The 143,829-nt window shown below is 47.3% G+C and overlaps 1 protein-coding gene and 3 long non-coding RNA genes across 10 annotated transcripts; 2 read left to right on the top strand and 2 right to left on the bottom strand.

Moving 5' to 3' along the window:
• Positions 1-24,360: 24,360 nt before the first annotated feature.
• Positions 24,361-26,662, bottom strand: LOC132345347 (uncharacterized). Its single transcript, XR_009494644.1, has 2 exons — positions 26,445-26,662; positions 24,361-24,562 (listed from the first exon to the last, which is right to left on the bottom strand). It is a non-coding gene; the product is annotated as an uncharacterized lncRNA (long non-coding RNA).
• Positions 26,663-26,671: 9 nt separating this feature from the next.
• Positions 26,672-36,231, top strand: LOC112446625 (uncharacterized). The gene is made up of 2 exons (XR_003034626.2): positions 26,672-27,053; positions 35,932-36,231. It is a non-coding gene; the product is annotated as an uncharacterized lncRNA (long non-coding RNA).
• Positions 36,232-65,841: 29,610 nt separating this feature from the next.
• Positions 65,842-143,472, top strand: NTF3 (neurotrophin 3). 7 transcript variants are annotated; one of them, NM_001428295.1, is made up of 4 exons: positions 67,757-67,917; positions 69,495-69,571; positions 135,273-135,412; positions 141,308-143,472. In NM_001428295.1, the coding sequence occupies exon 4, from the start codon at positions 141,329-141,331 to the stop codon at positions 142,088-142,090; it is 762 nt and encodes a 253-aa protein (NP_001415224.1). In that variant the 5' UTR covers positions 67,757-67,917; positions 69,495-69,571; positions 135,273-135,412; positions 141,308-141,328; the 3' UTR covers positions 142,091-143,472. The 7 variants fall into 7 exon arrangements, with proteins under 7 accessions (NP_001071456.2, XP_059742493.1, XP_059742492.1 ...); XM_059886510.1 differs by lacking the exon at positions 135,273-135,412 and having other exon boundaries at positions 67,563-67,917; XM_015471319.3 differs by lacking the exon at positions 67,757-67,917 and having other exon boundaries at positions 69,480-69,571.
• LOC104972566 (uncharacterized) lies at positions 96,181-118,696 on the bottom strand. The gene is made up of 3 exons (XR_806924.4): positions 118,258-118,696; positions 96,970-97,080; positions 96,181-96,608 (listed from the first exon to the last, which is right to left on the bottom strand). It is a non-coding gene; the product is annotated as an uncharacterized lncRNA (long non-coding RNA).
• Positions 143,473-143,829: the final 357 nt, after the last annotated feature.

Here is a 143,829-nt window from a genome sequence, read left to right as displayed (position 1 = left end):
GCAAAGAGTCAGTCATGACTGAGAGACTAATACTTTCACTTTACATTGTATTTACAACTATTTACATAACATTTACGTATTAGGAGTTCTTAGTAATCTAGAGATGATTTAAAGTACAAGGAAGGATATGCAGCTTTTCTGAGCTATAACTCACACACCATAAAATGCACATGGAAGTGTAGCGTTCAGTGACTTAGCACATCCAGAGTCCTGCAGGCATCACCTCTGCTAATTCCAGAATATCTTTATAACCTCAAAAGGAAACCCCTATCCATGAGTAGTCTTCCCTTTGCCCCATTCCTCCCAGCCATGGGCAACCACTAATCTGCTATGGTCTCTGGATTTGCCTATTCTGGATATTTCACACAAATGGAATTATTTATACAAGATATGGGGCTTTCCAGGGGGCGCTAGTGGTAAAGAATCTGCCAGTCAATGCAGAAGACACAAGAGATTCAGATTCAGCTGGTGGGTCAGGAAGATCTTCTGGAGTAGGAAATGGCAACCCACTCCAGTATTCTTGCCTGGAAAATCCCTTGGACAGAGGAGCCTGGAGAGTTGTAGTCTATGAGGTCACAAAGAGTTGGACATGACTGAGTGCATGCCTGTGCGTGCACACACACACACACACATTCAAGATATAGTCTTTTGTGACAAGCTCACCTAGATGAATGCTTTCAAGTTTCACCTATGTTATAGCATGTGTTAGCACTAAATTCCTTTTTATGACCAAATAATATTCCATTGTATGCTTATATGATGCTATATTTGATTTATCCATTCATCAATTGATGGACGTTCGAGTTGTGCCCACTTTTTGTTTATTATGTTTATTATGTTAAATGGCATACACCATTTAAAATACTCTCAGTCATGTGTGAAAGTACGCATCTTCACCAAGGCTGTTACTTTCTTTTTGACTATGAACAGATGAACATCTTAGTGGGTGTGAAGTGGTTCTCTTTGTGGTTTTGATTACATTTCCCTGCAGGCTAAGGATGTTGAGCCTCTTCTCATGTGCTATTGACCATTTGTATATCTTCTTTGGAGAGCCGTTTAATCAAATCCTTTGCTCACTTCTTAACTGGGTTGTCTTTTTATTCAGTGTTTTTAAAATCAAACTCCATTGACCAAAAGCCTTTATGGGAACGGATCCATTAGGACAATACCAGTCTCAGATCCAGGCACATCTGGATTGTGAAAAGGATGATGGCTGGGGACACTGTAGCCTTGCCTGGAGATGGGAGAATAGACTGTAGGTAAGATCGTTACTGTCTTTTCAGTCTAAGGGGACAATAATATTTATTTTCCTTTGGAGACGAGAAAGTGTTTATTGTGACTCAGATGGTAAATAATCTTCCTGCAATGCAGGAGACCCAGGTTCGATCCCTGGGTGGGGAAGATCCCCTGGAGAAGGGAATGGCTACCCACTTCAGTATTCTTGCCTAAAGAATTCCATGGACAGAGGAGACTGGTGGGCTACAAGTCCACAGGGCCACAAAGAGTTGGACATGATTGAGTGATTAATACACATGGTGAAAGCATTAGAACACCTGAGAACACTGTCTGGATGGTGGGACACTGAGGTGGGCGTGGCTTATATTAGGCTCTAAGATGCTGTAATCCTACAGCAGTCTCCTGGACAGCCATGGGACAATAATGCACTCATGCTCAGTCACTAAGTCTGGACTATACCCTGCCAGTCTCCTCTGTCCATGGGATTTTCCAGGCAAGAATACTGGAATGGGTTGCCATTTCCTCCTCCAGGGGATCTTCCCGACCCAGGGATTGAACCCACATCTCATGTGTCTTCTGCATTGGCAGGTGGATTCTTTACCACTGAGCCACCCAGGGACCAGCAGTCCATTAGCAGAAGAAGGAATGAGACCTTGTAGCCACAGGTGCCAATACTCAGCTCTTGTTTACTCATTCATTCATTCCTTTAACAAATATTTAGCAAGCACTAACATACTCCCAGGCATTAGAGAGCTTTTCTTACTAACTTCACTCTCTCCTAGGATTAAATATCAATTGCTTTCTCTTCTTAGGGTCAGAATATGGAGAGTGTGCTAGGAAAATACAACAAAAAGCAGAGTGGAACGGGCCCTTTATGCGTGCCTTAAGGAGTTCATCTGTCACTTGTCCTCAGCTTTCAATTTGGAGAATGTTTGGGGAACAGATGCTGTACCAGTTTCTAGCTTTGGTTTCATCACTGATAACCTTTGCTAGAATCCACTGTGCCATTTTATAAAAGGCAGACTTCACTGTCAACTTCACAGCGTCCAATGATAAAGACGCTGAGGTGGTTGAAAATGAGGAAAAAGTGCAATCAGCAATAAATGAATCAACACATGGATTCTATGAGAGGATAGGGTCCTTTCCTTAGGTAGGAAGACATGCAGAGAGAGTGCATCGGTTAATTAAAACATCGTGAAGGGGCTGCAAAAACATGAGGAAGGAATTGAGAAATAGGAAATCACTGTGGTCAGAGGTGATTAGAAAAATATTCATAAAACCTGGGCTTGAGGGTGAGCAAGATTTTTCCAAAGTGAGTGGAGAAGATGAAAGGATGGGAACAACACGTGTGGATGAGAAAGCCCACAGCAAGTGCAAGGGACTAGAGAGGGAATACGGAGTCACAGAACAAGAGAGGGTTGGAGAAGAGCACTGGGGCTAGAGTTCCAATTTTAGACATTTGAGTGTTAGCATTAGACCCAGGAAAATGCTATGTATCATATCTGAGGTTTCCCTGAGGCAAAGCTGGGCCTTCTGCTCTTTCATTGTCAACCCCATCAGGCTCCACTCAAGGGCTTTTCTGCCAGCATCTCCTATGCTAACAATAGCAACCATAAGTCCTTGTAATTGTAGGTTAGTGCTTTTAGGTCGGAGAAGGCAATGGCACCCCACTCCAATACTCTTGTCTGGAAAATCCCATGGACGGAGGAGCCTGGTAGGCTGCAGTCCATGGGGTCGCTAAGAGTTGGACACGACTGAGCGACTTCACTTTCACTTTTCACTTTCATGCATTGGAGAAGGAAATGGCAACCCACTCCAGTGTTCTTGCCTGGAGAATCCCAGGGACGGGGGAGCCTGGTGGGCTGCAGTCTATGGGGTTGCACAGAGTCGGACACGACTGAAGCGACTTAGCAGCAGCAGCTTTTAGGTCACTATGTCATGCCAAACTCTTTGGAACCCCATGGACTGTAGCCCACCAGGCTCCTCTGTCCATGGAACTCTCCAAATAAGAATACTGGAGAGTGTTGCCATGTCCTTCACCAGGGGATCTTTCGACCCAGGGATCAAACCTTGGTCTCTTGCATTGGCATGTGGACTATTTACTACTGGGTTATGGGGGAAGCCCCTGTAATTGTACAGACCTTGGCAAAATGCTATAGTTGAAAATTCACAAAGGTAGGGGCCTTCGCTGTCTCCGTTCATCTCCTTGAACCTGACACAGTGCTCACCACAAAAGAGACACTCAGTAAACTTTAGCCAATTGATGAAAAAAGAAGAGACGCAACTATACTATCTAATTTGAGCCTCTTAATAACCTTCTGGGGCAGGGAAACCAAATAGTCTCACCCTGATTTCATAGTGGAGAGAAGTGAAGCCCAGAGTACTATATGATTTGCCCCAGTTCCCTTAAATGCTATGTTACAGACTTTGTATTCAACATTGCAGCGAGCTGATAAGACCAGGAGCCAATGAACTAGAAGCCTAGCTTTGCCATTTAATTTCTCTGGACCCTAGTTTTTCTTGCCTGTTAAATAGGTGTGGAACTAAATTTCAGTGATTCCGATAGCACATGGAACTCTGGCCAATGTTATGTGGCAGCCTGGATGGGAGGGGAGTTTGGGGGAGAACGGGTCCATGTATATGTACGACTGAGTCCCTTTGCTGTTCACCTGAAACTATCACAACATTGTTAATTGGCTATACCCCAATACAAAATAGTTTTGGTGCTAAAAAATAAAAATTAAATTAAAAATAATAAATTTCAATGATTCTGGGACAGCGGTCCCCAACCCTTTTGGCACCAGGGACCAGTTTTGTGGAAGACAATTTTTTATTGGGCCAGAGGGTGTCGGGGGATGGTTTTGGAATGATTCAAGGGCATTGTATTTATTGTGCACTTTATTCTTCTTATTATTACATCAGCTCCACCTCAGATCGTCAGGCATTAGATCCCAGAGGTTGGGGACTCCTGTTCTAAGATATACATGTACACGCATAAACACACACATATTTATTTAATCACATTTTAATGTCTCTGAGGTTGGAATATATCTTATCACCCACAATGTGCCGTAGCATTTTTCTTCCTTGGTTTCTAGGAAACTTGGTAACCTCTGACCTGTCCTCCTGCTGAAATGTGAATATAAAAGAGCTTGCAAACTGGGAGCCTGTACAAAAGCAGTCACTAGTGAAACAGAGGTTGCTGCTGGCCTCCCTCAGTCCCTGGTCCCAGGGCATCTGAACTGCTCTGGAGAAGCCAGCCCCCTGGTGGGTTCTACTTGGGCGGGGGTGGGGTGGGGTGGGGTGGTGGTTCTACTTGGGGTCCCCGAGCAGGCTCTGCAAGACAGGGGATTAAGTGGAATTAACCCGACAAGTGAATGCCGGCATCTCTGAGGCACCTGGTCCAAATCTTCGCTATTGATTAAAGGAATTAGTGGTCTGAGAGTCTATGAATAGACAAAAGGAAAGGAAATGCAATCGTTTTCCACAAGCCCAAACACAGACCAGGCATTCATTGATTTCTTTTTTCCCTGTTTGTGCATACCTGTGGTTCCATAGCGCTGAATTCCCAGAAGGAGCCCCTTTGACACAGGGACTCTGCTCCAACAGAACCCCCTCCCAGCATAACCTCCTCCCCCTGCCACTCCACACCCTCCTTTGTTTGCAGCAGCCACTGGCCCAGGCTAGTGGGCAGCCAGTGCACTAGGGATGGTTAGAGGGCGGGCGATGTCTCCTAGGAACCCACGGCAGGCACGTGGCATTGAGAGCCACTGAACTGCTTCAGTCATTTACATTTGGCCACCATCACCCACACTCGTGAAAAACAAAGAAAATAAAAAAACGTTGGCATTCAAGGAGGGGGTTGGGGAGGATGAACTCTGGTTCGATCCCTAGGTTGGGAATATCCCCTGGAGGAGGACATGGTAACCTACTCCAGCATGCTTCTCTGGAGAATCCCATGGACAGAGGAGCCTGATGTGCTATGATCTGTGGACTGGAAAGAATCAGACATGACTGAGTGACTTAGAACACCTGCACGTACAGGGGAGGATGAAATGAGCAACAAAGTTGAGATTAGGGTGAGTTAAGTGAGATGCTTTGGGAGCAAGATCTCAGGAGGAATTCACTCTCACTGTTGAGCTTGTGAGTAGCCATCTATAAAGACATTTTTAAAATATTATTTATAGCTTTTTTTCTCTTATCTGATTTAAAAGACAATTGCAAAACCAACTATTTTTAATCAGTGCTGATGGACACCCACTGCATAAAGATGTCATGCCATCAAGTCAACATATAAGGAGAGGATGGACGAAAGAAGCCAAGTCTTTGTGCACTATTAAAATTAGGTTGAGGCTTCCCTCATGGTCCAGTGGTTAGGAATCTGCCTTCCGATGCAGAGGATACGAGTTTGATCCCTGGTTGGGAAATTAAGAGCCCACATACCTCGGACCATCCAGTTGCGGTGCCCCTCAAGCTCAGGAATTGTGGAAATTAGCCCTCATGCCACTACTACACGGGGCACTGCACCTAGAGAAGCCTATGCCTCAGCTAAGACCCAGGGCAGCCAAAAATATTTTTTTTAATTAAAAGAAATAAAGTTAGGTTGACTGAAAAATGCAAAAATATTGCTGAAAGAAACTAAAGAAAACTGAGATAAATAGGAAGACATCCAATGTCCACAGATCAGAAAACTTAATATTGTTAAGGTGGCAATATTCCCCCAAGGTGATCTACAGATCCAGCACGATCCCAATCAAAATACCACTGCTTTTTTTTTTTTTTTTTTGGCAGAAATTAACAAGCAGATCCTAAAATTCCTATGAAAATTCAAGGGAGCTTGAGTAACCAAAACAATCTTAAAACAGAAAAAATCAAAAAGACTCAGGGTGCTCAATTTAAACACTTACTTCAAAGTGATGGTACTGGTACCAACATAAGAACAGACATATATGTCAATGGAATAGAATTGAAATCCTCAAAATAAACTCACGTATCTATGGTCAACTGATATTCAACAAAAGTGCCAAGATGACTCAATAGGGAAATAAGAGTCTTTTCGACACATGGTGCTGGGATATCTAGCACATGCAAAATAATGTATTTGGATCCCTTCCTTGCATCATATACAAAAATTAACTTGAAGTGGATCATTGGTATAAATGTAAGAACTACAACATTAAAACTCTAGAAAGAAAACAATGCAATTTATCTTTATGACCTTGAATTAGTCCTTGAATGATATCTTAGTTGTTACGCCAAAAGTACAAGCAACAAAAGGAAAAATAGATACATTAGTTTTCTTCAAAATGAAAAAATTGTCCTTTAAAGGACACTATCAAAAAGTGAAAAGATAACAACAGACTGAGAGAAAATATTTTTGAATCATATGTATCCTGGCGACAGACAGATAGATATATAGGTCTTACAAATCAATAATAAAAGGACAAATAACCTACGCTTTAAACAGACAAAGGATTTGAATATTTCTACACAAAAGAAATGCACATGACCAAAAAGAACATGCAAAAATCAACATCTTTAACCATTACAGAAATGCGAATGACAAGCACAATGAGATGGCATTTCACACTCTCTAGAACGGCTATAACAAAAAGATGTACAACAGCAAGTGCTGATGAGGATGTAGAACGGAAACCTCATACATTTTTGGCACAATGGTAATATGGGGCGGCCAGCTTTAAAAATTGTTTGTCAGTTCCTCAAAAAGATAAACACAAATTTACCAGATGATCCAAAAATTCCACTCCTGGAGAAATGAAAACATATGCCCACACAAAAACTTGTATACAAATGTTCATAGCAGTATTACTCATAATTGACAAAAAATGGAAATGGAGACACTCAAATGTCAATCAATCAAAGAATGGATAAACAAAATGTAATATATCCATACAGTGGAATATTTTTCAGTTAGGAACAGGAATGCAGTACTGATACACGATACATAGAGGAACTTTGAAAGTATGATTCTGAGTCAAAGAACTAGACACACAATACCACATATTGTATGATTCCATTTGTCCACAGCGTCTAGAATAGGCAGCTTTATAGAGACAGAAAGCACATAATTGATCACCAGGGTCTAGGAGAAGACGTGAGTGAGGAGTAACTGATAGTGAGCACAGGATTTTGCTTTGGGGTGATGAAAACAAACAAGAATCAGATAGTGGTGATGGTTGCACAACTGTGTACACTAAAAACCCCTTCATTGTACACTCTTCAAATAGCCTATGTATTTAAAATACCTTCTTTCTATTTCAAAAGAATGTTGTATCAATGAAGTAGGACTCTTGATTACAAGTAACAGAAAATCCATTAATTTACTTAACCAACACAAGGTCCATAATTTGTCAGCTCATAGGACAAAGGGCTAGGGCTTCAAGAGTGACTTATCTCGATGATTCTGGCAGGCCTTCTGCTCCCGTTCTGTTGGTTTCATTCTTAAACCTTGATAGCAACAGCCTTGGGTTCTGGTCTCTAGGGGAAATTTCCCTGCCTCTCTCACAAATCCTAGAAAAGGAACTTCCCTGGCTGTCCAGTGGCCAGGAATTTGCTTTCCAATGCAGAGGACGGATCCCTGGTGGGGTAACCAAGATCCCACATGCCTCGGGGCAACTATGCCTGTGTGTCACATTGCAAGATCCCTCACGCCACAACTAAAAACTGACACAGGCAAAAATAAATAAATAGATTTTTAAAGTCCTAGCAAAAATCTCACATGACTGATTGAGTCATATGTTCATTTCTAGTCCAATCACTTTAGCCAGTGAAACACATGGTTGGCCAGCCTATGTCATAAGAGTCACCCATGTACCAAGGAGGGGGCCCCACTAGGAGTTCCCCAACTGAGAGAGGAGATTCCGCATACCGTTACAAAATGGAAGAGAAGAGATGAAATGGATACTGAGGAACCACACAATAAGGATCTACTATGAACAGTAGTTGTCGATGGGCAGGGAGGCCTGGCGTGCTGCGATTCATGGGGTGGCAAAGAGTCGGACACGACTGAACTGAACTGATGAACAGTTAGAAAAAAAAAAATTTGCCAAAATAGGAAATCAGTCTGAGGGCAGCTCATAATCTCAGTGGGAGAGATCCCCTGGAGGAAATGGGAACCCACTCCAGTATTCTTGCCTGGGAAATCTCATGGACCAAGGAGCCTGGCGGGCTATAGTCCATGGGGTCACAAAGAGTATGACACAATTCAGTGGTTGAACAGCAACAACTATAATCTTCATAGAGCAAATATTCCAAAACATATACCCTCTCTGTTTCAGCTCTTTATCCTTAGAATCCAAATCCTGTTTAAGTTACCATCTACATTCAATGCTTATATTCACTATTCAAAACATGAAGATTAATCCTTTACTATAACATTCTATTAGCTCACCCTCAGTGCCATGGATATTAAATTAAATAAAAACAATAGTCCTATAAATTCTTATTTAAAAATTTTTAAGGCAGAGCACCTGAGTTAAATTTCCTTTGGGTGACTTTAGTTTCTGACAATCCCATTCCCAAACATGTATAGAGTAGATCATAAAGTATAGGGTTTTAGCTTTGGAATAAGAATCCAATGTGTTAAGGCTTCAAGTATTTTCTCTTAAAAAAAAAAAAAAACTCTCTTTTTTGAAAAAAAAAAAAAAAAAGTCTGACAGTAATTCCAAGTGACAATGAGATTCAGGATGAGGTCTGGATGTACAAGGCTGAAGCAGAGTGGACCCAGTGGGTCACGGTTTCTCAGCCCACCTTTAAAAGTCACTGAAAGGCCAAAGAAGTGTGCAGTTGCTGCAGATAGAGATTCCCGGAGTACCAGGTCAGGGGCTCTGGGGTCCCACAGGGGTAGGCAGGCCAAAGCTGAGGGTTGTTCCAAGAGAGGTGTGGGAGACCATGTCCCGGGATCCTCTCACCTGGGACTCACCTATGGCACCTCCCTGCTCGGCAGTCAAGCTGTGAATTCCATCAGAGGAAATCCTCCCATCTGAGCACAAGGCAACAGAACCATTTTATCTCAACCCATCCCTGTTGAGGGAAAAACATGTTCATTTCCTGAATATGCTCCCCAGACCCATCTCAAGGACTTCTGTGTCCCGTTCCAGTCACTGACAGAGCCAGGATTTCAACTCAGATCCCTTTGACTCAAAGAGATGACTTCCAAGCAGCTGAAAAGATGGGCAACAAGGAAGCATACAACTTAGATAGCTTAGGATCCTTCCGGGGATAGGTTCAAGAGCTGGGAGGAGGCTTGTAAGAAAGAACAAACACTTCTTCCAGGAAAATCTCAGAGTTGAAGGCTTGTCAAACAGGCTAAGTGGCCAAGTAATCACCACTTTCTTAGAACTTTCCTTAGGAATCCCAGTAGGGGAAGGGGCCACAATTTCCAAGATTATAAAATGCAGTTCTTACCGAGTCCAAGCTTGCTCTGCTTGCCACTTGTCGCATAACAGGCAAATGAATCTGATAGACCAGGTGTTGAGGCAAGGAACACAACTTTATTCAGAAAGTTGAATAAATAACCATTTTGTTGGGGTCGGGATGCCAGGAGCTCTTTTGGATCAGAGATGGAGGCAGGGAAGTGAGGAAATAAAATAAAAAGGCTATTTACTCTTGCAAGTATCTCTTAGAATGGCAAGCCTCAGGCAGAGGGATGTGTTAATTTCTTCTTTCCTGCTATCCTCAGGTGGACAGGGTTCTTAACAAAGGCACTTTAACAGTCAGGCAGAGGGGCAAGATTCTCTGAGGCAGGCCATCAAGTGTGATGCCCTGATGGCTCAGCAGTGAAGAATCCACGTGCAACGCTGGAGACGCAGGGGATGCAAGTTCAATCCCTGGCTCAGGAAGATCCCTTAGAGTAGGAAACGGCAACCCACTCCAGTATGCTTGCCTGGGAAATGCCATGGACAGAGGAGCCTGGCATGCTACAGTCCATGGGGCTGCAAAGAGTTGGACATGACTGAGCACAAACAGGCAATAATAACAAAAGCAACGTCAAAGCAACAGTTTAACATGGAGTCAGCATTGACTTCTCCTTGCAACAGTTTCAGTAAAAGAAACAGAAAACTCCTTCTAAGGTAACTATAGTTGCTCAGTTCTGCCTGACAGGAAGGTAACTGGCTAAACCTGGATAGTTTTACCGGTGATCAAGAAAATCGGGAAAACCCAGAACCTAGATGGCTCTATCCTACCCGATAGATGCTCCCAGAGCCCTCCTCTCCCTCATCTGCACACAAAGGCACCTGCAAGAGATCCTCTACAGGGCCAGGAGTCCACAGAGACCCAGGCAGAGTTCTTGCCAATGACTTGCAAACCTGTTCTCTGAAGCAGGATCATTTTCAGGAGCCAGAATAAATCCTTCCCATGACAATGAGTAATTTTTATGGTCTTTCTACAGCCATCTAACTAATTGCGTATCTCACATTTCATCATTTTGCCTTCCCTGTTGGTACAAGAGTAGTAGTTAACGATGACCTTGGCCTCTTCTTCCTCAAAACCTATTCAAAATTGTTAGAAGGGGGGAAATGTAGCTGGAGGTTACAGAGTGCTTTCTCCTGCTTTCCCCCCCCTGTTCTCTGTGGTTTAATCAGCCAGTGTGGGTTAAGACTATACACATTCTCTGAAATGGAGAAGGGAATGGCTACCACCCACTTCAGTATTCTTGCCTGGTGAATCCCCATGGACCAAAGAGCCTGGCAGGCGACAGTCCATAAGGTCACAAACAGCTGGACATGACGGAGATCCCTGGGCTCTATCGGAGGCACAGTTAGCCTTTCCCCACCCTCAACTCTGAGGTTGCCCTTTTCAAAATTCATTTCAGCAAGTTTCCATAAGCAGACCAGATTTTTTTAACTTTTTATTTTATAGTGGAGTGTAACTGATTGACAATGTTGTGATAGTTTCAGGTGGACAATGAAGGGTCTCAGCCACACATATACATGCATCCATTCTCCCCCAAACTCTATTGCTCTCCACACTGGCACATAAAATTGAGCAGAGTTCCCTGTGCTATACAGTAGGTCCTTGTTGGTTATCCATTTAAATATAGGAGTGTGTAAATGTCCATCCCAAGCTCCCTAACTATCCCTTCCACCTTGGTGACCATAAGTTCCTTCTCTAAATCTGTTTCTGTTCTGTAAATACGTTCTTTTGTATTCTTTCTTTTTAGATTCTGCATATAAGGGATGTCACACTCAGTGGGCCAGGTTTGAAGGATGTAGAAATTCACAGCCTTGGAGTGAGAGGGGAAGACACACTCATAAACAAATAAACGCCTATTGGTGAGATGAATATAACTCAGAGACCATAGGGGTCAGCGGGGACCAAAAAGAGAAGGATGTCTTTACCCTCCCAGTGGTCAAGGGGGATGATTTTGAGTTGAGTCATGAAATTGAGTAGAAATTCTCCAGGGAGAAAAAGCCATGGAACAGAGTATGCAGTGGTTTTCAACGGTTCTCAGAGTTTAGGGGACCACGAACACTGAAAATGGTACTGCCAATTGACAGGGAGCTGGGGTGGGCAGTTAGCAGAGCACAGTTCCTGAAGACCTTATAGTCCATCCAGGGCAGTTGGGAGTTTAACCTGAAGTCAATGGGAGAATTTCAAGTTTTTTTTTTTTTTTTTGTAATGAGGAAGCAACATGGTATTTTGGAAGACAACTGCCTGCAGTGTGGAGGAGAGGCAAACCAGAAGGAGCTTGTTTCATAGATAAAGGCTGAAAGGATAGAGAAGAGGAACAAATCTCAGAGAGCTGCAAGTGTGAGAGTCAACCGAACTTAGCAGCTAATTCATTTGCGTGAAAGAGCGAAGACGACACGCGTGAGTACCCGGGTGAAGAGTGGGGCCATTCACCAAGAAAAGGAGGTCGGAAGAAGGTGATATGAAAAATAAGTTCAGAGGGGGGAAGTGTTGCTAAGACAACTTGCTTATTAAAAAAGGAATTGATTAAATGAGTTCACCTCCATTCATTGCTGGTAGGAATGGAAAATAGTAGAACTGCTTGGAAGATTGTTTGGCGGTTTCTTACAAAGCTTAACATGCTCTTAAGAATGTGCTTCAGCTCATTTGGTGTTTACCCAAATGAGATGAGAACTTAGGTCCACACCAAAAACCAGTACTGCTACTGAAACCATGTACCACTTCCCATGTCCTCACCTTTCAAAGTAAAACGCTGATCCAAGACGTAATGATCGGGAAACGTGAAGAGGTAGAAACACGAATAGATGCTGGGCTGTGAAACTGTTAACAGTTTAGCCTGTAACTCTGCCACACAGCAGAATCACTGATCTCCCAGTTCCCTGAAAGATATAGATACAAGCCTGATACACCCCTCCAGATGAAAACTGCTGACTGCAAGAAGGTAGACCCTAGGCTGGCTAAAACCAGAAGGCTGATGATGCTTGCAACTTCACCTTGATGCCAACCAATCCGAGTATTGTCCATGAGCAGATCACACCTTGTTCCTTGAATGCTGTAAAACTCCTCACTGCCCCCTCCAGGGTGGGTCACAAAGTCTTGAGGGCATTAGCCCACTGTGGCCCCCTTTGCCTGGAAGTGTAATAAAAGCCACTCTTCACCCAAAACCCTGTCTTCACATTTCTATTCAGCACTGGTGAGCAAAGACCGTGTTTTGGCAACAGTACTAATCAGGGCTTGGTTTATCATATTATTGACTATCTAGACTTAACAAAGTGATGGAGAAAATGTTATTAATGAAAGCTAAATTAGGAGTGTATGGTGTGTGTAACTGTTACCTTGTGACTCACACACACAGAGATACAAACCCTGAGTATTTGAAAATTGTTTTCCAACTCAGCAAAGAAGCCTCTCGTATCATGGATGAACACGTGAGACTGTGGCGTGTCTTTGTTGTTTCACTTTCATTTTATTCATTTAAAGATCGACCAGAATTCCCATCAGAACAACACGTTTGTCAGCTGCAATCGTAGTTTGTCTACAGATACAAGAGTCTGGCGAACGTCAATGAAAGCATTTCATGATCATCAGCTACGTAAAACTCACAGTTCAGTTCAGTTCAGTCCCTCAGTCCAACTCTTTGTGACTTCATGAACCACAGCATGCCAGGCCTCCCTGTCTGTCACCAACTCCTGGAGTTCACCCAAACCCATGTCCATTGAATCGGTGATGCCATCCAACTATCTCATCCTCTGCCGTCCCCTTCTCCTCCTGCCCTCAATCTTTCCAAGCATCAGGGTCTTTTCAAATGAGTCAGCTCTTCGCATCAGGTGGCCAAAGTATTGGAGTTTCAGCTTCAACATCAGTCCTTCCAATGAATATTCAGGACTGATCTCCTTTAGGATGGACTGGTTAGATCTCCTTGCAGTCCAAGGGACTCTCAAGAGTCTTCTCCAACACCACAGTTCAAAAGCATTAATTCTTTGGCACTCAGCCTTCTTTATAGTCCAACTCTCACATCCATACATCACCACTGGGAAAACCATATCCTTGACTAGACAGATCTTTGTTGACAAAGTAATGTCTCTGCTTTTCAATATGCTGTCTAGGTTGGTCATAAAAAGAGTATTATATATTTTATTATTACATGTAAATTGTGGACTACCCATTCTTCATATCAGTAAAAAGTATAATAAGCTCATGTATGTGGTGAGAGTCCTCAGTTCCCACCCCTGGAGAACTTGTTCCTAAATGTCTACCGTCCTATCACTGGATTCAGAGAAGGGAGACTTTAGAAGAACTGGAATAGGGACTTCCCTGGAGGTCCCGTGATTAAGAATCTGCCTTGCAGTGCAGGGAATGCAGGGTCGATCCCTGGTCAGGGAACTAAGAACTCACATGCCGTGGGGCAGCTAAGCACACACACCATGTACCACAACTAGAGAGTCTGTACACCCCAGTGAAAGATCCCACATATGGCAACTAAGACCCAACACAGCCAAATAAACAAATAATTTTATAAAAAGGAAAGAAAGGACCAGAGTGGTCAGGAAGGGCACATTTATGGAGGAGGTGGGACTTTGATGGGAGGGGAGATAGCATTATATTGCTGTTTTCAGTCAAGGCTCTACCCCTGAGCTGCACCTCGTCACCCTATGATATAACAGCAGGAGTAAAGGCACAGAAGTAGGGAAGACTGGGTCTGTGCAGGAAGCAGTGAGGAGGCTGGGCTGCTGGAAGGAACGAGATGATGCTGGAGCGGATGAGAAGGACTGAGTTCTGAGAGTCGATGCAAGTGAGGCAGAGAAGCCGGCTTTGATTTAGCAGGCAATAGGGTGTCCCCTCTGACTCCTTAGAAGGGGAGTGATGAGAAGTGAGCCGTGATTTAGGAGGACGGATGGGACCATGGTGCTCAGGACGGATGGGAAGAGGGAAAACCTGGCCCCATCCCTCTGGAAAGCAGAACAGAGACTGTAAAGGAATTCAGGACCACAGGGATGAGGTAATGTAGCCCTCAGCCTCCTTCTCCACCTACTTTCTCTCCTCCTTTCTCCCTGCCAAGCTTAGCCACATCTCCCTCCCCCAGGCTTCCCTTCCAGACTCCCGTTTTCTCTGGGGTCTATGATTAATTCTCTCTTAAAAGTATCTGGTGATAGATCCAAGGGGGGCATTTCATAAATTCTGCTTCATTATGTGAAGCCTAGTTTAAAAACTTCCTTTTGTCTGGATCAATTATGAGATCATAAAATCTGACCCGAACCTAAGCTTGCATCTTTTCTTTCTCAGAGAAAAGGCAATGATCAAAAAATCCAAAGAAGGAGAAATTTTGATCCTGTAGTTACGAGAGCCCAAGAAGTTAAGTAGCTTGATCAGCATTATTGAACGTTCTTCAAAATCAATTGTAGGGATTTCTTCTCTATTCAGTGTCCGTGTTTGTATGTTCCACTGTCACACGTACACAAGATGACGCATGCTTACAGACTCCTGGTGTTTTAGACAACTGGCTGTCTAGAGTGTTACCATTTCTATAAGCTTGCACCACTGAAAAGAAGAATGCTCTAAAAGGGTGATAAAACAGAAAAATCAAATATCTACCATACATAATCTTCTGAAGGATGCTATTGTAATTGTTCATTCACTAAGTCGTGTTTGACTCTTTGTGAACCATGGACTGCAGCATGCCAGGCTCCCCTGTCCTTCACTGTCTCCTGAAATTTGCTCAAATTCACATCCACTGAGTTGGTGATATTATCCAACCATCTTATCCTCTGCCACTCCTTCTCCTTTTGCCATCAATCTTTCCCAACATCAGGGTCTTTTCCAATGAGTCAGCTCTTCACATCAGGTGGCCAAAGTATTGGAGCTTCAGCTTCAACATCAGTCTTTCCTATAAAAGATGCTAGTTGGTTTTAAGAACATGGTGTGGTGTCTACTGTGTGATCTTGTTCAGGAATTTTATTTGCTCTGCTTGCTTAGATGGTCCAATACCAACCATCATGCCATTTGAGGTGAGAGAAACATTTGGCTAGTAATTCCATGGGGCCATATTGGACCAAGCTTTAACTGAATGGTCTTTGGATCTTGAGGTTGGAGTGCTGGTGGTGGTGTCAGTGAAGTACCCAAGTCTACTTGGTGGTCTCCTCTCTGAATATTGACATGCCTGTTGCCTAAGAACATGGTTGCTGCTAAGCTGCTAAGTCGCTTCAGTCGTGTCCTACTCTGTGCGACTCCATAGACAGCAGCCCACCAGGCTCCCTGGAATTCCGTCCTTGGAATTCTCTAGGCAAGAATACTGGAGTGGGTTGCCAGTTAGGCAGGGGCAAAAAAGATGCTCTGACTACTGAAAAAGAAAAACTGTCCAAAGCGAGTAGAATTCTCATATCTTTTTCCTTTAAAAATATGACATTGCAAAAAAGTTATATGCTCCAAGGTTTTATTTTCTTTCCACATTTTTTTTAAATCTGGAAGTCACCAGCATAGGCCCCTAAACACATTTTTTGTTGTTGTTGTTGATGCCTACAGGTACACACAATATTTCTATCCTTTCTTCAAAATACCAACCCTACAAAGATGTCTACCCAAATTCCTCCAACACTTATAACTTCTGCTTTCATGTCGCATTCCCCCGAGCTCCTGTTGACAACCCAATGGGCTTGCCTCCATAGAATTTCTCCTTACCAAGGACAAAAATAAAAAGTCATAAATGCCAGAAATTTCTAGGGGCTAAGTCAACTCCTTCTCATAAGTGATATTTATGCTGAGTCCTGCCTGCATCTAATAATTGCATAGTACCACATCTAGTGAGTGAAAAATTTGTCAATCCATGGGAATTGGTAAGCCCTTCTCTTTTTCTCTGAGCTAGGCATTTGAGAGATTCAAAAGAATGAGGTGTGCTTCCTGCTTTCGAAGGGAAAGGAACCAGTGTGCAAAAGCATTCAAGCATCACCCAGTGCTAAGCTGGGTGGCCCTGACTGCAGCAGACAGTGCAGACTGTCAACAAGTGCTAAATTCAGAGTCAGAAACTGGGCTCTTTCCACCATCTCCCTTGTCCCTTCAACACACAGACCCCCAGACACTCCTTCAGAACTCCAGTGCAGTTCACTCCTTGGACCACACTAGAATTTCCTGAATTGGGAATTCAGTAAGATTCAACATTTGGGTGGGAATAAAGGAACGAGGGGCTGATGGCTTGATGGTGGGCATCCTGTTCCCATCCCGAGTTCCATCGGGCCTCACCATCAGGTCAGCTGAAATGTGATGGCTTAATGGGTGCAACACCCTTTGTTTACTGACATGGCAGCAGCATCCCTCACTCACGGAGCTCATGTGAGAATGGTCATTCCTAGAATCTTAGTATTTTGGCTTATTGTCTCTATATATTCATATTGCACTTACTGAGTGCTAGGTGGCACTTTACAACCAGGGGACATAGTCGCTACCCCTAGGGAGCCACAGGTCAATTTCTCCAAAACTACACATTACAAAGGAGGAAACTAAAGGCCAGAGAGGATAAGTATTATAACATAACCAAGGCCATGACGCTAATCGCTGGCAGCGTTAGAACCAGAATGACTATCACATCTATACTCCGGGGCTCTGAATAGACCGTGAACTTGGGTTCATTAGATTTGGGCTCCCCTCCTGGGTGCCCACACACGTCCACCTTCTCAGAGCCTGTGCTTTGTGTCTGCCTCCAGGAGTGAACCAGGTGAGCCTGCTGCCCCTGTGGACATCTGCTTTCTGAGTGCAAGAATATCTCATGGAGATGTTTCCCCTGACAGGTTTATGGTGGGTGTTGGCTCAGTGCCTTGAAAACACTCATCATGTGATGAAACAAGAATGTCATCCTGCCGACTATCGATAAACCCCACCATGCTTCCCCTCCCCCCACCCCACTCTCCCTGCCACATCCCCTCACATCCCCAGATCATCTTGTTAGGAAGTGACACCCAGCACGATTCATTGCTCCTGATCAGAAACATGGCCAGAGCTTGTCTTACAGATGCTGAGGCTTTGTGTTAAAAGCTAGAATTTGGAACTGGTAGGATACACGTCTAAAGGGAAACCCAAGAGCATGTTTGAGTTCAGGCTAGAAAACCCACAGAACGGCCATTAGAGAATCGTAACAGGCCCTAGAACAACAGATCTCATGTCTTGCCTGAAAATGTAGATCATTGACTTGAAAGAGGCCTGGTCTCTGTATTCCAACCCAGGTGACTCATCCTGGGACTTCCCTACATGGCAGCAGAGTGGGTTTCCCTGAAGAAACTGCATGTGGGCTTGAGGTCCTGGGATGCTGAGTGAAGTGACTGCCCCTGGGCTGAATTCTAACTGTAATCCCAAGAGATACTGGACAGGAGCTAAAGATTCCACAGAGGCATCCAGGAGTGTATGTGAATACTGTTCCAGCCCCTCCATAAATGTCATGTCCCCCCCTTCCCACCCACTCACCTATTCCCCTTGTCCAGGACAGTGGCCCTTCTAGAGAGGGAGAGAAGTGTAATTCTTGAGGAAGCAGGAAAAGGATAAAGCAGGAAGGTATTAAAAGGATAAAATACAAAGTGGGAGAAGGGAGTTGAAACAAATTTCCAGTTTAGTTTAAGTAAGCGATGGGGATGTATGCACAGCATGGTGACTGTATTATACATTTGTACCTCGTTAAGCAGGGCAAAGACTAACAGAGTTTTGCCAAGAAAATGCACTGATCATAACGAACATCCGCTTCCAACAACACAAGAGAAGACTCTACACATGGACATCACCAGATGGTCAACACTGAAATCAGATTGATTATATCCTTTGCAGCCAAAGATGGAGAAGCTCTATACAGTCAGCAAAAACAAGACAGGGAGCTGACTGTGGCTCAGATCATGAACTCCTTATTGCCAAATTCAGACTTAAATTGAAGAAAGTAGGGAAAACCACTAGACCATTCAGGTATGACCTAAATCAAATCCCTTATGACTATACAATGGAAGTGAGAAATAGATTGAAGGGTCTATATCTGATAGATAGAGTGCCTGATGAACTATGGACTGAGGTTCGTGACATTGTACAGGAGACAGGGATCAAGACCATCCCTATGGAAAAGAAATGCAAAAAAGCAAAATGGCTGTCCTGGGAGGCCTTACAAATATCTGTGAAAAGAAGAGAAGTGAAAAGCAAAGGAGAAAAGGAAAGATATAAGCATCTGAATGCAGAGTTCCAAAGAATAGCAAGAAGAGATAAGAAAGCCTTCTTCAGCGATCAATGCAAAGAAATAGAGGAAAACAACAGAATGGGAAAGACTAGAGATCTCTTCAAGAACACTAGAGATACAAAGGGAACATTTCATGCAAAGATGGGCTCGATAAAGGACAGAAATGGTATGGACCTAACAGAAGCAGAAGATATTAAGAAGAGGTGGCAAGAATACACAGAAGAACTGTACAAAAAAGATCTTCACGACCCAGATAATCACGATGGTGTGATCACTGACCTAGAGCCAGACATCCTGGAATGTGAAGTCAAGTGGGCCTTAGAAAGCATCACTACAAACAAAGCTAGTGGAGGTGACGGAATTCCAGTTGAGCTATTCCAAATCCTGAAAGACGATGCTGTGAAAGTGCTGCACTCAATATGCCAGCAAATTTGGAACACTCAGCAGTGGCCACAGGACTGGAACAGGTCAATTTTCATTCCAATCCCAAAGAAAGGCAATGCCAAAGAATGCTCAAACTACCGCACAATTGCACTCATCTCACACGCTAGTAAAGTCATGCTCAAAATTCTCCAAGCCAGGCTTCAGCAATATGTGAACCATGAACTTCCTGATGTTCAAGCTGGTTTTAGAAAAGGCAGAAGAACCAGAGATCAAATTGCCAACATCCACTGGATCATGGAAAAAGCAAGAGAGTTCCAGAAAAACATTTATTTCTGCTTTATTGACTATGCCAAAGCCTTTGACTGTGTAGATCACAATAAACTGTGGAAAATTCTGAAAGAGATGGGAATACCAGACCACCTGATCTGCCTTTTGAAAAATCTATATGCAGGTCAGGAAGCAACAGTTAGAACTGGACATGGAACAACAGACTGGTTCCAAATTGGGAAAGGAGTACGTCAAGGCTGTATATGGTCACCCTGCTTCTTTAACTTCTATGCAGAGTACATCATGAGAAACACTGGACTGGAACAAACACAAGCTGGAATCAAGATTGCTGGGAGAAATATCAATAACCTCAGATATGCAGATGACACCACCCTTCTGGCACAAAGTGAAGAGGAACTCAAAAGCCTCTTGATGAAAGTCAAAGTGGAGAGTGAAAAAGTTGGCTTAAAGCTCAACATTCAGAAAACGAAGATCATGGCATCTGGTCCCATCACTTCTTGGGAAATAGATGGGGAAACAGTAGAAACAGTGTCAGACTTTATTTTTTTAGGCTCCAAAATCACTGCAGATGGTGACTACAGCCATGAAATTAAAAGACGCTTACTCCTTGGAAGGAAAGTTATGACCAACCTAGATAGCATATTCAAAAGCAGAGACGTTACTTTGCCAACAAAGGTTCGTCTAGTCAAGGGTATGGTTTTTCCAGTGTTCATGTATGGATGTGAGAGTTGGATTGTGAAGAAGGCTGAGCGCCGAAGAATTGATGCTTTTGAACTGTGGTGTTGGAGAAGACTCTTGAGAGTCCCTTGGACTGCAAGGAGATCCAACCAGTCCATTCTGAAGGAGATCAGCCCTGGGATTTCTTTGGAAGGAATAATGCTAAAGCTGAAACTCCAGTACTTTGGCCACCTCATACGAAGAGTTGACTCATTGGAAAAGACTCTGATGCTGGGAGGGATTGGGGGCAGGAGGAGAAGGGGACGACAGAGGATGAGATGGCTGGATGGCACCACTGACTCAATGGACGTGAGTCTGAGTGAACTCCGGGAGTTGGTGATGGACAGGGAGGCCTGGCGTGCTGTGATTCATGGGGTCGCAAAGAGTCAGACACGACTCAGCGACTGAACTGAACTGAACTGAACTGAAGAGTGTAGATTCTAAAAGTCCCCGACACAGGAAAAAAAAGAGGGAACTACATATGGTGATGGATGTTAACTAGACCTGTTGTGGTGATCATTTTGTAAATAAAAGCAGATATTGAATCATTATTGTACACCTGAAACTAATACAATGTTATGTTACATGTCAGTGAAAGTGTTACTTGCTCAGTCGTGTTCGACTCTTTGTCACCCCATAGACTATAGCCAGCCAGGCTTCTCTGTCCATTGGATTCTCCAGGCAAGACTACTGGAGTGGGTAGCCATTACCTCCACCAGGGGATCTTCCCAATCCAGGGATCTAATCCCAGGCTCCTGCAGTGCAAGTGGTCTCCTGCACTGCAAGCAGATTCTTTACCATCTGAGCCACCAGGGAAGCCCCATTATGTCAATCATATCTCAGCAGGGACTTCCCCGGTGGTCCAATGGCTGACTCCATCCTCCCAATGAGGGGGACCCAGGTTCCATCCCTGGTCAGAGAACTAGATCCCACATGCCACGACAAAGTGTTCCCATGTCACGAGTAAGACCTGGCAAAACAAATAAATAAATTGAAATATTTTAAAAATCATACCTCAATAAAAAATGAGACAAAAATTTTAAAAGTTAAAAAAATATAAGCATGAAGACCTCTCGGAAAATCATTGTATACAAATATTGTTGTTAAACCACATGCTGTTACATGTGATAATCACTGTGCTTTTTATTTTCTAATTATTGGGTAGCTGTAATAAGAAAGGATACTACTATATATCTACATTTGTCTATTACCTGTCTGCATTAGAGTTACTAAGTAATCAAATGTATTCCCACCTTTACCTTTTAATTAGTAGAGATATTCTATGATACCAAAGCAATAAAATTATATGGATATATAGCACAGGGAACTATATTCTATATCTTGCAATAACCTATAATGGAAAAGAATCAATATATATAATATATGCTATATATTATACAAACAATATAATATATTATTATATTGGGGCTTCCACAATGACTCAGCGAGTAAAGAATCCACCTTCAATGCAGAAGACACAGGAGATGCGAGTTTGATCCCTAGGTTGGGAAGATACCCTGGAAAAGGAAATGACAACCGCCCCACCCCCCGAGTATTCTTGCTTGGGAAATCCCATGGATAGAGAAGCCTGGTGGGCTATAGTCCAAAAAGTCACAAAGAATTGGACATGACTAAGCAACTAAGCATATTATTATATTAATAACATATCATTTATTATTATGAATGACTATATTATTTATAATATAAATATAAATATATAACATGTCATATACTATATAAATATAATAAAATCATAGTAATATGTATAATATATACTATATATAATATATATAACTGAACCACTTTGCTGTACATCTGAAACATTGTAAATCAACTCTACTTCAATAAAATAAAAAGACAACAAAGCACATTCACACCCAGGAAAGAAAAAAGACAACGGTATCTTTCAGACAGGGAGCAGTGAAATGTCAACTGGTTGACAGAGGCTTGAAGAACAGCAAAGCCAGGAGACAGCAAGATCATGAAATTGCCAATACTGTTCTGAGCTACAACTCAAGCCACACTCCCTCCTCACAGAGCAAATGAGAAGGTTTCCTGTTCTAAAAACCCCAACCTAATGGTCAAAACAGCAATGGCAGAATGGTATGAAAAAGACTCTGAACTGGGAAGTAAAGGAGAAGGTCTGGATGCCCAGCTCCCCACTCTGTTTCCTTGGGCAACTTGCTTCACTTCTCAGGGTGTTGATCCGACACCTGGGGATAACAACACAACTCCCATGACGAGTTTGAAGCAAATAAAATGATAGATTTGGGAGGAGCATCATTCCCCGTAGAACACTCCAAGTTGCCGTCACTGGTTATTTCCTGCCCTTTTCCATCTATTTGATCTCATTGCTGTAACTGTGGTTGTTCAGATTCCACACTGTTTGCAGGAGCCAGGGGGGCTTGCACTTTCCTTTGTCTACTGGGTGCTCACTGGAAGTTTCTGAATGAAGGAGTAGCAAATGAGCGATGGGCAGTCACTGATTCCTGTCCCCTGCCTGCCATCACCAGGACCCGGGAGCCTGTGTCAGCTCAGATCTGGCTGACCGATCGGATGGGGTCATGCCGGGCTAGAGTCCAGCAGAATGTCTTTGCTCTGACTGTCCATCTGTTCTGTCACTGGAGCCAGCACTAAACTTAGCCGAAGTGACTCATGAACACAGAGCTGTCCCAGGCCCCACAAGTCATCTCAACAAGGCACATGACTGCAGTCAGTATCTCTCTCTACCCCCTCATCCCTTCAGCAAGCTCACTGGGCCAGTCCCTGGGATGCAGCTGAGAGACAGCCCACAAGGGTGGCCTTCCATGTGGACACTCCCCTCTCCCAATCCATGGTACCCCAAGCAGAGGCTATTTTAAAACTCATTAAGCAAATGTTCAGTGGCTCCCTTGGAGAGCCATTCCTTAGGCGAATGGCATCCTTAGGGGGATCTCGGTGCTGATTCAGCCACAATGAGATGGGCAGGGGGTGGGAATCTGGAATACAGTGGAAACCGCTTAACACACTCGCCCATTTGTCCGTTCAGTGGTTCAGTCCTGTGATCAGCACGTCTTCTCAATGCTCCTCAGTGCCTGCAGGGCTTCAGGGCAAAATCTCAAATAAAGCGAGGCTGTGACTTCTTAAGTGGGCAACCAGAGATGTCCAGGAACATTCGTTCTGACTTGATTCATTGTGCAGTAAATCAGAGCTTCAGCACTTCGTAGGTTTGCATGAAGCATGAAGAAAGGGCTGGAGGTAGTGGTCTGTCCTGGTTGCGGGCAGTAAGGGGACACACTGCAGGCAGAGGATTTAAAATTAATCATAAAATGGATCAAAAGTCAATCTTCTTTTTATTATTGCCATGAACTAAGCAATCAAAAAAGCTCAGTGATACCCTCTGCTATGTTTAAAATGGATAACCAGCAAGGACCTACTCTATAGCACAGGGTACTCTGCTCAATATTATGTAATAACCTAAATGGGAAAAGAATTTGAAACAGAATAGATACAAGTATATGCATAACTGAATCACTTTGCTGTACACCTGAAACCAACACATTGTTAGTCAATTATACTCCAGGATAAAATTAAAAGATTAAAAAGAAAAAAGGGGAATTTCCCTGGCAGTCCAGTGGTTAAGACTCCAGGTTTCCATTGCAAGAGGCAAGGGTTCAATTCCTAGTCTGGGAACTAAGATCCCACATGCTTTGAAGCCTGGCCAAAAGAACAAAATAAATGAATGAAAGGAGATTAAAAAAAAAAAAAGGTTCAGTGATAAGACAATCCTTCTTGCTGGAGTGGGTGTCTTCCTCCACTCCCCACCTCACCTCAAGACGTCTCTGAACCACATTCTTTAAGAATTCATCCTTTTATCAGAGCACTCAGCCAGTCAGTGACTAATACAAACACTTTAGGGGCATCTACAGGAGAAAGACATGGTGCTTGATGCTGCGGACACAGAAACGGCTGGGACACAGCACTGGTTCTTGGTGGGCTCACAGGATGGGGGAGATGGTCAAGGCTATCAACGGCTATGACAGAAAATATCCAGGTCCCTGGACCCACCAGCCTTGGAGGGGAGAGTCACTCTTCAGTTCAATATTGAAGTACCGTATTTCATCAACTCTGAGTGACACATTTATTCACACGTTTAAGATGTCTGCAATCAGAATCCACCATGCAGTTGATGTCTCACCACTGTAATCGGCAGCATTTTTCTTTCCTAGTGGTGCACAGAGCTGTGGTCCTCTTGCAATCATTCGGCTTTTTATAGTTAAGGTAGGATGGTAACAGGCTTCCCAGGTGGCACAGAGGTACACAATCTACCTGTCAATCCAAGAGAAGCAGGTTCAATTAAACTATCCTCCTGTCAATGCAAGAGATGCAGGTTCGATCCTTGGGTGGGGAAGATCCCCTGGAGAAGGAAATGACAACCCACTCCAGTATTCTTGCTTGGAGAATCCCATGGCCAGAGAAGCCTGGAGAGTTACAGTCCATGGGCTCACAGGACTGAGCATGCGTTCAGTAGGATGGTAACACAGCCCAGCCCCAGGCTACGTGTCTGTGGGAATCCAGGCTTTGTCAGGTCTCTTCCTGAGGGTTTCTGGAAGGCCCCAGGGATCAGGCAACCAGCTTGCCACCTGTCTGGGCTCTCTTTGCCCACTGGGGGCTCAGTGCTGCTTCTCAGCTTGCTACTCCTTCCTCCCCACTTTGCTCTCACTTTGTCCCAAGTGAGATCTGACTTGGGGGGTTACCAGACATGTCCAGAGGGCAGAGCACAAATGGACAGCATGACGTCGATAGCGGTGAGCACACCCGCTCAAGTGTATCCACTGTCCCCTCCAGTCCTAGGCTGTGACTTCCCACCTTGGTCACCCCTTTTCTGCCCTCACTCCCCAGCCCGGGACCCTAAATCCCCAAAGAAGCAACACTTCAACGGTATGATCATGTCTATGCCTCGGGACAATCCATGCTAAACAGTTCAGCTCACGGACATCGTTTTTCCATTCCCGAATAGGATCTGACCTATAACCAGAGATGTGTTAAGGAGTTTTTCTTAACAGGATCGCAGTCTTCCAGGACTTCCCTGGACCCCATCCCAGGAGTTCTGTTATAGCCTAGGGAGTTGTCGCTGTCTAGTCGCAAAGTCGTGTCCGACTCCCAGGTTCCTTTGTCCATGGGGATTCTCCAGGCAAGAATACTGGACTGGATTGCCACGCCCTCCCCCAGGGGATCTTGCTGACTCTGGGACTGAACCTGTGCCTCCTGTTGGCAGGCAGGTTCTTTATCACTAGTGCCACCTGTGAAGCCTCTTACAACTTCATTTAACCTTAATTACCTCCTAGATGCCATGTCTCCAAACACAGCCCCATTGATGATTAAGACTGGAGATTCCTAAAACTTATTTGTGACATAGACCCCTCTGGGAGTTTGATGAACCTCTGAACTCAGAAAAAAAACTTTAAATGCATATATTACATGGTATTTAACATTTCTAAGTGCATACAACACATGGGTTTTATTGAGATACAGTTGTCAAAATAATTTTAAAAAACCAAATGTGTGATACAATAATAGATGTGCTTTTTTTTTTTAAATAACACATTAAATAACATGATCTACAGCCAGGTCTAAAAATTACTACAATTTTGAAGTAGTGAAGAATGTAAAGCATCTTTCCAGATATCTGCAAAATCTGTAATATACATAAAAATATCTTATGGATGGCAATGTCAGTTACTGCTAATTCTACCTTGGCTTTTTGCCTATTTCATAATTGAAGGAAATGCTAAATTTCAATTAGAGTTTAGTGAAAGCAAAGAATGTCATTTTTTACCAACTCAAGTTCACTGATCCCTTGAATTCCATCAGGGAAGATTATTAACTTCTAGCCTAGAGGAGCAGACACTAAATACTGGTAGGTGGACTTCCCTGGTGACGCAGTGGATAAGAATCCGCCTGCCAGTGCAGGGTACACAGGTTCGATCCCTGGTCTGGGAAGATTTTACATGCAATTAAGCCCATCTGCCACAACTACTGAGCCTGCACTCTAGAGCCTATGCTCCGAAACAAGAGAAGCCCCTGCTCACCACAACTAGAGAAAGCCTGCACACAGCAACGAAGACGCAGCACAGCCAAAAGTTGATTAATTAATTTTAAAAAAAACCCTGGCAGCTTGAGGATGCCATTTCTCAGTGCAAACTGCTACCTGTATATGTGCAATGATGGAAGTAAACATGAGTTGCCTGGTGTGCTATGGAGCCTCTCTTTGTCCCTCCAGATCCACTCTCTGCCCCTCATTGTGGCATCACCTCTATAGCTTCTCAGGTGGCGCTAGTGGTAACGAATCTGCCTGCCAATGCGGGCGCCACGGAAGATGTGGGTTCCCCCTGGCTCAGTAAGATTCCCTGGAGAAGGAAATGGCAACGCATTCCAACATCCGTGCCAGGAGAGTTCCAAGGACAAAGGAGCCTGGCGGGTGACAGTCCATGAGGTCACAAAGAGTCGGACACGACTGAGTGACTAAACCACCACCATCAGTGGATAGAGGTGGCAAACTCAGGGGAGGCTGCAGGCCCTCGTGCAGGAGAGGAGCCAAGAGGCCCAGAGAGGGCAGAGCTGTCCCCTCTCCCCTCCTTATCTCTTGAAGCTGCCTGTGTGCTTGAGAAATGAGTCTAGGGGTGAACTATGGCCCATTCTTCTTGCTGATGGCAGTGACCTGCTTCTGCCCAGTGCTCTAACTGGCTGTTGCTGAACAAGAGGGGAAGATAGCAGACTGACTCTACTACCTCTGAGAGCCTGTCCTGCAGCTGTCCAGGTGAAGTTACGCTAAAACTGTGGGGGGGTGGGGAGACCAAGGGAAAACTCCACCAGCGAGCCAGCCTTACCGTTGACTTGAAATTCCTAGCAGCGGAGGGAGGGGACAGAGAGAGAAAGATGGAGAGACAACATCTCTTGCTACAGGCCCAGGGATCGGTACCAAACGGAAGCACCCTGGCATCCTGAAATAACTTCTCGGGGATTCCCTGCATCTCACACTTCCTCTGGGCCATCTTTTCTACCAGTTCAGACAAATCTTCCCTAAAAACCCTTCCAACACCCCACTGAATGGTTTAGATGCCTCCTCTCTGTCTTTATGAGACGAGGCTTCTAATCTAACCTCTCCTTTTACAGAGGAAACTGAGGTTGAGAGATGGACAACATTGGTTCAAGGTCGTGTGGGTGGTTAGGACAGAGGAAGTCCAGACTCTTTGGCCTAAGATACCAAATCTTTGAACTATTTCTGGCTTTCCATCCACCTCTCACTGTGTTCCAGCACACTGGGCTCTTTACTGTCCTGCTCACAACACGACACTGTCATTCTATAGGTCTTCTCTTTTTCATCCCCTCATAGGCTGGTTAGCTAGACTGAAGTACAACTCCCTGGATAGATATTTCTACAATGGGGATAGAAGAAGCAGTGGAAATTGCCACCCCTGGGAATGGTCTGCACAGGCCCTCAGTGACATGGGACCATCTCACCACATTTTGAACGTGTATGAACAGTGTCTTGGAGGCGTTCAGGATGGCCTCAGGGAAGAAAATGTCAAAATATAGGGGCAGAAAATGCATTTGACCAAAGACCATAGGGAGTTGCTTGATAATAGCCAGCAACAGGCATAGGAACAAATATTTCCTTTCTAAGTCAAAGAAAAATTTTATGGGGTAACTGGGTTTAATAACAATGGTGTGTTTCAGCCTCTTGATGGGATTGGGGTTTTAGACTTTTTTAATGATCTCCAGTTGTTTTACACACACAGAGAGGACCAAAACAATAGTTATGATTCAGGGTTAATGCTTGGTGCAAATCTAGAGTAAGCACGAAATGGAATATACTGAATATTGAGCAAATATTCAATATTCTGAATACTCAAGACACTGCTATCTGTGCATTCATTGGCTGCAGCAGGACGGTCAGCAACTGAGGCACAGGCTTCTGCGCATGCTCAGTCGCTCCAGTCGTGTCTGACTCTTTGCCACCCCATGGACTGTAGCCCACCAGGCTCCTATGTCTATGGGATTCTCCAGGCAAGAATACTGGAGTGGGTTGCCATGCCCTCCTCCAGGGGATCTTCCCAATCCAGGGATCAAACCCACGTCTCCTTCATTGGCAGGCGGATTCTTCATGGACTGAGCCACTTGGGAGGCCTTTACAGGGATTATTGATTGACAATAGAAAAGAGGAAGATTTTCTGTAATACAGAGATAAATTCATGCCTACCCTTGAAAAACTTCATACCTAGGACAGAAGTCAATTGACAGAGTGAATCCTGGATCCTATCTCGCCAGGAAGAATTGGCCTTTGTGCCCCCAAGGAAGCTTGCATCCACGTCACCCTTGCAGCTCTCGATGGTGTGTGTTTCTCTGACCCGTCTTCCCCCTCTACAGAGCACATGTGCGCTCTTGGAGAGTGGATACTGGTCTCCTTGGCCTTGACCCCATCCTCGGTGCCATGCTTGATGTAGTAGAAACTTAGAAACTCCTTAAATAAATGAATGAGTGAATGAGAATAAACTTCAGTAACTCTTCTGGTTATTTGATAGGAAGATTATCTGGAACTGTGGTCTTTCTTACCTGAGTTTCTAACCATCTTTGAGATCATTTGCTTATTTATTTTTCTCTCTGTAATGGAATGGGAACTGAGAAAACCTGTAACCAGTCTGTGTCCATCTGTTCACAGCTCACTGAAGCTACAGGGAGAGGTAAGTGCCCATGGTCATATCATCTTACGCTGATGAGACTACTGGGGAGTTCTGGGTTTGCAATATGCCTTTTCCCTTCCTCCATTTATTTATTTATTATTATCATTGGCCTTGCTTTAGAGCATGTGGGATCTTAGTTCCTTGACCAGGGACTGTACCCACGTCCCTGCAGTAGAAGCACAGAGTCTTAACCATTATTAGACCAACAAGGAGCTCCCCTCTTCCTTAATTTAGTAGCAAATAATTATGTTTTCTGTTGGGAACCATCTCACACTGTACACATGACCAGATATTCAAGTAGGTTCATTTTGTCAATATTCTATCTAAAATTTCAGATACACAGAATGGTCACAGCCAGGTTTTTGCTTAGTCCTGTGAAATAAGAAGCAATATTCAGAAGAATATCTTTAGGGTTATAGTAAGGCCTTTTTCACTCATCAAATAAACTTTTAATTATTTTAGTATAATTTTAAGTTTTATTATTTTCTCTCATGGTCTGTTAAATAATATAATCTAACTAAAGGACAACTTCCAGATGTTCAAGCTGGTTTTAGAAAAGGCAGAGGAACCAGAGATCAAATCGCCAACATCTGCTGGATCATCGAAAAAACAAGAGAGTTCCAGAAAAACATCTATTTCTGCTTTACCGACTATGCCAAAGCCTTTGACTGTGTAGATCACAATAAACTGTGGAAAATTCTGAAAGAGATGGGAATACCAGACTGCCTGACCTGCCTCTTGAGAAACCTATATGCAGGTCAGGAAGCAACAGTTAGAACTGGACATGGAACAACAGACTGGTTCCAAATTGGGAAAGGAATACATCAAGGCTGTATATTGTCACCCTGCTTCTTTAACTTCTATGCAGAGTACATCATGAGAAACGCTGGACTGGAAGAAGCACAAGCTGGAATCAAGATTGCCAGGAGAAATATCAATAACCTCAGATATGCAGATGACACCACCCTTATGGCAGAAAGTGAAGAGGAACTCAAAAGCCTCTTGATGAAAGTGAAAGTGGAGAGTGAAAAATTTGGCTTAAAGCTCAACATTCAGAAAACGATCATGGCATCTGGTCCCATCACTTCATGGGAAATAGATGGGGAAACAGTGGAAACAGTGTCAGACTTTATTTTCTGAGGCTCCAAAATCACTGTAGATGGTGATTGCAGCCATGAAATTAAAAGACGCTTACTCCTTGGAAGGAAAGTTATAGCATATTCAAAAGCAGAGACGTTACTTTGCCAACAAAGGTCCGTCTAGTCAAGGGTATGGTTTTTCCAGTGTTCATGTATGGATGTGAGAGTTGGACTGTGAAGAAAGCTGAGCTCCGAAGAATTGATGCTTTTGAACTGTGGTGTTGGAGAAGACTCTTGAGAGTCCCTTGGACTGCAAGGAGATCCAACCAGTCCATTCTAAGAGGAGATCAATCCTGGGTATTCTTTGGAAGGACTGATGCTAAAGCTGAAACTCCAATACTTTGGCCACCTGATGCGAAGAGTTGACTCATTGGAAAAGACTCTGATGCTGGGAGGGATTGGGGGCAGGAGAAGAAGGGGACAACAGAGGATGAGATGGCTGGATGGCATCACCGACTCGATGGACATGAGTTTGAGTGAACTCCGGGAGTTGGCGATGGGCAGGGAGGCCTGGCGTGCTGCGATTCATGGGGTTGCAAAGAGTCGGACATGACTGAGCAACTGAATTGAACTGAACTGAACTGAAAGGAACCCAACACTGTGCCTGACACATGATAATTGCTCAAACGATGATTATTGAAGCAAACAATGTGGCATAAATGGCAGCATTTAAACCTATAGATTAATGGATTTCAAATTAAGGAGCATCAGAATCACCTGGAGGGATTATTAAGAAGCCAGGCCAACTGCTTGTTGATTAATTATGAAGCACTGATGCTGAAGCTAAAGCTCCAATACTTTGGCCACCTGATGGGAAGAGCCAACTCATTGAAAAAGACCTTGATAATGGGAAAGATTGAAGGCAAAAGAAGAGGGTGGCAGAGGATGAGATATTTAGATAGCATCACCTATTCAGTGGACATGAATGTGGGCAAACTCTGGGAAATAGTGAAGGATAGTGAAGGGGAGCCTGGCGTGCTGCAGTCCATGGGTCACAAAGAGCCGGACACAATTGAGTGACTGAACAACAACAAAACTATCCCCAGAGTTTCTGATTTGGGAGGTTGAAGGCAGAGCCCAAGAGCTTGCATTTCCAACAAGTTCACAAGTGATGTTGAAGCTACTGGTTTGGTGATCACACTTTTAAATCCACTGCTATTGACTCTTCTGGACTATATGAAAGACTGTCTACATTTGGCTTCTATGGTAGACACTCCGGATTGCTTATTCAGTATCCATTTCCTCTTTTACTTACAAACAGACTCTGATTTTATTCCAGGCAGCAATGCAAATGCTATCTTTCCCAGGTTCACTGCTGCTAAATGCAGCTAATAATATGGAAGCAGAAGTTGTCTGAATGGACTTGTAGGAGTATATTTAAAAGCACTCCAATGTCTAAAAGCAGTGTCATCTAAAAGATGACACAAGCATTCTTGCCCTTCCCTCTTTCTTTCTTTAATGCAATGTGGACGTGACAGCTGGTGCTCCAGCAGTCATCTTGGACCATGAGGCGAACTTTAACAGGGAAGCCATGTAGTACAAACATCTATGGAACAGATAATATAAACATTATGGAACAGGGCTTCCCTGATAGCTCAGCTGGTAAAAAAAATTCGCCTGCAATGCGGGAGACCTGGATTCAATCCCTAGGTTGGGAAGATCCCCTGGAGAAGGGAAAGGCTACCCACTCCAGTATTGTGGCCTGGAGAATTCCATGAACTCTATAGTCCACGGGGGTGCAAAAGAGTCGGACATGACTGAGCGACTTTCACTTTCACTTATGGAACAGAAGCACAGAGTGAGCCAGAGTCTTGATAAAAACACGGAGCAGCCACATCAGCGGATTTTTTATCTCAGATTTCTTCTCTATGAAAGGAAAACATCTCTAAAATGTTAAACCATTGTTATTCTGGCTTTCCATTTTAGCCAGCAAACCTAATCATATCATGTCTGATTCAACTTCCAATGAACTGTAGTGCTCTTTGTCCTCAAGCTTCTCAAATTACCCCCTTTTGATCCCTCCTCCTCCTTCTCCTCACTCTTATCTTCTCCAATTTCTCTTCTCTTTAACTTCCTTTTTTTTTTTTTTTGCCTTTAAACCATAGCTTATCTAAAGATCTGACCTCCCCATTCCTTTCTTTTCTACTCCATTCTTCTCCTCTTCTTTCCCTAGACTTGTTTTTGACAAACTAGCCAGGTTGATTGCTCTAATTAGAATCTCTTCTGAAGACTCTTGGTTCTGAAACTTCAACCTTGCAATTACAGAAAAAAGAGCTGCTATACATCCCTGCTTCCATGGGCTTCCCTGGTGGCTCAGAGGTTAAAGGGTCTGCCTGCAATGCGGGAGAGCTGTGTTAAATCCCTGGGTCGGAAAGATCCCCTGGAAAAGGAAATGGCAACCCACTCCAGTATTCTTGCCTGAAGAATCCTACGGATGGAGGAGCCTGATGGGCTACAGTCCATGGGGTCGCAAAGGGTCTGACACGACTGAGCGACTTCAAAAAAAAAAAAATACATCCCCGCTTCCATAGCCCAGTGGGCTGACGAAGTCACTATTTCCAAGACTGAACATCTGATCTTGCCTCCAAAATCACTGCTCCATTGCAACCCAACTGTCCTTCAGGGAGGCACTTGTTTGCTCTGAAATGATCGATGTCTTTCAAAGACTTCCGGATGCTTACTGGAGAGCAAACCTCCTCTTAGTTTCACTGAAACAGGGAAGGGAGAAGTTAAGAGCAATGAATCACAAGCTAGGATGCAGGAACTGTATGGTACAGAGTGGGAGGTCACATCCTCTTCTTTGGCTTCATGGACCAGCAGGCTTCCTAGGTGGCACAGTGGTAAAGAATCCGCCTGCCAATGCAGGAGATGCAAGAGACGTGGGTACAATCCCTGGGTCAGAAGATCCTGGAGTAGGAAATGGCATCCCACTCCAGTATTCTTGCTTGAGAATCCCATGGATGGAGCCTGGTGGGCTAGAGCCCGTGGAGTCACAAAGAGTCGGCCAGGATTGAGAGACTGAGTACACACACCCCTTGCTTGGCACCCACCGCCAACCCCCAGAGACCATACAGGTGGATCTCCTCTCTCCTCCCATGAGCACCGAGACAGTCCTGTATAGGGAGGAGCACACACTTACTGTTCTGGATCCAAAATTCTATTTTACCATGATGCTATTAGTAGAACTTTTGGGTCTCAGTTTTCTTATCTGAATATAATCTGCACGGAAGACCCTAGTTTATTTTCTCACAGAGAGTGATGCCACTTAAGGACTATTTTATTTATGTTTTTTCCAGTTGGTTCACAGTCTGAGGGCAAATACTTCTTGCCACCCAATAATCCATGAAGAGGGTGCAGTTTATACCTGTTAGATGACCAGAGGATGGGGGTGGGGAGGGGAGGGAGTTCTAGACAACGCTTGAGGGCAGAGGGAGAAAAATGAGGGCAAAAGGTAGTTCTCTGCACTCTGACGATTCTTCCCTAGAAAGGATCTGAAAGTAGTGTGTCATCCCATGAAGATTAATGTTGTTTGCAAGACTCTTGTCGGCTCTTCGTGAGAAATCTATGTTCGTTTCATGTTGCTAGCAAGATACCAATATTCACCTTCTTTTGAGGAGCCCCTTCCCCAACCTGTGTTTTACTATGTGACTTCATCATATTCAGTGACAAGGAAGAGTGTCTTGCCCAGATCACTTCTCTTGAATGCTCCAGCTCCATTTGTGATCGTGGTAGGTGGAGGGGAGACCCTCTTCATCCATCCACATAGATACACAGCTCTGGGCTTTAGGTGGTGGATTACAAGCCTGTGAAGTAGCCTCCTGCATTGTTAATGAGCTTCCAGGAGACATGGAAGAGGCCCACCTCTGGTCAGTGCTCAGAGAGCATGGATAGAATGGGTTCCTCCACCATCTGATGGGGACCAGAGGCTGGAAGTTCTGCGTGGGCCATTCCAAGTTTCAATGGGTGTGTATTTTCGCATGGTCCCTATTACAGATCAGACTCTGTTCATACTCAGGGTAGTCTACAGAAAGCTGTTAAGCTGATCGGGCTTCCCTGTGGCTCAGATGGTAAAGAATCTGCCTGCAAAACAGGAAACCCAGGTTCGATCTCTGGGTCGGAAAGATCCCCTGGAGAAAGGAATGGCAACCCACTCCAGTATTCTTGCCTGTAGAAGCTCACAGACAGAGGAACCTGGGGCCTGGTGGGCTACAGCCCATGGGGTCACAAAGAGTCAGACACGACTGAGTGACTAACACACACACACATTAAACTGATCATCATTCAGACATTTTCCAAGCATCTCCTAAGGGCCTACCATGTGCCAGAATATTTAAACTGACTTCTCGAGCAGTGTAGGCAGTGAGGGTCATTCATGATGAGACAGGCAGTGTGGACTAGAGTGTTTAGGGAAGTCTTCCTAACACAGTGGGAACTGAGAGTCTGTCCAGAAGAGGGGTAAACTTCATTTCCGCAAAGTCCTCAAAAGCCTGAGCACTGAAGGCCCAGGCATATTTATCTTTTGTCAGTTTCGGTCCTGAAAACACCCTGTTGGATGTTTTTCTGGCTTCAGACTATGAAGGAGAGACAGCTGGACTATGATGATGACAGTCTGTCTTAGCAGTGGACCCGGCTCTGCACTGGCCAGGCACGTCACTACCAGGCAGATGCTTACACTCCTCCAGCACACGCTGAGCGTCAAACCCAAGGCTTCCCTGGTGGCTCAGTGGTAAAGAATCCGCCTGCCACTGCAGGAGACACGGGTTCCATCCCTGATACGGGAAGAACCCACATGCTGCGAGGCAACAGCCTGTGGGCCAGGACTACTGAGCCTGTGCTCTAGGCCCTGGGAACCACAACTACTGAAGCCCAAGTGCCTAGAGAGAAGCCACCGCAATGAGAAGCCCGCACACAGCAACTGGAGATTAGCCCCTGTTCACCTCAACTAGAGAAAGACTGAGCAGAGCAATGACAACCCACATAGCCAAAAATGAAAAAAATAAGTTTTTTTTTTTTTTTAAAGCCAAACCCAAGGACATGTTGATTCCATCCCAAGATTTTATCCTAAGGCATGTTTTTCCAGTCACATCACTATTGACATTTTGGACCAGAAAGCATTAGCTGTGGAAAGATACCCCGTAAGTAGGACGTTTAGCAGTATCCCTAGCCTCTAGCTGATAGTAACACACCTCCCAACAACTGATTGTTAAAGTCTTCAGACCTTGCCGAATGTCTCACCCCCGGTTGAGAATTACTGTTACCGCAGTGAAAAGGAAAAAAGAGGAATGAGGGATTTTATTTTTCTTTCCTGAGAACAAAGAAGATGACAGTGAGAAAGGCTGATCACTCCTAGCTTTTATGGAAACCTGGCATGCTGCAGTCCATAGGAAGGCAAAGAGTCGGACATGACTGAACAACTGAACAACAATCGATGAAAGTGTTAGTTGGTCAGTCATGTTCGACTGTTTGCAACCCCACGGACCATAGCCTGCCAGGCTCCTCTGTCCATGGGATTCTCTGGGCAAGAGTACTGGAGTAGGTTGCCATTCCCTCCTCCAGGGGATCTTTCCAACTCAGGGATCCATGGAACCCAGATCTCCTGCACTTCTGGCAGATTCTTTACTATCTGAGCCACCAGGTAAAACATCGTGTAGCCTGTAACTAAGTTTGTGTTTCTGCCCCTAACACTGCAGGAGCTACATTCTGCACCTATAATCCTTTGACTCTATGTTCATCACATCCTGTGTCTGGTGCTCACCTTTACTGCACTCTCTTTGCACACCAGCCCTTGCAACTTTTTTCTTTTTTTGCATTATAGAAAGAAGGCCACAGTACAATACATGGAAGAAACGGATCCAACTATGGGCTACCAGACTTCCAGAGCCAGTTTACCCGGCTACCTGATGCCAGCCTAGACTGTTTTTGAAACAATGTAAGAGGAAGAGGAATACAAGATCCTGAAACCTTTGTTCCTCATCGCCGACCCCTGATTGAGCCTTCATCTTGCAGAAGCCCTTAGACTCCGCATGGGAGGGGTCACAGTTCTGGAGGCATTAGCCTACTGTGTTTCTCCCCTCCAGTAGCTGAGGATTAAAGCCACCTTTCTGTTTCCTCCAAACTCTGTCTCTGTGTTTTTTTATTCAGCTTCAGTGGGCAGAGAAAGCCAAGGTTTTGGCCGCAACACTGTCAAAGGACATCAAGTGAAAAATAGTCGCTTGACTAGGGAGGTCTGCAGTGGCATTATTTATAATAGTAAAAACTATTTAAATCATTTTTAATATTTAAATATATTTAAAAATATTTAAATCATCATCCATATGAAAGTTAGGAAATGGTGATACTTTCTTTTGATGGCATATTAAGTAGTCATTACAGACAAATAAGTGAAACTGTATGTGTAGCCTATAAAACTATATTAAATATAAAAGCAGAACATTAAATTATAAGCACATATTGCAGTTGAGTAAAAACCCTCTGAGTTATAAAATCCGAGGATTAGAAAGAACCCTGAACACAGCCAAATGACCCGCTTATGTATTTTTATTCTTTTTTGCCCATGAGACATGTGGGATATTAGTTTCCAAATTAGGGATCGAACCCTTGCCCCCTGCATTGGAAACCTGGAGTCTTAACCACTGGACTGCCAGAGAAGTCCATGACCTCCTTTTCTGATTCTCAGATTCCTTTGGAGACACCCTTACTAGTGGGGCACAATGCCCTGCTTGAACACCCTGTGTTAGTTTCCTATAGCTGCTGCAAGAAGTCACCACGATCTCAGAAATTTTAAACAACAGAAATGTGTACACTCACAGCCTGGAGCCAGAAGTCTGAAATCGAGGTCTTGGCCAGCAGATCCTCTCTCCCTCAGAGGTTACATCCTTGTGAAGATGGAGGCAGAGATCCCAGGGATGCTGCATGAGCCATGGAATTTCTGGAGCTACAGGAAGCCAGGAGATGCAAGGAAGATTCTCCACTTCCTGCAGACAGAAAGTGTACTTCTAACCTCCAGAGCCATAAGAGAATCTACTGACTCTGTGGTCATACATATGATGGCCCTTAGGTTCCCTGGTGGCTCAGATTGTAAAGAATCTGCCTTCAATGTGGGAAACCCGGGTTTGATTCATGGGTCAGGAAGATCCCCTGGAGAAGAAAACAGCAACCTACTGCAGTATTTTTGCTTGGAGAATTCCATGGACAGAGGAGCCTGGAGGGATACAGTCCCTGGAGTTGCAGAGTTGACACCACTGAGACTAACACTTTCACTTTTACTTTCAAGATGCTCACTTAGAAAACCTAGCATGTTGGAGAATTTAAGTCTCACGAAAACTCATCAATGTGTTGTCATAGAAAGGCACAGATTTGGGTTTCAGACAGACCCGAATTCGAATCTCACCCCTCCTGCTTTGCAGCTTGTCTTGGGCAGGTATACAGCCTCTGAAGTCACAAGGTACTTAGCAGCAGAAAGCAGATGGTAAGACCTCCCCTCGGGGGTGTATGTGCACGCATGCTTAGTCGCTTCCGTCGTGTCCGACTCTTTGCAACCCTCTGGACTGTAGCCCTCCAGGCTCCTATGTCCATGGGATTCTCCAGGCGCGAATACTGGAGTGGGTTGCGATGCCCTCCTCCAAGGAATCTTCCAGGAGCAGCAAGTGAGCTCAGGCCCCTGGGCTAGTTTTCTTCACCCTCCCCTTCAGCCACTTCTCCTTCCCCTGCTCAGAAAGCACTGGTGGTTGTTTCCAGTGGTCTGTAGAATCAAGCCCAAACTCCGTGGTATATGTTGAAAATCTTTCCTCTTTTGGCTACTTCTCACCCATCTGCGAAATCAACTTCTCCCTAAAAACCTCCACTCTTGGCATTAACTTGTCCCTAAACGAGTCTCCTTGTAACCAGGCAAGACCCTATGAAGGCTTCTTGGGAGAGAACTTTCCCCACAACCTCTGTTTTAACTCCTCTCTGAAGTGTTTGATGCAAATTTCCTGAGTTGTTTCGCAGATGTGAAAACCCCCCACCAAATGGATCATATTAACTACTTGATGACCTAGAGCACACAGCTCCAGGCCTCCTGGAGCCTAAGGACTGATAATGTTAGCCCTTGTGACACCATCCTGCTCCCTCACCATCAGCCCATCAGAGAGATCTGTGCAGGAGCTGATCACAGACCCTGCGGACCCCAACTGTCTCACCTGGCTTTTAAAAAATGCTTTGCCAAAAACTTTCGGGAACTTTGATGCTTTTCAGGGCGTGAAACACCTGTCTCTTTGCGCGATGTTCTTGTTTGGTCACTCAGTCGTGTCCAACTCTTTTGAGACTCCATGGACTGTAATCCACCAAGTTCCTCTGTCCACGGGATTTCCCAGGTTGACATTTTCTTCTCCAGGGGATCTTCGCAATCCAGAGATCGAACCCTCATCTCCTGTACTGCAGATGGGTTCTTTACCATTGAGTCACTGGGTAAGGACAGGGAAGTCTGGCTTGCAGAAGTTCATGGGGTCGCAAAGAGCTGGACATGACTTAGTGACTGAACAACACTGGGTAAACCTCTCTCTGCTCCAAACTGTCAAGTTTTGTGTGTTTGGCCTCACTGTGAGTCAGGCACACAAACTTGCGTTACCGTTTACCTAGCTCCCCAAATCCTCCCATGCTCTCCGCCATGTCCCCCACCTCCACCCATGCTCTGCCTTCCTCAAGCATCCTTCCTGCACCCCTTCCTGTGTTTCTGGGGCAGGACCCTGAACCCCCCAGATTCAGCCACAGAGCACTAAGCTAGGAGTGATAGAGAAGACCAGAGTGATCTTTTTCTGGGTCCTCAACCCTATTTCACTCCTTCTCAGCCTCCTCTCATAGCCCCTACCTTGCTTTCTCCAGGTATGAATTCCCCCCCTCCCCACCTCACCATCTCACTGAGGTGTCAAACAGTGACCACAGCTTAAATTATTGCCTCCCATGGAGGGACTCAAAATCCTAAACCTAAGTAACGAATTTCATGCATCATCAAACATGGGGATGCAAGATCCAAGGGGAGAGAGGAAGGCGTTTCTTAAATCACACTGCCTGCCTCCGCCCTGGGCTGGACCTGGTGCTGGGGTGTGCGGGCTGCCGGGATGCCCCCCAACCCCACCCCACCTACATCTCTGCTGCTCCGTGTATCTGCCTTATTCTGAGACCTGAACATCATCAGCACTTTCTCTCCATGATTCCCTTTCTTCGTCCCCACCCAGGCTTTTCCTTCCTCTTTCTTCCTGCTACTTCAAGTTCTAATTGCTCCCTGGGTGGAGGCGGGGGTGGGGGCAGGGAGTGGACCATCCATCTTGTTCACAAGGTATTCAATTAGAGCAGACCTCAGCCGCCCATCTCCCTCCCCCATTCCCCACCCCCTCCCTCCCACCCTGCCCGCCCCCAGTGTCACCCTGCAGGAAGCAATATATAACACTCTCCATCCACTACTGGCTCTCCGCCATCTCAGCCTGCGTCCCCATTAACTCCGCCAAGGCAAATGAATAAATAAATCTCTAAAGGGAAAGGGAGAGGAGGAAGAGCTTGGTTCAGAGCTAATGAAGGTCATTCCCAGCCAAGTCTCTCACTCCCACTTCTGTGAAGGGAGCCCTGGACTGGGGATGGACGGGAGCTGCCTGCCCAGACAGAAGCCGGCATGGTGTACGTGCCCTGGCTCAATTCCAGGAGCTCAGGGTACCATCGGAGCTCTACTGTCCCTGTGCACCTGACTCTTGGTCTTCAGACAACTCAAGAGCTTGGGGACAGAAAGGTGCAGTGCCTCCCGTCCAGCTCAGCTGATGAATGAAACGACCCCTGTGTACTTGACACAAGGTTGGCCTCTACACAGTGGGCGGATAGACAGTATTACCATCGTTTGAGGGATGGGAACCATCTCGCCCAAGACCGGAGATCCACTGGCTCCTATTCTGATTTTTATTCATGGACAGTCATATTTCTCAGAACGGGAGACACATACCTCTGAAACTGCCTGGCTGTATGCCAGGCGGTCCATGAAACCAACATATAAATGAGACACTTTTTCCTGGATGGTCAATTTCACTTGATTGTGGGTTATTCGAGGCATCATTTAATATTAATAATATTAATCTCATTACATATACACATACATGTATATTATATATAAATACAAGTACATATTAATATTACTGAATAAAAAAATATTCACATTTGCTTTCCTGAGACAACAAAAGACAATGTAATTTCAAGACTGTTTTCCCCATTGCACGGGCCCCCTGGGATACCCTATCAATCTCCCGGGACTTAGGGCTGGTCCTGACCAGCATAGCTTGAGCATCTCTGGATTGATCTGGTGAAATGACTTTCGTCCCAAAGAACCCCTCATTGAGGAATTCGCAAGGTGCATGTGTAACCTGCAAGCAGAAAGCCCACTCAGAGTGGGTCTGACCTCATTTTGTTGCCTTGCAGCCGCTACCCTTGTTTCAAAATCTTTGCAAAGCCCACTCTGCTAATCACCTTAATTCATCGTCTTCAGTTGGTCCTTCTTTCCATCCCAGCAGCATGTACCATCATCCGCCAAGTCCTTCAGCCAGAAACCTGGGAGAGCCGCTCCTTCTTAAATCAGGACCCCATCCACCCTGCCATCTGCAATCCAATCCGTCACTCAACCCCAAATGGGCCCCAGTCCACACCTTCCACCCTCAATCCCCACTCCCTCACCCAAACCACCATCCTTTCCCACTGGAACCACTGCAAACAGTTTCTTTAAAGTTGATTTTTGGTTGTGCTGAGTCTTCCATGATGCTCTTTTTCTCTGGTTGCTGCGAGTGAAAGCTATTCTTTGTTGCTGTGCATGAGCTTCTCATTGTGGTGGCTTTCCTGACCGAGGACCATGGGCTATAGATGCATGGGCTTCGGTAGTTGTGGCTCCTGGACTCTAGAGCACAGGCTCAAAAGTTGTCGAGCATGGGTTTGGTGGTTTTGCAGCATGTGGGATCTTCCCAGGTCAGCAACCAAACCTGTGTCTCCTGCATTGGCAGGTGGATTCTTTACCACTGAGCCACCAAGGAAGGCATGCAATAGCTTCGAAACCGTCCTTCTTTTTTCTCTCTTATCATCCCCTCTCTGTTTTCCAGACATCAGCAACAGGGTCTTGGTAATAAATAAGTAGATCATTTCTCTCCTGCCAGTGTTCTGGGTAAGCAAGACAAAGCTCAAATCTCCTTAACACAGCCTCCAAAGCTCTCCCTGGCCTGCCCTGGGCCACCTAGAACATCCTCATCTCCTGTGGGTTTTCCCTACTTGTCAAGCTCCAACTAAGCTGGTCCCCTCCCCACGCCTTGATCATGCCAAGTTTCCTCCTGCCTCAAGCCTTTGCCCAGGCTGGTCCCTCTCCCTGGAGACTTCACATTCTCATCATGCTCCTGCTCATGTTTCATAGCACAGCTGAGATGATGCTTCTTCAGAGAAGTCTTCCCAGGGCACTCAGTCTAAAGTAAGTGCCTCTTCCCAATGTTTTCTCCTGTTGCATTTTCTAGGTAGTATATACATGTGTGTGTGCCTGCTAAGGCGCTTCAATCATGTCCAACTCTTTGCGACGCCTGCCAGGCTCCTTTGTCCATGGGATTCTCCAGGCAAGAATACTGGAGTGGGTTGCCATGCCCTCCTCCAGGGGATCTTCCCAACCCAGGGACTGAACTTGCATCTTTTATGTCTCTTGCATGGGCAGGCAGGTTCTTTACCATGAGTGCCACCTGGGAAGCCTGGCGCTGACAGTACATGGGAGCATCTCTGTGGCTCTAGCATTCAGGGTTTCTTTGATTTTCTAAGTTCTCTGTTGACTGCTGAGTCTTGAAGTTACACATTCAAGCAAGTCAGTTCCCTTTAGCCGCAGGCAACAGCCAATCAACCAACACGATCTGCGTGTGTGTGTGTATGTGTGTGTATAGGCATAAGATGGAAGTAGGAAAAATTATGTCATCTCATTCATTAATCCATACAAGCATTTGCGGGGCATCTGCAAGCATCAGATGCTAAGTCAGGCAGTTTCACCTTGAAACAAAACCTTTGTGAACTTGGTCAGAATGTATATATACTAACAAATATAAGTTGAAGGCCCTCACAAGACTATACAAGTGAATGTGTTGTGAGGATACAGATAGAAGAATGTCACCAGAGGTGGGAAAGACTGAAGGCAAAAAGAGAAAGGGGCCGCAGAGGATGAGATAGATAGCATCATCAACTCTACGGACATGAAGTTGAGCAAACTCCAGGAGATAGTGGAGGACGGAGGAGCCTGGCATGCTACAGTCCATGGGGTCACAAAGAGTCGGACACCACTTAGTGAGTGAATAACGAAAACAACAAGAGGATGAAACAGGAACGTTAACCCCAGAAGACAGTCTGGAAATGTTGTCATTTGAGGAGGAAGAAAAGGAAAAGGTCAGGCTGGGTATAACTTGGCTCCAACATCAGTTTTCCCTCAAGTAGAAAAGCAGTTGGCTCAGTAAGAAGCAGAGTCCGCACTCTTCCCCTATAAATGGGCTACGATCTTTCGCCAAAGCGCAATTATGCATCGGACATTCTCTTACTATATTTATATGGGAAAGAAAGAAAGCAGTTCATAGCCTCCCGGGTTCTCTTTCTTGCTGCTCTCCATTTGTCTTTGTTGCTGGCATGTTATTTCACTGAAGAGGAATGTCCTATTTTTAAGAGGTGGAAGGCAGTATGTGGGGTGGAGGTTATACGAATAAATTTTGACATGGAAGAAAGAAAGGAGACCTCTTGTTATCTTATAATAAAGGGAAAACCAAGACAACAATCTGACAACTCACCGTCATCCCCAAGGGATAGGAAGGTCTTCAGGAGGGAAGCAATGTATTCAGAGGGTCCCTGAGCATGCGCCTGGCTGGTGAGGTGAAGTGATCAGCAATGCCCTGAACCCTTCTCATGTTCCTTACGACCCTGCGCTCCTGGGAACGCCCCATTCTCTCTGCCGCTGAATATGCCCACTCCCCCAGAATGTGGGGCTTCCATCCAAGCCCTGCAGGACAATGCCACTCGCAGATGCTTTTTGCCCTTTGATATACCTTAATTGATTACCTGATGTGTTCCAAGAAGCTCTAAGTACTCAGAATTTAAAGCATTCCTAGATGACTAAGAACAATTTGCTTGTTATAAGTGTATATTTTTGCTAGGACTCACACCACAAAATGCCACGACCTGGGGGTTTCAAACAACAGACATTTGTTTTCTCACTGTTTTGGAGGCTAGAAGTCCAAGATCAGGGTGTCAGCAAAGTTGTTTTATGTTTTCTTGTTTTTTTTTCACTGAGTCAAGTCCCCTCGGCTTGCAGACTGCCGTCTTCTCGTCGTGTCCTCGCATGGCCTCTCCTCTGTGTGCATGCACTCCCGGTATCTGTCTGTGTGCCCAAATTTCCTCTTCTTATAAGGACACTTGCCTTGTTTTTAATTTAACCGTCACTTTAAAGGTCCTATCTTTAAATACAGTCACATTCTGAAGTCTTGGGAGTTGGGGCTTCAATGTATGAATCTGGTTCATAATAGCAATTGTTGCTGTTGTTTAGTTGCTAACTCATGTCCAGCTCTTTGCAATCCCATGGACTTCAGCACGCCAGGCTTTCCTGTCCTACACTATCTCCCAGCGTGTGCAACCTCATGTCCACTGAGTCAGTGATGCTATCCAACCATCTCATCCTCTGCCGCCTGCTTCTCCTTTAGTTCCTTCAGTCTTTCCCAGCATCAGGGTCTTTTCCAGTGAGTCAGCTCTTCAGATCAAGTGACCAAAGTATTGGAGCTTCAGCTTCAGCATCAGTCTTTCCAATGAATAGTCACGGTTGACCTCCCTTAGGGCTGACTGGTTGGATCTCCTTGTAGTCCAAAGGACTCTCAAGAGTCTTCTCCAGCACCATAGTTCAAATATATATAATGTATACCTTATCTGAACTGTGAGCTAAGAGGATCACAGAAGAAGAGCCAACCCAAGAGATGGCCACCCTCAGGTGAAGCATCCCAAGTTGTTCATGGTATGATGATTTACTAGGATGCTGGGGCCAGGTATATGGTTCATTGGCCTATATGGGTACCAGGAATTCCCACATTAATTAATTAATTATTTGGATTAAGGCCTATTTACATCTTAGAATGTTTTTACTCTAATGATATCCTAATATTTCAGCTCAATCACTTAAAATAACTGTTCATGCAAATGAGATGGAAAGACCTATGACTGAGAGTCCATTAGTCGTTCAGACATTTACCGCCACCGCTTACCTAACATGTACTAGATCTGGGTACCACAGGGGGATGCAGAAGCACAGAAAGGGGAGAGAGGGAAGCGAGTGGGGGAGTTCACCTCTGTTGACTGCCAGGCCTTACCCTGGTAATTCGGTGTGTACTCCATTATTTATTTTTGAAACAAAGATGTCATTATTATGTCATTATTATCTCTATTGTACAGGTCAAAGTATGGGTGACGTGAATTGCTCAAGTTGACACAGACTGCAATGAACATTGTCATTGTCAGTGTCATTCTGAAACAGGAGGGAATCGGGCAGGACACAATCTTAAAAAAAAAAAAATGACATAGCCTAAGGACACAGCATAGACTGACTAGAACCAACAAGGCCCAAGATGGTGCAGTGTCTGACTTCCAGTGGGCCTTGAGCCTCATCGTATGCTCTCATCATAAGCTCCGTGACACATTCACAAGCACCATCACAATTCCAAATGTGTGTGTGCTTAGTCGTTCGGTCGTGGCCAACTTTTTGTGACTCCGTGGACTGTAGCCCACCAGGCTCCTCTGATCATGGGGGTTCTCCAGGCAAGAACACTGGAGTATGTTGCCATTACCTCCTCCAGGGGATCTTCCCAACCCACAGATTGAACCCAGGTCTCCTGCATTGCAGGCAGGTTCTTTACCATCTGAGCCACCAGGGAAGCCCAATTTCAAAGCCAACCATCAAAGGCCAAAAAGAAGGCAGTGGCCCAATTCTTGGAAATCTTGGCCTTTTACCCCAAAATAGTTGGAATAGTCTTCCCACTCATTAGCCTATGAAATTACCCAGCCCATAAAAATTAACTTTGCCATATTCTGAGGCCACTCTAACCTTCTGAGATGACACCCACTCTGTCTGTGGAGTGTGTTTCTCTCTAAATAAATCCACTTCTTATCTATCACTTTCTTTTTCACTGCATTCTTTCTGTGATGAGACATCAAGAATCTGAGGTTCGTTAAGTCCTGAAACCAGGTGTGATCTCAGTTAAAAGACCATGGATTTAGAGTTCGAATCTGGCTTTTGGTTTTTCCCTTGAGTCCCAACTGCATGGATTCAAGTCTCGATCAGAGGTACAGTTTCAGTTCTAAAGCCCATGTCCAATGCATCACTCCTATTCTAGCAACAGTGCCAGGGGTATATTTCATAAGAAGAGGAAAGGGGAGAGGGAAAAATCCTGGCGTGAAATGAAGCAGCAGCCCGGGTATCCGAGTGGGAGGGGACACTCATTGCAAATCTCATCATGGCCTGATTTTTCCAGTGCAGAGCTCAAAGCACACACAGAAATATGCTGAACCCTGCTGCCTCTGTGGTCTTCCTAGGTCAGTATTACCAGCTGCTGCACACACATATATTTTGCACATGTCTGCCACTATTTTTCAGAGGGATGTGCATGTTAAGATTATCAAAAATAAACATCCCTTTGAAAGAATGGTTGAATTTATGTCTTTCTGTCATCATGAATATTCTCAGTTAATGGATCCTAGACGAGCAGGCACTGTTCTGTGTAGGGTATGATGACATTTGTGTTTCTTGGCATCAGACCAGGGTCCTCATTTTAGAACAGGTTATATGTCAAAGAACTAGAGAAATTGTACGTTTCCCTCTGGTGAAGATCTATCAAGGTCAGAGATCCTACAAGCTGCCAGACACTATGATAAGAACTCTGTACTTCGTCTTACTTGAGCTTCACGGCAGCTCTGTCAGTTGCTCAGTCATGTCCGACTCTTTGTGACCCCATGGACTGCACCCCGGCAGGTTCCTCTGTCTGTGGGATTCTCTGGGCAAGAATAATGGAGTAGGTTGCCATTGCCTGCCTCCAGGGGATCTTTCTGACCCAAAGATCAAAACTGCATCTCCTGTGGCTCCTGCATTGCAGGCAGATTCTTTACCCAGGGACCCACCTGGGAAGCCCAGTATTGTCATCCCTATTTAACATATGAGAATGTCAAAGCTCAGAGATTTCAAGGTCACAAATCTGTTAAGTTCTTTTTTTAAGCTTTTTTAAAAAATACCTACTTATTTTTGGCTGCACTGAATGTTTGCTGCTGCATGCAGGTGGGCTCTAGAGCACAGGCGGAGTTGTGCATGGATTTACTTGCCCCACGGCATGTAGAATCTTCTCAAATCATGGATCAAACCTGTGTCCCCTGCATTGGCAGGTGGATTGTTAACCACTGGACCACCAGGGAAGTCCACAGCTGTTAAGTTCTTGAACTGTGGTTTGGCCGTTACTGAACTTGACCAGCAGAGCCCAGCCCTTAACCACTGGCCTCTCGCCCCTGTTTGATAATCCAGGATTCTTCCTTCCTTCTTGCTGTGATCTCAGACTCCAGACCAAGACTGCCTGCCGGAATTCAGCATCATCTCCTGGGTGTGAAATAGACCCTCGAGCACATTCTCCGAGTGATAAAGCACTTTGCCTCTAAAAGCTCTTTTGAGCTGCTGCTAGAATGCTTTTAAACGGAACTATTCAATAAATTGGGAAATTTCAGGGGAGTTTATTTGTCATCCTAATGGGCTGGTGCTCTGGACATAATCATGTACAAGATAAACTATCCAGTGGAGAGAAAAGGAAATTCCTTGCACTCAGAGCCAGAAGGCACCAAGATGAAATGCTGCACAGAGACTCATGGGATGCTTTGCTATCAGCTGCGAGGGACTTTGGACCCTGAGCATGTCTGCCAATTCCATCTCCTCTCTACCTCCAACTTGTCTGACCAGTTTCCCTGGGATTGTTGTTTAGTCACTAAGTCATGTCCAATTCTTTTGCCCCATGAACTATAACCAGGCTTCTATGTCCATGGGATTTCCTGGGCAAGAAGACTGGAGTGGATTTTCATTTTCTTCTCTAGGGAATCTGCCTGACCCAGGGATGGAACCTGTGTCTCCTGCATTGCCAGGTGGATTCTTTACACACGTAGCCACCAGGGAAGCCCTTTCTCTGGGCTCAGCTCCCTTGAAACGGAGCTAAATTCATTTGATGCAACCCGTGGTTGCATCACCATCTTGGTCCTGCGTTCTTCTGGCCCTCTCACTCTCGTCATGAACCACTCACTATCAAGCCCATCACTGAACTCCTATGTCTTTGCATCGAAATGCAGGACTTGATATTTTGTCCTTCCCCTTCCTTTTACATTTGATATTGCTAGTTTTCACTCAGCATTAGAGGTCTCAAACTTTTTTGAATATTATTTTTGCCATTGAAAATGTTAGCAAATATTTCCAAGACTGGAGTAACCCATAAATTTGGAAAGCTTGAAGACTTATCTTCTTCCCGGTCATTGATGGAAAGTATGGAACACGGACACAGGCCTCTGTTTCTGTCTCCTAGGACTTAACTGCAGGTTGATCTCAAGGACTTCCCTAGTGGCTCAGTGGTAAAGAATCTGCCTGCCAGTGCAGGAGACATGGGTTCGAACCCTGGATTGGGAAGATCCCCTGGAGAAGAAAATGGCAACCCACTCCAGTATTCTTGCCTGGAAAATCCCATAGGCAGAGGAGCCTGACGGTTACAGTTGATGGGATTGCAAAGAGTCAGACATGACTCTGAGACTAAACAACAGCTCAACCCATGGAGACAGCCTAATTCCTTGATGACCAGCCCAGCTTCTGTGCCACTCTTTCAGTGAATCTCTCTTAGATCCTGGAGACTGTCTCCTTCCAGTCTAAGAACTGGGAGCCATCAATTTAATAATCTTTTCTAGAATGTTCAGTTGCATCTGTAGAGTCCTGAATCCTCTTTCTCACCTATTTTGAAAATAAAGACATTTGTCCATTTCAGTATCTAGTCCCTTTTCCCATGAATCTCTAATGTTATAAACAACTGCCTAAGATCATAAATGCTAATTCACTTCATATGTTAATATGTAGTTTAGTGAAGCCAGACTTGAATTCAAAGTGACTGAGTGTCCTCTTCGTCTCTTTCCCCATGAGGGTTGCAAATAGATTTGGAATCTATTTATTTCCCTTGTATACACAAACACCTCTCCTGTTATCTGTTTATTAAGGAGAAGAGAAAACGCTAGTTATTCACCCTAGACCCAAGATGAGAAATGGAAAAGATGCCCCATGAGGTCGGCTGGCCACACCATCAGATCATGACATGTTCCAAACACATCCATCATCTCAGAGTTTGAAACTGATCAGTAAATTGAAAGGGACGCTCAGGTCACTCAGTGGTAAAGAACTCGCCTGCCAATGCAGGAGATGAGAGAGACGTGGGTTTAATTCCTGGGTTGGGAAGATCCCCTGGGGAAAGAAATGGAGACCCACTTCAGTATTCTTGCCTGGAGAATCCCATGCACAGAGGAACCTGGTGGGCTACAGTCCATGAGGTTGCAAAAAAGTTGGTAAAACTTTAGAACCCAGAGGAAATTTGAGCACCATCTAACACAGCCCCTCATCTTGCAGATAAAAGTGACCCTCACAGTGGGTGGGGTGGATGAGGGAATGGCCTATTGAGTATGCTCCTGGTGGAGATAAGCTTAAAATTTCTATCTTCTGACCTCTAATCGGAAGTTCTTTCCATGACACAGGATCACTTGTCTAAGTGGCTTTTCAGAGGAGACAGTTATCAATGGGGCAACTGATTCTGGCAAGCAAGTTTACAAAAGGACCCTGTGAGTAGGGTACCAGAAATAGAGGCAGACATGACTCTTGCAGAAATTCCTTAGAATGGTCCTTACACCTCCTCCTGTCATCCTTTATAAGCCACCCCCCCAGACCATCTCCCTTTCATAAAACGGAGGCACGGGGAAAGTTCAATAATTTTTTTAAACCTGCAGAACAGCTAAGAGATTTGAATATAAACAGAGGGGCTCTAGAATTACTGTTCTTAACCATTAGACAAAGCTCTCTCTCCTACTCACTGATGGTTCCTAGGGGTACACCAACCATGCTGTCCCCCTAAGAGGGGTAACTGTTCCTTTCAGGCAGAAAGTACCTTCCTTACCTGACCCAGCTGATCTGATGCCCTGATAAATGCCAATTAGCCCAAATGAGCACAAATGGTCCCTCTCGATTTGTACTTTGTAATGGAGATCTCTTGGAGATGATGTCTTTGCATGAACTTACCTCAGCAAATACTTTTGGAGCATGGGCCCCAGAAGGGGATCTATGAAAGATTTTCTCAGAAGAGTTTACTTGCCCTGGTCCTCATCAGCTGGGTGTGTGATGAATAATAATGCCCTGTGCCTGAGATGCAGAACACGAGATCACTTCCTCCCGCTTCATCCCTGACTGATGCATCGGATGCTGAGTGAGGCAAAACCCCTTAATTCTGCGGTGCCTGCATCCTAGGCGCTGCGCCAGGGGCCTCACATACGTTATCCTGCTTAATCGTCATCGCAGATGAGGAAACGCTGGCTCGGAGAAGCAATTACACGTTAATGATCCTGTCCGGGTTCTCCAGCTAGAAAGTCGCTAAAAAAGCTGGGATTCAAAACAAGTTTGGTTCTAAAGCCCTCGCTTTGCTTTTCCTTTTCTTTCTTCTTTTCTTTCTTCTCCTTCCTTCCTCCTGCTCTCTCTTTACTTCCTTTATTCGTTCTTTTCTTCCTCTCTTCCTTCCTTTCTTTCTCCCTTGAATTATCCCATGGTCTCTCACATGTATTAGCCCTTTTAGGATGGAGATCATCCAGAATGGACTGATGAAGGGATGTCACAGAAGGAGGATGGAGGCACATGTCAAATTCACCAAACGTCATTGAAATTTGAGCAGAATGCAGGCTGGACTAGCAACTGGAGATGTCACATAGTTCAAAACATCCCCAGTTGCGTAATACCTCTGTTCATAAAGTTAGGGGAATCAGACAAGGCGATCACTCAAGTGTGATGTGGCCGTGAGGGCAGCAGAAGAGTGAGGGGTTGGAAATACCTAGAGTCAGGACAGTCTGTCTTTTTGTCCTCAGTCTAATCAGGCACTCAGAGAAGGCAATGGCAACCCACTCCAGTACTCTTGCCTGGAAAATCCCATTGATGGAGGAGCCTGGTAGGCTGCAGTCCATGGGGTCGCTAAGAGTCCGACACGACTGAATGACTTCACTTTCACTTTTCACTTTCATGCATTGGAGAAGGAGATGGCAACCCACTCCAGTGTTCTTGCCTGGAGAATCCCAGGGACAGGGGAGCCTTGTGGCCTGCCGTCTATGGGGTCGCACAGAGTCAGACTCGACTGAAGCGACTTAGCAGCAGCAGCAGCAATTAGGTACTAAAAAAAAAAAAGATGAGAAATGCAGAATGTAAGTTGCCACAAGTTCAATATTTCCCAAATGTCTGTCTTTTGCAAGCCACATAATGATTTTCCCATATATGTATATCACTAAAGCTATTAGAAACTTATTTTTTCTTTAATTAATTAGTGTGTTTTACTTAAAGAGAGGGATTCCTTGATAGCTCAGTTGGTAAAGAGCCCGCCTGCAATGCAGGAGACGCTGGTTTGATTCCTGGGTCAGGAATATCCAGTGGAGAAGGGATAGGCTACCCACTCCAGTATTCTTGGGCTTCCTTGGTGGCTCAGCTGGTAAAGAAAGTGAAAGTGAAAGTTGCTCAGTCGTGTCTGACTCTTTGCGACCCCATGGACTTTACAGGTCATGGAATTCTCCGGGCCAGAATGCTGGAGTGGGTAGCCTTTCCCTTCTCCAGGGATCTTCCCAACCCAGGGATAGAACCCAGGTCTCCCGCATTGCGGGCGGATTCTTTACCAGCTGAGCCACAAGGGAAGCCCAAGAATACTGGAGTGGGTAGCCTATCCCTTCTCTAGAGGATCTTCCTGACCCAGGAATCAAACCGGAGTCTCCTGCATTGCAGGCGGATTCTTTACCAACTGAGCTATTAGGGAAGCCAGCTGGTAAAGAATCCGCCTGCAATGCAGGAGACCTGGGTTCGATTCCTGGGTTGGGAATATCCCCTGAAGAAGGGAAAGGCTACCGACTCCAGTATTCTGGCCTGGAGAATTCCATGAACTGTATAGCCCATGGGGTCACAAAGAGTCAGACACAACTGAGCAACTTTCACTTCACTTAAAGAGAATTTTTTTTTTTCTTCAAAATAGTACTGAACTATAATAGTTAGCTCAGACGGTAAAGCGTCTGCATACAATGCGGGAGACCAGGGTTCAATCCCTGGATCGGGAAGATCCCCTGGAGAAGGAAATGGCAACCCACTCCAGTACTCTTGCCTGGAAAATCCCATGGACAGAGGAGCCTGGCAGGTTACAGTCCATGGGGTCGCAAAGAGTTAGACACAACTGAGCGACTTCACTTCACTTCATAATAGTCATGCAGAACCGCCCCGATGATAAATACATGACTTGATAAATTTTGAAAAGGGCTTCCCTCGTAGCTCAGTTGGTAAAGAATCTGCCTGCAGTGCAGGAGACCCCAGTTCGATTCCTGGGTTGGGAAGATCCCCTGGAGGAGGAAATGGCAACCCACTCCAGTATTCTTGCCTGGAGAATCCTATGGACAGAGGAGCCTGGCAGGTTACAGTCCAAGAGATCGCAAGAGTCAGACATGACCTAGCAACTAAACCACCGAAACCACCACCAAACAGTCATGTAATTATCATCCAAAGCAAGAGATGATCAGCAATGCTCCGGAAATCGTCATTCTGCCTCTTTCTAAGCACTACGCTTTTTTTTTTTTTCCTTCTTAAAGGCAATCACTATCCTAACTTCAAAATCCACAAATTAGTCTGGCTTCCTGCAAAAACTTACTGAAGATGCAATTAGATACTATGTAATCTTACATATATTTTGCTTGTTTGTTCAACATTTTGGCAGATTTATCTGTTTGTTGCATGCAGCAGTAATTCATCAAATTTCATTTTCTATGGAGTATTTCATTGTACAAGTACACTACGGTTGGTTTATTCCTACATTTGAGGGGCATTTAGGTTGTTTCTAAAATATTGCTGCTACATTTTTACACATGTTTTGGGGGCCGTATTGCAACAAGTTTCTGAGGAGTTTATACTTTAGAGTGAAATTGCTGGGCCAAAGATAATTATGTGTTCAACTTCTATAAATATTTACATGATAGTTTTTTTAAATGATTATATCTACTTATGTTACATAGATTTTATTAGCATTATTTTTGGATATAAATGTTTTTATTCTATTGAAATGGTATTTTTTTTAGATTTCATTTTCTAATCATTTGCTGCTAATAAATGAATGGATTTGTGTATGTGTGTGTGTGTGTGTGTGTGGCATCCTTGTAACTACTGATCTTACTAAACTTACTTTTGAATATAAATTATCTAGAGTTTCTTCTGAAATTTATACATGCACAATAATGTTGTCCATGAATAATGACAAGTTTATTTCTTCCTTTTCAACTCTTATATTTTATTTATTTGTTTGCTTACCATCCTGAGTAGGATTTCCAACTAAGCAGACAACGTTGTCCTGTTTATGGTTTCAAAGTGAAAACCTTTCCATTTTTCACCATTAAATATGTTGTTTGCTGTAGGTTTGTAGGGGTGTGTGTGTGTATGTATGTATGTATGCCTTTTTATCTTAGTCAAGAGATTTCCTGCTATTCTTAGCTTTCTGGGCTGTAGTCAGAGAAAATACTCTGGATAATTTTAAACCTCACAAAGTTTTTGAGACTTACTTTATGAATCAGCATGTTGTTAATGCTGTTTATTACTACACGTGTGCTGTGCTTAGGAAAAATTGTAGGGTGCAGAGTTTTAATTATTTGTTGTCAATAAGTTTGAGTTTGTTTAACATGTTACACAAATATTGATTTTTTTGTCTATTTGATCTACCAACTATGGAGATAGATGTATTAAAATCTCTCACTAAGACTGTGGTTATGTCTATTTCTCCATTGTGTGTGTGCATGTGTGTGTGTGTTATATTGTATATATAATACATACATGGTACTAAGTGCATGGAATTTTAGTGTATGGAAACTTAATGTTATAAAATGTCCCTCTTTATTTTCAATAATGAGTCTTGACTTAATCTTTTTTACCTTATATTAATACAGTTACATCAGTTCATTTTGAAACTATTTTCATGGTCTTGCTTTCCCTGGTGGCTCAGACAGTAAAGAATCTGCCTGCAATGCAGGAGACCTGAGTTCAATATCTGCCTGGGTCAGGAAGATTCCCCTACAGACAGGAATTGGCTACCCACTCCAATATTCTTATCTGGAGAATTCCATGGACAGAGGAGTCTGGCAGGCTCCAATCCACAGGGTCACAAAGAGTCGGACACAACTGAATAACTAATACTTTCATGTAATTGCAATGCAATGTTTTTTAATATAAAAATTCAGTTATTCTCCTTTAATTGAGGTAGTTGCTTTCTTTCAATGTATTCATCCATAAATACATATATTTGGGTTTAATTCCCTATTGTTGTTTAGTTGCTAAGTCATGTCTGACTCTTTTGTGACCCCACAGACTATAGCCCACCAAGCTCCTCTGTACATGGAATTTTCCAGACAAGAATATTGGAATGGGTTACCATTTCCTTCTCCAGGGGATCTTTCCGACCCTGAGATCAAACCTATATCTCCTGCTTGGCAGGCAAATTCTTTACCACTGAGCCGCCTGGGAAGCCCACTGAAAAATAGAATTGGTCTAATTAATCCTGTATGTTCGGAAAGAATTGATCTTATTGTCATCAAAATAGGAAAGTATCCATTTCACTTTTTTTAAAGACTTTTTTTTTTTTTTGATGTGGACCATTTTTAAAGTCTTCATTGAATTTGCTACAGTATTTCTTCTGTTTTACACTTTCGTTCCTTGATCCCGGGGCATGTGGGATCTTAGTTCCCTGACCAGGAATCAAACCTGCACCCCCCTGCATAGGAAATGTGAAGACTGGATCAACAGGGAAGTTCCCTCCATTTCACTTTTGAAGCTGTCCTTTAACCTCTCCGTGATTAAAACTCTTTTCCATGTCCTTCTGAAAACTTGCCTTCTGCATGTTAAGTTAATTTTCTCTTGTCTTGCCAATAGTGCACAATGGGAACAAAATTAAGATAATGAAATATTAGAATAAGTCGAAGTAAATAAAAAAGAAAAGATTGGGAATTAAAGGGGGAAAATGGGGACATTTCCAGAAGGAAAGCAGTAATTGTGTCTATTTCTTGGGGGTTGTATAGACAGAGCAGGCAAAGAGCCATGTCCTAGGAGTCAGGAGCGTGGGGTCCACACTCCCACTGACAAGTCTCATTTTTTGTGTGCTCCTTGGCTGGTCCCCTCATTATCCTGAGTCTTAATAACCTTCTCTGTAAAACGAGTGATTTCACTAGAGGAATCTCAGACACCTTCCAACTCTGAAAGAATTTAAGTCAGTCATGCATTGATTCCACATTGCAGCCAGTCTGTTTTCCAGTTTGAGATACACAGTATGGACCAGTGATTCTAAATCTATCAATAAACCTCTTACCAGTAATGGTTCCATTTCGATCTTGAACATGGACTCCCTGCTAAACCCTGAGAAGATATACAGGGTTTGGGATTTATCAATATCCATGTATCGGTTATTTCCAACTTTGTTGTGTATCTCTTTTATTAACCTTATTTTGAAGATGTCCGTAAAGTCAGCAGGGCGAGATGGATACAGGTGGAAAGATAATCACTGTCATCATTTGCAAAGTTATTCTTTCTCTCTGCACCACAGGGGCTTATGTCTAACTTTGGGACTCATTGTTGAAAACTGTTGGCAAGAGACCTTGGAAGCAGTGGGAGAAGAACCAGTGGAGTTCTCTTATCCTTGTTTGGAGGCAGAGAGGCTGGACGTGGTGGAACAGTAAAATAGAAATCTGAAGCCTCGTGGTGACTATCTTGGCAGCAGCTCCGGATTTGAAAGCTCATTCAAAGGCAGGTTTGGACTGCTGGCTGGCCCGCTGTGTCTGAGGGCTCAGTGGCATTCAAGTCTCAGTCTAAGCTAAAGGAGGAGACATGTGCATGAGTGTGCATTTGTGACTGGATGGGATTCAAAAGAAACAGGTAACAATACGTCAGCTGTCCACAGTGTTCTAAACCAGCGTTCCACGGTTTTGGGGTAAGCGTTTACAGACCAAAGACTTAGTAGGGATTCAAGGCTCAACTTTTGTCTCTGTATGTCTTGATGCTGCCAACGCTAGTAGTTTGGATTAGAGGCCTTTTCTAAATCTTTGGAGCAAAGCCAACGGCCCGCCCCCTTGGAAGAATTTCTTAGCGATCCGGCACTGCATGGTTTTGTCCTGCCTGCTTGTGGGACTTCTCTTAACCAGGACTGGCATGTGGTTATATAGGCTGTGTCCTGGCAAAGAGACCTGCTGAGGAGCTGGGAGGGTGCTGAAATCGGTCTTTCTTCCATGTACCATGTCCTTGCTCTGGAAGGAGGGTCCTCCGTCTACAAAGGCTCTACAAAAGACTTGACCCTACTCTACCCCATCCTCCATCTCCTTTCTTCTCTCATTGCCCTAGGATGACCTTGAGGCAGGAGAATTGATGCTATGAATATTATAACCCACTACTGCTGTCTTAGCCCTGAACCAGAGGCAAGAGACCTCATTCCCATCTGAGCTCCTCTGGGTGATCTTAAACAATCTGCTTGTCCCCTCCTAGGCCTGCTTCCTCACCTGTAAAAACAGCACCCTCTCAAGGCTGGATGGAGTAGAGCTAATATGTGGTGAGGGTCCAGACCTCTATTTTGCAACTCTTTCACTGCCTAGGTATCTTGGGGAAAGTTATTCCCTATACCTAGACACTTGAAATCAATAAAGTGGAGATGATAGCCATACCTACCTACACATTATTTAATCGTCAGAAAATCCGACAAGTTGGTGCTATTATTATCTCTACTTGCCAGATTTTTTAAAAAATGAAGATTAGAAAGGGATAAATAACTTGCCTAAGTTCACACAGGAGCTCAGACATGACCCAGGCTTTCTGTGTCCAGTTCTGGGAGATATATATATAGTGTGTGTATGTGTGTGTATATATATATATATATATATATATATATATATATAACTATATATATGAATATATAACATATATAACATATGAATATATAGTAGAACATGTGCACATACATATATATATGTATATATGTTATATATAACATATATACACATATATTATATATATAACTTATATATCTATGTATATATAGATTATTATATATATAATGTATATATCTATGTATATATATAATATATACATTATATATATATAACATATATATGTATATATATGTATGTGCACATGTTCTACCATATATTCATGTTATATATTCATATATATAGTTTTATATATATATATATACACACACACATACACACACTATATATATATCTCCCAGAACTGGATGCAGAAAGCCTGGGTCATGTCTGAGCTCCTGTGTGAACTTAGGCAAGTTATTTATCCCTTTCTAATCTTCATTTAAAAAAAAAAAAAGTAGAGATAAAGGCAATGGCACCCAACTCCAGTACTCTTGCCTGGAAAATCCCATGCACGGAGGAGCCTAGTAGGCTGCAGTCCATGGGGTCGCTGAGAGTCGGACACGACTGAGCGACTTCACTTTCACTTTTCACTTTCATGCACTGGAAAAGGAAATGGCAACCCACTCCAGTGTTCTTGCCTGGAGAATCCCAGGGACGGGGGAGCCTGATGGGCTGCCGTCTCTGGGGTCGCACAGAGTCAGACACGACTGAAGCGACTTAGCAGCAGCAGCAGCATCTATGTATATAGATATATACATACATACAAATACACACCCATGGTGCTTCAAAAAGTACCTGGCATATAATGCTAATATTATTAATGATACCTGGCACCCATTAAGTGCTCAATAAATGTTATCTATTATTAATATGGACTTCCCAGGTGGCACTAGTGGTAAAAAATCCACCTGCCAATGCAGCAGATGTAAGAGCCACAGTTTCTATCCCCGGGTGGGGAAGGTCCCCTGGAGGAGGAAGTGGCAACCCACTCCAACATTCTTGCCTGGGGAATCCCATTGACAGAGAAGCCTGGTGGACTGCAGTCCACAGGGTTGTAGAGAGTCAGACACAACTGGGTGACTAACACACACACACACACACACACACACACTGTTAATATGATTAAGATGAAAATCTGTAAAGAAGTTTCCCACCTGCTGCATTTAGGGTTTTCCAGGACCCCAGTTGGGGTCCTTTTTGTGGCTGGAGTATTACTTGCATTCTGAATGGGGTCCTGAGGACAGCCTGCTCTCAGGGTGGGGACAGGGACAGATCTGCCCATGAATGGACTGGTAAATATAGCCAAGCTTCAGAGGGTGGCCTCAGGGATGCATCTGTATATATTTGCGTGCTTGGGGAGAGAAATGGTGCCTAGTTTAACTTGAACTCAGCTTTCCTTGGCCCCCAGGAACTGCTAACATCTCTTTTGAGTGCTTTGTGGGGAGTTCAAGCACAAGATCTTTAAAGGAAAGAACTTGGTGGTTAATTCCCTATCCTTAGTGTTTTTAGACTGCTGGTAGCCTTCCCAGGTGGCTCAGTGGGTAAAGAATCTGCCTGCAATGCAGGAGACACAGGAGACGCAGATTCAATCCCTAGGTCAGATCCCCTAGAGAAGGATACAACAACCCACTCCAGTATTCTTGCCTGGAGAATCCCCATGGACAGAGGAAACTGCCGGGCTACGGTCCATAGCATTGCAAAGAGTCAGACATGACCGAAGCAACTGAGCATGCACACATGGAGGAAAGAAAATTTTTAAGGAGAGGTGGACAATGGGAGGAACCTTCTTGGCTCCCCACCCCACACACCCTGCACAATTAAAGCAGGTCTTTTGGGTGGTGAGTAAGGATTGGTATTGGGGGCAGAAGAACAGATTAGGTGGCCTTTGTCAGTGCCCTTAGTCTGGAATTCTGAGGAGGACTGTAGCAAAGGAAAGTACTCATGAGACATTTTACTGTGTGTTTCTGTCATACTCATGGCTGGACTGGATGGGGCTCTTCATTAAGAGTAAGGAGACCTGAGATCCTGCCCTACTTTTCCTTAAGTCCCTGGGAAAGCTGCACCTTTGGATTGCTACAGATTCACCTTCTAGACTTTCCCCGCCCCTGACTACCCAGTAAGGGCAGTGAATAAAGGGAAGGGTGTAGTCAGAGACTTGTCTAATCCTGAATCCATCCCAAGTCCCTAGACAGAGGTAAATCCCCAAATGACTTCAACAGCCCAGTGGAAAGGATTGAGCCATGGAAAGGGTTCTGGTTTTCTAGATGACTTTTTCGCCAAGAACTTGCATTTTGGGATTTCCCTGGCAGTCCAGCAGTTAAGACTCCAAGTTCCCAGTGCAGGGGATGGGGGTTCAGTCCATGGTGGGGGAACTAAGATCCCCATGGTGCAACCAAAAGTGAAGAAAAAAAAAAAGAATGACCTTGCATCTTGTGCCCTTTTGCCAGCAAGCCACAGAAAGCGCAAAGGTCAAGCTTTATCCTAAGCTGTAGTAATGGGCAGGAACTCTCCAAACCATGGGGAATTAACAACTCACTGAGTTGCACAGAGAAGTCACGTGGCTATGGCTTGGAAAGAGTCTCACTGTCTCTCGAATTCCTGAAGATGGAGGAGAGCACATGATATAAAACTCCCAAGTGTACCCCAATCAGCGTGTTTCTTTATTTTCTTATTTATATTCCCCAGGATACAAGAAAATGAGGCCAAGTCCCTTTTATATGAGGTAAAACCAAGGAGCTGAAAAGTTCAGTACATTCTCTGGGCTCACAAAGCCAGTGATGAGGCTGTTTTCTCTCCAGTGTTCCTGTTCTCTGAGTCTCCTTCTCACTGGTTTCCTGGATTGCACTGCTTTTTAGGATGGCCCAACATTCTTCCAGTAGTCGTATATGGATGGTTTTTCCAGTAGTCATGTATGGATGTGAGAGTTGGACCATAAAAAAGGCTGAGCGCTGAAGAATTGATGCTTTCGAACTGTGGTGCTAGAGAACTCTTGAGACTCCCTTGGACTGCAAGGAGATCAAACCAATCAATCCTAAAGGAAATCAGCCCTGAATATTCACTGGAAGGACTGATGCTAAAGCTGAAGCTCCAATACTTTGGCCACCGGAGGCAAAGAGTCAACTCACTGGAAAAGACCCTGATGTTGGGAAAGATTGGAGGCAAAAGGAGAAGTGGGCAGCAGAGGATGAGATGGTTGGATAGCATCATTGACTCAATGGACATGAGTTTGAGCCAACTCTGGGAGACAGTGAGAGACAGGGAGGCCTGGCATGCTGCAGTCCGTCGAGTCACAAAGAGTCAGACATGACTGAGCGACTGAACACCAATGTTCTTAAAGCATACATAAGTGGAAACCTAAGCTCCTCCTACAACCTTCCATGTCCTCCTAAGCAGTCATGGGCTCTTTAGCATCCAGACCCTTCCCCAGATGATGGTAGCCACAGTGAAAATACCACTAGACTGGAGATTTGGAAATTGGACATGGATCCTGTCTGTTCAGCCCCAACCCAGGGAATGTTCCCCTGAAGCTCACAGCCCTGCTCCAACGAGCTCAGAGTTTATACGATCACATGCATCTGCATCTCTTGAACCATCCAAATGGACAGTTTTCACTCTCAACATTTGGTGTTGTCTAAATATCCCTTGGAGGCCTCAGGAAACAGCTGGTTGGTGAGTGGACACAGCTCAGCAGATGAACAGTTACTCTCAACATCTGTAACTCTGAGCCTGGACCAAGAGATGCTGGCACACATGACTGGAGAGGTGGAGGGGTAGGGGGAGCTTAGCAAGTCTTTTATGTCCGAAGATGGAATTAATGGCGGTGCCACAGCTATGTCGAACCCAGCTAATAAAACTTTATGAGTCTTACCCATGAAATATTTTGTTTATGTCACATGGGTCTAATCGAATGTGTTTTTTTTTCCCTCTTTCTTCACTTCCCCACCCCCACCCTCTTCCTTACCCCCTTTGTCTCCTGAGGCCTATGCCCTCTGGAAATGCATTAGTTACCTAGGAAACCTTAATGTCATTTTTTTATGAGTGGAGTTTGGTGCAAGTAAAGCTAATTTATAGGGTGGTGAGGAATTCATGTCATGACTGGTGAAATAGGAGACTTTATTATGATTTCTATATCCACCTGTGTGGTAGGAATACATACCTTCCCTCTATTATTCTGGGTATTTTCTTGAAACTTAATTATGAATCTGTATGCTATTTCACAAAATGAGTTGATCCATCTTTGTTCAGTGTAACTCTATATTGTTCAACGTAAGCTCTAGAACATAATTAGCAACAACAACAAACGGAGAATATACTAGGCAAGTTGCTAAGAGTTAAAGGACACGATGGAATTTCCTTTAAACAATGAGGTGGTTTTGCCTTAGAGAACAAATGAAAGAATGAATAAGACGCGATTTTGAAATCCTTCAACTATGTCTTCCAGGCTCATTGAGGTCCATATTAGGAAGCTCTAAAGATTCTAAATATGTCCACTACTTCATCCTGCTGATTTCTTTCTGTCTTTGTCCAACGGGGAAAATAAACCCATGGAGTTACATTAATGAAATGTTTAAGACTGCTTACAAAGAACAGACAGGACAGTCTTTCTAAAGGCTGATCCCCTACCAGTGGGATGGCAGGATTTCACTACAAGTGCCTTTAGATTGGGAGTCAAGGCTTCGTGGTGCCAGGCACTGTGCTGAGTGTTCTAAATAAATAAATTCATTTGATCTTCATAACAATTCTATGGACTTCTTTGGTGGCTCAGTTGGTAAGAACCCGCCTGCAATGCAGGAAATTGCCTGTAATGCAGGACACTCGGGTTTGATCCCTGGGTCGGGAAGATCCTCTAGAGAAGGGAATGGCAATCCACTCCAGCTTTCTCGCCTGGGAAAGCGCACGGACTGAGAAGCCTGGCGGGCTACAGTCCATGGGTTCTCAAAGACTCAGACATGAGTGACAGACTAAACCACCACCACCAACACTCCTATGAGGCTGGCATTGAGAAGCTCAGAGTCTGTCCAAAGGCACACAGCTTCGAAGTGATGAAGGTCGCATGAAACCCGGGTTGGGATGACTCCAGAAGTCTCTCTTTCAATGAGCCCTACCTCCTGATCTGTTACCAGGCTTTTTCTGTTTCCCTGGGGAAAGTCACTGTCCAGTTGGAACCTCAGTTTCATCAACTATTCAATGCAGAGTGAGGACACAGAGGCTCCGAGAACTTGACTTCTGGGATCCCTGCTCGGTCAGAGACCAGTGCTGATAAAGATGACAGAAATTTTAGGAAAGACCTGGGGACACAGTCTCTGTGGACACTGCACCCATCTTGGGAAAAAAAAAGAGTAATGCCTCACACAAGAGTCCCTAGGGCCTTTGGGTGGGGCTGCTAATGGGCGTGATATTCAAGTGACTGTTGGTTAATAACTCTTTTGGACCTGTGCAGTGATAGATGGGCAGTCAGTAATCTCTTGAACACCAGGAGCCACGGGAGTGCATGGTCTTCCCCTTACCCCTAAATTTCCAGTCCCTGGGCAAACACCTCTTGCCTTCACTTCATTGTGTCAGAAACAGAGAGTTTCAGGCTCCATTGGCAGAGCAGCAGTCTGAATGAGTGGGGGTGGGGAGACACAGGCTAGGGCCCAAGAAAGGAACTGTGGCCACTCTGCCAAACTTCTCCACCATGCTTTCCAGCCGCGGAAGATGCAACATGCAAATATTTGAGGATCAGCTAAGATGCAGAGGAGCAACCTCTGAGCAGAAGGAAAAGCAAACAAATGAAACAAAACCAAAAAATGAGAGAAGGCAAATGTTAAAGACTAGCTAACTTTTCATGGGGGAAATCTCCTCGCTTGTCTTTGCCACATTTGGCCACAGAGGAAAGGGTCCTCCGAGACCACTCAGCCCACCTCTCTCATTTCCTGGGTCAATATGTCACAATGAATTAACCGCAGGCAGCTAGAACACGGGACCACACGCTGAGCATCACTTTCCCCCCTACCACCACCAACCCACAGTCAACTGAATTCAAACATCAACCCCAGAAATGCTGCTTTTTACAAGGGAAAGGCAAGCTTTAGGCCAACCTTTCCATTCTGTTTCTGTTCAGTGTTTCAACCACAGAGTGGTGCTATTGCAAAAGACAAGGGTGGGCGGCAGGCTAGCTCCAGAAATTTGCTTTAGGGATGAGTTTTCAAACAGGTCTCCAAACACCAGATCCAGTCCCCCGCTCACACAAACCCACAAGCCACTTTCAGGAGGAGGGTCTTCCAGATGCAGCCAGGAGTAAAAGAAAGTTCAGCAACCTAAAAATACAGCCAACAGATGGACACCAAGGTCAAGACTGCGACAGGGGCTCCACTTGGAGAAAGCAATCCAAAAAGATCTAGTCTGAATGGACTCCAGCAGGACCCAGCGCTGCCTTGGGGCAGGAACTGCCCAGCTTACTTCCCCACTCTGTTCTTTGCTGTAGCAATCTGCAACCACTCAGATCAGTCTCTATTTCGAAACATGGATTTGCTCAGAAGTCACAATGTACCACAGTTCTGAGTCCATAAGATATGCGACAGTCTTTTAGCTTATCTTTAAAGAAATACACCTTTGTACTTCTTTTTCTGGCCACACTGTCTCCTGGTTACCTTGTCCCTCTCTTGGGAGTCAGAAGGAAGACTCCAGCACCGGTATTTGGAGGGGAAAAGAGAACAAATAGCTCTCAAGTGGAAAGAACAGCAGTCAAGGAAAAGGCAGCTTGCTGGCTCAGGGAAGATTGTCTGAAAGGGGCCTTCCGCAAAGGAAAGGGCCAGGGGTCCTCCATTTGGGAGACAGTAAGCAGTGGCTCAGTGGTAAAGAATCCCGCCTGCCAATGCAGGAGAGGTAGATTCAATGCCTGGATGGGGAAGATCCCTTGGAGAAGGAAATGACAACCCACTCCACTACTCTTGCCTGGAGAATCCCATGGACAGAGCAGCCTGGTGGGCTACATACAGTCCATGGGGTAGCAGAGAGAGTGAGACTCGACTTAGGGACTAAAGAGCAGCAGCAAAGGGCATCCTTCTTACCCAGCCTCTGCCTGGTTCCGTCCTCTTCCTCTCTCCTCCCTTAGTCCCTCCCTCCCTTCCTGCCCCCTCCTCCCCAAGGCACCACGCATATTTGGCAAGATTAAGGTGTCACCTCTCATATTACAAGGCGTGTTGATTGCACGTAAAGACAGACCCACCAGGTCAGGACAAAACCCCCCTCAAGTTGGGAAAAGGCACAAACTTTTCCCGAGGTCGCCTAGGTCCTGGCAAAACGAGGCAGTCAGCCAGCGCCGGGCATCTGCAGAACAAATCGGTTTTAAACTCACGCTGCCTCGTCTTTTTCTTTTTTTTTCTTCTGCTTTTCTTTTTTTTCTTCAAATTTAAGTTTGCCCCCTTCTCCCATCCCCTCCTCCCTCCAGACTGCGGGTGACCGAGGAGCGGCAGGCAGAACAGCCAGGACTTGTTTTTAACCCATTCCTCGCTGCAGCGGGAGCCAATCACCTCTCTTCTGGCCATCTTCGGGGTCACGGACGACCTGGAGCTCCAGCAAGAGCCCATAGAACTTGGCCAGTGGAACTGGATCTGGGACCCGAATCCCACCTTTGACTGCTCGGCAGCCGAGGTGGGGGTGGGGTGGGGGGTGCAAGTGCGGGAAGTGGGGGAGGGCAGGGGGGCGGGCCAGAGCCGAGCGAGAAAACCAGGACCCAGCAGCGCCCGCCCAGTCCAAACCTTCATGGTGCCGCGCGCCGGCTGGAGGGGACAGCTCGGCAGCCTAGTCTGGCCCGGAGGAGGACCCGATCCTATTGGCGCGAGGGAGGCACTGAAGCGAGACCCTCCCTTCCCCAGGGACCGCGCGAGGTGACGCCCCTGGGCCTCAGTGGGCGCTTCCGGCCGTTTTCGATGTGGCAGCCAGCAGCCAGCAAAATGATGAGGCAGGTACAATCTATCTAGTACGCAGACCCCAAGCTCCCCATCCCTTCCACCTCCCCTCGGACCGGCGGCTCACTCCGCGGCGGGTTCGGCCTGATCTGGTAGGTGTAGCCCTTCGTACTTCTTGGTGTCTGACCAAATGCTCCAACAAGTCAAAGGAATTTGGAGATATATACATATATATATATATATATATATATATATATATATGAACCTGGACCCCAGCGGAAACATAGAGTGTGCTGCTTAAGGCAGGGCGCGGGGAGAAGTGACACCTACTGACTCCCCTCCCCCAATGGCGCGCGAGTCCAGAGGTCCTGGCAAGAGATGGCGTGAGGGGTCGCGGAGATGGCACGGAAGAAGAAGTTGGGGGGGGGGGGGACATGGAGATAAGGATCCCCACACCACAACCCGGGGACTGGAGGGCGAAACACTGAGACTCTGAGTTAACTCATTGACCCCTAAGTGACATTTCCCCGCCCCCCACCACTTCTCTTGATGGCAAATGGGCCAAAGCAAGATGACTTAAGTTGGTAAATTTAGAGACCGAGCTCGCCGCAAGAGGGGTCTAATGGGCAGCTAAAATTATCTCGAAATAAGAGATTTTTACCCCCTGTCCTTCCATTCCTCGAATAATCGCCTGGTGGGGAAGTGGACGTCACTGCTTTCGGAGCGCTTAGAAAAGTCGGTCTGTCGCCGGCCTTCCCGCGCGGTTCCCGCCTGCAGACGGGTGGGTGCTGGAAGGGCGCAAGGCTGCAGGGGCAGACCCTTGTTTGGATGGAAGGGGCTTAAGAGGAGCTGAAGGTTTCGTGGAGTGGGAGCCTCCAATTCATCACCCCATCCCTTCCAAGCTCAGGCTCACACAAACATACACGGGCGCACACACAACCGCCGGTCCCTGGGTCCCATGACTCCCACCCCACACCTCTCTGGCTTGATCCCCCTGCACCGCCGGCTGCGCCCTAGGAGCTGGTCCCTGAGCGGCGAGCACCCTGGGGAGCGGTACCCGGGGCACGCTCGGGTGGCGGGGAGAGGGTAGGACCCTCCTTGGGCTTGGTAGCGGGTGGGAAGAGGTCTGGAGCGGGAAGGTTCTGAGGTGTTTGTATATTAGACTCCCAGCCGCCTTGGGGAAGGGGGCAAGAAAGATCCTTCCGCTTTGTAAAGAAAAACCTTAAATAAAAAGCAAAAAGAAGATCAAAAAGAATTTTTTCAAGAAAAGGAACAAATAAGACAAGCTGAAGGCATGAACGTGTGAAGTGTAGTGAAAAGTTGAATATCTCGTTTTTGTTTTTTTCCTGGATATCTAAAAGGGAGATCGAGGGGGCAAACCTAAGCATACATTCCTTGAAAGTTGGGGGTATTTTTCTTTAAGAGCGGCTATGGGAAATGACCCAGTCCTCTCACTGGCCCCGGACCCCAGCTGGAGGGGCGCTGGGGCGCAGGCGTGCGCGGCGGGCGGCGCGCGGGGGCGGGCGGCGCGGCGCCGAAGGGGTTAAGGCGCTGAGCGCGGAGCCATCTGGCCGGGTTGGCTGGTTATAACCGCGCAGATTATGTTCGCGGGACTCAGAGTTGAAGGCTCCTCTCCCTACCGAGCAGCTCCGCGCGCGGCCCCCGAGTGAGCCCGGCGCAACTACTTTCTTCCCTCGCCTTTCTTTCTCCTGGTCTTTTTGTCCCCTGCTGGGGGGTGGCGGCAGCGGAGTGGGGGAGACTTTGGATGACCGAGCTCGCGTCCACCTTTCTCTTCATGTCGACGTCCCTGGAAACAGTCACACGGATGCCATGGTTACTTCTGCCACGGTAAGGGGAGGCGGGCGCGCTGGGTGGGCAGGTTCAGGGGCCCGGGGGCCCGGTAGGGGGATGGACTGGGGGACCCGCGCGGGGCCCCGGCTCCGCACCCCGCCCCCACCCCATTGCGCTGCGCTCCCGCACTTTCCCTCGCTCTGGTCTTCCCGAAGTTTACGCCGGGATCTGCCCAGGCCATGGCGAGATCACAGCTACCCTTGCGCGCACACACACATACACACACTCAAACACACACACACACACATACACACTCACACACACTCACTCTTCCCCACCTCCTCTCTCCCGTCCCTCGGCTGCAGCCGGAGAAACCGCCCAATATCTGGGAAAGTGATCAGGTTTAAGGGACCAGGATTGGAAATGGGGGGCGGAGGCGAGGGGAAAGGGAGACGACGGAAGGGCAAGGAAGGGCTTCGGCAGAACCGCCAGCCCCTCATCATCACACCCGTCTGTTCGCGCAGAGGAGCTCCCCGCGCACCCCGTAACAAAGGGGGTGGCAGGCGGATCCAGGGAGGCTAGGGAGCAGCCGCCGCTCCCCGCACGCGCCCCCGGCGCCGGGTTTGCCGCGGCGCAGGGCTCTCGACTCTCCTCCCTCTCTGGGCCCCGGCGGGGCTGGGGGAGGGGATGTGGAGCTCCGGACCTGGAGAGACGCTTCTCAGTTTGGGGAGTTGAGACTCCTCGAGGCGCGGCTACCTGCCGGAGTCCCCCTACCTCCGCTCAGAGCTTCCTGGGAAACAAGCCTGCACCCCGGGGCTCGTGCAGGCCGGTAGCCAGCCCACCCTGGGTCTCTGAGCCGCCGATGTCGGAGTTGCGCGCGCGGCCCGCGCCTCTGGGTCCCCGCCGGGGAGCGGAGGGCTTGGGGGGCCTGGCGATCCTTGGGGAGTCCGTCCGGTTCCTCCCGGCCAGCTCTAGGAATCGGAGGTGCGGGGAGGCTGGGGGGCCCGGGGCGCGACGCATCTAGGTCGGACTTCAGAACTCCCCCACCCCCACCCCTACCAAGGACCAAAGCGCTCCGTGGCCCCAGAGCTCCAAGTCACACTCCGAAGGAAATTTGGGAGGTTTGGGAGTTGAAGGTTCGGGAAAGGAGGGGCTGGGTGGGGGAGGGGACAGTCCTGGTGGCTTTCGGGCGCGAGTGGGTGCGCGGAGGAGACCCTGCTTCTTTGGGGGAGTTGGGCGGCTGCGTTCCTCAAAGGCACGGAGACCCGTGCGCCGAACTGGGTGGGGGCTGTTGACTAGTTAGGATCCCTCTCGCTGGATCCCTGGCATGGAGCTTCCAGGTGCAGGAAACTCCGAACTAGGCCTCCTGGTCTCGACCTCTGGCGGCAGGTTCAGAGGTCTGAGTGCAGGCAGCTGCCGGGAGGCATCCGGAGCGCAGAGCTCCGAGCTGGAGAGCTGGCGACTGCGCGCCTTGGACTTGTTAATGTGCGCGACGAGCAGGGGGCGGGGGCTCGGGGGTGGGGTGGGGTGGGGTGGGGGCGGGCTGAAAGGGGGTGGGTGTCACCCCAGGACTCAGCCGCTTACTGACTGTGCTGGGAGACCTGCTTTTTACTAAAAAGATACCCGCTTCCACCCTGCAGAACCTAGAGCCTATGTCAACCCACCGTTCCAAACGTCAGGATGCAGAAAGTTGTAACGCGAGGGAACTTTGCCGTTGGTTCCGTTTTCCCAGCGCTCAGAAATTCACCGATGTCCTCAGCCTGCCCACACTTAACCCCCCTCCCCCCCACCCCCTTACACAAAGAAGGTGGAGGGGTAGGATTCAGGGGAGAAAATCCAACAGCTTCTGCGTTGGCCTTTAACGCTCAGGACTGAGTATGGCGTTAGAAGAGGGGGAGATGGTAAGAAAGGGGACTCTGAATAGTGTTGGGGGACAGAAGGAAGTCTGCGGGGCTGCAGTAGGAGCGCGCACGGGTTTGTGCAGCTGTGGACTGTTTTGTAGCTGGAAGTGGAGGGTTTGGCTCTGAGCTAACAGGATCTAGGTCCTATGGAGGGCCATCGGGGAACCCTGGGCGCTGTTTGGTCAGGGAAGGAGGTTGTTTGGAAAATCAGAGTGCTGGCGCTCCCTCTACTCAGTGTGCAGGTGGAGATATTTGTTTCTGAGGGTCTCTTTCACGGGCACACGGCTGCCAAGCAGCAGGTGAGAGCATGTGAGCACATAGGTGTACTAATGAGAAATCTGTGCCCGCTAAGAGTGTCAGAGCAGAAAGAGAGGTACGGTGTGTTACAGCAGATGGCTTGTGCGTGCCTGCGCAGACACACGGAGTGGGTGTGGTATGGGAGGGCGGCCGGGGTTGGGGGGAGATGCGACGTGTGTGGAAGGTTGGGCTAGGCGCTTTCCGATTACCAAAGGGATGGGGAGTGGGGTATTATCTGCGAAGATCAGAGTATGAACTTGGTGAATGAGTCCTGGGGAATTTGGCTGGAATGGCACTGGGGTCTGTGGGGAACAGGAAAGTGTGGGCTCAAACACTTATTCTCGAGAGATGGGGCATCTGCAGAAAAAATGCCTGGAGTGGTTTTCGCTTTCTCCTCGTCTGCATCCCTCACCCCAGACTGGAGGGGACTGGAGAAGGCTTAGGGTGAGGGATGCACATTTAAGGGGAAAAGTCTTCTGTGTGTTGGCACAAGGTGGGGACGTGCGTGCAAGATTGGAGTGAGCAGAGAAATGTGCTTTGCATGCCTAGTGGTGGGGATGCATGTTGTATGATGGTTATAATGGGTTTTTCAATTTAATAAAGGAATTCACCATCACCAATTATTATTGATCATCAATTAAAATGTATGAAATGTCCGCTGGAGGCTCAGCCCATTCCTGGGCTCTGGGGCATGGCATGGTGCCCCAGAGCCATGAAAAATTCTTCCCAGGGCTCAGCCAACTCCTGAAGTTTTGCCAGGAGGAACCAGGAGAGCTCGGTGCTAGAGGTTTCTTCAAGAACTGTAATTCAGTTTCGAGCGATGTTTATGGATCTCGGAGGTCTGAGAAGGGAAGCTGACTTGAAATATAATCTGTGGTTTTGTAGAAAGATAGGGATGATGGATAGTTTTGTGTGTTGAGAAGGCAGCTGAGGGCTGTTACCGTTTCTTGCAGGGAGTGTGGGCTGGGAATGGGAGAGGGCAGCAAGCTCTGTCAGAATGCAGGTCCTAATACACCTGAGGGTGGAGTCTCTGAGAGCACAGCAAGGATGAGGCTTCCTGTGTATGGCTGCATAAGGGTGAGGCAGTGATCAGGAGGAAGATGCAAGGAAGATGCAGCTTGGGATTGTTAGTCTCGGCTGACTTCTGAGCTGAGTGGAAGGCTGACGGTGCACACACACTGCAGGGCTGGAGTGAAGAACCTGGGAGGAGCCTAGCCTGGAGGACCAGAAGTGTGTATGTTCTGGCTCTGCTGAGGGTGGTGGGATGTATGTTTTTGCAGGAATTCTTTGGGTCCGAGGAAGGATGCAAATCATCTCAGACGTTCAGATGTGTATCGTGTGGATCAAAGTTTGAAAGGTACAGTTAAAAGAAGGGTTTGGAAGCATTTGGGGAGGGCAGGGAGTGTGATGTTGGTTGGGTTCATACCAGCAGGAGCTGGGGAGGTAACTGGGATGGAGCAGGGTGAGGGGTGTGCTCTGGCTGCACACCTGCTGACCTAGAACCTCCTTTTTAAAGTCTGTTGCTGAAAGGGCATAAACAAACCTCTTGTATTAGACTCAAGACATTTTTGAATTCCTGAAATGACAGGTGTGCCATTTTGAGGTTCTACCTTATCTGTAGAGGAAATTACTCTTTGGAAGAGGATTGATACAGAGTCTGAGCCTTGGGCAAAGGCTCTCACAGTGGTGAGAGGATGGTGTGGTGGAGATGGAAGGCTTCCCATTGGGAATGCCTCGGTTCCAATCCAGTTCTGCCACTTTGGAGCAGGGTGATTTCAGGAAAGTTCTCTAATCTCTCTGATCCTTTCTTATTTCTCTTTGTGTAAAATGATATTGTCTGCTATGACTCAATGAGAGGAAAGTTCACTCTGCTCCCACCCCCCGCCCCCCGCCACCGCCGCCCGCCACGTCAAACCTTGGTGTGTTTAGTGGTACAGAGCCTTACTTGGAAATGACACTGATTTGAATACAGGCGCGAGCATGGATGTGAACCATTGCAAAGACGGGTCCTGAACCTCTTTCTCTTTACAGTACATGTTATGTCCACTGAGTGTCTGCTGTTCATCCACTGTGCAAACAGAACTTTCTGTGGCCGCCTCAGTTTACTCATCTGTAAAATGGAGATAGCCAAGCCTAGAAGATTATTGATGGTGAGCTGTATTCCTAAAAGGTCTTTGGAGGATTCAGAAGAAAGGTGGTCCACAAATCAACGTTAGTAATGATCTGAGACAGACGTTTTCCTTTGCTGCGGACCATGACGCCAAAAGAAATGTGATTTTGAGAACAGAGAAAGTAGTTGTTTTTTAGCATGTTAGAATTAAAGAGGAGCAAAGTCCAGGCGTCCTGGGTTGCCGTGAAGGGCGGTTTTTCTCTGGGCTGTGGATCCTGGGGGGCATGGGCTGTGGATCTGCAATACGGCAGACACCCAGTTCAGCAAGTTGGCGTGGCCCACTTTCCCCAGAGACAAAAATGGAGACCAGAGAAAGAGGGGCCAGAAAACCCACTCAAGCCTCCGAGTCCTCCCAGAAGTCAGCACACACTGTCAACTGCTGGCGCAGAGTCAGGCTCCCATCCTTGAGTTCAGTGGCCATAAATAGTCAGGAGCTAAGCTATTTCCATGAGGCACTAAACCAATTCCGTTGCTTTTCTTGGCGAGATTGGGCCAATTAAGTTGATTGGAAGAGGTCACTGCTGATGGTGCTCACATTCCCCAGGCGGGACAGGCCAGCAGAGTTTAATTACATAACATTTCCCATCTCCGCAGCTCCCCGCCCCAATGGATCAGATGTGCAGGCCTCCCCCTCGGCCCCTCCATCCAGGAGAGCTAATGGAGCAGGCGGTTTCTGCTCCAGGCTTCTCCAGACCCTTCCCAGAGCAGTTACAGCACTCCCTCCCTAACTGCGAGGAATGTAAATCCACGTGTTGGCTGGAATGAGCCCACCACCCTGCTTCCCAACCTTCCCCAGCTGCTGTTTTACTCTTTAATGAGGCAGGCAGTTTCTGGCAGTGGGGACATTGAGCTAGTGATCGTTGCTAGGGTTTTTGATTTAGCTGTCTTTAAAATTGGGTCTGTTGGAGAAGGATCAGATCGACTGGAGACCAGCCTAAGACCCAGGGGCGCTGATGATAAGGGCTGTGGATGTACTTTGTGCGTGGATAGGCATGAGCAAAAAGAGAGGAGGATAGGGCTGTGCATGGGGTGGGGGCATGGGGGCATAGGAGGGGCCCTGGGTGGGCAGGAAGCATTCCTAGAGCTTGTGATGTGGGTGGCAGGCGTGTGGGTGCCTGGCTCAGATTGAATGGGCATCGTATTGTGTCTTGCAGAAGAGCCAGCTTGTGGAAGAAGCTGGGAGCAGCTTTATTTATTTTTTTTTTTCCAGATCATTTGTATCTGGGGATGGAGGATGTGTGAGCTTTTAGGAAGTATGAGGTCGGTACAGATGGAGCCTCATTCTTGCCTGAACAGATTTCTATTAAGATCGAGGCTGGACAAAGGAAATCTTCCAGAAGACTCGCTTTAGAACCTATGAAAGCATATGTAGATGGACCAAGATCTTAAAAGTCTTTTCTTGTTGTTGCTGATAGTTTTCCATACATCAGCCTTTCCTTCTACCTAAAAACACCAAGGGACTAAGTGTGCACCCACTCCTGGGTGGTGAAAACGCATGGGCTGTTTTGTGTCCACATCTGTGTCATGGTCCTTTTCAAGCAGTCTTAACTGGAAACCCCCAAAGGCTGTCTGTCTCGGGTATCCTCCCAGGACTGACCTCTGGCTGGCTGTATGGTTTCCCTGAAGAAGGATCTTGAAGTGAAATTTGGTGTGGTCTGTTGTAATGGCTCGCTTTTCAGCAGCATCTCCAGAAAAGGTGTCTGTTGAATCCCAGACCTCCTGCGGGTTTGTTTGGTCGGGGATTTTTGTAAGGATTGAGGTTCTTGCTTATCCAAGACCATACTGATCTCAAAAGACTCCCAGGCCAAGGTCATCTTAAGCAGCCCAGGGTAGCAGAAAGCCTGCTGACTTGGAGGTAGGGGACCAGCTTGCTGCCAGTCACTAGTCAGCTGTTGCTTTGTGACCCAGGCCTGGATGTACCCATCTGTCAATGGAGAGCTTGAACTAGAGGATCGCAAAGTCCATCCCAGCTGCACCATCGGAGGATTTTACAGTAGCTTCAAGCTCTTCCTTCATCGGCACTACTGTGCTTTGGTTGGAGTGCATCTTGGCGAATCCTCAATGAGCTCCCATTTTTTTTTTTAATCTTTGGGAAATGGCTGAGTCAAAGGCAGAAAAGCTTGCGGAGAATTTGTCATAGCATCTTGTTTTGGCCAAGAACGTTCTTGAAGTTGGCTCTGCATGCACAGTGTGTACAGAGCTGGAAGGGGTGGGGTTTGGCTTTCTGGTAGACTGGATGCTACTTGTCCAGCATCCATGTGAATGCCTGTTAGAATCAGTGATTCTGCCTATGAGAAGTACCCACTTTGAAAATGATTGATGAGGGTGATAGTTAATGTTTAAGTACTTGCTGGACACCAGGCATCACTGCAAATATCGCATGGTGTTATCTCAGAGCCCAAAATAATCTCTTTTGCAGCTAGGGAGACTGAGGTTATGTGAGGTTAAGGGGTCTGCTTAAGATCTCCATGTGCTGACTTTGTAGCCTGAAACCAGTGGCCATTTCAAGTCCGTCACCTGCCACTCAGATTCTGTTTCTGCATTCCATGATGTCATCCAGGTGGGGGTTGCTTGATGTCCCCTGCAAAGCCTGTCACCCCACAGGGTAGCCTGATCCACAGGAAGGTTCATTTTCACCTGCAAGACAAATGTTGAGGCTTTCTGGCCACCTGCTGGAAAGCGTGTTGGGTCTGTCTGAGCTCCTTTCGCCCTCTCCCTGCACTTTCCATCCTGCTGAGAAGGGAATCTGCCCTTCCAGAATGGGGGTATTGATTTAAGCCACAATTGCCTCCTTGCAAACTCTATAAGATTGGAGTCAGACATCTGGTTTTGATCTACTCTCCCATGAGAGGTGGTGGGTCCCAGCGTCCTTGAGACCTGTGATGAGGGTTACACAAAGTCAGAGTGAAAGAGGATAAAGAACAACATGAGGGCTCTTCAGAATTTGGAGACCCCGCAGTCCCTGAAGGGCTGGGGAATTCCCTCCATGTATACTGGGACCAAACATAGATTTCTTGCTGAGAGGTTGAAGGCAGAAGTTGCTGCCAAAGACTGGGGTCCCCAGGCTCTGCTTGATGCAAAGCAGAGCAGTTGTAGGGTCCCCCATCCCTGGCACTTGCTTGCTGCATACCCTTCTCTGGGCAGTCACAAAAGTAGGGGAGCCAAAGAGGTTCTCAGGGTGCATATGGCCATCCCTGGAGGGTGTGACTTCAGGCTCTTGTCTTTTCTCCCTCCACTGACTTTCCCATCACGATTACCATACACACGTTTTCAAAGTGATGAATGAGAATGACTTTGTTCTGTTGCTGAAAGGTGTTTACAATGTGCTTGTAAATATACAGCATTCACCTAATGCCTGTGCAATTGTGGGTGCTCAAAAGATTGGTGTTCGCTTTGTTTAAAACGATGTTCCATGTGTAGGGGGATGCTTTCTTCTTTGTAATAGCCCTATTATTATCATTTTTATGACAGAGAGCTGGGTCTTGCGCCCCCTCCCCCGCTCTGTGTTCTCTCTGTTTTTAGGTCTGAACCCCTGGCATTTAAAAATATCCTCCCCCTCTGGCTCCAGATCGTCCCTTAGGGAATAAAGTTCAAGTTCTTAGTCTGGGATTATTTCCATTCTGTGTCTAGTGGACCTCCTCCTGATGGGGCTCATCCATCCCGTGCTTTCACTGGGTCCAGGAGGGAAAATACAGCTCTGGGAACCACTTGTTTCCCAACACGTGTGTCCCAGGATAGGAAGGACCCCAGCCCTCCTGATACCCACCTTGTTCCTCCTTGAACAGCTCATCTCATCTCTTATTGCATGCAGCTCCATCACATCTGACTCTCACATCTGACTCTCTGTGACTGCATGGACTGTAGCCCATCAGGCTCCTCTGTCTGTGGGATTTCCCAGGCTAGAATACTCAAGTAGAGTGCCATTTCCTCCTCCAGGGCATCTCTCCTTGAGAAGGGCTCAAACTAGCCGTGCAACCTTGAGCAAACCATCCTCCCTCCATGGGCCTCTGTTTCCTCTTGCAGAAAAAGAAGGAGTTGGATTCACTGGAAGGTCAAAAGGCCCCTGCTAATCGTGACAGTTCACACGTTCCATGACTCTGCTGCTCCCCAAGCCTCCCCGTGGCCTCTGCCTCGGGATTTCTGGGTATCCCTGGTGCTCTTGGAGGACTTATGTGCAGAGATGCGGAGGGGGTGGAGGAGGAAATGAAGTTATGTGACGCCAGATAAGTTTTTGAACATATGGAGGAGAGCATGTTTATAAAGTGCTGAAGAGCAAGCTTGCCAGATTTGTGGCAGGTCTTGGATTGGAAGTTGGAAGCATCAGGAGAGGTTTATGTGGGATAAAATGGGCAGCTGATTTAGGTGAGCAAAATCAGAAAGATCCTGAACCATGAGCAGGGACCCCAGACTCTGCCTCTGACAGTTTGGGGAGTCTCTGGTCTACATCAGGTCCCACTTTCCTCCTGTGCTCCGTGGAGACTGAAGGGCCCGGAGGCTTCGATGATCCTCTAAACCTTTCCTGGCACATCACTAATGGTGGGAACTGAGGTTTACTAGAAAGGCCTGGATGGATGGATTAATGAGTATGGCTTCAGTGTAGAATGAAACGTCCTCAGATCACAAGAGGATACGGGTGGCAGAAATATACCTCTGTTCTTGAATTTGCGATGGCTGTGGAGGGTAATTCTGTGTGTGTGTTGGACTTAAAAGGCTCTCCCTTCCCCACCAGGGATATTGAAAGCATTCTTCAACCTTTCATTTTTTGAACAACTAACACTTTCATTCTGGGGCTTCCCTGGTGGCTCAGACCATGTAAAGAATCTGCCAGCAATGCAGGAGACCTGGGTTCAATCCCTGGGTTGGGAAGATCCCCTGGAGAAGGGAATGGTAACCCTCTCCAGTATTCTTGCTTGGAGAATACTATGGAGCCTGGTGGGCTACAGTCCATGGGGTTGCGAAGAGTCAGACATGACTGAAATACTAACACTAACACTTTTCACATCTTTGATTCACCATTCCTTTCTCCTGGCATCCTTCCTACACCCCTGTCTTCTCGCTAGAAGATGAACGCTGCAAAGTAAGGGATCTGATCTTTTCATCTCTGTGTCCCCAACCCCTTGACATGTGTTGGGTGAGTGAATGCACAACAGGTCATCAGGGAGTCCAGCAGTGAGAGGCCAGGCTCTGAGAGGTGACGTGCCTTTCCATGGGTCCAGAGTCATGTCCTGTGTCCCATTTTGGCCTGTCCCGAGGCTGAGATAGGGAAGCTTACTCCCTACTCACCAGGAAGGGCTGTTCTTGCTCTCTTTAGAGACCCCCTCCTGCCCTCCCCTGTCTTAGTCTGCCAAGTCCTTCTGCAAATATGGGTTTTCATGACAGAAGAATTGGGTGTCACTGCACATGAGTTAAGGGGCTTCCCAGGTGGCTCAGCCATAAAGAACCCGCCTGCCAATGCAGGAGACTCAGGTTCAATTCTTGCGTTGAGAAGATCCCCTGGAGAAGGAAATGGCAACCCACTCCAGTATTCTTTCCTAGAGAATGCCATGGACAGAGGAGCCTGGTGGGCTACAATCCCTGGGATCACAAAGAGTAGGAATTCGCGACTAAACAACAACAACGTCTCTAGACTTAATGAAAACACGTTCAAAGATTATGCATGGCAGAAGCCAATGCAGCCAATCCGTGTGCTCAATGCTGGAGAAGCTGCAGAGATGCAACACTGCAGCTCTGAGCTCCAGGGTCTGGGAGCTGCTGAGGGCAATGGACCACATGCCATATACTAAACATATTTTGGCTCATATCACTGGGCTCCAGGGAGGGGCGGGCTGAGCATGGACATTCAAACGCAGGGCTCCTGGCTGGAGTGTTGTTTGTTGATGCGGGTAATGATAGGGAATCCTCTTGAGCAGCAGCAGGCTGGAGGATCCATGAGGGTCTTCTCTTCTGTTGTAGGACAGTGGTCTTCTCCTCCCTGAATTCCCTGGGCCAGGCCAAGCCTCAGGTGAGGGATGCTTAGAGCCAGTTGTGATGGGCTCTTGGTTCTTCCCGGGGAGAGCTTGCGGAAGGTACATGTTGTACAGGCGTTGGGTCTGGGTGGATGTATAGGTGTGCGTGCTCACGAGTGTGCTTTCCAGCAGTCACCCTGCTCTTGGCTCTTGTTGGCTCAGGCAGGGGAACTGCGTCCGCCTGAAGCTCTTCAGAGCCTCTTCTCAAGGCTGCACTGTGTCCTGTCTGTGACCACTGTTGACACAGGGACAGACTGCCACCTACTGTCCACTCCTGTCCTCTAGGAGTCCCTCCTGCTCAATGAGCTCCTCGGCACTTTTTTTTTTTTTTCTTCACATCCTGTTTTTAATCGGTCCAGATACCAGCAGAAAGAGAACAGACATCAGGTCCTTATTAAGTGACTTCTTTTGGAATTTAGAAGGGGGGGGGTTAAAAAACATAACACATCTGTTGGATATTTTTCTTATCTGCTTAACAAAAATGTAATTTGAAGGGGGCCTCCTGCCTCTCCTTAATGACCCTGTTGGGTACCTGGGTGCCCTGTAGATTCCCAAGAGGAGGAAGGCTAGGTAGTGCCTTCAAGAGCCTTGCAGTCTAGCTGGGAGTCAGAACAGACCTTCGAAGAAACGGGCCACAGGGTGGGGCAAGCTGTGTTGGTACTTGGCACATGAGTGGCCAGGACCTCGGAGGCTTTGGGGGTTTGGGGGAATGAGGAGTCCTTGTAGGCAGGGTGATGGGGGGAAAACAAGTGTAGACAGCTTGAGCAGGTCTGCTTTTAGCAAGCCCAGGGTTTGGTGAGTGACTCCTGAGATTGCTGCCAATAGGCTCTGAGCCAGGATCCGGGATCTGGCAGCTCCCTGTGACTCGGGTTGTCAGTTTTGATGACACGCGGCATCGCATCCCACGTTTACACGCAGTGGGAGATGGCGCCTCGTCTCCACCTTGTCAAGGACCAGTAGAGCCAGAGTGCCTCTTGCATCCGCTGCAGGGAGGACCTGTCAAGGTGTGGTCCTGTCCTGACAGCCCCACACACGGCGAGAGGGGAAGAACTGCCCCAGAGTCACCATGGGTGCTGTACAGTACAAGGAGGTGGTCAGCTTTCAGGAGGCTTCTGCCTGCTGCTTCTCTCCTGGACCATCCTTCCAAAAACACATCTGCATAGTGCTTGAGTCAAGGAGTTTTTCCAAAAGAAACTACATTAGTTTTCTCGTGTAGGTCATAGCTCAGATCTAAGATTCTTTCATGTTAGAATTCATTTTACCATTGCCTTTATGGAGTTGTTTTTAAAGTATCTAAGACTTTTTTTTCCCCTTCTTTTTTCTTTCTATTTTCAATTTTATTTATTTACACATTCTATCACATAAAAGGATACAGAAATCCATTAGTTTCTAGCCAAATAAAAATTACAGTTTTTCAGATTTTAAAAGGTCACCCATTTGTATAGTAGAGAAGGCAATGGCAACCCACTCCAGTACTCTTGCCTGGAAAATCCCATGGATGGAGGAGCCTGGTAGGCTGAAGTCCATGGGGTTGCTAAGAGTCAGACACTACTGAGAGACTTCACTTTCACTTTTCACTTTCATGCATTGGAGAAGGAAATGGCAACCCACTCCGGTGTTCTTGCCTGGAGAATCCCAGGGGTGGAAGAGCCTGGCGGGCTGCTGTCTATGGGGTTGCACAGAGTTGGACATGGCTGATGTGACTTAGCAGCAGCAGCAGCATTTGTATGGATTTATAGAGAAACAATAATTGTGACTTTCTTTGAATTACTCAGCTGACAATTTACATAGTCATATCACATTTTAGCAAATAGAAAATATTCAGACTTGGTAGTAATTTAAAAATTTTCTAACAAGATTAACTATTTTTCTGCTCAATAAAATACCAAGTAATATGTCTAGTTGGGGACAGTCCAGTGAAAAAAACCGTGGCGCAATATAAAGTATCTAAGGCTTTTGATGGCTGTAGATTAAAATGGGGGAAAAGTTGCTTTTCGTAACTCACTCTCCCATTTTTTCTTTTTCTCTTTCTTTCTTAGCATGCCAGTGATCATCCAGGAAACCTTGAGTGTATTTATTCCATGTTCTTGTCTCCCGGTGTGTGTGAGAGAGAGAACAGAGAGAAAGATATTTTAGATTGTGGTCTAATAGCAAGTCTAGGAAATCAAGTTGGATTGGGGTTGAGTTACTGGTAGGGAGACCTCAGCTTGTCACTCTAATCCTCTGGCGTTTCCCGCTAACGTTTTGGCTCTCTATGAATCGGGACTCTCTCTTCCCAGCCCCCCAGCAGTGTTTACATCTGCTTTTGGGACTGCTGTATTACGTTACCGTCTGTCTACAGAAAGTCTGAGTTCTTGGGGGACCTCTCGACAGAGGCACAGTCAAGGATGGAACCTTAGCGTGGGTCTGAGTTTTGACTGCGAAGGGAAAAAGGGGGGCTTTAGCAGTTGGAGAAGAATTCCCATTGTTTATCATGTGTTTTCTGTGGCACAGCGGTGTCTATGACTCTTACTTGAAGAGAGAGAGTGAGCAGAGACTGAGATAGAAGTTGAAAGGGAGATTCTTCCAAGAGCAGCCAATAGGGAGGCTGAGGCTTGCTCGGGCCCAGCCATGAGCGTGGGAGGTTTTCTGATGGTCTGTGGTGTGATTTGTAGTCGTGAGTAAAAGGAGGAGGAGACGGGGGAGGGGAGAGTTTCAGGTGAGGAGGCAGGTGAAAAGAGGCCCCAGGTGAGGGAAAAAAGTGAAAGTGAGGGTGCTCAGTCGTGTCCAACTCTTTGCAACCCCATGGACTGTAGCCCGCCAGGCTCCTCAGTCCATGGGATTCTCCAGGCAAGAATACTGGAATGGATTGCCATTCCCTTCTCTAGGGGATCTTCCCATCCCAGGGATCGAGCCTGGGTCTCCTGCATTGCAAGTGGATTCTTTACCATCTGAGCCACAGGTGAGGGAAACCAGGGACTAAAAAAGCCGAAAGCAGTCAAGGTCCTAGGGCACACCAGAGCAGCATGGGGTGATGTGTCAAGGGAGGGAGCGGGTAGGATGGAGTGCCAGCACTGAGCTTCCTCCCGACCCCAAGGGCGATGGAGCCAGTGGAGGTGGCCCAAGGGATGGTAGAGTTAGCCTTTTGTTTTTAAAAAAGATCGCTCTGGTGCAATATGGGAGATGGCTCTTCATAAAGGGTTGTTCAGTGGAAGAAGACTGTTGGTTAGATTGATGGAAGCAGGAATGAATGAGTGAATAAAGGAATGAAAGGCAGAGGGAGCATCAAGCCAGACTTGACTACTGGTCACTCTGACCACTTCTGGCTCCTGGGGAGATGAAGGGCTGGGAGGAGAGGGGACAGGTCATGGATCAGCGTGGCTCTGACTCTGGGGAAATGAGGACCAGTATGGTAACAATGCTGAGAGGTCAGTGGGCCATGGGAGGTTCTCCCGACCTTTTTGGTTTTCTTACATTTCTGAACTAATTGATTTCATTCCAGATCAGGAAAGAAAGTGGCTTTTTGAGTGGTACCCCAGAAAATCTGAAACTGTAATAGTGACTTTCTCTGGAGGGGATTGCTGGCCCTGCAGACCTTTTCATAGGTTTGGAGGAGCAGGTGGACATATGGTGCAGTTTCTGGGATGTCTAAGGAGTCCTAGATTCTGGACATCAGATCCATCTATTGATGTTTCCTATGGATTAGTGTGTGTGTGTGTGTATGTGTTTGTGTATTTCAAGCTCCTAAATACCCAATTCCACAAAGCCTCTTTTGCTTACAGTGGATCCATATAGAGAATCACTTGCAATCATGTTGGTTACCACAGAGAAGGAAAGTATTTATGACAGTGGCCTAGACAGACACTCGCATGCCATCCAGTGACTTGGCCTGCAATTATTCAGGAATGCCCCTTGGTGAAGGTGAGAGAACCAAAGAGACTCTCCTGTGTTACCTTGAAGACTCTCCCTTGTGCTTACTGTCCTATTCTTACCTCACACTTTGCTGTTTTATAACTTTGGCCAACTCAAGTTGAATGTCTAGGAACAGGACAGAGGCATCTGTATTTTTAAAAGCTGATCAAGAGAACCAACTCATTGGAAAAGACCCTCATGCTGGGAAGGATTGAAGGCAGGAGGAGAAGGGGACAACACGGGGTGAGATGGTTGGATGGCATCACCAACTTGATGGACATGAGTTTGAGCAAGCTCCAGGAGTTGGTGATGGGCAGGAAAGCCTGGTGTGGTGTAGTCTATGGGGTTGCAAAGAGTTGGACATGACTGAGTGAACTGAACTGAACTGGAAGGTTTCAATGTGCAGCCAAGGTTGAGAACCACTAGCTCAGAGTAGGACTCCCTCTGCCCCTCTGAAGCTTCACTGTGGCATCTGTCCCATTCATTGAGGTCCCCATGAATCCATTATAAGTAGAAAATATAGTAGTTTGAAAATGCACTGAATAATACACCTCAACTATCAAACATGACAACTTAGCCCCGTCTACCTGAAGTGTGCTCAAAACACTTCCATCAGCTTGTATGCATGTGTGTGTGTTCATTCGCTCAGTCATGTCCAACTGTTTATGACCCCATGGACTGTAGGCATCTCTGTCCATGGGATTTTCCAGGCAAGAATACTGGAGTGGGTTGCCATGCCCTTCTCCAGGGGATCTTCCTGACCCACGGATCGAACCTGGGTCTTCTGTCTTGCAGGCGGATTCTTTACCCTGAGCCACCAGGGAAACCCCATTGAATACTGCACTGCAAGTGAAAAGTTGGATAGATGGCTGGGTAGAGAATGGCTGAAAGTATATCGTGATCGAGGGGTAGCATGAGAGAGGATCTATGCATACTGCCAACCTGGGAAAAAGAGATCAAAATTCAAAAGTACGGTTTCTACTGAATGCACATCACTTTCACGTCCTCTTAAAGTCCAAAAATTCTAAGTCGAACTGCCCTAAGTCAGCAGTTTGTTGTCTCATTGAGCGATGTTCAGCTCATTTAAGTTGAGCTCTCCTGCTCCCTGCTCATCCGACATCCGCCTCAGAAAGTGGAGCTCAGAAGGGCAGATCGCAGGGGCCCAGCCAATTCCAAAGTGACCCCAATCCTATCTTCTGAAGGAGATGTTGGGGGTGAGGCTGGGGAGCAGAGAGAGAGAGAAGAGACTGGCATTCCTAGCACCTAAGAGTTGTGCAGGTACCTTGGTGCTCACCGTCTGGTTAATCCCCCCGGCTGCCCCTCAGAGGCAGCTCTCACCCCACACTGGAGGGCGCGTGGTGTCCACAGTGCTTTCAGAGCGCAGAATGGTCTGTGGTCACTGAATGGTCAGATTTCCTGCCCTGCTTCTCCCTGGGAACTTGCACACCAGTCAGAAGCCCCACTCTTGGTATAATTACGGAGCAGGGCTGGTGATTCCGGCATCAGTGGCTCAGCGAGAAAGTTAGCACCTCTCTCCCCTCTCGGGTCTGTGGGATCCACCCACATGCCAGGCTTAGGATGCTGGTGCTCCCAAGAGGTCCACCCTTAGGACTGGCTTTAACCCACGGGCCTCCTGGTCAGAAGGCAATAGTTGTCTTGCCATTTTCCCATGAGGAAAGATGTGCGGAGGGCAAGGGAGTGGAGGGTCCGAGAAGGAAGCTAAAATTCAAGGTCTGAAATGCCAAATGAGGTTACAGTTCCAAAGACATGTTCCTGAGTTGTAAGGTGCACCCTGTGGAGTGGTAGCCATCCTGACGTTTCTAGTTTGCAAGAAGCGCTACCTGTGTCTGCTGGCAGGCAAGGTGGGGCTGGATGTCCAGTGCCCACGGCTAAGTGCATGCTTCTCTAAGCCTCTGGCTTTGGAATTCTCCAGTCCAGACTGTTAAGCTCTGGGTTGTAAAATCACTGTGGATGGTGACTGCAGCCATGAAATTTGAAAGCTATGACAAACCTAGACAGAACATTGAAAAGCAATGGCATCACTTTGCCAACAAGGGTCCGTCTAGTCAAAGCTTTGGTTTTTCCAGTAGTCATGTACAGATTTGAGAGTTGGACCATAAAGAAGGCTGAGTGCTGAAGGACTGATGCTTTTGAACTGTGCTGGAGAAGACTGTTGAGAATCTCTCGGACAGCAAGGAGGTCAAACCAGTCAGTCCTATAGGACATCCGTCCTAAATATTCATTGGAAGGACTGATGCTCAAGCTGAAGCTGCAATACATTGACCACCTGATGCAAAGAGCCGACTCATTGGGAAAGACCCTGATGCTGGGAAAGACTGAAGGTGGAAGAAGAGGGCGGAAGAGGGTGAGACAGTTGGATGGCATCACTGATTCAGTGGACATGAAGTTGGGCAAACTCCAGGAGATAGTGGAGGACAGAGGAGCCTGGCGTGCTGCAGTCCATGGGGTCACAAAGAGCGGGACACAACTTAGCAACTGAACAACAACAACAGATTGCTGAGTGAGCCTGAGTGTAGTCGGGACCTTTGATGGAGTGAGCTGCACCAACCAGATGTTGGGCCTGGGGAGGTGGTTCCTGGGGGGATGCTAGATGGCGGTGGTGGGGTCGAGATCTGCAGCAGAGGGTGAAGAAGGTGTAGGCAGGTGAGGGATCACGTTCTACATGAGGCACTGCTAGGGAATTGCCCATCAGAGACAGAGACAAGCCCTGCAAAAAAAAAAAAAAAAAACAATGGAAGCAGAAACCCACAGGGCTCTCTGTGTCTATCCTGCGGGTGGAACTGAAGTCATTCTTGGCAATGGGTAGCTTCCACTGCCACCGCCGCCCCCAACCCCAACACACACACCCCACCCCGCATCACACAACCATCACCTTCGGCAATGGTTTCTGTTTTTAAATCCAGGGACAGTAATGTTTCAAAGAGGAGGCAAGATATGAGCTGAAACATTTATATCTGGGTTCTTTTTAAGAACTTGTATTGAAATACAGTTGATTTCTAATGCTGTTAGTTTCGGGTGTACAGCAAAGGGATTCAGATGTACATATGGTACCTTGTTGTTGTAGTTGATAAGTTGTGTCCGACTCTGCGACCCTATGAACTACAGTTCGCCAGGCTCCTCTGTCCATGGAATTCTCCAGGTAAGAATACTGGAGTGGGTTGTCATTTCCTTCTTCAGGGAATCTCCCCAACCCAGGGATCGAACCCATGTCTCCTGCATTGGCAGGCAGATTCATTCTTTACCACTGAGCCACCTGGGAAGCCCCAGAGATCATGACGAAGGAATGCAGACTTCAGGACAGTGAACTATATGGAGAACTGATACTTAAGCAAGAGAATCCAGGTTCTAGTCACCAATAGTCACAATCTCTTGGAGCCTTGGTATCCTCTTTTGTAAACTAGGATTATAAACCCCAGGGATTTAGCATATTAGGGTAAAGTTTCAGATGAGATAATGCATAGGAAAGTGCTTTGCAAGCTGTAAATTCCTTTACAAATACATGTTGTGGTTGAAACTGGTGTATTCTGATGTTAATAACATATTGTTCTTTTTGGTAGGCAGCTTTCCTCCAAGTCAGCCTGGGAAAATATTTCTTAAAAGAGATGCTGCAGCACTGAAAGTTGGGGAGAGAGCCTTCAGGGGGCACCATAAGAAATGGGAAGAAACATTACCACTGTGTCTTGGAAGCATCAATGTTATTCCTTGACAATTTTCTGATGATGTCATTTGGGGTGTAAGTTCAGTGAAAGTGGACATGTTAGACACTCAGTTGTGTCTGACTCTGAGATCCCACCAGGCTCCTCTGGACATGGAATCTCCAGAATACTAGAGTGGGTTTCGATTCCATTCTCCAGGGGATCTTCCCGACCCAGGGATTGAACCCAGGTCTCCTGCCTTGCGGGCAAATCCTTTATCATCTGAGCCACCAGGGAAGCCTGTAATCTCAGCGCGCTGACATTCGGAAGGGACGGATGGAACTTCCCATTGGACGCGGACAAGCATGTGGCAGTCGAGATGTGGTCCAGGAAACTTGAGTTCGTGTCAGTGTGGGTTCTTCTTCCCTTCTGCAAGGCCATTCCCTGAGTCTGTCCCCAGCTGCTGCTTCTTGTCATCCTCTCTCTGCACTGTTACCTCTGCATTCTTGAGACAACTTCCATTCCAGCAGCATCATGGGTCTGGTCTCAAAGTTCATAGATGACTTACCCTGCCTTTTTGTTGATTATTTCATCATTATGGAAACCCCCTCGAGACATCCCTGTTCTCGCATTGTGGAGGCACTGCCTTGTATCTGTGAGATTATGAAATATTCAAGGTCCTTTTGTCTTTGCTCTTTTAGCTGCCTCCAGGGGGCTGAGTTTTTCCGGTGGTAGAGTTTGCTGTTTCTTTTCATGGTGCTGGCTTTCCTCGGAGAGTGATTGGTTACTCTTATCGCCGGGCTATCTTATATGGTAGGTTCTTCTACATTCATTGCATGTGGATTCAGTGCTTGGCATCAGCTTCTAGATTCTCTGTGGCTTTCTGAACGTGTGCCTTCTTTTAGAGATTCCTTAACAGTTCCTGGTCAATGAAAATTTCCCTTCTTGTTTCCAAGCCTAGACAGTTATAAATGTATTTTTAATGTGTTTTCTGTTATTGTATGGACTTGATACAGTAACACCTGGACCACACCTCAACTGCCCCATGCTTGTCCACTTCCAACAGGCAGTTCCATCCACCCCTCCCGAATGGCAGAATGCTGAGATTACAGGCTCAGATGATAAAGAATCTGCCCGCAAGACAGGAGGATTGCAGTGGGTATGCAATCTGCCATCTTGAAATAGGAATCCCTTCAAAGTTCTTAAGAATCTTAAGTGGAATGTTTAAGCCAAGGTGGAGATAACAGTGATAAAACTTCGATTGCTTCACACAGAGCATATTGTAGATAGACAAAGCTGTTGTGTTAGCTGTGCGTTATTATAATGAAAATAGAACATCAGCTGGAACTTTCCTGGTGGTCCAGTGGCTAAGAATCCCACCTTCCAATGCAGGGGATGTGGGTATGATCACATGGGTTTGATCCCTGATTGGGGAACTAAGATCCCACATGCTGCAGGGCAACTGAGTCAGTGTGCCCCAATCAGAGAGAAGCACGTAAACTGCAACTAAGACCCAATACAGCCAAAAATAAATAAATGAATAAATTTTTAAAAAATAGAGCATCAGCCTGGTTTTAAAACCCATCTCCAATTCTTAGCTATGAGTTCTTGACAATATTGCTAATGTTGCCAGTTTCCGTAAGTGTAAAAGGATATTACTTTCTTGAAAAGACTAAATAAGTTCTAGCAGGTAGACTCAGGAAGTCTGGAACATAGTCAGGGTTCAATACATGCTGCTGCTGCTGCTGCTGCTACATCGCTTCAGTCGTGTCCAACTCTGTGCGACCCCATAGACGGCAGCCCACCAGGCTCCCCTGTCCCTGGGATTTTCCAGGCAAGAACACTGGAGTGGGTTGCCATTTCCTTCTCCAGTGCATGAAAATGAAAAGTGAAAGTGAAGTCACTCAGTCGTGTCCGACTCAGCGACCCCATGGACTGCAGCCTACAAGGCTCCTCTGTCCATGGGATTTTCCAGGCAAGAGTACTGGAGCAATACATGCTAGCTATTTTTATCATGATGTTATTAATTAACCCAAAGGGGGAAATAACCAAATACATTGCTATCTTAGGGAATCCATGAGCAGGAAACTACACACCTTTCTGCAAGAAACACAATTTCACTGGTGAAATTCTTCTCTTATTTTCCTTTCATCTAATTGTTAGATTCATTTTTGAGTTAACTTTACATATTTAACTCCTTTTCATGAACAACTCTGATTTTTAAGAATATTTTCTTTATTATCACACAAAATGAAAGTTGGAAATTCCAAAACAGTGTAGAAACTGGGTTGCCTCTTACTCTTGTCTTTGTCTCCTACATTATCTGGGATTTTTGTGGATGAACAATTTTGTGGCTCATAGAAATCCACACTACCCAACAGGTGTAGGATTGAATAAGGTTTGCGGGAGACTCTCTGTCCCCCATCAAGTACAGTCCATGATACACTTGACCCCATGACCCACTCTCCCTTCCCCCCATGTTAGGCTTGAGTATCCTGCCTCCATTCGTGTTATTCTCAAAGCTCAGGACTTCTCTCCTGACTCTGTCTGCTTAGTTGACCGTTACAACTGCTCACTCAGGAAACCTTCCTGAAGGCCAGAAACACACCTCTAGTACATCATTTGCTACATTATTGATGCTCTTGGATCTGTCTCCCCCATGAGTCTGTCCGCCCTTTGTAGGTTGCTGCTGCCACTGCTAAGTCGCTTCAGTCGTGTCCGACTCTGTGCGACCCCATAGACGGCAGCCCATCAGGCTCCCCGGTCCCTGGGATTCTCCAGGCAAGAACACTAGAGTGGGTTGCCATTTCCTTCTCCAATGCATGAAAGTGAAAAGTGAAAGAGAAGTCGCTTAGTCGTGTCCGACTCTTAGCGACCCCATGGACTGCAGCCTACCAGGCTCCTCCGTTCATGGGATTTGCCAGGCAAGAGTACTGGAGTGGGGTGCCCTTGCCTTCTTCGCTTTGTAGGTTAGGGCCTTATTATAATTATGTGTGTGTGCTTGCTAAATCACTTCAGTCATGTCTGACCCTTTGTGACACTATGGACTGTAGCCTGCCAAGCTCGTCTGTCCATGGGATTCTCCAGGAGTGGGTTGCCATGCCCTCCTCCAGGGAAATTTCCTGACCCAGGGAATGAACACACATCTCTTATGTCTCCTACATTGGCAGGCAGGTTCTTTACCACTGAAACCACCTGGGAAGCCCATTATAATTATATCCGCCAGCAATTAATACAGCTCATAATAAATGTTGGTTACACTGAACTGAACTACAGCATCACAAGGGGATCCCAGAAATTGGCAAGACTTCTCCAGCACTGATGAATCTGTCTTGGTTGAGTGTATGTTTGTGGTTGTCTTAAAAGCTCTCTTTTTTCCACGGGAAATTTAAACTAGATAACTTAGAAAAAGCAACTGCTTCATTCCTGGCCAGGGCTAAATAAAGTCTTGGCTCTGCTGGCAGGTGATTCCTACGTTAGTGTCCAAAAAAGAGTCTTCTATCCAGAAATATTTATTAACCTCCTGCTATGTGCTGGGACACGGTTCTAGGTACAGGAGACAGAGCATAGAGTGAGAAAAGCCAATCTTCTGTTCTCAAAGAGCTTAGATTCCAGTGCAGACAATCTTTGAACGCAGAAATGAATAAGCAGATAGATGAAAACGAAGGAAGGAAGGAAGGAGGAAAGAAAGAAAGGGAGAAAGAAAGAATTTCCCTATGGGGATTAGCATCAGGATGGATAATAAAGCCAAGTGACGTGATACACAGTGGGAGAGGGCATTTTATTTTATTTTACTTTGCAGGCTGTGAGCCATGCTTCTTGACCAGGAATTGAACCTATGCCCTTTGCGGTGGAAGCATGGAGTCCTAACCACTGGACCACTAGAGAATTCGCAGAATATATTTTAGATCTCTATGTTTGAGACACAGCAGCAGGCTCGAGCAGCTGGGACAGATTGTGAGAGAGGCCGGCTGGATCCTGTAGGGTTTCATGGGCCAGTACCGAGTTTATTTGCGTCACGAGCGGAGGTGTGTAGTTAGAAACCACACCCCCTCCAAATATGGTGGGAAGCCAGAGTCTTTTGCAAAAATGTTGGGAAGTCACTGGAGGCTTTGGAGCAGGAAATAACATCATCTGCTTAATATTTGTAGACAGTCGCTTGACCTGCTTTGTGGGGGACAGGCCTCAGAGGCAGTGCGACAGTGGGCGAGTGAGGATGGTGGCCTGACTTGGGTGGTCTCGAGAGGCATGTTCAGGAACCAGAAGACTTGGGATCTGATTTGGAAGTAAGACTGGAAGGACCCGATGGCCCAGTGAGAGAGGAGAATATGAGAGAAAGAAACTTGTCGATGGAAGAAGGAACAAGTCCAAGTTTGGGCGTGGAGATGCACCACCGACTGTGGTGGTTCCTAAAATCCCCAGATAAGCAGACTTTCCAGCCTGAGCGTTGTATGTGTGTTATGGCAAGGTGCATGAGAGAGAGAGAAATGGAACATTCACTATGCTTCGTTTATTTAATCTGGAAGACAAACTCTGCTGGGTGATCTGTTGGGCATAAACTCTGGTGCGGAGAAGCCCACTCATCCAGCCACTAGCTCCTGAGTGCCTGGTGTGGTGAGATGTTGTGTCCTTGCTGGTGGGAAGTAACAAAAAATGCCTGGTTCCTCACCTCCGTGAACTCACAGTGTAGCTGGGGAAGTGTGAGACATCCTTGGATAAACATACCTCATGCTAGAAACGATTAAGGTCATGGGACTGTTACCCATGGAAAGCAGTTGGAGTTCCGAAGAGACTGCTGGTGGGTGATGAGGAGACCCCTGGATCAGGCAAGAGAACTAGGGGGGTAGCTCTGGATGGGGTTTCCCAGGTGGCTCAGTGGTGAAGAATCTGCCTGCCGATGCAGGAGATGCCAGATATGCAGGTTCGATCCCTGGGTTGGGAAGATCCTCTGGAGTAGGACATGGTAACCCACTCCGGTATTCTTGCCTGGAAAATCCTATGGACAGAAGAGCCTAGAGGGCTACAGTCCATGGGGTCGCAAAGAGTTGGACATGACTGAGCACGCACACGTGCTGGATGGTGCAGATGGAGGCATAGAGGTGGGAGAGGCATGGAGTGTTTGGGGCTTGACTGATGCTTGGAAGGTAGGCTATCTATGCAGTACTGAAGCTGCATCTCAGAGCAGCATCCTCATTCCCTTCCCCCACTGCCCACGGCATCGTGGTTTGGGGAAAAGGCCCTGTTATGTCCCCACGTGACTCCTCTTCCCCTTTGACGTTTTTGGTTTGCATTATTTCCCCCTTGGAGTGTTCTTTGAACTTTCTGGAAGCCCCTCTTGGGGGTCTCCACATCTGTTCCTGGTTTAACCCTTTGCTCCATCTCCTGGGTTCTGCTTTGGAGGTTGTAGCATTTGAGATGCTGCCTTTCAGAAGTGTTTCTGTGAATTTGCATCAGGTACCTGTTTCAGTGTTTTGTTGCTTTCCCATTACTGGGGAAAAGAAGGACTCCTTTGGGTGTAGGAGCGGAGCTTAGGAGGAAAAACAAATACTCCCAACTCCTGAACTTACAGGACTGCCAAACCTGGCTTTACACAGACAAGGAAAAGCCTCTCAAGTGATCTTCTCTGGTGTCAAGTGCAGACAAACCCTTGAGCCCCTCTGCGGGGTGCCTTGAATAAACCATTGGTTTGTGGAACCCCGGGATAGTCTGTCTGATTAAAGCCCTGAAACCCATTACTTAAAACATGCTTGCATATGCGTTGGTGGGTACGTGCTCATACAAACTCACAAGTCTATCTCTTCATGCCCTTTTCTAGCCTCCGATGACCTCTCCTCTCCAGGGGGCTGGAGCCCAGGGCTTATAAAGTGTGATTTCTGGAAAGCTATTCTTTTTGCCTGCCAAGATGTCATCTCTTTCCATCTTCCCTTGGGGGATCATTGGCCCTTGGACTGTGGTTGGGGCATGGATCAGACATGCCCTTGACTGGTAGGGTTTTATCCCAGAAGCCTGTGTGGGAGGTTGTGCTGTAGTCTGTAACCTGGCTTTGGGAGAACCGTATTTTATTTGAGTCTTTAATTATCCCACAGCTCCCAAATGGCTCTGGGAATTGTGGGCTTAGAGGAGCAGCCAAGCACCTTTCAAAGACAGTTTGCTATGGCAGTACTTTGGCCACCTGATGCAAAGAGCTGACTCATTGGAAAAGACCCTGATGCTGGAGAAAACTGAAGACAAAAGTAGAAGAGGGCATCAGAGGATGAAATGGTTAGATAGCATCACTGACTCCATGGACATGAATTTGAGCAAACTCCTGGAGATAGTGGAGGACAGAAGAGCCTGGCCTGCTGCAGTCTGTGGGGTCACAAAGAGTCAGACATGACTTAGCTACTGAACCACAGCAACAACAATCCTTAGGAGATATGAGAGCAGGGGAAACTGCCCAGTTCTTGTGTCTTTCTTAAACTCCATCCTAAAGTAAGAGAAAAATCAAAGAGCAGATGTTAACCTTATCAAAAGAAATGAGCAGGGATTCTTCTGATTTCTAAATGAGGCTGGATGCACCAGAAGATAAGGAAAATTTTTGCTCTTTGTTTTTAGCCACGAGGAAACCCAAGACCACAGTGTTGTTGGTTTGATTTTCCCTCATCACATGGAGTTGAACTCTCTTCAACTCTGCAATTTCTGAATGGTCACAACCCCTTCTCATAATATCCTTGTGTCGTCACTCAGAGTATGAGAGTAACCCTGACTCTTTTAATCTCAAAAGAATGCTGACTGTTAATATTTACTGAAGTGGGAACCATGCTCAGTACTATACGTGTAATCTCAGGACATCTCCCAACTATTTGAGGAAATAGCTATTTTATTCCCATTTTGCAGACAAGGCAACTGAGGCTTGGATGAGTTTTTCTACATTGCTTCTAAGATCAATTGAGAAAGTGTATATTTCAGGTGTTTTTCTATTGTATGTTCTTATTCTCCTGCTTATAAGCAAATTATGTTGGCGGGGGGCTGGAAGGCTTTTTTGTATCCTGGCTGTGTTGCTATAACTCTGGCACCTGAGATGCCCTGTGGCACGTGGTACTTGCCCAAGTTAATATCTGGAGAATGACCACGTAAGTTATGTAAGGTTGAAGGGTTAAGGAAGTGTGGTGGCCGAGCTTGGAATCACTCTTTGCTGATTACAGAGTCTGTGTCCCTCACCACTGCCCCACACTGCCCTCTTGTTTATTTATAAATGATTCCCCTTCTCCCACTCTATGCCTCTTTTCAGTGCTTCTCACCCTTCTTGCTGGAATTGAAGGGCACGGTTGTCATTTACGACACACACTCTGCCTGGTATCCTCCCACGCCTCCCCCAAACATGGTGCTACCTCATCCCCTCTTAGTTCAGCAGACTTAGTTCACTTATCTGGTCATTTTGTCTAACCCGAAATGAAAAAATGTTTGCCTCCTTAATCCAAGAGTTTGGGCTTTTCCTAGGTTAAGATCAGCGCCAAAGAAGCACCATGTGACTGGCTGGGGTTACCCAAAGGCTCCCCTTTCCTGCATCTGGTCACTGGGAAATGGAAAAGATGACTGCTGAAACTTTGGGGGTCCTTCCAGAAGTAGTTATAACATACAGCATGGCTGTACAATCATGAAATAAATAGCTGTTCTAAGTGTGTCCATCATGGAGAATTAGCAAAATACCAGAATCAATAGAAGACAGTTACCAGAAATCCCATCAGTATTTTAGAGAATAGCCCCTGATGTTCTTTCTCTCTTTGTGTGTGTTTGCACATGTACATGTGTGTGCTTCCGTTTTTATTTATTTATTTCGTCTGTGCTGGGTCTTTGTTGCGGTGCATGGACTCTCTAGTTGTGTCACGGGCGCTCAATAGTTGCAGCATGTGGGCTTGGTTGCCCCGTGGCATGGCATCTTAGTTCCCCGACCAGGGATCGAACCTGCATACCCTGGATTGCAAGGCAGATTCTTATCCACTGGACCACCAGGGAAGTCTCTGTTTCCTATTTTAAAATAAGGGGACTAAGCACAGCACATCATATTGATGAATAATTTTTAACTGAAATTTTCCACATAGTATTGCTTCGTATATCTGGCTCCATGTCTTTAAATTTTCTTGCATATGATCACTTTCACTGCATAATATTCCATCATGCTGCCACTGCTGCTAAGTCATTTCAGTCGTGTCCAACTCTGTGCGACCCCATAGATGGCCGCCCGCCAGGCTCCCCCATCCCTGGGATTCTCCAGGCAAGAACACTGGAGTGGGTTGCCATTTCCTTCTCCAATGCGTGAAAGTGAAAAGTGAAAGGGAAGTCGCTCAGTCGTGTCCAACTCTTAGCGACCCCATGGACGGCAGCCCACCAGGCTCCTCTGCCCATGGGATTTTCCAGGCAAGAGTACTGGAGTGGGGTGCCATTGCCTTCTCCAACTCCATCATGTGCCACCCTTTAACTGTGTCTTGATTGTGGAGTGCTTGCATTGTGGCCACTGTCTTTGTACTACAGTTAACCATCCTTTTATATCAATGTTTATGCACAGATGTGGTTACTTTCTTAGAGGAGATTTCTAGAAGGTGGCTTTCAGCAAGTGCATGTCTAATATGTTCAGTGGGAAAGCTCTAGGGTATGGGAGCCAGGCCAGCTTGGCTTTGAATCCCAGTTCCTCCACTTACTAGTGGGATGACCTTGAGTCGATTATCTAGGATGCTCAGACCCCTGTGCTAGTGCTAGTGGTGTCGCTCAGTCGTGTCCGACTCCTTGTGACCGCCTGGATTGTGGCCCGCCAGGCTCCTCTGTCCATGGGATTCTCCAGGCAAGAATACTGGAATGGGTGGCCATTTCCTCCTCCAGGGGATCTTCCCAACCCAGGGATCGAACGAACCCGTGTCTCCTGCATCTGCAGATGGATTCTTTACCGCCAAGTCACTGGGAAGCCCAGATTCCTGTGACATGGGAATAAAAATCTAACTCATAAACTGTATGGGAATGAAATGATCAAACCGTGCAGAATGCTTTAAACAGTGCATGGCACGTGGGAAACTTTTAATAAAAGGCAGCTTTAAGGAAATACATTTTCAAGTGGATAAATCAATAACAGATTATTATGATTCTTATCTGTATTCGTATTTTTTTGACGTCTAAGGTCTGCTACATGGGTGGCTGCGCTCTGGTGTGTGTGGACTTTCTGGCCGGATGTTTCCTCCAGTCCAGGACCAGCTCTCTCCCCCTCTCCTGTCCTGCTGAGCCTCCCCTCTCCCCTTCCCTGGGACATTGCTGTTTTATAGAGTGTGGCTTTTGCTCAGGCTCCTTGCTCTTCCCACGTGCGTGTGCTTTGCTCTCCTCCCTCTCAGACTTTCCCTCCTTGTCAGTTTATTAATTCCATTCAGGAGGACTTGGAGCACGGCCTCAGCTTTTCCATTTGGTTTGATCCATTTGCTGCAGCATCAGACTCTTCTCTCTTTGACTTCGAAATGTCTTTAATCCATGTCAAGCTGGTATTTGTGCTCCTAACAGATGTTTGGGGTGGTTGCAGGATTTCTATCCCATTGCCCTGGCCTCCTGCCCCTTCAAGCTGCCCTATTTGCTTGGGATCTTCACTTGGCTGACCACAGACCAGGGCCATCTATCCAGAAGGTCTCCTTTGCCGGGAAACACTGGGAGTAGCATGATGACTGAGACTCACTGGGGTGCCTGCTTAATGGGGAGGAAGTGGGGTCCTGCGGGGTATGGTTTGAGTTTCTAGATGTGGTCCAGGAGCTTGGGGATCTTTGATCCCCAAGATACCTGACACATAACAAGCTCCATGGCTTGTTAACAAAACTCATCCTTCCATCATCGCAGTAGACTGAGTGAGACCTAGGGTGCGTGTGGCAGATAACCTAGGGAAGACCATGAGGGTGGGGAAGCCTGTGAATTCCCTGGGGTTTCCGCCACAACCTGGATGCGTGAAAACAACAGGAATTTGTTGTCTCACCTTTCAGAACACCAGATGTCCAAGATCGAGGTGTTGGCAGGGCTGAGCTCCATCAGAGCACTCTAGTCATCCCATGCCTTTCTCCCGGCTGCTGGTAGCCTGAGGTGTTACTTGGCTTGTAGACGAATCTCTGTAACCTGTTATAACCTGTTATAACCTTGTAACAAATCTCTATAACCTTCACATAGCGCCCTCCCCAAGTGCTTTCACATCGTCTTCCCTCTACGCCTGTCTGTCTTGGCCTACATTTCCCCTTTTCGTAAGGACACCACTCATACAGGATTGGGACTCACCCTTGTTTTAACTTGATCATCTCTGTCAAGATTCGACGTCCAAGTCAGATCACGTTCTGAGGTCCTAGAGGCATTAGAACATCAACATACCTTTTTTGGGGAGACGTGATTCAACCCAGGACAGGAAGGAAAGACATGGGGGTCTGTTACCCCTCCCCACCCAACCCAGGGCAATTCAGGCTGTGTGTCGATACTCGGTCACCTCATTTCAGGGTTGAGCTGAGCAGGGCCAAGATGTCTCCGCCCCAGGAGGATGGTGTCCTGCCCGCTCGCTTCAGCTCTGCCTGCCTCTCTCTCCCAACACAGTGGGAGTTTCCAGGATCCTGGGATCCAGAGAGAAAGCAGCGCAGCCAGAGGCCAGCTGATTGGGAAGGGAGGGAAGATTGGCTGATTGGCCGTCTGGGAGGGCGGAGAGTGAAAGGGGTGGCGGGATCAGGAAGAGACATGCTGGAGCCTCAGGGTGGCAGGAGGCTGCAGAGGTCTCCTCAGCCCCCACCCTACCCCTGGCTGCGCACCGGTGGCTGGGAACTTAGCCGCTCCAAACCTCAGCTCCTCCGTGGGTGAGGCTGCGAGGCTGATGGCTGCTCTTTAGGACCCCTTTCCCAGCAGAAGAGAATTAAGAGAGGTCCCGATGTGTGGAGCACAGAGGAGCTCAGGGTCCCGGCCCCTTGCAGGGAGCGCAGCCCCTCTTCCTGTGGAAACATCTTCCTCGGGGCCGCCCTGCCCAGGGTCACCCAGCACACATCTGGCGCCCCTCCTGCCCAGCTTTAAAGGACTCCCGCCTCCACCTCCCGACTCCCATCTCTTCCCACATGGAAGCTGGCTACTCCTTTTCATGATCCCCATTATTCTAGCTGCACACATCTGTCTCCCATCGTTGTCAGCCCAGGAGGCTATGCCAAACTTCTTGAACACAGCCCGAGCCTGCCCAGGCTGGACCCGTGGTGGAGTCAGGCTCGGACACTTGGAGTGCTGCCCTCCCAGTGACATGACCTTTGGGTTGTGATCACTCACAATCACCTTAACACCATACACACACACACACACAGACTCACAAAACGCGGACATACACACTCCCCCATGTTTAAAGGAGCCCCAAGCCTTGTTCATGCCATCTGGTTTAGCCTGCCTGCCTGCTTGTGCCCTGGACAGTGGAGGCCCAAGTCTACATTTAAGGGGATGATGAGGAAGGGGAGGGTGGGCGTGGCTCAGAGAAGGGAAGTCTCCCTCAGAGCACGCCCCAGCTAATTTGGGAGCACTCTGCTGACAGAGATGTGGACAGGCAAGAGGCTGGAGATCAGGGGTCAGGTGTGAAGCTGGAGATCACAGTGACCCACCCCAGGCCGGATAAGGCTCATTGTTGCGGAGGTCAGTGGAGGAAAAGAGGGCGGCCGGAGGTCAGTGGAGGAAAAGAGGGTGGCCGAGGGCAGACAAGCTATTAGCTTATCAGTGATCAATGATAACTTCCTTCAAGCACCTTGCGAATTCCACAGTCACTGGGTGGGCTCAGGTCTTCAGGTAGAGCTGCCTTTTTCTTAGCAGGGCAGCTGTGATCATTTGCACAGGACGGTTCTCAAGAGGGTGAGATGCACTGCAGGCATTGTAACTGCCAATCGCCTCTTCCGGGTCAGTCACCATGACAACCAGGAATACCTGCCCCCCTTTCACGATGGCCTTTAGAGGGGCAGTGCATGTGTGCGTGCATGCTGTCGCTTCAGTTGTGTCAGACTCTTTGCCACCCCATGGACTGTAGCCCACCAAGCTCCTCTGTTCATGGGGTTCTCCAGGCAAGAATACTGGAGTGGGTTGCCATGCCCTCCTCCAGGGGATCTTCCCAGGGGTCAAACCTGCATCTCTTAAGTCTCCTGCATTGGCAGGTGGGTTCTTTACCACCACTTGGGAAGCCCTTTAGAGGGGCAGTACCAGCCCTTTTTGAGAATCCCCTAGACCCACATTGATTAAACAAGTCAAGAACGAATGAAGATATTCTCCTTTTGTGATGTTGCAACAAACTCATTCTAGAAATGTACAGGGAACCTTGACCTCTCCAGCCCTGGGTGGAGCCTGCCCAGCATTATTGAATCCACATCTCCCTGCTGCGGGGATGAAGGGCACCCAGCTGCCCCAGGCGGGGTTGTGCATGCTGTTCAGAGAGCTCGAACGCTGAGCAGATGTGGTCCTTCTGCTTTGGCGTTGGTCTGGAAGCTCTGGGAGCCCATCCCCACCCCTCCCTCTTGGAGTGGTGATTCAGGGTCCGAGCCCCAGCATTGTTGTGCTAATTAAGCGTCTGGCTGTCGGAGGAGAGGACTGTGTGTGATTCCCTTTCAGCAGCTCCACACAGATGGGTTGATGGGGACCAGATTCAGTTTCTGACATTCACCAGGAGTTTTACCAGGCTTCCTGGAACAGACCGGGAAACAGAGTGGGTTCCTTTAGGTCAAGTGATTTGAGCCCAAGTTCCCCCCGAGTCCTCAGATGACTCTGTTAGTAGCTGAATGTTTCGGGCATCCCTGAGGCTGCTGATCTGAGGGATGGGTGTAGGGGGGAGGCTAGGGGGCGGGGGCAGTGGAACGGAGCTGCCTTCCAGCCCTGCCACCCACAGGTCTCCACTGCCTGGGTATGTTGCTGTTTAATCGCTAAGTGGTGTCCAATTCTTTTGCTACCCCATGGGCTGTCCATAGGATTTCCCAAGCAAGAATATTGGAGTGGGTTAGCCATTTCCTTCTTCAGGGGATCTTCCCAACCCAAGAATCGAACCCACCGTTCCTGCCACATCTCTTGCATTGCAGGCTGGTTCTTTACCGCTGAAGCCCAGAAAGTTGTTTGTTGTTTAGTCGCCGAGTGGTGTCCAGCTCTGCCTGGGTTTGCTCACCTGCAAGATGGGAAGAGTGATCATCTTGCTGCCTTAGCTCCACTGGCATGGAATGGGAGCCAGGAGGCAGTATTAATAATGAGAACGTGTTCTGAACTCCAGCGAGGACAGGCGCTGTGCACATCCGTGGCATAATAGGATGTGACGTAGGCACAGTCAGAAGATGGAAACTGACCTAATCCAGCCGTTGAGTGTCATTGTCAGGAAGACCCAGGGGTGTGTGATCCAGAGGCTAAGTGGTGTCCCTCTCGCCATCCTGGGAGGCCTCCCTTTCTTGACCCTCTGTCTTCCTCACGACCAAACTTCTCTCATGAGATACCATCTCTGCAGTGTCCCTGCAAGGCTCAGGCACCTTGCAGCCCAGCACCCCCCCCACATGCCCCAGAGCCTCCTCCACCCATGGCCTCGTCACTGAAGCCATTGAGGCCGGCCTCCTGCTCAGCTTCTGAGCACCCTTACCTCATTGCCATCTTCCTGAAATGCTCTCTTGCCTGGCTTTCCCACATGGTCCTGCTCTCTGCCCTGCCTCTGACAATCTCTTCCCACTATTCTTAGCTGGCTTCTCCTCTGCCTTGGACTCTGCCATCTCTACTCTCTCCTTTCCAATGTCAGGTATTCCAGTGGTGTCGTATCTGTGTGGGGCTGACTGCCGAGCATACAGGGACTGTATCATGAGCTGCAGACCCATCTGCCCTGCTGCCCAGTAGATACCCCACCCAGATGTCTTGTGGGCACCAAAAGCTCAGTGTGTCCCGACTCCACACGGGGTTCACTCTGGGCCACAAACTGCTCTCCTGCCAGGGAGTGTGCCCCGTGGTTCCCCACCTTAGTCAGTGAAACCACCCGCTGCCCCGTTTGGCCACACAGAACCTGGGTGCCATCCTCACCTCGCCCCACTGCTGGTCCCCACGATCAGGCAGCCTCCACATCATCGGAATTCTAACCTCAGAGGTGGTTCTTGAGTTCAACTAAACCCTTTATCTCTACCGCCACGACCCTGATCAAAACCACCTTCATCTCTCACCCCCACTCAGGTCATTTTTCCTACCTGAAATATTATCACATTTTCCTTTGACATAACCTGCATCCTCTCTGTACTTCCTTCTCTCCTGCTCCGATCCTCTCCCCTCCCCGCCTCCCTTGCCACCTCTCTCTCCTCCAGCCTTCCTGGATTGTACAATGGTTTCTGAGGACATGCCACACACCATCTTGCCTCTGAGCCTCGGGACTTGAGCTTTGGTTCCTGCCACCTGGAATAGTCTCTCCACCTGCCTCCCCCATTGCTCTTGCTCTGCTGTTGGCTTCAGCATCCCATCCTCTGGGAGGTTGTCCCTAATCGCCAGTTTTTCACAAGGTCTTCCTGCTCCCAAAGCACCCTTGACTTTCCCTAACACCCCAGGTTTCTTATTCTGACTCCTGGTTCCACACTTTTCTTCCTAGACTACAGACTCCCCGAGGGCAGGAAATCTTCATAGCATCATTTCCATCCATGCCAAACCCAGGGCCTGACTTCAAATGAACACTCAATACACAGTTGTCAAAAGAAGGATGAGTGAATGAAGTGTGTTTGCCCGGCAGAAACTGGAAAGGGATCAGAGAGCAGGCCTGGGATTTAGGCACCAACTTCCTCAGGCTGGCATTAGAAATTCCCAGCACAGGGGACTAAGGCCATTCACTCTGGGAACAGTGCCTCCATGCACACAGGCAGGTGAAAAACTGAATGAGGTTTAATCCCTTCCCACAAGGAGCTTATTCCTTTTTGTGAAAGACTTAAGCTCTGAAATGATTTTGGCAGTAGACAGACTGGTTCCTTCTTTCTCTGTGGCCAATGATGTAGCAAAAGGAACGTACACACATATACACACACAGGTACATACAGGTGTTGTGCCCGCACACGTGGACATGCCCAAACCCTTCCTCTCTTTGGTGAAACGGTGCTCATTTTTCTGATTGGGCTCTTGGCATTCTCAGAACATCCCATCAGCCTGAGAGCTGGGAAGTAGGTGTGGCCTGTGAGGCTCTTGCTTGGGTTTTCTGGTTCGATTTATGCCCCCCACTCCTCATCTGGTGAGCACTGCTCTTACAGTGTCTTTCTCCCTGAAATTAGCACTTGATTTAGTACCTCCTAGGTGGCACAGTGGTAAAGAATCCACCTGCCAATGCAGGAGACACGGGTTCAATTCCCGAGTCAGGAAGATCTCCTGGAGAAGGAAATGGCAACCCACTCCAGTATTCTTGCCTGGGAAATCCCATGGACAGAGGAGCCTGGCGGGCTGTAGGCCATGGGGTCCCAAAGAGATGGACATGACTGAGTACATAATCACATTTGCTCCCCTCTAAATTGGCTTTATCCTTTCTGTGCTTAGAATTCGTCTTCGCTTCCTCTTCTGGATTCTCAGTTGGGATGAAGTCAGAGGATGGAGACTGACCACGCCCTTCCTCCTTGACCCCTGTAAAATTTCTTGGAGGCTCCCCAGAGGCAGCCAGTTCCTGCTGGTGGAGGAGCATCTGACTAGAGGCCCTGGGAAGCCCCCAGGCCTGTTCAGGATGCGCCTTTTCTTCACTCTCCAAGACTTTTGCCGTTATCCCCTGGCTTGAGTGACACCAGGCGCTGGTTCCTGCCTTTCACACCCCAGCAAGCGGCTATTTCCCAGAGGTCTTAGAAGTGATTCCATCCTCTTTGTGGCTGTTTCGTATTTCAGTTATCTTCAGGAAGGAGCATATGTCTGGGATCTTTGCCTGGCTGTGAAATTTCATTTCCATTTCTTTACACCTGCAGTTGCAGCGTGAGTGGAAGACAGAGCCCTGCTGATGTCCCAGACCCAGGTTATCAAGATGCTTTAGCTGTTGTTTCCCAGAAGGGGCTGGGTCCCTAGAGCAGATTTCATCAGCTAGGGCTTTGTGGGGGCCATCTTTTTTTTTTTTTTTCTCTCTCTCTCTTTTATGTGTGTGTATGGTAAATCGCTCAGTCATGTCCATCTCTTTGCAATCCTGTGAATTGTAGCCCAACAGGCACCTCTATCCAAGGGATTTTCCAGGCAAGAATACTGGAGTGGGTTGCCATGCCCTCTTCCAGGGGATCTTCCTGACCCAAGGATTGAACCAGAGTCTCTTTACGTCTCCTGCATTGGCCAGCAGATTCTTTACCACTAGCACCACCTGGGAAGCCCCCTCTCTTTTGTTTCTCAGCCTCTAATTCTTTCTCCTTTGCAGGCATGAGCTCTTGGTTTCCGTCTTTAAGGCTGACATTGAAAGATATTTGTTGTTCCAGATGCTCATTTCAATTTGCAGTTTGTCCTGAGGGGCCAGCTTATCCTCTGACTTTTTCCCTTTTCCTGATCCCACCTGTCAGTCCCGCCTTGGGACCTCCCAAAAGCAAGAGCTTGTCTCCATTGTGTTCTTTTGTCACCACAAAGCCAATGATCCAAGGGATTTCTCCAGCTTTCTGTGTTCCTTTCTCCCTCCCCGTGGGCCAGGGCCTGGCACAAAGCAGATGCACATTTAGTGGTCACGACCTGGGCCCCCTTCACAGGGACGACAAGAGAGGGCAAGGTGGATTCCAGTGCCCCAGTTCGGGTTTAACCTCATTCTCCCCTCTTTCTACAGTAAACTGGATCAGAACCAACAGCCCTGTAGTAGTACATTTCTTTGCCTCAAAAGCAGGCCCTGGAGACCATTTGATTCTTTGGCAGAGAGGCATAGGCTTAATTAATTTTTCTCTTTCTCCCTTTGAACCTCTTGGAATACACACACATACTCACATTCATGCACAATTGGGTGTAGAAGAATTTTAATGGCAGGTGGTGTTAGCAGTTCTTTTCCTCCTGATGCAGACCAGGGTTTTTCCATCTGGACTTTTTAGCAAGACCTAAGAATATTGACTTTCTAACCACTTGGATTTGGGTGGAGTGAGCAGAAGGGGAATGGGGGAGAAGGTTCAAGTTTATATATAAATCACATGTGAAGGCAGTTTGAAGTCATTATTGCTTCAGGATGTGTGAACCGTAATTATTTTTTAAGGTCTTGATTTGCCCAATGAGCATTTCCCAGGGTTGCCGCTCCAAGCATGACGTCTTTGCTGTCAGGGGGTCCGGCTGGGTCTGATAGGAGTTTAATCGCTTTAAAAGGGGCCCCTGGTGGGATCTGGTTTCTCCCGGTTCTCAGCTGCAGTCAGTTCTGCCCTCGGCATGATGTCCACGTGACTTCAGCGATTAAGACAATGGCGTTAAAATGAAGAAGAGCCGTTTCCCCTTCTCTTTTCCTCCTGATGTTTTTTAATGGTTAGCTGCACCAGGCAGTAAGTCATCCTAGGCTGTGTGGCTATTGGTTGTTAAACTTGCCCTCTGCCCTCATCAGCTCCCTGCTCAAAACAGACCCTGCTGTTTCGCCTAAACTCTGAAAGCCACTTTTCCACTGGCCACGTTCAGCCTTTTGGCCCCTGAGGCTGATCCTACCTTCTCACCACCCCCTCCCCCTTCTCCATCTGCACACCCACTTTTCAGCCTCCATCCCTCGTGTCCTGGCAGCTGCAGCCCTGCATTGGTAACAGTCGTCCTGGGGAATAGTTGTCAAGGGTCATGTAAAACATCCCCCCTCTGTGAGTTGAGAATGTTTTCCATCCCCAAAGGGCCTTTCTGGATAATGAGGAAGGTTGAACTGGGGCAGCATACAGGAAGAAGCCCGGGAAAGGGAAATCTGTGTCCATAAGCCATGCTGATCCAAGACTTATCTGGGGGGCTGGTCATGTAAAGAGAAATGTGGAGACCTGGGAAAAGAAAATTGAGAGAATGGTGGAAATGTTTGAGGGGTATGTGTGCAGAAACATTTTAAAGGCTGTGGTGGAGAATTAGATTTATGACAAAACTTTGTAACAGGGTAACCTGTTCTTTCACTGAAGTGTTCTTTAGTGCGATGGTGACAAATTCAGCACATGTGCTACCATTCTCTGCTTTGCCCATAGCAGGCATCACTAATCAACCACCGCACTCCTTCCCACTGTCATTTCTTTATACATAGTAGACATCATTAATCAATCATAACACTCATTCTCACTGTCACTTCTTTGCTCACAGCAGACACCACTAATCAATCACAGCACTCCTTCTCCCTGTCACTTCTTTGCACATAGTAGACATCATTATCAATCATAACACTCATTCTCACTGTCACTTCTTTGCTCACAGCAGACACCACTAATCAATCACAGCATTCCTTTCCACTGTCACATCTTGGCACATAGTAGACATCCCTAATCAATTATAACACTCATTCCCACTGAGCTTCACAAGGCCCTCTAATCCTCAGCACAGGTCTCCAGGGAGCCATATATCAATCAATTGGATTTGGAACTTAGATTGAAACCCATTTGGCATCTCTATTTTGTTGGAAAGAATAGTAGGCTTAGAGTCAGAATGCCTGAATTCTAGTCTCCAACCTACTAGTCATTGATGCCTAATTATTTGTAATGATTATCTAATTTCAATTTCTTCCTCTCTAGTAAGAGAACAATGGTTATCACAGAGGTTTGAGGTAAGGGATAAGTGAAGTGAAAGTGTTAGTCACTCAGTCGCATCTGACTCTTTGCAATACCATGGACTATAACCTGCCTGTTACAGTCCATGGAATTTTCCAGGCAGGAATACTGGAGTGGGTAGCCATTCTCTTCTCCAGGGGATCTTCCCCACCCAGGGATTGAATCTGGGTCTCCTGCATTGCAGGCAGATTCTTTACCATCTGCGCCACCAGGGAAACCACGGGTTATCAGTAAGGTAACACATGACGTAGCATTTGTGGTCGTCTAGGACAGAGCCTGGTGCATTGTAGCAGCTCAGCAAGGGGTGACCAAATCCACATTTGCAGTGGCACACCCCGCCCACGTGGATAACAGTAGATAGTTCTTCTCTCACCCTTGCTGCTACTTTTAATGTCCTCAGCGAAGGCAGATGGAGACCAGCTGGGGCTGTGTCTGCCTCATTTTAACTTCACGGTGTTAAGACTCTTATTAAATCTCCCTTTCACAAACTAAAAAAATGGTCCCTTGCTACCCTGGGAAGACAGAGTCCACACCCACATGTTGGGACCTGACATACTGCATGTATAGCCATGTGTGGATACCAGGCCTGCATTAGACCTTAGCTGTGCAGGGCAACTTCACCATGACTAAGGAAAGCCCTGCGAGGGATCTTGGTTGAGATGTTTGTGCAGCTCATTGTCCTAGTGGTCCGGCTGGTGGTGATAACAGAGAACTGGGGGCCCATGGAGGCGGGGGGACAGGCTTTTTTGGAAGAGGTTTTACTGTACTTCACCCATTCCAAGGTCAGAAGACTGAGGAGGGGTGTGTGGGGTGTCCCGAGGGCCACTTTCTCCAACGTGTCGTCACACTGGCACTGGACACTACCTTCAGACTGGGGAGGCGTTCTTTTCAGAGCAGCAGCCTCAGGGGACATTCTTTGAGCAAACCAAACCCCTGGGGTCATAAATTCACACATCTTGAGATGTCAATGACTTCCAAATGCCTTTCTCATTATATACATATTACACATAGTGCGTTTTACTTCCTGTTCTACTGATCTGCAGTGAAAATAGATCTCTTCCATGTGGCTTCAAATTCTCTTCGGACTTTTCCTTGTTTATCTTTCCACTCAAATGTGGGCAGTTCATACCAAAAATTAATCAAGGCCTTTATGTCCTTTTTTTTTTTGCCTGAAATGAAAGGGGCAGAACCCAGATCAATGCCTCAGGGAAAGATTCATTGTAATTCAACAAATAGGTATTGACTACCTGCCTGTGTGCAAGGCAATATGGGAGGCATTGAAAAGGGTAAAACATGGTCTTTGCCTTTATACAACTTAAAAACTCAATGACACAAAGGATATGGCAAAATAGAAAATCGTGAAAATGCCCTGGGAGTGCAAAGGAGGCAGATCCCCAAAGACTTCGTGGAGGAGGTGGCAAATGTAGCCCCTTGAGATCAGTCCTGCATCAGCTGTAGATGGATGGGCTGGGATGGGGCAAGGGTGGGGCAGTAGAAGTGAGGAGCCACCAGAGTGAGGATGTGGAGATAAGAGCCCTGAAGGGTGCAGGCTGTAGTGAGGATAGCTTTATGTAAGAAGCATGGCCTGAGAAACAAGACTCTATCTTGCGGAGGTTGGGTTTCAGAAGCAGAAATCTTGTGCGTTCCTAAGGCATTAGGACAAGTCCCATGTGGGATCTTGGCAGGTCTGTGGGTACTTGAATAATCGCAGTCCTGGCTCAGTCCACTTTCCATTATGCCACACTGCTACCAAAGCTGAAGCTCCAATACTTTGGCCACCTGATGCAAAGAGCCAACTCATTGGAAAAGACCCTGATGCTGGGAAAGACTGAAGGCAGAAGAGGGCGACAGAGGAGGAGATGGTTAGATAGTATCACCAACTCAGTGGACTTGAATTTGAGCAAACTCTACAAGACAGCAGAGGACAGAGGAGCCTGGCGTGCTACAGTCCATAGGGTTGCAAAGAGTTGGACACGATTGAATGACTGAATAACAACAGTAACAACACCTGCTATGAGGACTTGTCAGGCCACTGCCTTTCTCTGGGCTTCAGTTTCTACACTCAAAATCAGGAAGGTTTTTGCTTGTGTTATTGTTTGCCTACAGAAGCATTTTTTAATTTGATGTAAGTTTGAATAAGAAGATATGTCCAGTGGATTTCATTAAGGAAAAACAGAAGATTGCAATGAATTCCTGAGAGACATGGCACATTGATTTCTTTGGGTCATCCACTTTTCAGGGGGAAAGGGGAAATTTATACGTTAAGTGACCAGATTTTGTATCCAAAAAAAATTATTATATTGTTTCTTCAGTACTATTTTACACATTTTTATTGGAGTATAGTTGGTTTGCAATGTTGTGTTAGTTTCTACTGTACAACATAGTGAATCAGCTGTGTGTGTGTGTTAGTTGCTCAATCATGTCTGAGTCTTTGCAACCCCATGGACTATAACCTGCCAAGCTCCTCTGTGCATGGAATATTCCAGGTAAGAATACTGGAGTGAGTTGCTATTTCCTTCTCCAGGGAATGTTCCCAACCCAGGGCTCAAACCCAAGTCTCTTCCATTGCAGGCAGATTCTTTACTGTCTGAGCTATACGTATACATATATTCCCTCTTTTTTAGATTTCCTTCCAGTTTAGGTCACCACAAAGCACTGAGTAGAGTTCCCTGTGCTTTACAGTAAGTTTTCATTAGTCATCTATTTTATGAATTAACCAATTCTAGGTCTGACATCTATGATTTTGTGATGATAATGGAAAGGCTCTGGGAGTATCTTTCCTTTCTTCGTTCCTTCCTTCGCTCCTTCATCTACCTTTCCTCTTTTAGATGGGGGTAGAAACAAAGTGCAGAGAAGGCAATGGCAAGCCACTCCAGTACTCTTGCCTGGAAAATCCCATGGATGGAGGAGCCTGGTGGGCTGCAGTCCATGGGGTCGCTAGGAGTTGGACATGACTGAAGTGACTTAGCAGCAGCAGCAGCAGAAACAAAGTGACATCCATTTCTGCAAGGAAGTCAGGAGTCCAGTTCTGGGTTTGGTCTGTTTTCTGCTCTGACACAGGTAATCAGCATGAATGCTCCTTCCCAACATGAGATCCCAACAGGCTCCTTATTGCAGACCCATCAATCTGGAACTTCTGCTTAGTTCAGCAGACTCTGACCACTTCCCCAGCTCAGCGTTTTGTGGGGTTGAGTAGGGTAGAGCCTCCTGCTGCTCTCGAGGCAGACACGTCAACCTGGAGGGAACAGCAGGCCAGACCTCGTGCTTATCAGAGCCATCGTGGAGGAGTCTTTTTTTAAGTGGAAATTCTTGGGTACATTCATTAATGATGTTGCCTCGGCAAGCCTGGAGTAGATTAACTGCTCCTAGATGACTTTGACCCTGGCCCATGTTTAGGGAGCTCCAATCAAAGGAAGGTGCTCAGCCATCACTACTCAGAGTGACTATTCTTGGCCAGTCGCCTTGTGTCCGACTCTGTGTTGCATGGACTGCAACACGCCAGGCCTCCCTGTCCCTTACCATCTCCCAGAGTTTGCCCAAATTCATGTCCTTTGAATCGGTTATGCCATCCAGCCATCTCATCCTCTGTCACCCTCTTCTCCTTCTGCCTTCAATCTTTCCCATCAGCAGAGTCTTTTCTAATGAGTTGGCTTTTCTCATCAGGTGGCCAAAGAATTGGAGCTTCAGCATCAGTCCTTCCAATGAATAGTCAGGGTTGATTTTCTTTAGGATTGACTGGTTTGATCTCCTTGCCGTCTAGTGCTACAGTTGCTGCTGCTGCTAAGTCGTTTCAGTCGTGTCCGACTCTGTGTGACCCCATAGATGGCAGCTCACCAGGCTCCCCCGTCCCTGGGATTCTCCAGGGAAGAACACTGGAGTGGGTTGCCATTGCCTTCTCCAACGCATGAAAGTGAAAAGTGAAAGTGAAGTCACTCAGTCCTTTCCGACTCTTAGCGACCCCATTGGACTGCAGCCTACCAGGCTCCTCCGTACCTGGGATTTTCCAGGCAAGAGTACTGGAGTGGGGTGCCATTGCCTTCTCCGGTGCTACAGTTAGAAAGCATCAATTCTTCAGCACTCAGCCTTCTTTATGGTCCAACTCTCACATACATGCATGACTACTGGAAAGACCATAGCTTTGACTAGACGGACCTTTGTCGGCTAAGTGATATCTTTGCTTTTTAATACACTGTCTAGATTTGTCATAGCTTTCCTTTCGAAAAGCAGTCGTCTTCCAATTCCATGGCTGCAGTCACCATCTGCAGTGATTTTGGAGCCTAAGAAGAGGAAATCTGTCGCTACTGTAATTGTATTTATTTGGATGTATTGAGTATTTGTTGGTTTTTTTCCTCTATGTGCTTGATATAGACCTCTATATCCCAGAGGTGGGGGATCTAGGAGGACCCCCTAAGCTGTAATATTATGAGACTTCGACTTCTGAGCACGTGCACAGTGGGCGATCTCATTAGCAGGCAGGTCATCCACATGAAGTGATGTCCTCATTCATGATTCCTACCCGCACCGTTCTCTTAGGTTTTCATTTAAAACTCGCATTGTATCAGCTGAGATTGGAAAGAGCTCCCTAAGATGGACAGGTCAGGTGTTTATCTCTCTTTTCTTTTGGATATGGAGACCAAGGCTCTGAGAGAGGAATCCGTATTTTCAAACTCACAGAAGTAGCAAGTGGAAGACCCAAGACGCAAAGGTCAACTCCTCTGTGAGTTCATTCCCACTCCCCCGTCCCCACCGAGAAGCATCCTCGTCCCCCGGAGCCCTGGGACCTTGGAGCTGGGGGAGGCCAGCATGGGCTGGGAAGGCTGGGGAGAGCTTCATGGAGAGCTGATTCAAGGTGGCAGAGGACCGCAGCTGGAGCCCGTCCCAGGAGCAGGACGGCTGCCACCACTTTGATCTGGGATAATCCTGTCTGCTGAGAGTGACAGCTCCTTACATCTGCCTTGTAAGGCAGTAACACCATGACAACCTGTGTTTATGTTATTTAATCTGCATGGAATTCACGTGAGGCAGAAAGAAGGCAAAGCTGATCACCCCGTTTACCAGTGGGAGAATTTAAGTTGAAGGTAGGAATTTTCCTCAGTGAACGGAAAGACTCTGTCCCACGCCTGCCATGTGCCAGGCAGCGTGCCCTCTGCAAGTATGTCATGCAATGCCTCATTGATTCCCCTAACTGCTCTGTGGGGTAGGCGTCGTCAGCCTGATTTTATGGTTGGAAAAACTGAGGCTTACGAAAGTGTGATTTACTCACAGACAGGCAGGGGAAATGGCAGAGCTAGACTCTGAGTGTGGGTCTATCTGAACTCCAAGACCACTCTCTTGCCCCAAAGCCCACTCTGCACTGATCACCAAGTGGAACTGCTATGAGTCCCCGGTCAGTGGCCCCAGTAAGCGCTCCATCAAGCAGCAAACCCTCAAGAGAGCAGCTTCATCAAATGCCCGCTATGTCGTTCACACTGGCGTTCCTGCTTATCTATACATTAGGAACTGTGCCTCAGGTGGGGCTGCTCAAGAAGCCTTGTCCCAAGAAACTTAACTCCCTATTGAGATGACTCAAGTTGCTCAAGACCATCTAACTTATAAGTGGCAGGGCTGGGACTAAAAGGCAGGTCCCTGACTCAACCGTCTGTCCACCGAGTGTGGCTCAGTCTCCCTGAAGGATGTTGAGCATCCCAGGCTATCTTCCAGCCAGGGTAGCCAGAAGCAGGGTCTGGCAGGGATCTGTGGGTGTCATCCCAGGTCATGCCCCAGTCTCCAGACTGAGCTGCCTCTAGCCCACTCCAGGCAGGGGTCAATACTAGAGCTTTTATGTATGTTCTTCTGACTGTCTAGCCCAGCTCTGTCCTGCTGTGGCCAGAGGTGAGATGCATATGGTAAGGCCAGCTCCAGGTATTCTTCCCTGCGGCCCCTTCTGTGCCTCAGAACCCACCCTGCAAGGATGACACCCGAAGAATGCACTGCCAGCCCCAGGGGTGTCTTTGCAACAACTTCTGATTCCCTCGTAATTCTTCTGACAAATTCTCCTTTTGATCAGGACTGTCTTAGCCATCCGTTCATTCCAGAAGTGATGTGTGTGCACACATACGTGCTCAAGGGGGATCTGGGAGAGGGGATGAGAGGAGAAACAGGAGCTCTAAGTCCACTCAGATGCGGTGGAGAGACCTATCCACAGAGCGCTGACTGCTCATCGGAATGTTATTTGCCTTTTTTTTTGTTTCCTTTGTAGAATCTCTTGTTCAAACTTGTCCATGGAAATTCCTCCACTTCAAAATGAACAGAGGAGAATGGCTGCAGGTTGGGATTTCCCGGGAGGACTGGCAGCCTTCTGTCTGCCCTGGGATAGAACAGGGGAACTTGAACTCTCTGTACTTGTTCAAGTCCATGGGAAGAGTGGGGACAGGGAAGGAGCAGCAGGACCAGACCACCCCTGCACTTTTCCTCTGTGTCCTTGAGTGGGGCTGCAGGAGCAGGGGGAACCAGCTCCTCTTTATGGAGCATTGGGAAGGGCTAGCCTGGATTTGGGTTCTGTGATCGGCATCAGATCTTGTCTTCTGTGCTTCCCGGTGTTGGGTATAGCAGCATCACAGCCAAAGAGAAAACTGTTGTTCTACAAATGTCAGCATCCTAATGCTTGGGAAGAAGCAGCCTTTCATGTGCTGGTGGGTCTCCTCCGCATTTAACTCGTCTATTCTTATGCTGTATTCCCTTGAGTGTCTTTTATGATTTAATCGATCTATAGAGGGTTGGATCTTCCCTGGTGGCTCAGACACTAAAGCGTCTGCCTACAATGCGGGAGACCTGGGTTCAATCCCTGGATTGGGAAGATCTCCTGGAGAAGAAAGAGCAACGCACTCCAGTATTCGTGCCCGGAAAATCCCATGGACAGAGGAACCTGGTTAGGCTACAGTCCATGGGGTCTCAAAGAGTCGGACACGACTGAGCGACTTCACTCACTCACTCATAGAGGGTTGCAAAGTTGTCACAAGAGCAGCACAAAATTTGGGGAAAAAACTAAAAAAAAAAAAAGCATAGAAACATCTAAGTGGGGTCATAGACCCCAACTTATACTCCACCGTAAACTTGGGCAGCTGGCAACGCCTTGACTTTGGTTTTTTCATCTGTAAAATGGTCTTTTTTTTAATCCGTCTGTAAAATGAAGTCTGGGGGCTTAAATGATTTCCAAGTTCCTCTGAGAGCTGAAATCTTCCTCATAAGGATTTTTCCTTAAATGTCACCATCCCATTTTAAGCATGTATTTGCGGCAATACCCCAGGTGAGCATGGCCCTGTGTTGTATCTGAGGGAGTCTGTCCTCCGGTCTGACTGTGGTCACCTGTCATGACTGACTAGGGCCTTGCGTCCTTTGGAAGGTAGAATTTTGAATTCTCCAAGGGACTGGCCCAATGCCAGACCCTTACCTCCTCCTCCCTCTTACCCCCTCCCCCAAATGTTCTGTCGAAAAAAATTCTTTTGAAGCTTCCTGCTAGACCTGTCCATTAATCTTGCTTCTTTTAAACCTCCACGTGATGAATGTCCATCCTTGAATTCCGACAGTTCGGGATGAGGTATGTTTCACTGTTCAATCACCAAATTGGAGTGAATTTATTTGCCAGCGCACGAGGCCATGGAGGGACAGACGGCTGGTCCTAATTGTCTGCGTTTCCAGCCCTCCCCCTCCCACACCGCCCAGACTTCCTTTGTCCACCACCCTCTCTGCAGCCTCCATCATGCCAGGTACCCCATACCCCGTGAAAGTGGAGAAAATGCCTCTTCGCTTCCCACTCTTCCAAAATCTGCCCCCTCCTTCCACCCCTGTCCACCTCCTCCACCGCCTCCCCCCCCACCAAGATTTTCCTCTGATGAGATTTCCTCTCAGAGGGAATATTTTGGTCCTGTTCTCTGTTCCCAAACAAATTCCCCTGGTTCTTTCAATCTGGTTTCAATCAACATAATCACAGTCTGTTCAGTGATATCAACTCTGCCTTGATTTGTTCATGTAATTCACGCTCTGGCCTCCACCCCTCGGGCTGTTTTATATACACACACTCAAATGCCTATATGTGTGTATATATTACATGTAATGTATGGATACCGTGTATTGAGAGAAGGATACACTTTCCATCATGCCTGTAATTTCTTTTCATCTTCCTCCAAGTCAGTATCTTAACGCACGTCACCTCCACTGGGCGCATTGTGAGAACTTTGGGGCTCTCTTTATTTTTTTTAAGAACAGTTATGTAAATCTGGGTCACAAAGGAGTTATAAACTGCAGGCAGACTTCTTTTATCTCCCAGTGTAAATCCCATGCACCTAATGGAGTTGTGCAGAGTGAGGTGGGCGATTTGTCTGTTTGACACATGCCTTACCCACACTGTGGAGCATTTTCTCCTTGGTCTTTGTTCATTTTCTAAGTCCTTTGTTTTATCTGGAGGAAGAGAGATGAGGCAGCCCTGGGAAGCCCACAGGTAGGAGGCCAGGGTTGGCAGATCAGTGGCAGAATCTCAGTAACCCCCACACACTGAAGACTATTGTTGTTTAATTGCTCAGTCCTGTCTTGACTCTTTGCAACTCCATGGACTGTAGCCCACCAGGCTCCTCTGTTCGTGGAATTCTCCAGGCAAGAATATTGGAGTGGGTTGCCATTTCCTATTCCAGGGGATCTTCCCGGCCCAGGGATCGAACCTGCTTCTCCTGCATTGATAGGTGGATTCTTTACCCCTGAGCCACCAGAGAAGCCCACACTGAATTCTACTAGCCAGTAATTACACTGCCCTGTTTATGCCAGGATACAGCAAAGCAGAAGACTTGTTCAGGTCATGGTGAAGCCCTTCCCCCCACCCAAAACAAAACCTATTGAGTCATTAACACTCATCACCTTAGAGAAGAAGGTGGAGGTCCCCTAGAAAAGAGAAGTCAGCTGAACTACTAAATTGATGTTGTAAATCCGTAACAGACAGTTCCGGCAAGTCATAGATTTCCTGGCCAGAGCAGGCACTTAAGAGAGAAATATTTTCTTGAATTCTGAAAATTTCACTTTACCCTTTCAGAGCCACAGTTCGGAGGACTCAGAGCACAAGGACCTCAGAGTTGCCTTCTCAGACAGCAGGCTGGGAGGAGAGGGACCCAGTTTAGGAGGGGAAGGGCTGGAGGGGACAGAGTCCTGGGGAGAGAGGAAGGATTCACCATGGTGGGGTCAGCAATGTTCCCGAGTGCAGTGGTTCTCTTACAGTGCACAGGACAAGGAGAACCTCGTGCCTGTTCACTGGGTTATGCAAGAACCTAGAATTAGATGGAGTTTTACAACTAGTCTAGAACTAACCCTGACCAGCAAGGCAAAATGTAGAAACACTGGCCGCCCTACCTTGATGGTCACAAATCTTATTGAATGCATGCCTCTTTCACATTCAAGAATAATGTAAAAATAATTTTGGCACCTTGCATTTAATTTTTCTCTCAATTTTGAGATAATTTTAGACCCGAGTCATCCATTATGTTTTTAATTATCCCTGTCTTTGATTTAGTGAGATCCTCGGCAGTTAAAGGGCTTCCCAGATGGCGCTAGTGGTAAAGAACCTGCCTGCCAATGCAGAAGATGCAAGAGATGACCATTCAGTCCCTGAGTTGGAAAGATCCACTGGGGGAGGACATGGCAACCCACTCCAGTATTCTTGCCTGAAAAATCCCGTGGACAGAGGAGCCTGGCAGGCTGTGATCCATAGCATTGCAAAGAGTCAGACACAACTGAAGTGACTTAGCACCCATGCTTGCCAGTATTTAAAAACCAGAATTTAAAAACCTCATTTCCCTTTGGCATTGTCACTGATTCACAAGTTCATTTTAAGGGAGACTTGAGTCATAGAGTTTTCACAGGAAGAATCATAGGGTTGGGATGGTGCCCCTGCTCTGAACTGGGGACAGGTCAGTTCAGTTCAGTTCATTCTCTTAGTCATGTCTCACTCTTTGTGAACCCATAGACTGCAGCACATCAGACCTCCCTATCCATCACCAACTCCCAGGGTTTACTTAAACTCATGTCCACTCAATCAGTGATGCCATCCAACCATCTCATCCTCTGACGTCCCCTTCTCCTCCCGCCTTCAATCTTTCCCAGCATCAGGGTCTTTTCACATAAGTCTGCTCTTCGCATCAGGTGGCCAAAATATTGGAGTTTCAGCATCAGTCTTTCCCATGAATATTCAGGATTGATTTCCTTTAGGATGAACTGATTGGATCTCCTTACTGTCCAAGGGACTCTCAAGGGTCTTCTCCAACACCACAGTTCAAAAGCATCACTTCTTTGGCACTCAGCTTTCTTTATAGTCCAACTCGCACATCCATACATGATTCCTCATTGGGGACAGGACCTCTGTCTTATTTCTGCTGAGAGTGGGGAGCTGGATGAAGGGCCACAGGCTCCAAGCAGATGTGACAGCATGCCCAGCTTCTAAGTCTAGCGCATTCTAGTTTTGCGGCAGGAAAACACACCCTCAGCCTGAAGTTTAATTCCTAAGTCCTCTGCCACAGTCTGGATGCCGAGGTGGAAGTGAGGACATCTGTGTTTCCCAGGCATTCTTCTTGGTGCCCGAGTGACCACTTGTGCAGGTGGTAAACCTCCTTCACCCACCCACCCTCCCTTGGCTGCAGGGCAGGGGCTATGCCCTCCTCTTTCCCTCCCTCCCTTGAGAACATGCCTTGCCTTCCCCAGGGTCCCCGATACGATGGCTGGAGAAGGGGAACCCAGGACCAGAGATGCCGTTTCAACACCATCCTACCTTCCCCTGCCTCTGCCCACCCCGCCTGGTCCAGCAGGGCTGTGAGCAGAAGCCTTGTCTTCCCTTCCCATGCAAAGCCCCGAGCACCCTGTGGGCATGCCACCCAGCCCGGAGGCTTCTTCCCCAGCAGGCCTGGCTGTGAGATGAGCGTGTCACCCAGATGACTTCCGATAAAGACTATTATTTTGAAATGCACAGTGTCTGTCTCCCAATGCTGGTGTTCACAGAAGCTGGGCATGTTGTCAACACCTGCTCGGAGCTGCTTCCCGTCCCCACCCTTCCTTCTGGCAATGCAGACTGAAGTTCGTTTCCTCCATCACGGGCTCCTATCCTCCCCGTGACTATGCAGTGGATATTTAAATAGTTGTTCTGTCCGTCCACCAGTGTAGTCTGTGTGAAGACTCACAGACTTGAAAGCACTAAAACTCCCTCTGGTTTTTATAGACTGTTTCACGGGCTATTAATGTGGAGCAGACGGCCTCTGCAAACAGCCATTCGCGAGGGTTCGGGACACCTGGATTCACCCACCAGGGAGTGAACTTGAATGAGTCGCCTTTCTCTTTGGGCCTCCTCATCCATCACACTGTGTGAGTTTGGGAAACTTGTGCAATAGTGTATGGAAATTAGTTGGTCATCCTGAACCACAGAGGCGTGATCTTGTGGGAGCTCTGTACCCACCAAGAACATGCCCAGGGACTTCCCTGGTGGTCCTGTGGTTAAGAATCCGCCTCTCAATGCGAGGGACAAGAGTTCGATCCCTGATCAGAGAACTAAGATCCCACATGCCAGGGGTCAACTATACTCTCTCATCTCAATTAGAGAAAGCCCGCATACTCCAACAAAGACCCAGCACAGCCCCCCAAAAACAAACAAACAAAAAAGACCCAAATAAACAAAAAGAAAGAAAAATAAAAGAGATTGAAAGTCATAGTATGAAGATTTGGGGAAGACAGCAGGGGATGGGTATGGTGTATGGGGTGCAGACAGCTAATGAGAGCTGTCGCCCTTCCCAGACGCCTTTCAGAAAGGTCAGCTTTGGTATTAGCTGCTTATTACATGCTCTTCTTCTGTGGCTGAACTGCTCAGGAGCTCTTCTTGGGGACATGGAAGGGGGTCTGGTGGGGGCCAGTGAAAAAGAGCGGGAAGTCTGCATAAAGAGGCATTGGAGAGAAGGGGAGAGCTTTGCATGAGACTTGGATTTGTTCCTCTAGAGCAGGGGTCCCCGACCTCTGGGATCTGATGCCTAATGATCTGAGGTGCATGCAGGCGTGCTCAGTCGCTTACGTTGTGTCCAACTCTTTGTGACCCCATGGACTGTAGCCCGCCAGGCTCCTCTGTCCATGGGATTCTCCAGGCAAGAATACTGGAGTGGGTTGCCATTCCCTTCTCCAGTGGACCTCCCCAACCCAGGGATCCAACTCAGGTCTCCTGCACTGCAGGCAGATTCTTTACCATCTGAGCCATCAGGGAAGCCACCGATCTGAGGTGGAGCTGATGAAATAATAATAGAAATAAAGCGCACGATAAAGGCAATGTGCTTGGTTCATCCTGAAACCATCCCTTTTCCTCCCGGTCCCTGGAAACATTGTCTTCCATGAAACCAGTGCCTGGTGCCAAAAACCTTGGAGACTGCTGCTCTATAGAATTAAAAATTGGACCTCTTGGTGGGAAAGGCTCTGCTTTCTAGGGGAAGGAAAAAGTGGGTGTTAGCATTCTGTGGGTTGTGTCTTGGTTAATGGTAGGAAGCTCAAGAGAAATGAGGGACCTCACTCCCCAATGTGGTGCATGGATCCCGCAAATCTGGTAGAGGAATGCATTGTGTACAAGATGGAAAACCGAGTTGGGGGCCTGGACCTCTGTCTGCATATTGTCAGTGTTCACCTGGTTTCATTTTGATAAATGTGATCTCTGAGGTCTGGTCCAGAAAGCATCACCTGGCAGGAGGGATGTGATTTAGCTAAGAGTCAGGGTGCCATCTATATGGAATCAGGCACTAAAGAGGGAATAACTTGAAATTAGTTTTTAATATCATGTAATAGGTTAGAATCCCAGGACTATGTGGATGAAAAGAGGGCTCGGGGTTGGTGTGGTGGGGAAGAGAGGATCAGGCGTGGAGTGTGGGTAAGTACTGCCATTGTCATTCAGTCGCTAAGTTGTGTCTGACTCTTTGCAACCCTGTGGACTATATAGCCCTCCAGGCTCCTCTGTCCATGGGGTTTTCCAGGCAAGAATACTGGAGTGAGTTGCTATTTCCTTCTCTAGGAGATCTTCCTGACCCAGGGATCAAACCCACGTCTCCTGCATTGGCAGGTGGGTTCTTTACCACTGAGCCACCAGGGAAGCCCAGGCATGAGCATTGAGTTGGCCAAAAAGTTCATTCAGATGTTTTCCATAGCATCTTACAGAAAAATCCAAAGGAACTTTTTGGCCGATGGAATATTTAGGAAAAAGATTAAGCGTCAGTGGGTGGAGATGGAGGTCTGGCTCTGTCACTGAGTGGCTTTTTGCCACTGGACAAATCGTTTTGTCTTCCCAGGATTCCGTTTTCTTAAACATAAATATTGATCCTTATATCTCATGGAGCCACCATAACAATCAATTCAAAACTATACTGAACAGTGTATATGTTAGGAACTGTTATGGTGACACTGGGAGCCGCAACTGCCACCACCCTCACTTTTCTGCTTCATGGTTACTTATTTTCTGTCCTTTCTGATCAGTTCATCTGCCCCTGTCGTTTGAACCTGCCTGGGATGGGGGAGGGGAGGCGCTGATCTTCCATGATGCCCAGCAACTGGGCAGGTTTTCAAGGCTTCACCCTCATCGCTGGTCTGTTTTCTCATCTGCACCTGTCTTTTCCCTGCTGGTCCCCGGTTCCTGGAATGCTGAGGGGGAAAGCCACGGCAGTGGGAAGTGGCGGGATCAGAGACCAGGAGCTGGGCTCAGAAGTAGGCTTTTTGTTATATGGAGTAAAGTAAGTCAGAAAGAGAAAAACAAGTATCATATATTAATGCATATATAGAGAGAGAATCTAGAACAATGGTACTGATGAAGCTATTTCAGGGGAGGAATGGAGACGCGGATATAGAGAACAGGCTTGTGGACACAGTGGAGGAAGGAGGGGGCAGGGTGAACTGAGAAAATGGCGTTGACACACATGCAGTAAGGTGAGTCAAACAGACAGCTAGTGGGAGGCTGCTGCATAGCACAGGGAGCCCAGCCTGGTGCTCTGTGCTGACCGCCAGGGCTGGGGTGGTGGAAGGCGGGGAGGCTCGAGAGGGAGGTGACCGATGTTTAATTATGGCTGATTTGCGTTGTTGTACAGCAGAAGCCAACACGACATTGTAAAGCAATTTTCCTCCAATTAAAAACGAGAAAATGTAAAGTGAGAGGGATTAAAAAAAAAAGAAGTAGGCTTTTGCTTTCTGTTCTAGAAGATCAGGGATCAGTGACCTCAGATTTCCATGCTAACAGCTGTGTTAATTTACCCCAGACCTGTTATACAGTGAACTTTTTAAGGGTAAAAAAAATTCTCCAGCGTTACTTGTCTTTGGATGGAGCGAGCGCTGTGTCTGAGGTCCACTTGTCAGCTGTGTGTATTCCTGGGAGGATCCAGCAGAGATCCTGGCCCATTTGATTCAAATATAGCCTCCCCTCCCCCTCAGAGCTCTTGCTAAAGACATGACCCCGAACCTTTCTGTCACCGAGTTAAGGCTTCTTCCTCTTTGCCTTTTACCTGCTCAGCTCTTCCCAGATGCTTGTCTGTCTCCTGTCTGGAAGTTCTTTCTGATCCACACATGGCACCCTGCAGCCCATGTTGTTCCAGACTCTGTGTTAGGCACTGAGGCTGCAGGGCTGAGGGAGACGGGCCTTGCCCTCTGGCACATGCAAGCCAGTGGTCATCTAGAGCCACTCAGGGCCCCTAGCCTGACAGGAGGGTTCCATGCCCGGCCTAGGAAGAGTCCACGTGCTGCGAGGCAACTAAGCTTGTACGCCACGACTACTGAGCCCACAAGCCTAGAGCCCGTGCTCTGCAGAAAGAGAAGCCACTACAATGAGAAGCCCGCACACCACACCTAGAGAAAGCCCGTGCATAGCAATGAAGACCCAGCACATTCAAAAATAATAAATATATTTTTTTAAAAAAACAATGTGCTGAAAGGCAGTTTAAGGAGATGGTGTACGATCAAGGTCAGAGGACCAGCTAGTTAAAGGGCGGGGGAGGGATACTGTGCCAGGGAGTCATCAGGGACCCTTGAAGAGGTGAGAGCACTTGGTGGGTTTGTAGAATCTCAGCCCCTGCTGCTGAGAGTGGTACCCAAGGCGGGACCAGGAAGGGCCTCGTGCCAGGTGGAGAAGGTTGGGCTTCACCGTGAAGGCTTTATTAATAGAAGAGAACAGAAATTTCATTTCTCCATCTTGGGAGTGACCCAGTAAGCCTCCACTTTAGAAAGATTCTTCAGTTTCAGTGTGGAAAGGAAATGAGAAGGAGTCTGGGAAAGGGTGGAAGCAGGATCTCAGAAACCAACTAAGAACCCACGGGAATAACTCCGGCAGGAGAGAGAGCGTGGACTGTAGGGAAAAGAGGTGTGGATTGTCATGAGGCAGAATCAACTGAAATGGAAGAGTAGTGTGTTACGAGTCAGGAAGCTCCCCTGGAGGAGGGCATGGCAACTCACTCCAGGATTCCTGCCTGGAGAATCCCATGGACAGAAGAGCCTGGCGGCTACAGTCCCCGGGGTCACAAAAAGTCAGACACGGCTGAAAGGACTTAGCACGCGTGCACGTGCTATGGTGGGTGGTGTAGGGAAGACAAGGGACTCAAGCATCATCTCTGGTGAATGCTGATCCCCTTACTTACCCTAGAGCATGCAGAGGCGCTGGTAGAGGAAGAGGAGCGGTGGGGGTGGGGTGATGGTGACTTCAGCTTGGGATACATTGCCCTTCAGATGCCCCTGAAACAGTCAAGTAGGGATGTCCAAGAGGAGGTTGGATCTACGGGTTTGGAGTTTAGGAGGGAGGTCTGTGCTGGGGCTGTGAACGTGCACGTGACCGCCACATGAGCAGGGGCACAGCCCGAGGTACATAGGCGAGCCAGAGACAGGATTTGAGGAAACAGCACTGAAAGAGTGCAAAGGTGAACGAACACTGGTAACGATTGGAAACCATGGGAGACTCACAGAGGCTGGAGGAGGTGGGCCGGGAGGCTACAGAAGGAGGAGCTGCAAGACTTCTGCCTGATTGTCAAGTGAGGCGCCCAGGGCTGTTCTGGGAGGGCCCTGGAGGTGAGCATGGATGGAGGGGACCCTGCCCGAGGCCATGGCAGGTGAAGGGGGTGGAGGTAACTGGCGCAGGTGCTTCTAGATGGATCTGGGCTGGGGCCAGCTTAGGGGAGAACTGTGTTCGTTTCCTTATTTAAGTTGGCAACACATGAGCGTTATGGGCACACCTCGTTTTATGGTGCTGTACCTTAGCACCCTTCCCAGACCTTTTTTCTTTTTAACAAATTGGAGGTTTGTGGCCTTCAGTTTGTAGGCGACCCTACTTCGAGCAAATCCATCAGTGCCATTTTTTCCAATTGCATTTGCTCACTTCATGTCGCTGTGTCACGTTTGGGTCATTCTGTCTTCTTACTATATTTGTGATGGTGATCTGTGATCAGTGATCTTTGCTGTGACTGAAGGCTCGGATGGTAGCATTTTTTAGCAATAAGGTATTTTCTAATTCCGGAGAAGGCAATGGCACCCCACTCCAGTCCTCTTGCCTGGAAAATCCCATGGACGGAGGAGCCTGGTAGGCTGCAGTCCGTGGGGTCGCAAAGGGTTGGACATGACTGAGCAACTTCCCTTTCACTTTTCACTTTTCTAATTAAAGCATGTACAATTTTTGCTGTTTGGATTTTTTATTAATTGGGGTATAGTTAGTTGCTTTACAGTGTTGTACAACAAAGTGAATCAGCTACATGGAAACATATATCCCCTCCCTCTTGAGCCTCCGTGCCCATCCCCCCATCCCACCCTCCTCCGTCATTACAGAGCACCAAGCTGAGCGCCCTGTGCTATACATCGGCTTCCCACTAGCTTTCTAATTGATACATGGTGGTGTACATACGTCAATGCTGCTCTCTCAGTTCATCCCACTCTCCCCTTTCACCTCTGTGTCCACAAGTCTCTTCTCTACATCTGCGTCTTTATTCCTGCCCTGCAAATAGGTTCATCTGTACCTTTTTTTAGATTGTATGTAAGTCTGCTTCATCTAGATTTTCTAGATGAAATAGGCAGTAACATTGTGTCTAGAATGTGTTTTTTTTTTTTCATAGACACAATACTACTGCCTACTATGTGGACTTAACAGTACAGTGTAAACATAAGTTTTATATGCACTGGGTATGCAAAAAATTAGTGTGACTTCCTTCATTGTCATATTTGCTTTGTTGCAAATGATCTGGAACTGAACAGACAGTGTCTCTGTGCTCGGCCTTTGTCTTCCGAGGAGAGGAAATCTGCAGAGAGAGGCTGGCTGATGATAAGACTGGGAAGGAGGCCCTGATGCAAGGAGGATTCTGAGGGAAACGGAGAGAGTGGGACCAATGATGTCACTGAAGATGCCGTTAGAGAGGAAATGTGACAAGGAGCACTCAGACACTCAGAAGAAATTGTAGCTGGACTCAGGGTGAGCACGGGTCCTGGTTGACCCAGGGAAGGCCTGCAGAGCCACAATTACTCCAAGCAAATGATGAATAGTGTCCCTTTTCACTGGAGAAAGTTGACTGGTCACTTCAGCTGTGTGCATTCAGGGAGATGAAAAGTGAAAGTGAAAGTCGCTCAGTCACGTCGGACTCTTTGTGACCCCGTGGACTCTACAGTCCGTGGAATTCTCCAGGCAAGAATACAGGGAGACCTGGGGGGTGCAGAGTGAGGGGTTCCTATCCGAAGCTTTCCTGTGCTCAAGACTTCAAAACATAAATTCGCTTTTTTCAGTTAATTTTTTTGGAGGTACAGTTGCTTTGCAGTGCTGTGTCAGTGTCTGCTGTGCAGCAAAGTGAATCAGTCGTATATATACACGTATCCCCTCTTTTTTGGATTTCCTTTCTGTTTAGGTCACCACAGAGCACCGAGTAGGGTTCCCTGAGCTACACAGTAGGTTCTCATTAGGTATCTCTTTTATACACAGTATCAACAATGTATCTATGTCAATCCAGATCTCCGGATTCATCCTATCCCACCTTCCCCCCTTGGTATCCATATGTTTGTTCTCTATGTCTGTGTCTCTATTTCTGCTCTGCAGATAAGTTCATCTGTACATTCTTCCAGATTCCACATATAAATGGTATTATACAATATTTGTCTTTCTCTTTCCGGCTTTCTTCACTCCGTGTAATAGGCTTGAGGTTCATCTACCTCATTAAAACTGACTCAGATGTGTTCCTTTTTATGGCTGAGTAATACTCCCTTGCGTGTATGCACAGCATCTTCTTTGTCCATTCTTCTGCCGATGGACATTTAGGTTGCTTCCTGACTATTGTCAATAGTGCTGCAATGAGCATTGGGGCGCAGGCATCCTTTCAAATTCTGGTATATCTGGATAAATGCAGTTTTGAAAGAGCTGTTGTGAGGAACAGAAGACCTGATGCAGGAAGAATAGCAACAAACCTGATCTATAGCAAGGGCTAAGCTAAACCTGAGAACATAAATTTGCTCAGCACCAAAGAGTGCCCAAGCTGCCCTTCCCCTTTCCCCCCAGCCTAAATGACGGCTGGAGAAATAGATGCTTGATTGACCTGAGGTTGAGGATGTGCAGGGCAGATGTTACCAGAGAGGGAGTAGGAGAGGGACTGAAGCAGAGGAACATGGTAAAACTCAGACCCATGGTCAGCTCTATGCAGGAAGACGTATATTGAAGCATTATTTATGAGAGGGTGTGTGTGTGCTAAGTTGCTTCAGTTGTGTCTTGAAGACCCCACAGACTGTAGCCCTCCAGGCTTCTCTGTCCATGGGATTCTCCAGGCAAGAATACTGGGGTGGGTTGCCATGCCCTCCTCCAGGGGAATCTTCCTGACACAGAGATTGAACCCAAGTCTCTTATAACTGCCTGCGTGGCAGGCAGTTTCTTCACCACTAATGCCACCTGGGAAGTCCCATTTATGAGAATGCATGCATCCTTAGTTGATTCAGTCATGTCCAGCTCTTTGCGACCCTGTAGACTATAGCCCAGCAGACTCCACTGTCCATGGAATTTCCCAGGCAAGAATACTGGAGTGGGTTGCCATTTCCTTCTCCATGGATGTATGAGAATGGAGACTTGGAGATTATAAACTTCCTACAAAGAAGATATAATCCAGTGAATTGTGTCACATTCCTAGAATAGAATATTATGCAGCCATCAAAACTTTGTTTACGTAGAATTTTAATATGATGATAGAATGCTTAGATTATAAGATTAAGAAAGCCGAAGAACAATGTACATTCAGTACTCTCAACTTCGTGATGCATAGAAAAATTTTGCATGTTTTTAGAAGAGAGTGGTTTGAATATTCTATCATGATATTTGTGGGAAGTGATAGGTTTCTGTATGTATTTTTGTATTTTTAGAATGTTCTCTAATATGCTCTTAGGACTTTTATAACATGGGAAAAGAATCTCTCTAGGGAAATTTATTCAAGGAAAAAATTCTTTAAACATAGAAAGAGTGTATGCAATCATGGATTAATTTGGTCTCTGCTTTCTCTTGGTCTCTTTGATGGGAAACATCACCCAGAAAATGGTGTGGTGTTTGAGAAGTGGGTTGTGGTGTCAGACACACCTGGCTTTAAATCCCAGCTCTAGTATGTCTCTGGTGTGATCTCAGGCAAGTTGTTTTCTCTGGGGCCCTGTTTCTTTATTTAGGGCTTCCCAGGTGGCTCAGTGGTAGAGAATCTGCCTGCCACTGAAGGAAACGCAAGAGATAGAGGTTCGATCTTTGGGTCAGGAAGATCCCCTGAAGGAGAGCATGGCAAAAAACCTATTCCAGTATTTTTGCCTGGAAAATTCCATGGACTAGGAGCCTGCTGGGCTGCAGTCCATGGGAACACAAAGAGTCAGACATGAATGAGCCCAGCACAGTATCTTTATTTACCAAATAGGGAGAATAATGCATGCCCTCAGTCTCTTTACATTTCCCAAACCCACCAAGCTCTGAAAACCCAGAGTCCTTTCTTAAGGTTTCAGCAGATTCATTTGGCTGCAAAATATGACCTGAGTTGACATCATCTTTATTTCCTTTAAGTGAGTATTTATAATTTTGCAACAGAAATACCACCTTGTTTAATCACGGGTACTGTCACAGACCCATTGAGAGTGTTAGGTAATATGGAGTAATATACAAGGTTCCAGATAAACACTGTTGACTATGGGACCTGCCTCGGTTATCGCAGAATTAAATCAGATTGTACAGAATCCAGTCTCAGCGCAGTTTGAGGCAGGAGCCAATGCTCAGTGAGGCTAGCTATCATCCTTATTGATATAATTATTCTTGAGCCTTCAGTGTGTACATAGTGTGTGATTTCTGCTTGCTTTCTTTTCCTTGCATTCCTTTCATTATTGGGATCTTTGAGAAGAAGACAGAAGTGTCATTTATTTTGGGCAATTGTTCAGTCACTAAGTTGTGTCTAACTCTTTGTGACCCGATAGACTGAAGCATGCCAGGCTTCCCTGTCCTTCATCATCTCCCAGAGTTTGCTCAAACTCACCCCCATTAAGTCAGTGATGCCATCCAACCATCTCATCCTCTGTCACCCCCTTTTCCTCCTGCCCTCAGTCTTTCCCACCATCAGGGTCTTTCCCAATGTGTTAGCTCTTCACATCAGGTGGCCAAAGTACTGGAGCTTCAGCTTCAGCATCAGTCCTTCCAGTGAATATTCAGGGTTGATTTTCTTTAGGATTGACTGGTTTGATCTCGTTGCTATCCAAGGGATTCTCAAGAGTCTTCTCCCAACACCACAGTTCGAAAGCATCAATTCTTCAGCACTCAGCCTTCTTTATGGTCCAACTCTCACATCCATGCGTGACTACTGGAAAAACCATGGCTTTGACTAGACACACCTTTGTCAGCAAAGTGATGGCTCTGCTTTTTAACACACTGTCTAGGTTTGTCATAGTTTTTCTTAGGGGCACTTAGGTTGATATTGTTTAAAGCACAAGAGTGGAAAATATGGGAAGTTCCAGCAGAAAATTCTCCTGCCTCTTTTCTTCCCAGTTTCTAGTTTCCTAAAGAATAAGCCATAGGGAATCGTGCATGTTAACAGGGCACCCAGATAATTGAAGATCTAATCAAAGAATAAGTCTTATTCCCTTGGTGAAGAATTATATTTCAAAGCACACGTGTTCATTGTGGAATTGTAGCATATTTACAGCATATTTGCTCTACATTTAAAGATGCACTTTGCTTCAAGCTAAAAGTAGTGAAATATATGTGTGTGTATGTATACATATTTGATGAGAAAGTAGTTATTTACTGCTTTCCATAGGAATTCACAATATGATTTTTTTGTTGCAAACCCTCCTAGTATCTTTAACATATAATTCAATTCACAGAAATGTGATTTACACTCAGCCTTTTCAGAGGCGCAAGTAGGGTACAAACTGAGGTCATTCCTTCCTGTTCTTGGATGAGTCCTTGCTTCATAAATTCTGTCAGTGTGGCACTAGCCAACTGTGTTATTAACATCACCAAGGGGAATTCAAACGTATCATGTTGTAGGATCAAAAGTTCCACGTTCTGAATCAGCGCCAGTGTATTTCCAGACCCTTCAGTTTGACCAGAGTCTGCAGCCATTTCCATCTCCCCACCATATGACTCACCTACTTCAGGGTGGAGGTCACTCTCTGCTCCCACACATCACCATGGCCCCACCAGTGTCCCCAACAGTTGTGGAGTGTTTTGCCTTCATGTTTTGCCTTCCAGAGCCTCAGGTCTGGAAAGAACTGTTTTGCAATCCTCTCTATGAAATCCAGTTAAGCTAGTCATTTCTATTGCATGCCTGGAAACTCACTAGAACATTCTTTCTAGTAAACCAAAATAGATCTCCCCAAAGTAGAAGGCCTGTAATGCTTTGCAGATTGATCCAGAGGCAGAAGAGCTGATGCCTTGGCCAGGAATGACCTCCTGTCATCATAAAGCCCTAACGTTCTCCCACTTCAGCTCATCAGGTCCTCGGTGGCCCTTCTACTGTATGCCCAGCACAGGGTTAGGACTCACATTCCTACACATTCTTGGGTTCCAACTTCCCCTCTCTGTTAATCCATTCATTAGCACCAAATTGCAGGGTTCCTTGCCAAGCCCATCAAGCATAATTGGAGCTTCTGAAGTCAGATCCTCCAATTACGTTCGTTCGGGTGTCTCATTAGCCTCGTGTATCATCCAAGCCCATCTTCAGACATGTTTTCCTTCTTGATTGTTGTCATTTTCTTAATGCAGGTATTGTTGAGAAAGATTGTTTTTAACAAACACTTTTGCTTAGCCAGTTGTTTGATCTCCAGAGTACAATAAATCCTCATGAAATGGAGCCGGGAATGGGGGAAGAGGGAGACTGAGGGAGGCTTAGAGAAACGTAGGTGGAGAACTTGAGCCAAGGACCAGCCCAGCCCCTCTCCCCCCACACAATGATGCTCCTGCACTTAGAAATGGCCCCACTTGGGAAATAATCCACTTTGTGTGAATGGGTGCATCAGAGGCAGCAAAGTACAGTGAGCATTTTGTAGGTATAGAGATTCTCTTCAAGTTTGCCGAGAAATGGAGGAGCTCGGACTTCCCTGATGGTCCAGTGGTTAAGAATCCTCCTGCCAATGCAGGGGCCATGAGTTCAGTCCCTGATCTGAGAAGATTCTACATGCCTCAGAGCGGCTAAGCCTGTGAGCCACAGCCACTGAGCCTGCACTCTAGAGCCTGTGCTCCGAAACCAGAGAAGCCTGCACACAGCAACCAGAGAGTAACCCCTGCTGGCTGCAACCAGAGAAAGCCTGGTGTGCAGCGACAAAGACCCAGCACAGCCAAAAATAACGTTCATTTTTTTTTAAAGAAATGGAGGTTTTCTACTTCCTGGACAACTATAGGCATGTGCTCTGTCTTCTGGATTCTTCAAGACTTTGAGAATAGAGAGGGTTATCTTTTCGAGACTGTAGGATCAGGAGTCAGAGAGCAGGTTTCTGGTTCCGGCTCTGATAGCTTAGAACCCATTGCTTACCTCCTCTTATGCCCTCAATTTCTCAGCTTTAAAATAGCAATGTGTGCTAAGTCGCTTCAGTCCTGTCTGATTCTTTGCAATCACACGGACTGTAGCCCACCAGGCTCCTCTGTCCATGGGATTCTCCAAGAGAAGAGGTTGCCATGCCCTCTCCCAGGGGATCTTCCCCACACAGAGATTGAATCCTCCTCTCTCATGTCTCCTGCATTGGCAGGAGGCTTCTTTACCACTGGCACCACCTGGGAACCCCATTAAAACAGCAATACCCTCTCTTTATAATTTTCCTAACTTCACCTCTACTCAAAAAGCTACAAATGGTAGGATGTAAGTTCTGAACTGCAGTCCTTGGCGTGTATAGTCCGTACTCCATGTAGCATCCTTCCTTCTTTAACAGAATGATGGCTCTGCCATGTCCCCAGTTTCTCTGCCTGCCACCTGTTTCTGTCTTGAAACACCTTCAGCTTCTTGATGCACGCTTTGCCCACTTCTCCTGTCTGTGTTGGTTGGATTAAAGGGCTGCCTCACTGCCTGCCTCACGGCAGCCTCTGTTTGCTCTCTTGAGCACCCATGGACACCTGGAGCCTTTAAGTATAATTGTGCTTTTGAGGAAGAGGCGCTCCACACAGTTCTGTCCCCGGACCTATTCATGGTCATCTTCAGTCCTTCCAACTCAACCCCTCCAGAGCAGCAAAAACCTACCTTCTGGGGTCTTTTGGGAAATCCAGCAAAACTAGTGTGAAGCTGTGCATTGCATTTTTCAAGCTCAGTCCACATAAGATGCAGAGGAGGGGGACGGGGGCGTGGGGTAGAGGTCAAGGGAGGAGAGATGGAAGGTCTGCTCGTGCATCCCTGACCAAAGCATTGAAAGTTGTGTTGGAAAAATCTTCAGCCTTCACCATGGTGGGTAGCCACAGGAGGAGGGGCGGGTGGGTGAGAGAGGAGAACAATAGGGGCTGTGTGCCTTGTGCTCAGCCAGTAACGTGGTGAGCTGGGTCAGCGCAGTTCAGTTGGCCCTGGCGCTTTAAAGAAGGGTCTCCTGCAGCTGTCGGTGGTGGTGGGCTGGGGCCAAGGCAGGCGCTCCCCGGGCACCGGGAGGCAAAGTGGCAGGAACGCCCTGATTCCACGGGCTCCAATCCGATGGAAACCCTCACTGCTTCTTGTGCTATTGAGGGAGAGACTTGAGGGGGGACCACAGAGGAGGTGACCGGGAAAGGGAGCGTGCGTCTCCTGCGGAGAGTGACCGACATATGGAACGTGTTATCCAGAAGGGTTACAGGCTGGGGGAAAGCTCCTAGGCTTTTCCAGGGTGGGATGGGGGAGGGGCTGCCTTCCGAAACTCAAGGAGGTTTCTAAACAAAAGGAATTTGAGAAGGGTTGGAGGAATAATGAGAAATGCAAACTTGACCCAGAGTTTCTCTTTTCTGTCTCCCGGGCTCCCTGGCCTGTCCTTACATGTTTCTAATTCCTGGGGACCCCAGAGAGCCCCTGGGGCCATATGCCTTCCTCCCTACATGCAGGGGGTCAGTAGGACCCCAGAGCCATCTCCCACCCTCTGTGTCCACGGGGACCAGACAGAGAGCAGGGAGCCCAGAGCCTTGTCTCAGCCCCCAAGGGTGGGCAGAGCACAGGCCCTGCCAAGATTTATCCTGATTCCCTCACTTTATGGAAGAGCCCGCTGGCTCTGCATCGCCCCTTTGCAGTCAGAGCCTCAGCTGCCTGACTGCTCGCCTGTTTGGTGGGGATTGCCCTGTTCTTCGTGGTTCAGGTTATGATCCTAGAGCTCCGGTTTAGATCTGTCCTCCAGGAATGTTCTCAGATGCTTCTGAGCAAACAATGAAGTGTCATCAGTGACACTAAAAGGTGACACCTCTTGTCCTCTGTACTTTTCCCATCATCTTTCACTGTGTAACAACCCACCCTAAGCCTGACAGCATTAAAAAAAAGAACAACTCACCATGTATCATTTCTTATGATGTCATGGGTCAGGGATTTGATTAGAGCTGGGTTGGGAGAATCTTCTGTGTCAGGTGGCCTTGACAGGTTGACTGATGGCTTGGCATGGACCACCAAGGCCAGTCCACCTGCAAGATGACTGAGTGCCTCGGCGAGACTGGCTGGAAGACCATGGTAGGGGAGGGTGGGTCTCTAGCATGGGTGGGTCTCCTTGACGGTCAGTGACCCCCATGGTGGCTTGGAGCCCCAAGAGCAGACAGAAGCCACTTGGCCACTTACAGCCTAACCTTGGAAATCAGGAAACCAGAAGGATAGAAAAGGACAGAAGAGCCATCAGGTTGGAGGTGAAGTCATCCAGAGTGCTGGCAGGCTCAGAGATGGAAGGGAAGCAGCATGAAATCCCAAAGCTCTTGAGGCATGCGGATGTCACTAGACAATCGTGCTGATGCTACGTAGATCTATGTAAGAAAGGGGGAAGGGTTCTACATTATGGGCTATCTCTTGGGCTCAGTCAGGCTGCAAGGGCTCCAGCCATCTCACAGTGTGGCATTTCATATGTTGCACTGATCCCGATTCCCCTGTGCCTCCCAGAGGAAGTCCTGCTGGTGCTCACACCTTGTTGGCAGTTTTCCCTCTGAGTATCCTTATATTTACTTTTCTGGTTTGTTCCAGACAGGCAGCACGGCTCTGGGCCTCTAGAGAGTTGGCTCTGGTTCTGACTCCTTCACTAATTTATCACTGCATATGGGGCAGGTTGTTTTCCTGCTATAACCTTCACATTATGTGAGATGCTGGTAAATGAGGATGCCAGTGCTTGGCTCGGTAGCTTTAAAAGGACACAGAGAAACAGGAAGGACCAGAAAATGAGACCAGTACTGAGGATGCTTAGTCAAAGCAGGTGAAGAAATGGCTCAGGGCTGACAGAAGGACCAAGAAGCACAGGGTATTAGAAGCTTTGAAAAACTCTTTAGTTCAAGAATTCTTCACCTAGGATCTGTGGGTCTCTGGATTAGCTTTGCGGAGCCTGTCAACTGCCTGGAATTTTTTATGCAAACTGTCTCCCGTTTGTGCACATGTATTTTTTTAGGGGACAGTTTCTTTCATTTTTTATCACATTCTAAAAAGGTCAAAAATGGCTGAGGACCACTTTAGTCCACCAGCATTCTGTTATGTGATTCTTAACCAGGAGGGATAAGGCCTCCCCAGATGGTATTTGGGAAAGTGTGAGAGCTTTTTTTTTGGGTTGTCACCACGTCTGGGGGACATGATTGACATTTAGTAGGTGGGGGGCAGAGCTTCATGGGTGAGAGACAGAACCGAACAATGAAGAACTAACTGTCCTGCCCAAAATACCAGCATCAGCCCTATGGAAAAAGCATGTTAGGAATTGAGACCCTGGGATGAGCAGTGACTATGGGCTCCTCAGTAGCCACAAAGCTGGTCAGGGGCAGAGTTGTTTTTTATTCATAAAGAGTGCCAAGCAAGGGTCCATATTTTTTTTTAGATTTTTTTTGATGTGGTCCATTTTTAAAATCTTGATTGAATTTGTTACAACATTGCTTCTGCATTATGGTTTGGTTTTCCGGCCTCAAGGCATGTGGGATCTTAGCTTCCCAGCCAGGGATCGAACTCATACCCCCTACACTGGAAGGTGACGTCTTCACCACTGGACCAGCAGGGAAGTCCTGAGTCCACAATATTTCACTTCTCCTTGTCAATACACTAAAATCTATGAAAACCAAATAATCAGAAATCTGTCTTGTCTTCCAAAATCCAGCAAATTAAAAAAAAAAAAATCCCTGGGTTCTTGGTTTTCTTTACCGTCCAGTAAGGATGGAGGAAAGGAATATGTAATATTTGGGGAAACTAAAAGCACAAATAAATGAGCCCACCAGCCTGGCATTGTACAGATATGCTTCTTGCAATGGCACCCCACTCCAGTACTCTTGCCTGGAAAATCCCATGGACGGAGGAGCCTGGTAGGCTGCAGTCCATGGGGTCACTAAGAATTGGACACGACTGAGCGACTTCACTTTCACTTTTCACTTTCATGCATTGGAGAAGGAAATGGCAACCCACTCCAGTGTTCTTGCCTGGGGAATCCCAGGGATGGGGGAGCCTGGTGGGCTGCTGTCTATGGGGTCATACAGAGTCGGACACAACTGAAGTGACTTAGCAGCAGCAGCAGCCTTAGACGGGGTAATGACCCCTTGCATTTCAGAGGACCTATCTTGGAGGTCTCTTTCTCTGAATAAGGAAAGAAGCATTAGGGTACCAGCATGGGGCTCCCCACCTTGCTCCCTGCAAGCAAGTGGCAGGTGCCTTAGCCTCTGTGGAACGAGTTTGGAGGTGGTCTGCAGTACTGGCTAAAAATACAGCCTGAGGGTCACCCAGGGCTCTGCATTCTGGCTCCACCTCTCGGTTGATATGTGATCTCAGAAACAACAACTTAATCTGTCTGAACCTCAGTTTCCTGACCTGACAATTGAGGTTGATCACTGTATCTGTGAAGATGAATTAAGATAATCCATGTAGTGTCTCTCAAAGTCCCCAGCATATGGTGGGGCTCAGTAAATACTAGCTGTTTATGAGCAATTATGAGGACTGTGTTCGTGTTGAAAGACAGCGTTGGGTCCAAAGTGTTGGTGCCAAAACTGCTTTCAGAGGTCAAGCTCTGGATTGGTTTCTGGTCTTGACCAGCTGCCCAGAACCTGAGTTGGTCGACAGTTTGGGACTGGATCATAACGTTCGTGAAGTGCCTGCCACACACCTGGGTTTGGGTGAAGGATTTTCTTCTGTGTGTTCATCCCAGCCTCCCTTAACAAGTGGGCACAGAGAGCCTCACGAAACCTCCATGCACGCACCTCTCCTGTCCTGGTTTCTGGACCTGGCAGGAAATTCAGGTGAATGATGGTGGCCGGGCGAGCCGTGGAAGGGACGCCCAGCAGCGTGGAAGGAGGCCTTGGCCCTCCAAGTCCCCAGACAGCGCGGTTTCCTAGAACAGGCATCCAGACCAAAGACAGACAAGGACCACGTGCAAGTCCTTCATCCTCCTGAATGGAGATTGGCTGTGGGCCGGGCGTTGTATTTGACACGAGCCCCATTGCCAAGCCTGGAGGAAACAGTCTACCCTCTGACCACACTCACTGTGGCCAAGTCCTCATGGGGCCAAACCATGATGGTTTGGGTTGACCCCGGCCTTGCTGCCGCTGCTCTTGCAGTGTAGTCATAGGTCTGGGCCTTCCAAGCCAGCTGTGGTCTTGGTTTGGAAGAGGCATCCCGAGGGCGAAGGGGAGTCCTGCCTCAGGATTTCCCTTCCTTCCCAGCTCTCCAGATGAAGCCAACTTCCTTAATCCTGCCATTTTGAGACCCATCCTTGGCTGGTTAGACAAAGTAGATAATTGATCATCATCATGATTATAATGATTAAAGACTGATAGTCAGAAGCCTTCCAATACAGTTAACTTACAGCTGGGTGTGTTATGCGTATGCTTGACACAGAAACCCAGCTCAGACGCAAGGCGAATGTCTAGAACAGGAAGTTTCACTTGCTTGGGGTGATTACTCTCTGATGCTAAGAGTTTCACGCCAGCCGTACCCCCAACTGTCTGTTTAACGGAAGCAACCTCCCCTTGTGTATTTCCTCACTTGGAAAAATGGAGTTAACCCAGATGCAGAAAATGAAACTGAAATCAAGATGTCTCAGCATATGAAAGGATACAGGAATTTGGAAATAACTCGACTGTAACTTATCCTATCTTGGGAAGCTACAGTGTGTGTGTGGTGTGTGTGTGTGTGTGCGTGTGCGTGTGCACACACACACAAGCCCATGCACACACATTTCTGAGCACAGTGGCAGATGAGTATTAATGCCCAGAACAAAGAGAACAAAATTTACTATAATCACCATTATGGCCAGTAGCTGGATTGATTCAGACGTTCTCTGCACATCTTTCCACGCTCACCCTCCGGCCATGACATGAGAGTTGGTAGAACGTAAAGGATAAAGTGAATCTAGGCTTCCTGGGGCTTATGTCGGCATCCCAGGCTCCTTTCAGATTTCTCTGCCAAGACGGGGCCAAGCCAGAGGGTTCCCTGCCCGGGGAGTAACCACGCTACCTTCCTCTCAGCTCGGCAGTGTGCTTTGTTATGACATGTGCCATACCTTCCGTCTCTCATGGCCTTGGGGCCCAAGGAGGGAGTGCTTTGAATGATGTATAATTCCTCTTCCAGTAGCTGTGCCAAAGCAATTCCCAGCTCTCGACTGACTTCCAGCTCAGGGTGTTTAGCTTGCTTTTGGGGGAGGTTGGTTCCTCATCCCATTCAGGGGTCTCCAGTCTTCACTTACAGGCTTCCCTGGTGGCTCAGTTGGTAAAGAATCTGCCTGCAATGCAGGAGACCCAGGTTCAGTCCCTGGGTGTGGAAGATCCCCTGGAGAAGGAAATGGAAACCCACTCCAGTATTCTTGCCTGCAAAATCCCATGGATAGAGGAGCCTGGCAGGCTACAGTCCATGGGGGTGCAAAGAGTCAGACACGACTTAGCAACTAAACCACCACAAGTCCTCACTTTCTGGCCTCCAAGAGGGACTGGTTTCAGCAATTCCTTTCTGAGGGAGGTGTCACCCTTCTCAGGTCTCTATTTCATCTTCCCTCATCCTAGAACACTCCTTTCCCTGCTGATCGCATGTCTCATTTCCACCAGGAAGCCAGTATCCCTTGCAATCTGAGGACCTTGTCTTCCTTTAGATACTGGCCAAGGGTTGTCTGTGCCAATGGGTTTCAGGACCTGGGTTCAGGATGTTTCAATAAGAGGAGCTATGCAGACTGCATGCTCAAAGTCACTCAACAACCCCACAGACTGTAGCCCACCATGCTCCTCTGTTCATGATATTCTCCAGGCAAGAATATAGGAGCAGGTTGGCATTTCTGCCTCCAGGTATGCAGAATGAGCCGCTTTTAAAGAACTGGGTAGGAATCCATCTCCCTGCCTCTGCTGTCACACTGTATTGAGACTGTGTGATGCACACCTACCCAGGTATCAGGGGTGTCACATGTAGTCTCACCAAATATAGCAGAGAGGTGAGTCTTTTTGGTTTGGGGGGAATTTAGACCATGCTCGCCAGCATCTTCGCTGAGAGTCGTGAACTAGTTCTCTGACCTCAGCTCCGTTTCTTACCCTCTCTAGAGCTAGATTTATGTATTTTTGCCCAATGGCTCACAGGCAAAGAATCTGCCTGCAGTGCAGGAGACACAGGATATGCGGTTCGATCCCTGGGTCAGGAAGATGCCCTGGAGGAGGGTACAGCAACCCACTCCAATATTCTTGCCTGGAGAATCCCATGGACAGAGAAGCCTAGTAGGCTGCAGTCCGTAGAGTCGCAAGGAGTTGAACATGACTGAAAACGCACACACATGCTTCCTAAGACAGGGAGTGGTCAGAGTGGCCACCCTCGGAGATGTGCTAAGAGTAAGCGAGGTGGGTCTGAGGGACACATGTGGAGCCATCGGGGAAATGGGGCCCCAGACACCCGCCCGGCCTGTACTCAAGAGTTCATTTCTCATCCAATCCTTCCAGCCACCCTAAGTCGCTCCTTGCCTCCATCCTTCCACAAGTGTTTCCCTCTCTGTTGGTTTTGGATTCATCTCGCCCCCAGCGAGTTAACCTGAGCGTTTCCAGGCTAATCTCATCCCGCTCCTTCCAGGTCGCCAGCCCCTCGGGGAACTGGGGAGTAATGGGTTTGTCCTCACCCGTGTTTGTAGCGCCTTCCCCCTACGCGTCATCTGTGCTTTTTAATTAATCTGCCACTTTTTCCTCTCTCCTGCTTCCGGATCATTAATAAAGAGATTAAGCCAAACCAGACTGATCCCCAGCGGAGGCTCCGCTGGGACCTCTCTCTCCCAGCTCCCAGCCTTGTCAGGGGTCAGAACACCTTCATGTGGTCCCAGCCGACTCATTTTGAGGCCTTGGGACCCGTGTTCAGAACAAAGCCAATTTGAATTAATTTTGCAATTAAGATAGGGGAATGAGCCTAGCCGGTCCTTTTATAGAAAGGCCTTAGTTTAATATTTCCACCACATTCCTTTCCCTTTTGTCATTCGGCTTTAAATTTCTCGCCTTCCCACCTCTCTCCTCTTCCACTCCCTGAACAAGATATAAGGATTATCTGGCAGGATGTGGTCTTTGGAGCCCTTGGCATTCGTCAGAGACTGGGTCATCGCTGCAGCAAGTCTCCAGGGAATGAGGTCCTTCTGGCCGCAGCTGGCCAGTGAGCTGGTTCACCCCAGCCAGAAAGCACTCTCATCCCAGACAGATGTGGCTACCCTGGATGTAATGAAACCTCTTGAATTCGCATATTCAATACTTGGCACATTAAAAAGCATTTCCACCTTTGATCTCATGCCTCCTGCCCAAGGAAAGCCAGAACAGAGCCTCTGGGCCTTCTGTGTAAGTCACACCCGGAGTTCCAACACTGGGACCAAACCCAGGGTCTGAGGTGGTACATTCACGCCCCACGATGCAAAGCATGCGACAGGCACCTGCAGGAGAGATGGGAGGAGGCCGGGTTTTGTTTTGTTCCCTGGGGAACACTTTGCTAGGGAGTCTGGCAGGAGGAAACAGGAGCGGTGGCCTCAAACCCCTGGAAACTCTGCGGAGAGCTGCCTGGAAGCTTCTTGGAGAGGTGATCAGCTGGCCAGATTGAGTTGTCCTGACTCCAGACTTGGAACCTGAGCATCCTCTGGAAGGTGTGAGAGCCAGGACAGACAGACAGACAGAGAGACAGCACAGGGCCTCTGCTGCAGAGCCAGACGGCCATCCCATCTGAGCTCTGCTGCTTGTTAGCTAATTATTAAACCTCTGCATGCCTCGTTTTTTCCCCATCATTAGTACCTACCTCCGAGGGGTTATTACCAAGATGATAGATGCAGTGTCAGTACCCGACCCGGGGCATTTTTGTGTTTGGTGCTCCCAGTGCCCAGGCTACAAATTCACTCACTACAGTTGCAACACATGGCACTAGTGGTAAGGAACCCACCTGCCAATGCAGGAGTTCGTAAGAGACACGGGTTCAGTCCCTGGGTTGGGAAGATCCCTTGGAAGAAGGCATGGCAACCCACTCCAGTCTTCTTGCCTGGAAAGTCCCATGGACAGAGGAGTCTGGTGAGCTACGGTCTATGAGAGCACAAAGAGTCAGACATGACTGAAGCGACTGAGCACGCATACACAGGTGCAAAAAGCAAGGTCTCCGGGTTTGTGACCAGGAGGTGGCTCGCCATGCCAGGGAGCTAGTCGTGGAGTGGTGACATGGAACATAGCAGCGACGGCCACCGTCTGCCACGTGTGGCCCGACAGACCCGGGTTTCAGTAACCTCAGACCCTGTACCTCTGTCCTCACCAGCTTCTCTTGCATTTCAGCTGCTTCTTGCAGACCCCAAACCCTCTGTGTGTGTTGTACACTGAGCCAGAAAGGAGGAATCAGAAATTGCTCTCTTTTGAGTATTTTGAGGGATGGTGAAACCTTGTAGGAATGTTGCTCTGGGGACTGGGAAAACACCATATGTGGGAAAGCATTTCTGAGCGAGGAAAATAGCATCTGCGAGTTGGTTGGGATCTTGGAAAAGTCTGAGCGGGGGAAAGGGGCACTGGGGAGAGTGCAGGAAGGGGGCTTGCCGGGGTCTTTAACAGGTCTTTTTCCAATTATAGCCAAGAAGAGCCTGGGGACCCTGGCCTGCTGCAGAGCCAGGCCCGTATTTTCTTTGGGAGAAGAAGGCAGAGCTGATTGGCTTCCAAACCAGGCTTGGCAGAAGCCCAAACAGCATCCCAGGCCAGGAAGCTGTGTCTTGGTAGGTCTTGCCTGCTGTAGATGCTCATTAAGTAAACAGACCTGGAGACTCCATGACAGTGCAGCCCTGGGCCGGACAACAGGGACTGGGGTTTGAGAAGGGTGTGGCCATGCCATCCAAGAGGTGACATACAGACGAGGATAACACAGTAGGACCATTGCTTGGAAGGGGGTCTCTGTACCCTGCAGTCACCACTCGCCAAGGAGCACAGAAGTCTCTCTGAATCGAAACCTTCACTGATGTGCCTTGCCGAGCACTGTCTTTCCTTCTCCACTCCCCACGCCAGGGAGCTAGACCTGTGGTGCCCAGTGTGTGCGCGTGGAGGGCAAGGATGCAGCATCTCTGCTGCCACTGATAACTCAGGTTCATATTGATCCAGCACGTCCAGTGGATCACTCTGTGCCGGGCACGGTGCTGAGAGCTTTCCTAGCAATGTCGTGATCCACCCCGACAGTGACCTTGACCATGCTTGAGCCTTGTGATCTCTGTTGCACTTAAGAACCAAGTCTCGAGCTTCCCTAAGTGGTCCAGTGGTTAAGAATCTGCCTGCCAACGCAGGGAACACGGGTTCGACCCCTCGTCCGGGAAGATCCCACAAGCTTTGTGGCAGCTAAGCCCATGTGCCACAACCACTGAGCCTGTGCTCCACACCAAGAGAAGGCACTGCAAGGAGAAGCCGGAGCATCTTAACAAAGAGTAGCCTCAGCTCACTTCAACTAGGGAAAGCCTGAGCAGCAATGAAGGCCCAGCGTAGCCAAAAATAAATTAATTAAATTAAATTTTCAAATAATTTTTTAAAAAAGAGCCAAATCTCCCCTGTCCATCTCTGCGTCATGTAGCTGTGTGACCCTTACGCAACTCACTTTACACCATACCCGGTCTCAGCATCCTTAATGGTAAACATGAGATGGTTATCTACAGCCCCTTCCGGCTTCAACATCTGTGTTAGGGCGCGTTTTATTAGCAACATTCTTGGGCTTGCTCTGTGCGAAAAAGCTGAAAGCAGATTATCCAAGTGAAGTCTGCAGAAAGCCTGCTGGGTTTTAATGCAGCCTTGCAAATAATCTAGAAACACTTACCAACCTGCAGCTGATTCCAAAGTATCATGACAAGGTTTTTGGACTTGATGGCAAGAGACAGTCTAGATCCAGAAACGAGTAGGACCTGTGCCTAGAGGCATTTGGGAGTTTTTATGTCATTCATTTTGTTCATCTGTCCATCCCCCTACCTTCACCAGTGCTGGCCAGATGTTTCTGCAGAATTTGTGTGCCTGGAACCCGAGAGGGTGGCAGGGTTTGCCCTGGGGCTCCCAGAGGTAGATGGGATGGTAGAAACATGCAGCCTCCATAAGTCTCTGTAGAAAATTGAAAAGCAATAAATCAGCTACAAGTCGGTCTGCTTTGTACGATCTGACCACGGGGTTGGGTGGTTGTTTGCAGTATTGGTGGTGAAATCGTCCTCCCTGATGACCCTGACCTCTCCCCCTGCCCCTGTTGCCAAGGAGAGCAAAGAAGATGGTCTCACAGGCCTTTCTCATGGTCCACAACCCCAGGCCCTCCCAGCCAGGTTGCACTAAAGTCGCGGCTCCTGTCCAGAGCCCTGCTCGTGTCACCCTGCCTCATGGTACCCTGTGGCCTTCGAGCGTCTCTCTTGACGAACACTGACTTTCCACTCCTTTGTTGTTGTTCAGTAGTTAAGTCGTGTCTGACTCTTTGTGACCCCATTGACTGCAGCACGCCAAGCTTCCCTGTCCTTCATTGTCTCCCAGAGTCTGCTCAAATTCATGTCCATCGAGTCGGTGATGCCATCCAGCCATCTCATCCTCTGTCGTCCCCTTCTCCTCCTGTCTTCAATCTTTCCCAGTGTCAGGGTCTTTTCCAATGAGTCAGCTCTTCACATCAGGTGGGCAAAGTATTGGAGCTTCAGCATCAGTCCTTCCAATGAATATTCAGGGTTGATTTCCCTTAGGATTGACTGGTTTGATCTCCTTGCAGTCCAAGGGACTCTCAAGAGTCTTCTCCAACCCCACTGTTCGAAAGCATCAGTTCTCTGGCACTCAGCATTCTTTATGATCCACCTCTCGCATCTGTACATGACTACTGGAAAAACCATAGCTTTGACTATATGGATCTTTGGCGGCAAAGTCTCTGCTTTTTAATACACTGTCTAGTTTTGCCCTAGTTTTTCTTCCAAGGAGCAAGCATCTTTTAATTCCATGGCTGCTGTCGCTGTCCACAGTGATTTTGGAGCCTAAGAAAATAAAGTCTGTCATTGTTTCCATTTTCCCACTATCTATTACCTTCATACAATTTCATGAAGACAAACCATCTTAGTTCCTACAGCCAGGGCATCGCACAGGGGCCCACACCCAGAAAGGGGACCTTGAACTCAAGTGTAACACTCTGTGGTTACCATCTTGAAATTCTGCAGAATTTTATCTTTGTGGGTTTTGTAAGTGAAGCCACATGGGACCATGGAACATGCGCCTGGGGGTTTGGAGCGTGGCTTCTAACATGGTCACACCTCCTGCCACCTCCCTGCCTCTGAGAAATGTTTGCTATTGGCCCTGCAGCCTCGGGAGCTGGTTCTGCCTTCAGCCACCCTCGGTCCATCTCTGACTCACTGCACCTACTTTGTATTCGCTGTGGTGTGGACTCAGGGGAGAGACAGACACAGACAAGAAGGAGGGGCCCCTGGCCTTGGAGGACAGTCTAGTGAGTAAACTGCATCGTGCCGAGAGGGCTGTGACACGTGCCACCACGACGTGGGCATGCAGAGGGGGTTGGGCTGCTGTTATCGGGGGAGCGTGATGGAAAATTAGCTTCTGAACTGGGTGCTGAAGAGTGAGCAACATTTCAGCAGAAGAAGAGGCGATGAGAATGTGCAAGGGGAAGGGTCACACGGGTCATAAAGCTTATTTAAGTGGCTGCTGAACAGTGAGCCGGGCTGCAGATGGGGCATGGGAGCCCAGTCATGATGTGATGAAAAGAAGCACTGGTCTTGAACTGCAGAGACCCCCCTTCTCTGCCTCCTGTGTCTCTCCTCTTCTTTAAACTGCAGTTTGAGGTTTCCTCATCTATAAAATGAAGTGAAAATGAAAGTGTTAGTCGCTCAGTCTTGTCTGACTCTTTGCAACCCCATGGACTGTAGCTGCCAGGCTCCTCTGTCCATGGGATTCTCCAGGCAGGAACGCTAGAATAGGTTGCCATGCCCTTCTCCAGGGGATCTTCCTGATCTGGGGATTGAACCCCAGTTTCATGCTTTACAGGTGGATTCTTTACCATCTGAGCCACCAGAGAAACCCATATAAAATAAAGGAGTTGGAGTAAATGCCTCTCTGCTTCTAACACCCTTTGGTTCCATACACAGACCACTCCCCATAAAGCAGCCCAATCCATCAAGGCTCTTCCTTCCCACTCACCCTTGCAGTGACCTTCCCAATCTAGACATGGACTCTTATTCCACCTGGGCCCTCCATCCACTCACCTCACTTGTTCAGTTTCCGTATGAGCAGGTAGCCTGCATATTCTTAGTTGATGGTGATGGGGCTTGGGCGGGATGGGTAGGGGCGGTTCATAAATTGTTTTTTGATAGCCTCTCAATCCCAAATTACTTCATGGCATCTGTCTTCTTTTTTGGAAGGGAGAAGGCGGTATAATTCTAGTTGCATGGACGCCATATTTTTGTATTGTTCAAGTTTCATTTTGTTGGGCCTGCAAGATTGAAGGGAAAAATCACTTTTATGTGGAGTTGGGGTGGGGAGATTAGTTATTCCATGGGAACCATTTTCCCAGGATCATGCCGTTCCTGGGGGGAGTGCATCTCTAGATGGGGGCAGCAAAGCTAGAATCCTTCGCTCAGCCTTGACCTTGAAAGAATCAGCTGTCCAGAGAGTGGTTCCCATGGAAGGAAGATGCTCCCCTTATCAGAGAAACAGGCCGGGAGCCAGGAGGAGGAAGCTGGAGGAAAGTGACAGCAATGTTGCTGGCCTTTGGGGACACCAGAGCAGCTCTTCAGGCAACATGTGGGAAGAGGCCACATCTGTGAGTCCTGGGAGCCAGTTAGCTTGGGCGGGCTCAGACACAGACAGGTTCTGAGCCATGGGTAAGCAGGACGGCTTTTCTCCTCTTTTTTTTAACCGCTATTTATTTTCATTTATTTATTTGGCTGGGCAGGGTTATAGCACACAGGGTCTTCTAGTTACGGCATGCAGAATCTTTAGTTGTGACATGTAAACTTTTAGTCGTGACGTGTGGGATCTAGTTCCCTGACCAGGGATCGAACCCGGGCCCCCTGCGTCAGGAGTGCAGAACCTTAGCCACTGGACCAGCAGGGAAGTCCCAGGACTGATTTTCTGTGTCTCGTGCCACCTTTGTTTATTTCCCTTCTCTTCTTCCCCTGGGTTTTGTAGTCTTTCTGGAAATATCCAAGGTGAGCCAAGGGAAGGATTTGATTTTCCACGCTTAGAGCTTTAGAGAGGAAACGACAGGGCCCCGGAGACGGTGAGGCAGCTGCAGTGGTGGTAACAGAATGAGCACCCGTGGCGGGTGGGGCGAAGTGCAGGGCACTGGGGAGGGTCTAACCAGTGGCCACCCCTCCCGCACCAGAACCCTCTCCTTCCAGGGCTGTGCTTCCAGGGCTGTGCTCTAGTGAGGGAGTGACCAGCATGAAGGTATGTGGAGATCAGCCCTCTAATTCCACATGGACTCGGCAGAAACCCCAAGTGGAGGCTCTACTATGGCAACAGAACGAAAGCGTTGATGGGTTAAGATGCCACTGAACCAAGGAGATGGCAGAGTTAGAAATAGAACCATTAAAAAAGGAGCGTTTCATAGTGGGAAACAAAACATCAGACAAGAGAAATCGACAGGGAATCTTGCGCTTCAGGGCAAGTGCAGCCCATTCATTTGAGCTGAGTCTCCACCTTCTGCAGGGAGTGCTTCGGGGGGTCTGCTGTCTTGGGAAGGGGGTGTCTGGGGATCAGGTGGGCACATTGGCAAGCATGTCCATCAGCGAGCTCGGCAGAGAACCCTGACACTCAGGCCGTCTCACAGAGTGGGTAGTTACAGGGGCAGGAGGACTGCTCTGCCAGGCTGGCCAGTGATGACCCCTCTCTGATGCTGCAGATTGAGGGGAAGCTGGCCCACCCCCCAGCCTCAGGGTATTCACTCCTTCCAGAGACCCCAGGGGCCGCAGCGAAGTGGGCAAGAGAACTCTGATTCTTGACACAATTGCAAGGCTGCCGCTGCTGCTATGTTTTAACTAGAAACGTAGTCTATGTACCTTTAGAATTTTCAGGTTCCGTTTCTTTGTAGTTTCATGAGGTGGTGCGAGAGGTGGTCTTTTCAGGCTCAAGAGACATTTAAAGAAACAGCAGGATGTCAGGCTCACCCAGCAGAAGGCTACAGACAGTGGACTCGGGTGCTCAGGTGACAGGTGCTGTCCATCCGAGAAAGATCCAGGCTGAATGCCCAGAGGTGACCTCCCCTGCCGCTTTAGGTCCTCGGGAGAGACCTGACTCTTCCAGGCTGTGGCCCTTCAGTGATATTCTTTGTCTTTGTGAGACAGATTATTTTGCCTTCTCTCTCTTACACACAACACACACACACACACACACACACACACATCTCTTTCCCTCTCACCCAGCCACACTGCTGGAAGAAGGATTGTTGGGGTGAAGGCACTTGGATGTCTAGGAGAGTAAGAGGGGAAGGCGAGAGGAATAGACAGCCTCTGTCTCTGGCCATCACAGGGGCGTTCTGATGTTCTCCTTGGATGGTGGTACTCAGCTCTCCATCCTGCCTCACAGGGATCCCCAGGCTCAGGTATCCAGTCCAGGAATGACACGGACGCAGCCGCCACCACCTGCTAGTAACACACGTGTTTCCTTTTCAGATCTTACAGGTGAACAAGGTGATGTCCATCTTGTTTTATGTGATGTTTCTCGCTTATCTCCGTGGCGTCCAAGGGAACAGCATGGATCAAAGGAGTCTGCCGGAAGACTCACTCAATTCCCTGATTATCAAGCTGATCCAGGCAGATATTTTAAAAAACAAGCTCTCCAAACAGATGGTGGACGTTAAGGAGAACTACCAGAGCACCCTGCCCAAAGCAGAGGCCCCGCCCCGAGAGCCGGCCAAGTCGGAATTCCAGCCGGTGACGGCCATGGGCCCCGAGCTGCTGCGGCAGCAGAGACGCTACAGCTCGCCGCGGGTCCTGCTGAGTGACAGCACCCCCCTGGAGCCCCCTCCCCTGTACCTCATGGAGGATTACGTGGGCAGCCCCGTGGCGGCCAACAGAACGTCGCGGAGGAAGAGGTACGCGGAGCACAAGAGCCACCGGGGCGAGTACTCCGTGTGCGACAGCGAGAGCCTGTGGGTGACCGACAAGTCGTCGGCCATTGACATCCGGGGACACCAGGTCACGGTGCTGGGGGAGATCAAGACCGGCAACTCCCCCGTCAAACAATATTTTTATGAGACGAGGTGTAAGGAGGCCAGGCCTGTCAAGAACGGTTGCAGAGGAATTGATGACAAACACTGGAACTCGCAGTGCAAAACCTCCCAAACCTACGTCCGCGCGCTGACGTCAGAAAACAACAAACTGGTCGGCTGGCGGTGGATCCGGATAGACACGTCTTGTGTGTGTGCCTTGTCCAGGAAGATCGGAAGAACATGACTTGGCGTCTCTCCCCATATATAAATTATTACTTTAAATTATATGATATGCATGTAGCATATAAATGTTTATATTGTTTTTATATATTATAAGTTGACCTTTATTTATTAAACTTCGGCAACCCTTACAGTATATAAGCTTTTTTCTCAATAAAATCCGTGTGCTTGGCTTCCCTCAGGCCTTCTCCCATCTGTTTAACCTGATTCTGTAACCCAGCTCCCTGGAGCTGCCCTGTAAAGTCTGTGTACACCACTATTTTACTTTCAGTATTGTCAAAGGCCGTGACTGTCGTTTTAGTAAACTTGTTGAAATCGGCTGATGTCAGAGTTGTGTGTAGACACAGTTCCATACCCCCTTTCAGGATGCATCATAATTGATTCATTAATCAAAAGAACTGGTACCACTTCCGCCGCAGGGATGCTCAGCAGCTCTTAAATCTGGCCGGCAAGCTCACTGTCCGAGAACCTCCTCACCTTCCTCTGCTGTCAGTTTTTGCCAATTGAATTATGATCTACTCCGATGTTATAGTCCCAGAACAATAACAATGAATCTGGCAGTTTTCATTTTGGAAGTTTCTTTTCAGCTCGTTTGTTGTTTGGGGGTTTGAGATGGTTAAGGGTTGAATTTCTTTTTTTTCTTTTCTTGGCTTCGGTTTTTGTTTTGCTCTGTGTAAAAGTGGTTTTCATCTTCCGAGGCACATAGGAAAATGTTTTTTTAACTATCTGCAACAGAAATAATTGTAGAGTTACCCAGGAGCAGAAGTGGATGGTGAGTCATCTGTGCACAGAAGAGAAATGTGGTCCTGATAGATTCTCCAGGAGTTTCTTCTGCCTCCCCATCCTCTGCTGACTCTTCCTGCAGCCCCAGGGGGAACTGATGATAAAGGCTTGTGCCGCAGGAGGGAGTCAGACCTTGGTGCAAATTCCAGCCCCTCCCCGTGACTGTGGGCAGGGCTTTGAAGGCACCCTGAGCCCAGATTGCCTGGAGTCAGAGAGTCAGATATGGGGCTTGCCTACCCCACAGGCTGCCATGGTTAGGCCCCATAATCATGGTAGGCATCTCAGAGTCCCAGCATGGTGTAGATATTCAAGAACAAAAGTTCCTTACCCCTCCCTCCTCTCCTTCTCCTTGCTTAGGTATTGTGCTCCTCTCTATGGTTTTTGTTTTAGGGTTTCATTTTGTTCTCCCCACACCTAGCTCGATTGAGATGTAATTGACATGTAACGCTATGTAAGTTCAAAGTGTGCAATGTGATGATTTGACACCTGTACATATTGTGAAATGTTTACCACCGTAAGGTTACTTAGCACATCCTTCACCTCATGTAATTGCCATTGTTGTTACTGTGAAAACATTTTAAATCTACTCATTGCTACTTTCAAGTATACAGTACAGTATTGTCATCATGGTCACCAGGCCGTGCAGGGTCCATTCAACCCCCCAAAACGTCTTCCTCTTAAAATTTGAAATTTCTGCTCTCCTCTTCTTCCCCATCCCCAAACCCTGGCAACCGAAATTCTGCTCTGTTGCTTCTATGAGTTCAACTTTATTGTTGTTTAGTTCAGTTGTGTCTAACTCATTTTCGACCCCGTGGATTGTAGCCCACCAGGCTCCTCTGCTCGTGGGACTCCCCAGGCCACAGTACCAGAATGGGTTGCCTTTCCCTTCTCCAGGGGATCTTCCCAACCTAGGGATGGAACCCAGGTCCTCTGCCTTGCTGGTGGATTCTTTACCACTAA

This window comes from Bos taurus, chromosome 5 (genome assembly GCF_002263795.3).
Source record: "Bos taurus isolate L1 Dominette 01449 registration number 42190680 breed Hereford chromosome 5, ARS-UCD2.0, whole genome shotgun sequence".
Classification (NCBI taxonomy): Eukaryota; Metazoa; Chordata; class Mammalia; order Artiodactyla; family Bovidae; genus Bos; species Bos taurus.
Note: the sequence above shows the minus strand (reverse complement) of the source record. Positions and strands in the feature narration are given on the sequence as shown.

What these genes read in the sequence shown, in the direction of transcription:
- NTF3 (XM_059886508.1), top strand. Translation starts at nt 113,941, where the DNA reads ATGAGTCGCCTTTCTCTTTGGGCCTCCTCATCCATCACACTGT. An exon ending in CTCCTCATCCATCACACTGT is followed by an intron (nt 113,984 to 135,272) that starts GTGAGTTTGGGA and finishes TTCCAATTATAG; the next exon opens with CCAAGAAGAGCCTGGGGACC. An exon ending in GGCCAGGAAGCTGTGTCTTG is followed by an intron (nt 135,413 to 141,307) that starts GTAGGTCTTGCC and finishes TTTCCTTTTCAG; the next exon opens with ATCTTACAGGTGAACAAGGT.